The following is a 105,434-nucleotide window of genomic DNA, read 5'->3' as shown; positions in this document are numbered from 1 at the left end:
TAAAATTATTTGCTCAAAAGCTTCATATTCCTATTTATTTCTCATCTCCTGAATCTGCCTTTTAATAAAAAGTTATTAATACTTACTATGTTAAGAAGCCAAATTTTCTGTTCCATCATGAGCTGGCAGCAGAGTAGGGACTAAAGTAAATGTATCTGTCTTCATTCCATCAGTCTAGGTGGAATTCCTCTCAACATGGTGTTCCACCGAAGAGACTTATCTGTGCAGAAGTTGGTTGGTTCTGTAAGACCTACAAGAAGCAAAGCAAGAGAAAAAATGAGTGAGATTGCCCTGCCCCCCCCCCCCCCCCCCCCCGATAGAATTGATGGTGTCTGCACAAAAGCTGTGACTGACAGGTATGTTTTAAATCCGTAGAATTGAGTCTATTCTTCAAATACTGAAGCCTGTCTGACTTCAGAGACATGCCTACCAGCATGTAATTGCTAAGCTTTTGAACGGTATCAGCTGATGATCAAACCACTCTAATATAGATAGGGGAAATGCCAAAATACATGGGCACTTAATCTACAACTTAAGTTATCGCTCACCCAGTTTGCACTTCAGCAGGGGCAGCAGCCACAGCAAGATAGGGGTGTAGCAGCTCTCGTGGGGAAGTGTTATAATTATAGCTACATTGGGCCAGCTCGGGTGTCCCTACACTGTTGCAGGTCTAAATTTCATAAGCTAACTGGGTTAAGTGTGCTTCTACCTACAGTGATGACACATGAAATTTAGGCATCTGTTTTCAAGCGCAGTCTCTAGAAATTTTGTTTAACTTGCCCAGTCGTCCAAAATTGGGAAGGTGTTCTTTTTTTGTATGCCTTTCAGCAAATCCCATTAAATTTAGAGCTGGACTGCTTACCTGCTTCCAGAGTGAAACATACTGCTTCAATTTTTTATTAACTCATTTGAGTGAGTTTCTACCATAGCTACTAAAAAAATCTGGCAAAACAACTTTAGAATAACCCATAACCTGTCTTCATTTTCATCTGAGACTGCTGCTCCTAGACTTCATGATGGGGTGAACTGAAGGTATGGATCACAGCTCAAGAAGTGGCAGCAAACTCCAGCAGATTTTTATTAAAAAGCATACAGGAAATCACCACCTAGAATTGTTAAAAGTCTTAGTTAGGTCAACAAACAAACATGGCTCTTTGCTATTAGCTAGCTTATAGCCATGAAAAGTAGTTCAATACTGCACTTAGCCTGAATTTCCTCATTTCAGAGATTTGGTTTACAAAAGAGCACATATGATGGTTCTGTTTACACTTTCCTTGTGATACAAGATTAAAAGCTAAGATAGCGCTAAAAACTGAACTGAGGGCAAAAACAACCCCAAACTAACACTTGGTAATTGATTTACTATTGCTATTAAAGGCCTTGCTATAGTAAAAGTTGCCATGGCCCTACACCCTTAACTTATTTCTAAATGGGAATGGACAGAAATACAGCTAGAAAACTTACCTTAATTGATAATCAAATTTCAGTTCTGTTGAGCTGTGATACAATAGTTATAACTGGAATAAGCTACAACTGACTAGTTCAATTATTTTTATATACATCTAAGTTGCATAAATCACTTTAGCATATATTATATACCAAAACAGCAAATAAGTGCTGGTAAGTACACTGCACTTTTTTATTCTTTTTTTGAGATCTAAAGATTTTCAAATTCTTTACACATAGTAGTAAGAATTCATACCTGTCCTGGTTTCAGCTGGCATAGAGTTAATTTTCTTCTTAGTAGCTGGTATAGTGCTGTGTTTTGGATTTAGTATGAGAATAATGTTGATAACGCACTGATGTTTTAGTTGTTGCTAAGTAGTGCTTACACCAATCAAGGACTTTTCAGCTTCCCACGCTCTGCCAGGTGCACAAGAAGCTGGGAGGGAGCACAGCCAGGACAGCTGACCCAGAGGGGCCACAGGGCTACGCCATACCATATGACATCATGCTCAGTATATAAGCTGGGGCGAGTTGGCCGGGGGGGGGAGGGATTGCTGCTCGGGAATGGGCTGGGCATCAGTCAGTGGGTGGTGAGCAATTGTGTCGTGTATCATTTGCTTTGTATATTATTATTGTATTATATTATTATTATTATTACTACTACTACTACCATCTATTTCATTTTACTTCAATTATTAAACTGTTCTTATCTCAACCCAGGAGTTTTCTGACTTTCACCCTTCCAATTCTCTCCCCCGCCCCACTGGGGGGTGGAGTGAGTGAGCAGCTGTGTGGTGCATAGTTGCTGGCTGGGGTTAAACCACAACAATACCTCATTGTCCATGTGAAAAACCTGAAAGATGGTTTAACTGGTGATAATGTTGGGATGTAGCCTGTGTCCAACTGATGGATTAAAGTTGTGCTTAGGACATGGAATGATGGAGAACATCAGCTATTTGGCAGCTCGGGGGTGGGGTGGGGTGGGGGTGGGGAAGAAAAAAAGCTACTTTTTCCCTATATTTACTTTCTGGGGAAAATGAAAGTAAGAGCGAATAAGTACTCAAACAGAAGAATAAATAAATGGGTTATTACCCTTTTTTAAAAAACAATTAAAGACTGCAGAGCTTAAGGGCGTTATGGGGTGGTGGTTTTAGGAGACACAGAAAATAGTAGCAAGGAGAATATATACATATATATGCACACAGAGCTGTAACCACTCTAGAAGACAGCAGAGCGAGGGTCACGTCACAATTTAGAAGGGAAGGTATGTACAAGCCAGAGAATGGTGACTGACTTTAAAAGAATGCTCAAAATAATGTGGAAACTGAATGAGGGAAGGTTGTATCGGACACAATTGTTTAGCGTAGCTCTGTATTTCTTGGCAAGCTAAAGAATGGTATTTTTTAAAACCTTTAAAAAAAAAAAAAAGAATAAAAACTGTGCCTTTGTTTGCTTCAAGTGAGACAGAATTCTTTCGAGGTTGGATGTCGGGAAAGGATGTGTGGTAGTGGTTGAGGGTGGAGAAGAAAGAGGAAGAAATCATTGTCCTGGGGCTTTAAAACAACTTCACTCTGAAATCTCTTTTCAGCTAAGGTATATAAGCAATCACCAGCTAAAGAAATGTACTTAAGAAAAAAAGACTGCCTAATTAAGCCAAGCAATATTTGAACACACAGGGATCTTAATACTGGGGCCTAGTACTACTGTGTGCATGGTACCCGTATTTAAAGTGTGCTAATGGCCAATCAACAAATGCACAATCTCCCAACTCCCATTCCTGACTTTTGAGCAGCAGCCTGTAATTCCAGGTTATTTTGATGATCTCTAGTTCCGAATGTCAGTTAGTGGAAAATGTTACAGACTCTACTACTACTAATTTATGTCTATTACTCCAGCTAAGCATGCGGCTTACTCTTTTCTACCAATACTTACTGCTTCTCAGTGATACAGATTCTCTGTATCTGCATATACAGAGTTCAAACTGTTGCATTTAACAATTATTTTATACTTTTACATAAGTAATTATAGAGAAAAAGTAGTAAAGCCAATCCCCCAAATCCAACCGTTACCACCTACAACATTTTATCCTTATGCCCAGCAGTAGAAAAGTAACACAAATGATATCCACAGTAGCATTTGCAATTCGAGTATATGCGCCTAAAAGCATGTAAACACAGAATTCTGCTCCTGAAAAAAAAATAAAACATAGCCTCCTAGCCTCCGTAGATAAGATTAAACAGCAATTCTTACATTTTATATGTAATTTTGAAAGAGGAAGAGCTCCTACAGCACAAGTAGCCTTGTAATATTTAGACATGCCAACAAATACACTAGAAAATAAAACAACAAAAAAAACCCAATCAATTTCATATCATCTATTGCCACAAAAAAACCATTCCAATCTCTGCAAGATATGAAGATCACATCCTTTGAAAATATTCCAAATGCTCTGCTAGTATACCTTGCACGGTCTTGTCATGGCAGTCACCATCGAAATTCTAATCCAATGTTTTAACTTTTTATAGTTATCTGATTCTAAAAAAAAATGTGTAAAGAAAATACAAAATTCACTTTGAACTAGTGGATCAAATACAGGCCAAAGTGAATAATTCCCATTGTTGACACTAAGCCTGCAACTGATCTGCTGCACGTTGAATGAAAGGAACAGCATTAAAATTAAAAACCTGGTGAAGAGGCGTAAGCTTCTTTGTAGCTACTGTTGGACTACGGTGTGGGGTTTCTATTCATTGAGAGTCATTATTAACCTTCTGAGAAAGGACAAGCTGAAACTAAATGCAAAACTCCGCATCCCATCACGTTTTGTTTGGCGCAACGATTTGTGTTCACACCCATACTTGAAACTAGAATAGGCAAGTGGAGGAGGGGGGAAAGCAGGTGGATGTGCACATGCATTCCACAGTCTACAGGCATCTCACTGCTGAAGGCTGCTATGAAGATTACGTAGAGCTACCACGCTAGCTATTATACCCGGCCAGAAGCAATGAGTATAGAGTTTAGGAAGGCTTTAGGAATAGCAGGATAATTCTTACTTACATTGAAATAGCCATAACACACAAAATGCATTTAATGTATAAGCAAACACAGGTTTGGACACAAAAACCTTAAAAAAAAAAATTAACCTTTTCCAAATCTCACAGAAAAGCCTGAGTAAGGTCTTTTTTACATATGCTACTCCTATAAATAATAATCAATGAAAAAAGCAAAAGTTATTTTCCCTGTCACTTCATCTTTACACACTGTGAACATTCTCTTTTTCAGGAGCCTGTCTCTAAACTGTAACAAGAGCTTGACTGGAAGTCTGGAAGTTCAGAGCTGACAGCCCCCTGTTTATAATTCAAATTATTATCTATCATCCCACAGTTGTATCTTTGTAATAACTTTCAAAACATACTGCCTAAATGAAGAATTTAGATTCATCCACGTGGAGTTCATGCTTCATTAGAGACAAATGACATATAGGATTGTTTTTTAAATTAAACCCAGTTTTATTACTACCCAAAATAAAAACGTGCACACTAAATTGTGAAGATATTTGCAACTACAATTCCTAATGATTATTTCAAAGTTTTCTTCCCCTCAACAAAACTCACCACTTTCTAAATGAAAACTGTTAGAAAGGGAAAATATCTTCTGATTAGTGCTAACTCACATAAAGCTTAATACGTTTTTTATGTGAAGTTAAAAGAATATAAATACAGAAAAATCAAAGCCTCTAAAGCATGTTTCCTGAAAAAGTGTTTACACATTATTGTTAACTCCTGATTTAAGATGATCAAGCTCTTCTAGAAATTCAGGCTGCACAATCAGTGACAAAGCAAAAAAATGCCACAAAGGAAAAAGAGGTGACCATGAGTGCTGGGGTCCCTGGTGCTCTCTGGTTAACGCAAGTTTTCATGGCAAGTGCAGTCACCTGGGATGCCAGCAATCTAAACTGAGTTTTTACTTTGCAGGAGCTAGAGTTGACCAAGAATGCAAGCCTCCTGCTTCTTAGTGTGAGGTAACGATGTTCCCTTCTCTCTGACCTAGAAGAGCGTACTCTTATGTAGAGAAATGATTTGAAGTTGCCAGTGGGCCTATGGCCAGAGTTCGGGGCAGGGTTTAGGTATGAATCCTGAAGTTCTACAGCAAATATATACATAAGGACTGCACAAATTATGAAAGTAGAAAATAAGCTTGAATACAAGTATTTATTTCCTTAGTTCCTTACCTCGATATTTGCAAATGAAACCTGACAAACGTGCCTGCAGCAGAGAAAGTGCTTCTGAAGGTCCTTCATGCATTGGATTGGGATCACTGTTAAACTAGCAGTGTCTTTGACACAGTGCAGTAAAGTCCATGATCATCAGGTCTATTCCTTCTGAAGAAGGGTAGTCACAGACTGTTGCTCCATGTTGTGGCAGTCCATTGTACATGCAATAGCTTTGCATATAAATATATAAGAAAACAAAGTATTGAATTAGTAGGGAACAACAATCTTTTGACGTTACAAAAAGTATATTGCACTGAACAGAAATACCTATCGAAGAGTTTTATTATTTTAAACACAACGATAAACGTGATGATAAAAATATTGCTGGGTATACTGGATTTAAAGTAAAGAAAAAAAAGTAGAATGAACTATTTTGTGCCTATTTTTATAAATGCGCTACAGAAAGGTTTAAAATCAGAGTATTTTTACCTTTCATACCACATACTTGTAGACTTAGACAAGTTACAATGACTTTGTCTCCTAAGTTTCACTGGATGCAAGAGCTTAAACATCAGTGAAGAGCTAGGAACACAAATACTTAGTCACATTTTACTTAGCTAACCTTGAATATGAGCCAAATACGTGCATTTAACAGAGAGCTCAAAAGCGCATTTGGCTAGCTTTCCCGGAAGGATCTGTGGCCATATATTCCACAGAATAGTGTCCATAGCCCAATTCATTTCTGCTACTCAGAAGGGACTCCCATCTTCTGATTCCTAATGGACTCCAGGAGCTGTCTTCAAGCACTGGCCCCTTCCGTCACATTTTGGGCAGATGATGACAGTAGGAGTTTCCTTGTTCAAGGATCTATCTCAATATTCTGTGGGCAGATAGTCACCACAGGTGCTTCAGAATCTGTGACAAGAACAAAATTCACAGCAAGAGATCTCAGACTTAGATGACTTGAAAAATCATAATGAAGTTGTATTACTATTCTGTGGTTTGTAACACGGTACAGTGATACTGCCTTGTTTTTCATATTCACAATTCTCTCACATACTTGTGATACACTTTATGCAGACGATGCAATGGACTCACTCCAAGACTTTAGAAAGTTAGAATATCAATTCCTTCAAAATCTTCATAGCAAATATCTGTGATAAAACTAATTCAAGTTCAGATAATTTCAAGGTTTGGACTCCGACCCAAACAGTCGTTGCCAGTCCAGGTCTGTATTTACTATGTGGTATAGAAAATGTTTCCCTTTCTTTTTGAGAGTGGAAAATGACAGTAGCTATTTTTCATTTTCATTTAAAGCTAATCACCTCTTTTTTTCTTATTTTTCCCCACAGGGACTTGTTTATAACAGTCAGGAGTGCTGTAAATAGTCTGCTCTAGCCGTAATTAAAAAGCTGATTAGAATGATCTGTAATTGAAGTGTATGAAATTCTTAATGAAGAAAGTTGAATCAGGAAGCTTTCACAGAAATAAGAAAAATATTGAAAGCAAAAATGGAAACATGTTAGCACTAGAATTCTGGAAATGTGTTTTTGTTGGAGACAATAACAGCACTACATACAGTCATGTTATTTCATTATATAATGGAAAAAGATTTTTTAAAAGTAATGTGGTTTTTTTAGAAATAAGAACACTTAGAGTGGTAAAATAAACTTTTTATGTAAGTTCTAGCAAAATATTTTGAATTTTACACCTTACTTTCTTTCCCACCACCTCAGACCTCAGTACGTCACTAGCATTGGTATGATTTTTTTTTTTTTCTTCCAAAGAAAATCCTCCCCTCATTTCTTAGTATTCACCAAAGCCCAGCACTCAGCGGGTGTCCATATCCCTGCAAGGTACTGTCCCTTCCACCAGCTATCTCCAAAGGTCTTGGGAACTGGAGGTAATACTGCTCCAGCCTAGCATCTTTTTCCCAACCCCGCCAGCTGCGCCAGGACCACAGGAGGAGCGCAGCAGGCCAGTCACTAGCACTCACTGACTTTCCGTTTCAGTTGAGGTACGCTTGGCACAGGAATGAAGGAAGCGAAGCCTCCGAGAGCCTTTAACTCACACTCATTTCCTCAGTAAAGTTGTTCTGGCGCTGGGGAATAACTGGCATTGCGCCTTCCTGCAAGGAAGAATGCACTGAGCTGGTTTTCTGGCTGTACTCTCCTTGCTGTGCTGTGGAATCTCTGGCCTTCTCCTCAATCACTCCCTGTTTATGCCTTTTTAATGCTGTTGAAACAACTGAAGGGAGAAGGAATCCCCGTCAGTTTCTACATGCAGAGGCAGCTGCACGTTGAAAGCCAGAGAAATCTAAGAATTCATCATAGTCCTAATCCAGCAGAAGCATAAAATAAATAAAGCATAAAATTACTAAACATACATAGACGGTATGAACACTCTGCGAGCCAGTGACAATACTGCAAATACACAAAGACCATATTAGCATGGAAAGCCCATGGAGCAGTGCTACCAAAAAAAAAAAACAAACCAAAAAACTTGTACAGATAGGGACTGTCAGTGATTTAGGAACTCCAAAAAGAGTCTCTCTTCTACCCTTGCAAAAGAATTGTACTTTAGAATAAAGAAAAATTGCATATCCCTCTATTTACAGATATTCTCCACTTGCTTTCCAGGCACGCTCATACTGATGAGAGGAAAAGTTAAAAGGGAGCCTGAGGCTTCTGCCATTAGCACCAGTGGGCACAGCTCATATGCTTAAGAGAAAGGATAGGGCAGCATTTTTACACATTCTTCTCTTTTTCCTTTTCCTTCCTTGAACTCCCCTGGCCCCTTCTTTTATTCACAACATAATATCATCTGGCTTTAACTACAGTGATTCTACATGATGAACTCCTCAGCCATCCAGCCCAGTACCCTACAATGGATGCCAAGATAAAGAAATCATTCCTGTTTCTGCTAAAGCAATATTTGCTGTTGAGGGTATTTATTGTAGAGTTTAAATACTATCACCTGTTTCTACACTAGATAAGAAAGTTCCCATAGACTTTTTTAAGTCAGTAAAGCAGTTTAAATAAGATGTCTAGACCAACCTAACTGTCTAGAAGTGAGTATGAACTTTTTAAAGGTTGAAAATTCTTTTTTAATAATATCTGCCTTGATTGCAGCTGAAAACAATAGATGACTATAATGAGAACAACGAGTCTAGCAATGGTTCACTCCGAACTGTAACTAAATTGTACAGAACTAGCACGGGTTTGGATTAAATACACGTGGATATGCATCATTAGATTAAAAAAATCAAATTTGCCCTGCTTGCTTCCACCTAGCCCTTGAAGTACTATTGCCATCACATTCACAAATCATCAGCATCTATGTGGTCTACCCATGGAACACCTTTTTGGCATGTTCCATTCACCAACTTCTTAATCTATGAGACCATAGATTTCAAGTAATGCGCTCAATTGCATTTGACCAGCTCACCTTGCAGCCTCTGTGTTTGTCATAACTTTCCTAAAGGTTCTGCACTATCTTTGTTTGAAGTCCTATACATTTCTTTCAGATCATTTATTTGAAGTAGCTGTGAAAGCTTATTATCACCCACGTGGAGGAAAAACATCAGATTTTAAAACTGACAATAGAGGTGCGCTCTCTAACGAAGGGCATGATAGGTGTCTGTGCATACTGATGGACAGGATGTGTGTTTAGCGAGATACACTTAAAGAATCATAGTTTTCGTCAAGTCACAAAGAATTGACATTTACCGGAGAATGTGAACTACCATAAAGGGAGAGAATATGCCCTGAAGTACATTAAAATACACAATGAAAAATCAAATTAACAGTGCTTTCAGAAAACTCTAATACCCAAATTATTACTTTTTCCAGGCCTATTGTATTATGTTTCCAGGCCCACAATGAACTGAAAGATGTGATGTATTAAAAATCACTAGATGTACATCTGGCTTCAGGGTGCAACTGGAAAGAACAGAGGGGTACCTGGCAAAAATGTGCTCCACTGTTGCTAAAATTAGAGGGGTTTGATCACTGCTCCTTATTGCAATCATCTTCAGGATACTGTAGTGAATCTCCTTTTCTGGACCCAATGTGACTTTGAACAGTCCAGATAATGCACTGCTGCTTGATAATTACAGGTCCAAGATTACACTTCATTGCGTAAGAGTGATGTTTAAATTTGAAAGACGATCCTGGCAGATATTACTGTATCATCATCTTCATACTCTATTTTTTAAACAATGAAGCTCAAGGGACATACTAAAGATACATGAAATATGATCTAATATGTTCTTTTGAATGCAGAAAAAGGGCAAACAGACTTTTTCTAATCTGTGGTATTGCCTTTCAGTATAAATAGCTGTTTAAAAATTGAGAACATGAGATCCCCTCAGTAACAAATGGTGTGAGCAGCATGTTCTCATTTCAGTGATGACAGAAAGCACAATTCAGCAAAAAAGATCTTGCTTCTCCCCACTTTCTTTGAACTTGTAATTTTATTTTTGCAAGCTTTCTTCATCATCTGCAAATACTTAGCACAGCCATGTGATAGAGAATTACAATATTATATCCCCTCCAACTATGTGTCATTAAAATTATTCCACTTTGCTTTCAGATTCAAAGTCATGTCATCTGCAGATTAGTTTAACTGCCGCTGAAGTCTGCAATCACAAGAAGATGTGAGCCTCAGACCTACTGAAGCCTGCAATAGGTGTACAACAGAGGTGCACCTGTCCTGCCAGAGCTCCTGAAAGCCATAGACAGGACCTGAACTCTCAGAGCTAAATAGGTATGACAAGATCCATTTTTACCTGTCAGTTCAGTCAAGGTCTGTAACCACCCAGACATCTTGACAGTAAACTAGTTCAGGTATCCTTTTTAGTTGACACCGCCTGCTGCTGGATTATTCTCATATTCTTTCCTGTAAGCCATATAGGAACATCTGCAAGGGAAGAGCTCCTGGAGACTTCCACCTCTCATGTGAACTTGAACAGGGCCAAACATATTCTGGTCCTCTTTTGTTTAAATATTTAGTTTATTTAGTTTTCTTGCCTCCTTTGAGTCTATCTTGGCTCTGTTCTAAGAGCCAAGATGTTCTTTTCAACATCTAATGTCGTTTTTTAAAAAGTTTTTTTTAAAAAGCCGCTGCAGTGCTTCATACACGGGCAGTTTACCACAATAGCTATCGCAGACTAGTTATTCCAGAACTCCCCTTGTGAACACAGTTTCTCCATAATAAAAGGGGGTTGTGCGTTTTTATTCTCAATTTGCTTTATTCATGTTGGAATAAAACATTTTAACCATAAATAATTTTTCTGCAATATCTACTCTGGCAAATTTCCAAGCACAGTCATCCCATCAGTAGCTAATGGGGAAGAAAAACATAAGGCTTTCCAAGACTCCAGGGCATATTTTGGATCTATAAATCAGCATCCCCTATATTAGGTCCTTGAAGAATCTTTGTTTAATAATTTTGTGCTAAAAATTATTGTTCTTGTACAGTTGCCACATGACTCCATATCTGGTACAGCCTACCATTCAGCAAATAGTCATGATAGTAAAAATGTACGGTACTAGCTTACTAGTTTTCTGAAAGACACAATGAAAAAAATGTCGCAGAAAGCTTATATTTAAGCCTTCAAGAGCCGTGTCACTAAAAATCTGCGTGTGGGTGTACGTGTATTTTACAAATGCACAAAAGCACAGAAATTGCAACCAGTGTTTGCAAGAGCATTAAAGAAGGCAATATACTCAAGCCAATTCCCCAGTAACTTTGGCTTTATTCCCATGTAACTCTTCCGAATTCAATATACTTCAGCGTATCTGGCATCAGAATCTTCACCCAAGAGGCAGCCTACTTGGAGACAAAGAAACAAACCCATTCTTTTCTCAATTTAGGTCATACTCATTCAATGTGATTTTCTCTAACAGCAACTGAATGCGTTAATTAACGAGCTTTCAATCAGCAAAAAGCAATCAAATCCGTTGACATTTTCAAGACTGCCTTACCTGTGCAAGCTTCTGGTATATGATGCTTTGCCGCCTACCAGGCTACATCCAAATGAGAGAAATCTGTCATATAAGTAGTCTGACAGAGATATGCCAGACTTGCACTCTTTGGTGAAAATCAGTGCTCTTCATATGGAACAGGATGCAGAATTGCTGCTGTTTGTTCATTTTGCTGCTGGGGTCTCCATCAGAAGTGGTTTAGTAGTACATGAAAGATCAGGTTCTAAATTGAATGGCAATAAAAAATATGGTATGGATTAAACTCCATTTCCATCGCTCCAGAAGAAATACAGTAACCAAATTCCCCTCTAAGAAATTAATCCTTTTAATCTTTTTTTTTTTTTTAAAGTTATTCTACTGCATCACAATTTCCAAATATTAAGGAAATAGTGAAGGAAAGAATTGTTTGCTTTTAGAACAAGTTGAAGTCGTTCACTAAAAAATTATTTTGCTGGGAGAGAAGGTCATTATATTGAAGAGGCTATGATAAAATACGGAACACAGAATGAAAATACGTAGTACTCATCAAAAAATTTGGCACACACAAAGAAAATTCTGAAATGATAAAATCTCCCATATTCCCTTCTCTCTGGTCTTTTGTCATTATAGCCAACATACCTTGGGTTTATTCTTCTCTGACATTTTCCTTTTGTCAACATGTAATATCATTTCAAACTTGGTAGATTAAAGCTGTTCTCATCACAGATGCTTTAATTGCTGGTGCAGATCCCTGTTTTTAAATCCCTGATTGCAGTGTAGGTCTATCTTATAAATAACACAGTCCTATCTACCATTCAAATCTGCTTTAAATGCAAACTACTACTTTCCTACCAGCTGTTTTCTTCAGGTTCTAGAGCCATCTTTCAAAGGCTCTGGACAGATTTGTTTTTCTTAACTCCCTTCAAACACTCTATTTAAGCTTTATGATGAGTCTGTAACAGCAGTGTTGAATGAACTCTAAAGAATTATGCCGTTATGTTCCTACCCCCAGCTCCAGCCCCAGCTACCCTCACAAAGGTGACTGTTCTCCCACAACACTGGCCTCTCAGCAGCGCAACCATATTATCAGTGTTTCTGTACTATTCCATTTACACACTGGATATAACAAAGCAGATCTACTGTGTCGGTTAACCCCTTCTAGTGAGTATCCTGTCCCATTTCAGCTTAAAAACAGCCAATGCCTACTTCATAGTTTAACTCTTAAACCATTTCAGGTTTATATTCAATTTGCAAATCATGCTTTTGTATCTAAAACACTCATCTGTCTGCTCTTGGAAAGGAGAAGAATTTGCCAGGATAATTTTTGAAACAGAATTTTTTTCCTTTCAGACTGTTTCAAACAACATGGCCCTTCCATGATTCCAGAGGTTTTTTTTTCCCCAGCCCAACCTAATTAGATTACAAATATTTTTCTTTATCTGATCACAACAGCACTAAGATTTGTTAGCATCTGTGATGCACAAGCTGCAAAACTCCAGTTTTCCTTATAGCAGGACTGTGCCAGTATTCTTCTTGGAAAGGTCTCCAAACAGCTGAAGTTTACACTTGTTGTCCCAGTAACATAACTACTCAGACTAGTCACTAAGACCTCGGTCCAGCTCTCATCCCATTGCAAAGCGGCAGTGTCAGATTGCTGATTCATGCAGCTAGGTTAGGCAAAAATGTCTTCATAAAGGCACCCTTCCAAAGGAATCGATACGCTCTGTCAGATGAGGCAGGCAGGATGCTTACTTTGACCTACTGATAAATCTTTGCGCATTCACCTCTTTCCCAATATTATTATATCCAGTATCCTAAATTACAATATCGTTTAGCTATAAGCTGACATTCATGTTTCTTTCCAATGTTGTTCTGAGCCTCTCTGATGATCTCCCGTTTCCTCTTTTAGGTTCCTAACTAAATCCCTATACTATAACATTTACCTTGTCTTCAGCAATGCACCTGAAGTGCTGAGAAGTAGTAAAATTGCAGCCTGCTGCAACGGAGAGTCCAAAAGGGCACAAGTTCGTACTCTGCTTGTTTCTTTAAATTAGTACAGGAAAGTACCAATTGTTGGAAAAATATCTGCCATAGCTATCTTTCAAACTATATTTTTTTAAAGAAGTTAAAATATTCCCTTTCTTACTTAGTTATTTAATTATTTTGAGTCTGTTCATACAACATGGCTCTTCAGATGTTTTTGTTCTCTCCTACAACACACTGCCTATTATTCTTTCCCTGTATTTCTCCCCAGAATGATAAATATCCAACTATGGACACAGAAGTGCTAGGTTCTGCTTACAGCTTTCTTCATGTTAGCTGCAGAATGGGTACTTAACAAATCTTGCTGGCACATTGCTGACCACGCATGAAAAGCATATTGGAGGGGCTACGAATTCTTAGTCACAAAACCTCCAGATGGTCCCTATACTTCAAATTAATATTAAAAAAAAAATAAGGAGTTCTTTCCAACTTTGTCAATATATGATAAGCTTATCTGTTGCACTGTTCACAGAGGTCAGGTAGTTGTATGTTGTAGCCATACATAATACTGAAAGTGGAGCGAAGATGACTTATCTACCAAAATGAAAATACAGATGAATTTGACACTGTTTTTTTCAACCCATAGTATGGATAATTATTTTTTGTGAATTTATGTGTCTGAGGAAAATAAAGTAAAAATGGTCAAAAAACCCCACAAACCCATAGACATCAGAAGTTTTCTCCAAAGCTAGATTTCCTCTTAAGAAAGAGACTTCTGCTGCCTGTCATGTATTTTTGTGAATTTACTCTTATATGGCTGTTTTCCCTCTCACTGACAGCAAGAGAGTGTGAACTTTGAACAGTGACTGTGAATTGCTCAGTACGTTCTCTGATTTTTATCATTATTTCAGTTCCTTAAAATGTGTTAACAACAATCTTTAGAGGACACATTGCAATTTCAGCAATCCAAATTTGATATTTGACAAAAAGCAACAGCAGCCCTGGGGGCAATACAGTCCCCAAGCTAGAGATTTTCCGATTGCTTGTCTGAAGACAATCAGGAGCAAAGGGTACAAGGCCCAAGGAGCTGGAGGAATTTCCTACAAACAGATGACTGAGCTACTTTGCCTGGAAATAGTATCACTGTCTACAATGGAATAATATATTGTAGGTGCTCTTAGAATTTTTCATTCTTCCCCCTGCCTCCCTCATGACAGATAACCTTCTAGGGTGAACCATGCTGCATGTAACAGAACGACTTATTGAAGACAAGAAGCTGCAAATAAATGTTTTTCTTACATTGAGTTCATATGCATTTTGTTGGAAGAGTTAGAAAAAGGAGTGCTTGATAATTGAATTATTGTGCTTCCTTACTGAAGTCACTTCCTGATAAGCAGCCAAACTCATTTTCTAAAATAAATAAGGGAGAGAGCTTGAATAACCCAGTCATCTTGGCTGGTCACAATTGGTGCAGTATTATTCTGGCTAAGACAACCTATGTTATTACTTTACTCCTAAATAACACATACAAGCCAAATAGAAACATTGTGAATTTATTGTAGCACTCAGATTTCTACATTCAAAGAGGTAAAACCATTTACAGCAAACCACTGTCAAAGATATTAACACTATCTTCAACCTTAACCTTTGTTTTTATTTTACTTCCCAAAGTGAAGTCCTGCTCAGGTTTGGCAGGTAATAAACTGTATTTTCATAAAATATGTTTACAATATATGTACATATAAGAAACCCCAAGAAACCACAACTTCCATCTGAAACTCACAATGAAATAAGCATAAGACTATTGCCACAGAATTTAAAAAGCAGGTTAAATGACGATACCTACAGAATACAAGGCTAAGTAGCACTGAATATGTTTGTAGGACTTTTTAATATATCTGAAATCAAAGAGAACATGCACACTTCAGACATCTAAAAAGCTTTTTGGAAGTTCTACTAAAGCCATTCCTGATGTTTTATTGGAAGTAGTTCCCATCCTCAATAAACTTCTTTCATGTTCTGCCATCATGTCATCGAACCTTTGTAGCCATGCTTTGTCTTCGATAAGAAACCAAGCCAGAGGAAGTAGCTTTCTTTTTTTCCACTTTTATAGTAACTACTTTTTCAATGTTATGACCTTAATTCAGAACATATGGTTGCGTTTTAAAAATGCTCATTGAATTTAGAGCAATAAGCTTGAAAACCTTCTCAAAAGTTCTGCTGACTGGAAAGCATTTCTGCATATTAGAGTGATTAGCTACACAAATAGGACTGATAATCAATCTGATGCTTAAAAGCTATCAGTTTTTTATAGGAACACTCTTAAATTAATTTTAAAACTTCTGTGTTCCTGGAAATGATACACTCTCAAGTGGAAGTAATAACATTTACAAATGTTCTTTACCAAATCTGCCACCCTCTTGGCCCTCTCCTGCTGAAGAAAGGCATAATGGCCTTCCAGGCACACCCCAGTCACTTTGGCGCTAAGTCTGAGCCTGGTTACACAGCTTAAACTGCTTTAAACTTACTTTTGTTGAACAAGTGACCAGAAGTGCTTAAATGAATTAATGAAGCACTTAAAGAGAATATCCACATGAGCAGGATGCTCCAGAGGGGCTGCAACAACAGCAATAGCTTTCCAAGCAAATGTGTGCTTGAGATAGTACATCATCGTATTATTGCTCAGCGTATTTCATTGTTGCATTCTAAAATGTTGGAAATCCTCACTATGTAAATGCAGGGCTTTATTAGTGAGAATACAAACAGTACAGGATCCTGTCCATGGCATCAAGCACAGTGATCAGACTGCAGTGAAGACAACTAGAGGTCATTGGTCACTGAAGCCCTCAACTGATTATGACTCAAGGCAATGGTAAAATAACAGTTTTTATAAAAATTCTTCCCTAGTAAACAAGTGTTTCCCTGAACTATTAAAGTGATACTCCATGAAGGAGCTGGTTCACTAGCATCAAAAGCTTTAAGAGAGAACTATTTTTAAACCTAAAATATTCATGCTGTTTGGTATAGTGGACCTGATATCAAACTGTGCATGGAAACAAACACAGACACTGAGTTTGGTACTGGAAACTGAACTATGAAAGAGGCAGCGGTATCCAGAGTCAAATTTGTTAAGCCTTATCCTAAAATAGCACTTACTTTTGATAATTACTTTAAACCGGCAAAAGGCTGTGTTTCCAGCTTCATCATGGGCTGTATTCTGACCCCAACAAGTTCTGTACTGGAAGCAGGAAGCATTGGATATAGAAGCATCACCACCGTTGGCACTAATTTCAGGTTGTTCCCAGCTGACTTGTACTGGATGTGTCTCAGTGGTTATGGTGATAGCCTGCGGACAATTTGTAATGGTTGGAGGAGTAGGGTCAGTGGAGTTTGAGAGAGATATGATGAGCATGTTAGGATGCTACAAAATAATAAAGCATATTTCAGAAAGCATAAGGTAATGAACAAAACCACTGATAGATTTCATGTACGAATCTTTGTAGAAAATATTTCCTACCTAACCAGAGTCTAAAGCGGTAACCGTTTCACTGTGTATGAAACAGTGTGGCATTGCCAGTTATGAAACAGGATGTAAAAAACCTAATACCAACAACCTGCATTAATGGCATCCAAGATGTATAGGGAATTCTAGAACATCAAAAATGAAGATATTCTGTAACCAAGTTCACTCTTTAAAGTAGAGGAGCACTTAACATTATGGCACAGCAAATTGATCATTCTTAAATACATTACCCTTCTCACCTAAATTTTAGACCACACTAAGACAACCTCACAAACCCTATGAATTTAATTGATTTAGACTTCAAAGTAGAAGATTTAAAGAGATAAAAAGTGCAGACTCTCTATTTCAAATTTTAAATGACTTTTCAGTTCAGTTGAAAGCACAGGGTGTAAATTTCTGTTTATAGAACATAATTTAATCTATGACATCATTAATAGTCTAGCACACCAGTCTGTCATTCTGTTTACTGTGGCTAAGAAAAAGGAACCAACCCAACAACTATACAAACATCCAGTGGCAATTTTCAAAATTACACCTACCTGCCGTATCTGAATTACTCTGGGACTATTTCTAGAGATTTATTACACACACATGCCTGAATGAAACAATAATTGCAAGGTAATACCGTGCAATAAGTAATAATTACTGAGCATTTCTTCTATTTTCTCCTCCCTCCTTTCCTTTACCCTCTTGCTTCCCAGGGCAAAAGTTCACAAACACAGGACTGTCCCATCTGTTTGCAAGATGATGGTTACCACTTAGGCTCTCAGAAACTTCAGTTTACAAATATTTGGCTGCAGTAAGAGATGATGTGCTTTTTATTGTTAGGGTTTTTTTCCACTCAGAATGAACTCTCACACAAAACAGTTATTAACTCCACCTTAATAGTGATAACCAGTGCTTAAATGAGTAGATTATTATTTATTATCACCATTTAGTTGTATTCTGTAATATTCAGAACTCCATAAAGGATCAGGACTACATGCTGGAGGAATCTGGAGAGACACTGCCTTTACACTGGAATGTTTACAGTTTTATCAGAAAACAAACAAGCAACAAAAAACACACAACAAAACCCCAAACAAAAAAACCCCAAACATCTCCCCCCCTCCCAAAAAAAACCCCACCCAAGCCAAACTGAAAAAAAAAAAAAATGAGGAAAATCAGAAAATTCTAGCTGATAACTCTTTTTTATTACTGTATTCAAGTTAATAGCAATTAGTTGACAACTTGCCTTAGGGGAAAAGCCTGTAGGTAGGCTAGCCAAATGTACTGAAAAACTGTTATTTCAGAGGTTAGAAAGAAAGACTGACAAGAAGGATATTGTCTGACTGATGGGCATAGTAAATGATCTTACTGGCAATCTTCAGCACAAATTGAAGTAGGGTGGCTAGGGCAGCCAGAGTAATCTGTCCGTAGGTTTGTGTAGCCAGTGCCTCGCAAAGCCTACGAAACCAACAGAGCAGTACAAAGTAACAGCACTGTATGATGGTGAGTTACTTTAACTAGAGAGTCATAAAAGACTGATCTCAGTTGGAACGGTAAACAGTCAATATCGAACTTCAAGGTGGAACATGTTAACATTAAGATATTTAAGAACATATATTGTTCATTTCTTCCACATTAAGTGGAAACATCATTCAGTGCAGAAATCATCAGTGTTTATAAACACCAGGATATGAATCACACCAAAACAGCTTCTTTGGTATACAATGTCAGTGCAAAAATAGATTGCTTTGAAGTGTTCGGGAAAGTGGCTTTAAAAGCTTTGGACCAAATTTACTGATCAGCTGATCTTACCAACTGACATGTTGTGAAAGGCCAGAGTTCGTGCCTTTACATCAACCCTGTTATATTCGCATGTTGATTCCAAAGGATTTGATTCTAAATAAATGTAGTGCTCAATATGTCATAAGAGATCCAAAATAAGCATGGAATATTTCCGTCAAAGAATGACAAAGAACTGTACACATAATTCTGAGCGTCCATTTCAAAACTGTGTCCCTTGTTGTAACCTTGTTCTGGATAGAACTACTGAACATTCACAGGCTCTTAGTGACTTTATGGGAAACTCACCAAGTTATCCAGTGTAAAAATAGAGATTTATGTGCTACATAAGCCTCTCAGCCCATTTTTTGACAAAAGGCAGTAGAGTTTGCTAAATGGACTTTTTAGCAACCGAATTCCAGATTTTTAAATGTCAGGTACTTTAGGTGAAGTTTTCCCAAGACATATGTCTAATTGAACAAAAGTCAAAGTGAGTTTTCACTTGCTCTCCTACTTAAACAGGAAAATATAATGTTATGTTACATCATTTATGTCTTTGAAAATTTAACCTGGAACATTTTGATATGGTAATGTAATTCTGCTCCATCAGCCAATACCTGTATTTCAGAAAACATCAAACCCAAGCTTTTTTTCCATGTATTCAGGACATCTGAGTTTGATGTTCCATCATCTGACAATTCCCAAGTCATTCTTCAGAATTCATTTAGAAATGCGCTTGATGTCAAATACTAAACCAACTGGAAGCCAGCTGTAGAGAAAAAGAGAAGCCAGGAAAGCTGTGAAAAAAACATGATTTCTAAACTATCACTTCACTATTTGCTTTAAAAGCAGAATTGTTATATTAATAACATGTACTTCTCAAACTTTGCAATTTAACTTTGGGACTCATTTCTCTTTCTCTTTTCTCATTTTGTCTTCAAAAGCATTTATATTTTGTTCAAACTTCGCCTGTTTGCTGAAGAAGATATTTGTAATGCCTTAAGATTTTTTTCCAGGAACCAGATGATACTTATGTTTTTGGAAATTCAAAATTGTCCAGCATATCACTCTCAGGAAAAAGAGATTCTTTTCACTGATTCTCTTGAGTATTCTCCTACTTTTATTAAGCAATAAATTCCCCAGATTAAGCAATTTTTTTTCTGATAAGAATCAACGAAGAATTTATAATCTTATTTGATAAGTGATCCAATGAATAAAAAATAAGTACAAGAAGAAGAACAGAGGTACAAAAAAGAATTACAGGACCTCATGCACTGTTACCAAGGCATGTCATATATTTATATATGTGTTAATTTACTGTTTAATTAGTTAGCACAGACGTAGGGAGAACAGGACTCAGATGAATAATCTGACTATCAGGGTAGCTGATGAAAATGGCTTCAAATGCTGGAAGGAAGAAAAGATGGGTTTTGTTTGGAACAACCCCCAGTGGTAAACAATAGATTGCAGTTACAGATGATCTCATGCTTTGAATGTGGGGACAGGATTTGTGCTCTGAAATACACACCAGAAAAAAAATGTAGAATGGGTTATTTCTTGTATTGCTTTGTTTCTGTTACACCTTGTCAGACATATTGATACACCAGAATGAGAAAATGGCTAACATCATCATCTCCAAAAATCGGAGAATTAATCATTGATTATGGTTTTAAATGATAAGCACAACAATTTCCTTTGAATAATTCATCAAAAAGATTGGGAATTCTATCAGGAAGAAAAGTTATACCAGTTCAACTTCTGACATTTTTCACCTTTTACTAAACAAGTCATTTACATTCCTTTTTATTTTTCCATATTATAAGATCATTTCCAAAGCTTAAAATAACTTGGCAGTTCTACAAACATTTTTCTGCTTTCTTAACATTTCCTTGTTTACTTATTACATGCATTAGGGTTTTGAACAGTGGTTTCCCGGCAAATTAGTAAAACCTTGCGATGTTCTTTAAAGGGGAGAAAAGAGATCTCCCTTAGTCACACACAGTGCAAGGCGAAGGGCTCAATTTTGGAACTCTTTATTGAGCACAGCCTTAAAATGATTAATCCCATTGACTCCAGCAACAAAACTAACAGTAAAAGATGAAATTCAATCAAATTAAGGCTTATCCGTCCTATTATTTATGTAGTTATCCAACATGCATATTTATGAAATATTGCCAATACATGCATGAAAAAGTGCCATTGTTTTTAAAAAAATACAAATGTACTCAGTTACTACTTCTTTTTTTAGAAGAATTCTTCTTCTCTTTAATTTACAATTAATTTATGTTTTTAAACCTTGTCTTTACAATCCTGATGTTTACAGCAACTGTTACAATGGATTCATAATAGAACTTTGGTAAAGCAACTCAGTTACATAAATGCTTCTCTCTAATGAAATCTCTGACTATCTCTGACCACAGATGACTCAACTTCTTTAACAACAAACCCCTGCTTCTTTCTGCTATAATCTATAATACCTTGATTAAATCTCAAGGTATTTTCCACTTGTAAGAAAGTGCAGAGCTCTCAGAATATTAACCCTTGAGTAGGTGTAAATTTTGCCTGTTGAAAGTGTTACTCTTTGCAAAATAATGAAAAGAGCTTCCATAAACGCATGAATACTTCTATTCCATAATGGAAGAGAGACCAGATCCTAGATCTCCAACAAATGTGTTGTAAGCTGCTCTATAGACTTCAGTCAATCTGCTCAGTGCAAGATGTTTTGGGAGTGACAAGAGTTTATGATGCCATCTCTCAGAACAGCCAAAACTCACTGATTGGGCTTTGATTTATAAAACTAAAACCAGGAGTGCTTGGAAGCCAGGGCATAATTTGTGGAAATCACCAAAAGCTTTACAGCTGGTTTGAGTCAGTGGAGCTCCATTGCAGTTATCTGATTTACATCAGATTAGGAACTTAACCATAAAAATTGTGGATAAAAACACCAACGTATTGCAATTCAATCTTTGTCAATATAAGATAGCATTTACCTGGCTGTTTTGATTTCTTCAGTTCTTTAACTTTTTCAGCAGCAGCTCAATGTCCCATTGCACGAGTTGTGTATATCCCAGGAGACTTCTTCACAAGAAAAGTTAAAATTTTAAGATTACTGCAAAACTCATAGGAATTCATATGCTGCTGCTGAAAACAAGAGAATTGTTTTAAAAAAAAAAAAGAAAGAAAGAATTAAAAAAAACAGATATGAACCCTGAAGCTTTGAACACCACTGCCATAAATACAGTACTTAAAGAAATGAATACAGAATCCATGAGGTTTCTTATTACCACTCCAAAAACTTTAAAGAACAATAGGAATAGTTGAGCTACTCTGATTTTTTTAATGACATTGGAAGTAATTTTAAGTATAAGAATTTAGGGGATCTCTCTCTGAGGTGCTGTGGAAAGGCCTGGCTTTTTAAGAGAGCTTAGGGCATACTTTCAGAATTTCATTATTCTTTGTGGCGGATACTGATTGTTGGTGCTTGTATTATATTCAGCACAGCACACTCACAAATTGCCTGAGGACTATGTGTGCAACCATAATGGAAATGTAAAATAATAATAGGTTTCAGGTTGGATATGCTACAAAGAGGGCACACAGGGTAATCAGTCAATCGTTAAAATATCAACTCCAGTAAAAACATGGTTTTGGCACCTGCTGGAGTGGACTGTGATTAAAACCTCATTGAATTGTGAAAAGGAAAATAAAACTACCTACCGTTTCACCCATACTAGCAATCATCTTTGGAGAGATTTCAAACACACTGAGGAACTTCGAAATTGTTCTGGAATTCAGCATATCTTTCCAGCCCCTTGGAAAGGGGGGTATCATCAACTGAAATCTCAAGACTGAGACAGACATTTAAAAAAGAAAATAAATGCCCCAAATCAGAGTTTTATAAAGTTATAAGCAGCAGAAAATGCAATCATAGAAGAAGATTTATCAGGAAACTTTAATATAATGGAGTGGTTCTTTCTATCCTTCCTATACTGCAAATTTATCTATGTTTTTGTCTTGCAATGAAACCACATATGTACTATTTGTAATAGATTAATTTTTATAAGGCTTGACTAGAACCAAAAAAAGCTATAGTAGAAAGTCTTTTTTTAATAAAGGAAACAAATAAAGCAGCTAGGCTGGAGTCATAGGTTGAGTGAAAAAAAAAAAAACATGCAAATGAGAGATAAAAATTTGCAGAGTAATTTTGTCTACTCAAAAGAGTAATATTCAAGGCATAACTGGGGGAAAAAAAGGTATAGCTGTGAAGGTCTTTACTCATTCTTACCGTGTTCAGGTTATATAAATAAACACAAGATTTTAATGAATAATCCTAACCAATGAAAATACCTATTATTGAACAATAGAGAAAGCCTCTTAGAGAAACAGCTGGAGGGATAGGGGAGAAATTGGACTTACACAGCAACTTCATCAAAATTCAGCAACTGCAAATAGGTTTCTAACATGGTCTAATTCCTATATAGTCTGAATGCATGAGAGAGGGCTCCTAACCAGTAGCTCTCTGGCTAATGCCATTAGGAAGATCACAGAAAGCAGTTTGCCAAATACCCTTTACATCTGTTCTTCAAAGAAATATCCCACATCCTCCCTCTCCAGTGCATGGGGACAAACTGGCCACCACATCAAGGACTCAACTTTAACAACCTGATTGTCTTCTCCCTCCTGTTAGCTGGTTGAGAACCTTGCTCCACATCTGGTTTTTCGTTGGTTTCACAACCGAGTATCCAACTAAATATTGAGGGAAACTTTTGCTGTTCCAGGATGACCTCTCCTCTCTCTATGCCAACCAACATCATGAGGCATGGCCAGAAGTATGCTTTAAGTAGATCGTTTCATTGCAGTAACATTAAATAACACACAAAAATCTCTCTCCTCTTCATTATCATCATGGTGTAAGTAAAACCTTTGCAGTCATATTTAAAATCCATTTATAATGTTCAAAGTTGTACCCACCTACATATGCACATACAATGTTCAGTCAGTGGTGCTTGGCTGAGAACAGTTGATGAACCAGATTCCTAAGAAAAAACAGAACATTCAAAAACAGATTTAGGTATAGATGGCAGTGATATGAGCTTCCTTACATATCCTAGTATGTTGAAAAATCAGTTTACTAACCATAGTTTTGGTACGTTTAGACCTGACTTGTTCAATGTTATTTGTTTTGATTTGGGATTTTTTTCTTAAAGAAACAAAGAACTATGCAATTAAGAATGCAGTTCCAATACAATATTAAACACTGAATTATTTGTATTAGACAAATATGGTCATACAAAGCCTGGCTAGAAGCCAGGTTTGCTGAAATTCAGTTATTTTACACCAAGCAAATGATAAACAACTCTGTTCCCCATCTTATTACAAAAACAGGCTATAAATGTTTGGGGTTTTTTGTTTTTAAAGCAAAGAAATTCCAGATTTCTTCTAATTTTAACCATTCTGAAAGAGGTCACTACATTGCCGACTTTGACACACAGAGGTAGAAATCCATTATCAGGTATTACTTGTTCACATCACTTATAATAAGGGCTACTTCTGCTAAAATATTTCAAAATGAGGAATTTAATGCTTTCTCTATAAGATTGACATAAAATGTCACAAAACTAAAACCAGGTAAGTTCAGCTTCCATATTGGTAGAAATTCTAATCTTAGGTTCATAATGCTTTGGAGCAAATTCCAGTAAGGGAGAAGACAGGTTTTGTGGTTTCATATTGAAGCCTGAGAACTTCTCTACATCTAAAAGTTTTTACATGATAATGGTGAAAGAACCTATTTCAACAGAAGCTGCATTGCAATGCTGGGTTGCTCAGGCATAATGTTTAAATGGGAATTAGAGGCAACTGAAAGCAAACTCAGGAATGAACCCAGGGAAAACTATCCAAATGAATGAGAAGAGAGGTAACCCTTTGCACAAAGCTAATTTTTGGATGGCAGGTGTCCTGACAACAAATACAGAAAGTTCCTGAACTCAGCAGTAGCAGAAAGAAGGATTTTTCATTTTTGATATAATGTCCTTGAAAGGATATATTAGCTTCATACATCTTATAGTCTGCCCAATGTTCTTTCCAATGAATTACTATTATCACACATTTTTATTGCTATGGCACTCCAGAACTTTGCTATGCTTAGTGCTGTGCAAGCACAAAGCAAAAGGAGACCTCCTGCCCCAAAAGCTCTAGTTACCATGCAGATGGAGCCTCTACTGGAAGTCAGTAGGCCTTAGGAAAATAAATTTATAATCCTTCAAAACCAGGGTCATTTTCCTCCTTTAAAGAACAGTGAGGATTTCCCCTCCCACCCCGCCACCGACGCTCTCAGAATTAAAGCAATGACTCACCACTGGAGATTAGCAGTTATTGCTGTTAAATGTATCTCTGAAAATTCATATCTCTGTCCTGATTTTAAGAATAGCTTCATGTGGAATAACCATATAAACTGCTTCTAAATTAAGAACTACTTCAATTATCTTATTGCTATCTACATGTAAGCTGCATTTAAACTAATGAGAATGGTATTCATTAAAGACAGCTTAAGGACATGTCTGGGAATATGTAGTGTGCAGACTCTAAATTTTATCATAGTTATTGTACTAAGTAAAGAAGGTCCCACTTAAATGCCCATCTCTACATATCTTACAGCTCACCTTTCTGTATACTTTCTATGGAATTAGGTAACAAATTTCTTCTCTTCTGGGAGTTCCAGTGTGTTCTAAACATTGTTTAGTTTACTTCTTAATTTTAAGTAATTTTTTTGTTTCTGCTTTGGACATTCCTTCTTTAAGGTCAGTTGAAAGAGACAGCGTGCCAGGCAGGTTTTTCCAAGTTTTTTATTTCTCAGGCTACAATCTACCCAATTCAGCCTCCAGCAGGGCTGGAATTCTAATTCTAATTCATAATTGGAGAACTTATTTTATAGATGTAAACTATAAGAACATTTCCTTAGGACATATGTTGCTATATCACCATGGCTGGTTTTAAAGGATGAGTTCTCTGCAGTACACACTAGACAATACTAACGCCAAAAAAATGGACTGTTGCATCTGTATTCTAAGCCATATTAGAGGTGACAGATTTATTTTCACTCCTTCAGATGTAGATCATGTGTTTCAGGGGTAAAGGTTAACAAGGGCTGCATAGGAAAGAACATCCTGCGCAGCATTTTCTGGTACCTATTCTCCCAAAAATAAATACTAGTGTCTTCTGGCATGATACCGTCACTTTGATTATAAAGAAGTATCATTCCAACAGTGACACATTGAGCCCATAAATAATTTATCATTAATCAGTTACAATATTAATTCTTTAAAAAAAAGACCCCCATTATGGTAAAACACATTCAGCAAAATATAGTGTATATTTCATCAAATCCAGGCTGTTAAACAGATAGCCCTCACTTATTGCTCATGGAGGAGAGAAGGGCAATCTGTTTTAATGCCCTGCCTGGGGAGTCAGGCAGTCTGGATTCTATTCCTAGCTCACATCTAAACCATTAGGCAAGTCACTGCATTACTCTGTTCTTCCTCCTGCATACTTAAATGAGATAATAACATTTCTCTTACTACTTGGTCCCTTCAAAATATAAATTCTTCATGGCAGAAGTGCTTTCTTACTATATATGTCTAGCTCCCTTGTGGCTTGGATTTTGTTTGGGTTTCCTAAATGATTGCTTGTTTTACTGATAACAATGGAAATATTCATCACAGTATCCATTTTTTAAGGCAAAAACCTACAATATATAAAGTTCCTAAATTCTTATTGAAGCGCCTAAATAAAGAAGAAGTAGAGACCCACGTAAGAGGTAAGCGAAGAAAAAGAAGACAATTCAAAATTAGAGGAAAATTACCTTCTTGTCATCAAAATGAATCACTGCCAGTTGCAACTTGGCAGTTAGAAGCATTAAAGAGGAGGGGAGTAAATCAGTGTAAATTATATTCTGGTTCTTCAGAACAATAAGGAAACAGTGATTAACTTTTAAATCTCTGTTTTTAAATTTTAAAATGTTTAAATAAACTTCAATTGTTTTCTTTTTCCATGTTCTGCACCTGCTTACCCTTTGTTTCTTAGTTTGTTTTAGTTCTTTAGTTGTTTTTTCCTGTTCTGCTTTTCCTAACAATAGTTCTCTCATTCAGGCACTCTCTTTTATCCCTTCGTGTTTATACATATTACAAACATAGAGTCAAATTCACTCAAGAACACATTCTCACAATTGTCTTCATTATTTGGTTTTCTTCAGAGCATGTCTACTTTTGCTTCATGTGATCCCTAGACAAGACCTTCCTGCCTACACTGAGAACATATAAAGGATTATGGACCCCTCAGACTTAATCCAGCTTGCTGTTAACATATTTCCATTACGGATCCTGTCAGCAACCTTAAGAAACATCAGAATGAGTGCATTAAAAATATTAGTGTCTTCCGGGGCTAACACTCCCAATGGGAAATCTCATTAAAATTAATGGAAGTTGCAGCTAACATCTTTCATTAAATCCTTGCTCAGGGGATTAATAGAGGTGTAAACAACACCTTTTCTTACAATTGCATACTATTCATAACAAAAGCAAAAGCAGTGGAGTGTTACCTAATGTCTTCGCTGGGCCAGATATTCCCATTAAGGACTTGCCCTGCAGGGGTTCAGCGCAAAGCCACTTCTACCTTGGAAGTACGGTGGCTTTCAGGCAGGAAACATGGCTCATGTTGGTCCCTCTGTGTTGACATAATATTGACTCAGTTTTCTTAGACTGAAGGCATGCAGGCAAGAGTTTTTCTTTTGTGCTGACACAGAGCCAAAGAAAATAGGGTCAATCCTCATCCACAACAGGGATTCTCAAGCTGCAGTTAGGCTGACCTTTGCATACATCTTATGGCTTGCTCTGCTCTCCTACTGATCCAGCTGTTTTCTCACCCACACCTCCTTGGCTGTACAAGGTTCCTGCATCCCAGGGCACAAGTTTCCTGTCTTTAGAAACCACAGCTTGGAGTGGGGAAGAATTGATTTATGCCCTCCCCTGCAAATTTAAGTACTGCCAACGCCACTTCATTGCCACGCATAGAAATCGATGTGAGATCAGCATGTAAAATGACAAGATACAGCCCAATGCAGGAACAAGTGAACTGTGCTACTGCTGCTAGAAACGGATTTTAAACATATGCACAACAAATTTTCTCTGTCAAATATTGATCTAGAAGAACTTTTTTTTTTGTCTACAAAAGCAGTGTTTCCTAACAGGATACTGTGTTTATCCTTTACTACCCCTGCCTTTCCATAGGATTCGTAATTATAGCTTACTGTATAGTCCCCCTCCCACTGTGAAAACTCAATGACAAGGAAAAAATGACAAAAGCTGAAAACAGCCCTATCAAAACCAAACATGATTGTTGCATAAAGGTTGTTGCAGTCTGTTTTCTGTAGCAATAAAATCATTAGTCCCTCTTTCAAAACTTGGAAAAGAAATATACAAACACAAAAATATAAAGAGTAAAACAAACACTGCAGAATAAAGATATATTTCTGGAAAAAAGTATTAATTCTACCTAAAGCAAGGAAGAATTTGAAACTAGCACATTTTCTAATGAAAGGATGTACCTCAGGATAGCTTGGGTGAACGCTAGTAAAGATTCCAAATTTAATGTCATTTTTTGCCACAGCTGATCTGGTCTAGCACATCTTCAGAGTGAGCAAATGGAGGCATAAAAAGGTGGAACTGTTCCCCCAATAGATTAAATTCTGTGCCTACAGTTGGAAAGATTTCTCTCTCCAACTTTCGGACTGCCATTTCATCTCTTCCACAATTAGGTAAAAGTAAATAAAGAGGAAAAACTGCTATATTTAGAAAAATGCATACAATATTTAAAAAATGAAAGAAATAAGAGGAAAGCTATTCATGAAACTTGGTCTGTTCTACTTAGGAAGTTTCAGGCAATATGTAAAGATTGGTTTAGTGTGCAGCATCACTCAGACACTTCAGACACCTGGCATCATTAACATTTCATTGCAATTCCAATTTAAAAGCGTAAGTTCAGAGCCATCATAGCAAAGTGAAGCTTTTTTTCTTTTTGGCAATATTATTTCAATTTAAACCTAGATTATAAATTTTAATTAATTTTTTCAGCTTTCCTAATGAAGGGAAAGGTGCTAATTTTCAAAATATATGATGTTTTAATGAAAAATTACACTATATTAATATGAAAATGTTATGTTATTTTTAAGGCTGTAGGACACGTTAAACATTTAATTCACTGACAGTAAAACAACGTAAGACAAAATTCTGAATGAAACAGATTTCCCTTTGTTTTAGTCACAAGTCAGTCTAAATCTGCTTCCTCTGAAAGTTGTATTTATTTTGAGTACGTTCATTAATATCAGGAAATTTTGCTCAAATAGTATTTTCACAATAGCAAAAAAAGTGTCAAATATTGCTAAATTTTTGCATACTTTCCTGCCATAAATATGCCATGTTTTTTCATAATCTTTAATACCTGCAATACCTTCAATGTTGAAATGACACAAAGACTCAAATGAGGTTCTAATAAACATATGAAAAATTTACCTTGCTAATATGTAACTTATAACAAGGGAAAAAAGAGATTTTCTGAAACAAGAGTTCAAAGTAATTCTCTATAGATCAATGGACTTTCATAGGGGAAATATTTCTTCCCTTGTTTTTAGCACAAGCTGTACACCTACTTTGGGCAATCTCAGAAATTATTCTTTGACAATAATTTATGCTAAAAGTACTAGCGGTATGAAAAACTACGCTTCTTTTTATGTATGAATTGAAGAAATGATAAAAAGCATTTTAAGAAGGGGAAAGTCATATGGGGGGGTGGAGAAAGAGAGAGAGCATGGAGCAGCGTGTAGAAGAACCTTGCTTGAGAAATTACTTGAAAAATAAGTTTTGCTTAGAGGATCTCAGTATATTTAAAAAACTCATGCATATCCTGAATCAAATGCAGTTAAGCTTAACAAGAATTTAAGTCCAGATGTAAAAGCCAATGCTAGAATCAGAGGAATACAAAATCCCAGAAAGTGACTATGACAAATCCTATTGGTGTGCATTCCAGTAAACACAGGGTATCATTAATACCACTGAAAGAGCACTGTACAACTGAAATTGCAGGAAAGGAACTGGCACAGGAGGAAAATAAATCAAAGGCTAAACAAAACCTTTACATAAAAGAAAGAAAGAAATGAATCTAGGAGCTGTCAAGGAACCTGGAGGGTGTAATGTACTGAATGAGGCAATGCCACAAGGAAACAAATGTGGAAAGAGATAAGAAAAGTGATGAGAATGCAATAGGAAAAGCGTCAAAGAATGACATAACTGATGAAGTAAAACAAGAAAACTCGGGCAATAGGATAAGACATATGTCACTTGTGAGATCATCAGTGAATGCTACAGATCCTTTATATATCGATGAGGAACCTGCCAAAACAAAAGCCAAAAACTTTATAATTAAAAGCAAAGAACATTTCTATTGCTTTGCAGCTGAGTGTTAGACAGTCACATACATTTTATCTATTTGACAAAATATCTGAAAAGCGGTATTCCTCAATTACATGACAATTGTAACATCTTAATGGAAGTCTCCGCATTCTGAATAAACAAATAAGTTAATTAGAATCAGAAATAAGGGGGAGGGAAATTTTAGGATCTGATTTGGGATGAAGAGGTGATATGAATGTATTATAAAGCTGGGAGCAAACCAAATAATGATAAAGAATGTTATCGTTTCTTTGCCATTTAAAAAATCATATTTATCAGCACATGAAATGATTGTGGTAGGAGGAGATAGAGGAAGCAGAGGAATCTGTTCAAGGCATTATTTAAAAGTGAAGTCCTCCATTGTCCTGAATTGTATCTATCCCTGGAATAAAATACCCATCATATGACAACTTTGCCTTTTTAGGACTGTATGGTTACTTGGAAGGAAAGCTAAACCTAAAATATAACTAAAATTTTCTAGAGTCATACAAAGGATTAAGGCTAAGCTCACAGAGGCCTAAGGAACCCTGTGGAAGAACTGCATGAAACGAAGTCATTCAAATTTCAAACTGACACACCAAACGCGCACTTTTGCTGCTGAAACTAGAGCGGTTTGTGCATTGACGCAAGTGACAGATTTCTGTATTTGTCCAGCTCCAGAACACCCGCGGTTCAGAGCGGCTTCCTGCTCACTTCCAACGCAGTACTCACCTAAACCCAATTAGGAATCAGATATTAAATGTTTGTCCTCTACCTTTTGACGTCTGATTCAGTTATCAGAGTCAGAACATTGTCTACATACACTAACAAGATCTGAGTCCTGCAAAATATGATTATTGTAACTTCAATTTTCAATGAAGAAAATACAGAGGCAATCAAATATAGAATCTGTATAACAATCAACTCTTTCCTCCAACTATGGGAGTTCTAATATGCATCTCTTCCTCTCAGCTTCAGCTTTTACACCTGCTAGCATGTCTCTACCTCTCTTTTTGAGTAAAAAGAATACCTTTCACATGGTGGAATAAGATGATAGCTGATTGATTGTTACAGCCCACTTAAATAAACCTTTCATTCTGACCCTTCTTCAAGATGTGTGTATTTTATGGTAAATTATCCTTATGTCTAGAGCCTACTTTGAGTACTTAATTCTTAGACAAAACTAGACCCTTACTCAGTCTAGCCCTTACACATGTAGCTAACATTAAAAGGGAAAAATTGTAACTACTTTATACCTTCTCAGAAATATCAATGTAAATTTTTGCTTTGAGCTGTACAGACTGACACAGAGATGGGAAGACTTGCATTTGTTTTTTTTATTTCCAGTGGGATTAATCTTGGTGTGCACATGCATACACATAATCCTGCAAGATATAGCTTCAGATTAAACCTGAAGCTTTCCTACCTCACACAACAAATATACTGATAATATTTTGGTAGCTGAAATGCTGCTGCTTGGCTTTGTTTAAAAGTTAGAATTAATACCAGACAATTGCCGTTGTCTCTAAAGCAAGGAGGGTCCCTTCAGGTGCAAATGAAAGTTATGAATAGTAGATGATAAAGACAGCTGAATTGAAAATCAGTAAAAAAGGCAGAGTAATGAAAAATGTATTTAAAATGTGAAAGTCAAGTACAACAGCAAATTATTTTGCGTAACGGAAAACATTTTTTTCATAATTATTATTTTATACATTAAGCATAAAAAGACTAGGCTGAATTGAATTCAGTAAAGTATTATACTATTTTTTTTTTTTTAGTGCATGGAACTGCCTTGAAATTGTCTTGACAATGATACATACATTCAAGTTGTCTGGTTTACTGGTGAAAACAACGCAACTTTCATCCCATGACTGCCAACCCTGCAAACACCACAAGATATGAATTTTGAGCTGTGTGCTGTCTTACTTGTTTTGGCAGTAGTAAAGGTGCTGAAGATAAAAGTCTTTCTCGTATAATTACACCTGTGTATTCCTAGTGTGTTGTGATTGTCCTGAGACTTGAAAACACTGTAGATTTCAATAAAAACAGCAAAACCACAAAAGCAACTATCAGCTAAAATTTGGCACTAGAGTGAGATACACTGGATCAAATATCACATTTGCTCCACCTTAGATTACCTTGGATATACATGACATACACTGGTCACCTATGGATGAAACCAGGGAAGAGCCACGACACAGATGACAGGCAAAGGTTTAATTTCTCATGCCTGTGTAACATCATTATTTTGCACAGGTTACAGAGGAGAAGGCATAATGGGTAAAGTTGAACGGCTAAGGTGCCAAATAAGTCTTTAAAAAGTATAATTACTCTCATACTGTGATGTTCAAGGGATGTCGGAGGAGGTCCTAGTGTTAGATCACCGGAGGATGTCATCTCATATATTTCTACTGATTTACACCAGCAGAGGATCTATCACATGGACATGAAAGCACTGATCTAAAAATAAGCCTCATAAAAATGTCTTTATTCAAAAGACATTCTCTGTGTCTTTTGAATAGAATATGTCTTTACCAATGACTAAAAGAAAAAACAAGTATTTTACTACATTTATCATCATTTATGCTAGAGAATAAATACTTATACAGCATCTAAGGGAACATGTGATACTGGTGAAGAGAACAAAGCTAAAACTGAAAAATCTTAGTAAAGATTTTTAATAAAGTAAATTTAAAAAAAAAAAGGGCTTGAAAGCTTCACATCCAGAGACTCATTTAAATGCCAGGGTAATTTGCTCCAAGTTAAATGTACTATCAATCAACATGGTAGGAAAGTTACTGGATAACAGTACATATAAAAATGAAAATAATATTCTCATATTCACTCCCACACACTTCATTACCTTTCTGAACTGAAATAACATAAAAAACATTTTACATTTGCAAGCTGAATCAGATACAGAGTTAACTGTATTACAATGGGTATAATAAATAAAATCCTTATATTATCTAATTTCCTAGTAAGCTTCAGTGTGCAATAATGAAATAAAATGCCAAGATGACCAAAGAAATCTGTAACAAATCCAATTCCATCAGCAATTTTAGAACCTTTTCCTGTTCCTTGTCTCAGCAATAACTATTATTCCTATAACAGTAGCTCTAATCATTGTACTGGGTAAGTGACAAAGCATATATTTCTATATGCCTTTTCTATCCTCAAAGTCTCACGGGGTTCAAAATGGGTTTTATTAAGTCATAGTCAAGTGCATCATTGTGCAAACTTGCCAGTGCTTCACTTTTTGCTGTGTGAAACAGTACTCTGGCAGAAAAGCTGTGTGTCAGAGGCTTGTAACACATATATCTTCTTATCTATCTATTCGCAGAAACATTAATCAAGAGGTTAAATGACTTTTTTTTTTCTTTTTCAAAAAGAATAAGTACCTCTTACTGCCTGAATAAGTTTTGTCTTTTTTATTTCATTACAATTTGTCAGGAAATTTATTTCCTTACAATCTGCACAAAGCCAGTGGAATTGTCCTTAAGGACATCGGCAGAGTGTCTGACCACTATATATTAGGGACAGTACCCTTTTTTTACACTGCATAGATGCAATAAAAAAAATGGAACCAAATAATCAGGGGATAACAATGATTCTGACTAGATCCAAAGCAGCTTTGAATAAGGAAAGATGAAAAAAAAAAAAAGTACCACCTACAAGAAACTTGAAGGACATTTTTTCTGTAATGCATACCATAATATCAATCATTTGCCTTTAGTTCAGGTAAACAGTTATTTTTGATCTCCAATGGTACTCAAATGGACTCTCCCTGCATTTCCTAGGAAAGATAACCGTGTTGGTAAAGAGAGACCAAATCTCAAATACTTGGTCAGTTTTCCTCATTAAGAACGCATTCCGATTAGTATCAGACCATTTACAATTCTTTTTTGTCTATACGTCTGAACTTCTAAATGTGGCTGCCATAAATTAAGAGGTTACCTAGTAATGGTATTATATTAACCACTTTGGTGATTCTAAGATTTAGGACAGGGCTGGGGTATCAGTAGCTCTGTGGTTTAGGCCATATAATATTAGCTTTTTCAACAGAAATGTAATCTAGACATCTAGTTAAAAAGAAATATGGCTGAGTCTCCTGAATGAGATCTGGTTGCAAACAAAATCTGCAATTTCATCTTCATAAAAAAAACCCCTATACTACAATATTTACTTGGTGTGTCCCACAGGGAAAACAGAGCAATACAATACATTCCTTTCTTATCCTTAAGTTTACATCTGAAAAAATAAAAATGTTCTTGTATTCATTGTCCCATTGTATCTCTACTAGATCAGATAAAGCGGGTGTGTTCTTGCTGTCTTTGAAGTTGTATCACCCACTTCAGTGATAGTGGGATTTGAGCTACGTATTTAAACAGCATCTAAACAAAAAGCTTGAAAAGCATTGTATGTAGTTTATATAGTAATATCCACCCTTCACTTACAAGTACAAGATATCTTGTTCTGTTATGAAAGTACGTGAATTATTTGAATGATCACTGAAAAGCTCACAATCATAAGATCTTTACCATTAGACTACATTGTTTCTTATCAGCAGTTTTTTCCTGTCCCATGGAAACACGGTTTAAACTTAAACAACTAGCCATTGAATAGCAGTAGTATTCTTTAGGGTTTTTAAGATCCATTAGAATTCCTTTTCTTCCTAAACATGGTAAAATTTTGCTGAGACACAGCACCCTGGAAAAACAAATCTGAATTATTTGTTAAAGAAAAGGCAAGGTTCCAGTGGCTCAGTGAGTGATCTATCCCTGGTATCAACTGATTCTCAAGGGTTCTTCAAAAAATATAACACAATTCTGGTCAAAAATAATGTGTGGGAACTCACTCATTTCATAAATATAAGGAAATGAACTATTTTGCTGTACACTTCCTACAGTTCCCCCTTTCTTTCTCCATCCCATTTGTGTCTCCACCTCCTGCACCACTGCCTAAAATAACTTTCCTATCTCTGCCCATGCATTCTGTTGAAAGTCCAATGATGGAAAAATTGTAGGGCTCAAACTCCAGGTGTTGATGCTGCCAGGATGTGGAAAAAAAATTATTGCACATCCAGGTGAAGAACAGCCAGGGAACCGTTCCTTGATTACTGCAAATTCGGATGTTCTGTCAAATCTACTTCTGAACAGTATGAAGAGTCTTGGTGTACACAAAGTGATCTTGCAAAATCCTCACCAGATTCTGATTTATTTAATAAAAATTTAAGGGAAAGTTCTAATATTTAGAATGGCCATGTTGTCTAAATTACACTCCTGGATTTCTTGTATTTAAGATGAGTTCGCACATACTAATGGGAAGTTTAAAAAATGGAAATGATAAAACGATCAGTTTAACTGCAAATATACTCTCTCCTGTTATGAAAAGTATCAGGGATAATTATGTTTTTTCCCCTTTAATAATCTTTATCATTCTAGCCTGAAATAGGTTTGGACTCCCAAAGCATTTCAAATGCCGAACTCTGTGTGCATGTAAGTACATTAAAACTATAACTCTATATTGCTGTTGAAGGAGGGAGGAAGGGAGAGAAAAGCTCCTCTGAAAGTTACAACATAAATCAGCAAAAAAAATTTTTAAAAAATAGTCAATTATAACCTACTTCAAAAAGCTAAGCTAGCCAACAAAACCATCCACAGAAACAGGAGAAAAACCTTTATGCAGTCTGAGATAATATGAAATGTTCCTATATCCATTTTTATTTACCTGTGTTTATTGTCACCAGAAGAATGGCTATGCTCATTATAAGGAAACTAAAACCAGCTCTCTGGGTTTGGTCCTCATCTGACTTGGACTTGTATAAGCAGAAAAACTGTAATATGTCTCTCCTATCTTTGGATCGTAAAGTCTCTAAATCGCATCTTCCTCGTGCCTCAGACTAGGATTCTAATTTAATAAAAAATAAGATTTCTCTTGGTTAATGATTACATGGAGGTCTCGGGAGAGGGAGTCTTGGGGGGGAAATCTTTTTTTGCTCCCTTTTCCTTTGAAATATTGGAAAACAATGGTATACTTTGAGTGAAATAGACATGATTTGCTATCAAGGGGACTATCTATACTTTTGTCTTTATTAGTAAAGCAATTTACAGTAATAAATGAGCAACTGTAGACTGTAACTTAAAATAATGGAAGAAAACTCGGAGACACGCTTTAGCAATCCTGATATCTTGGCAACAGTTTTTGTAACCTAATTTTATCCTGTGTGAATAAGTACCCTTGCTTTGAAGTATTAACAAGCAAAACCATTCTCAAATATGAATATAAAATGTAATCTTCAAAGAACATGGGTTAGAAGGCAGTCTTCAGGAGACATTTTCATTGTTCACTTGTGCATTTTAGAAAATGCTACCCCAGCGTAAACATAGGGTTACACCCACTGCAGTTCTAAACCTAAAGGCACCTTGAAGTTCTGGCTTTATGTCTCTGAACTGTGTTTGTGAATAGGACATCTGTGATGGCCTATTTGTGCTACTGTATAACTACAGTGAATATACAGAGTTTGGTCTCTGTACTAGCTTTGTACGATCCACTTTGTACATTATTTTGATTTCTTTTCACCCTTAACAGTTTTACATGGAATAGAAGCATAATGACCCACTCCACCCGAGCTGGGTATTTCCTGGTAATTAATTAATGGCAGTTAAGGGATTTTAGATTTGCTGTTGGCACTCAACTCAATGAATTGTCAACCATCAGGAAATACCCTCCCTACTTGTCATATCTGCCAAATTACTAATTAAGCATCTAATGCTGAAAAGCAAACAAGATTTTTATGTTGTTATTAGTTTCATCCATTTCAGTGAAATTAATCAATTAAATCTTGTACTGCCTAAAATCTGAACAATAGGCAATTTGTCTTGTATACCAGTGACCACTTTTATTGGCGGAATTAGACTGTGAAATAATAAAACAAAATAAAGACTAAATGTAAATGAAGTAATAGAAGAGACAGGCAGCTCTGCCTGCAAACTCTGTCCTTATTAAATCAATATAACTATTGGATATGGGTATACATAATATATCATAAATGTTGCCTATATTCAGCTTCTCATGATAATTTTATAACTAAGTACAGATGCCGGAAAGCCAAAAATTTACCTGAAAACATTAATGTATTTGATCTGAATTCGCTAAATAGGAAGAAAGATGTAAAGAAAAGGGGAAAGAAGCAAGAAAGGGAGGAGGACAGGAGAGAAGGAGTGGGGGGAAAGTGTTGCAATAGCTCTCATTTTGAGGGACTAAATTCACAAAACCAGTTAAAATAAATGAAATCAGACCATTGCCATTCACCTCCCACCTTATAATCCATAGCTCAAATGGCACAGCCAGGATATTTGGGAATTAGGGTCAACGCCTCTCTGTGCATGAGTCAGAACAAATATTTCAATCAAATGGTCCTCTTGATTCCGTGGTCTCCTACAGGAGATTCTTATACTCTACAGTACCCATAAAAAAACACTCCCTCCTGCAGAAATTATTCTATTTCAGACAAAATACAAAAGCATTAATTACACCAAAGAATGAAAGCATGAGTTCTAAGTGAATCTCAGGTGCCCCAGCCTCAACCGCTTATTTACAACATTGCAGGCAGAAGGAAATGCCCCTGCCTGGTTGGTTTTGAGCAACCTCTTTGTTTTTATTACAGATGGCTGAAACTGGCATTAAAAAAAAATATATACACAAAACATTGAGATTTGACCAGCAACAAACTTGCCTCTTTTGTTGCATATTAAATAAATTAATAAATAAAATAAATAAAAACAATAAATTGTTTTCATATTGACTGTTAAGAAAAGAAGTCAGTCTGTGTATGAGCTGAATAAATGAATCCTATTCATACAGCCCACTCACTGAAAGGAAATTACTCTCAGGTCGCGCTGTTGTCAATGTCCAGCCCACAATTCTTAGGCCGTATATTTATGTCTTCTGCAGAGATCATAGTTTTAATTCTTAAAAGGGACTACACCGGAGATGTGCTCAGGCATGCTCAGGGACTGGGTAAGAAAATACTCTAAACTTCTTTTGACTTTCATATTACCTTTCAGTCTGTTTCACAAATGTGGGACTCTCGGAAACATTTAGCATGAAACACGTTACTGCCCATTATTACCTTACATCATCAGGAGCAGCCAGAACAAGAACAATGGGAGCTGTTTCCAGGAACGATTAGGAAGCCTTTGTTTGGATTATCCCTTGGTACAGTGGTTACCATTGGGTAGCATCAAAAGCAATAGGTAATTACTCATTTTTTAGCCTCTTTCACATTGTCATTACAAAGAGTGAAGCTTTCATCTCCTTAAAACAGATACCGTCTCTTGCTTCGTCATGAACGATTTATGCCAAATTATATGTTTTAAGAGAAATTAAAGAAAGAAGTACATTTTTCAACATCCTTTTTGTAAAAATGAAAAATAGTAAGATTTATCAAACATGACTTACTTCCCTTAGTTACCTAGCACTTCAAAAAGTAAGATCTCCTGCTAGAAAAATTACACGTTTTTATTAGATTCCTGTAATTAATTATAAAAAAATACTTTCTAAGTACAAATCATGTGTTCTTTACGTGCTTAATTAGTAGGAGCCTGCATCAGTGACTACGGCAGTCAGTGGAAGACCTTGAACTGATGGCAGTTAATGAACTAAATTTGTTGTTGTTGTCGTTAGTCAGGTTTAATAGGTTTTTGAAGTTGCAAAAGAAGCAATGAAGGGTTGACAGAACATACGATTCCATTTCTTTTAAATAATTTTCTTTTCATGTTTTCAGAGAGATTTTCAAAAGCTATTGACAAAGGACTTGCTATGTTTCAGCTGAAATAGAAGACAAACTTCCCCTTCACTTCAGTAGCAGCATATTTTTATTAACTGTAAGTTCTCTTCAAAATTCTTCCCGTAACTTTATATTTGTGCTTTAGCTATAAGACAAAAGATTGTTTTGCTGCTGCTGTAACCAAACCTCTGAGTCAGTGGAATTGAATCTTTTGAGGCCAGCAGGTACTTAACACATGTACTGTAATAAGAGCCAATATTATTTTAAGAAACAAAGTTGATATGTATGATATACTAATATTTAGTGATTTGGCAGTGTAAAGGCTGACAGGCATAAACGTTAGGTCTGACTGCAGTTGTTTATCCTATTAGAGTCAATCCTCTGAGAAACTTAAAAACCATGTTTCATTCCAAAGCAATTGACCACAGAAAAATGCTTCTCTCAGGACTAGTTGTTAGTGTCAAAAGCCTGCATTCATCTCTTTTTAAGAAAAAGAAGAAACATGTCCTTCTAGAAAATAAGTATTACCTTTGCAACCACCACATAAAAGTAAAGCTAAAATTAACAGAAGAAATATTTTAAATTATGCTGGAGCTCTACATGCTTCTAAATGAAAGTTCTGCCTTTCAAATATACTTAAATTCATTTGGGGGGAAAAAATCCTACCTTTTTTATGAATACTGAGCAGCAAGGTTTTATTCAAAGGAATTTTATGATTAGGTACTCTAGTATTTGTGTTATAATTCAAAGTACAGTTGCCATTAGAAAGCAGAGCCACACAGAATAAAACAAATGTTTGCATCCCTGTATCTTGTGACCACTGTCTTTCTACTTCGATCCCAAGACCATTCTGATTTATAGCAGCAGTCAAGGGCTCCAAAGAACTGAAATTGCAGAAAGAGGTGCTGAAACGTCCTGGCCACTTTCCTTGTGCAGATGAGGTAGCCAAGCAGGAGGAGATATGGAAAAGAAGAGCCATTGGTGAAGCACAAAGAAGTCTAATTTACCTCTGAGGCATGGATACCAAATAAAGAGCACATTTAGTTCCGAGAATCCCCCCATTTACATCAAGGTTGCATCTGGCTCTGCATCTAGTACAGGATTTTATAATAAAATACATCAACATCAGAATTGACAGATTTCAATACCTACAAGTCCTGGTTTCAGCTGGGATAGGGTTGGTTTTCTTTTTGGTAGCTGGTGTGGTGCTGTGTTTTGGATTTAGTATGAGAATAATGTTGATAACACACTGATGTTTTGGTTGGTGCTGAGTAGCGTTTACACCAGTCAAGGACTTTTCAGCTTCCCATGCTCTGCCGGGTGCGCAGGAGGCTGGGAGGGGGTACAGCCAGGACAGCTGACCCACGCTGGCCAAAGGGATGTTCCATACCATATGACATCAGGCTCAGTCTGTAAGCTGGGGGAAGAATAAGGAAGGGGGAGACATTTGGCGTGATGGCATTTGTCTTCCCAAGTAACCGTTACACCTGATGGAGCCCTGCTTTCCTGGGGATGGCTGAACACCTGCCTGCCGATGGGAAGTAATGAGTGAATTCCTTGCTTTACTTTGCTTTGCTTGTATGTGCAGCTTTTGTTTTACCTGTTAAACTGTCTTTATCTCAGCCCACAAGTTTTCTCACTTTTAGTCTTCTGATTCTCTCCCCCATCCCACCAGGGGGGAGTGAGCGAGCGGCTGTGTGGTGCTTAGTTGCTAGCTGGGGTTAAACCATGACACTGTGGTAAGGCAACTTATATCCAAATGTAGGCATATGGCTGAATCTAGATTTTCCATATTCTCATTCTCTTCTGTCTCTTCCACCTTTAAGGAGAGCTGCAAGAACCCAATGCATCCAAGCATCAGAACCCTAAAGATCATACCTCATACTAGGTCCCAACATTAAAAACTGTAACCTAACGACAACGCTTTTGCAAGGCTTGTACTGTCTACGCACAGAATGCTCATACCTCAGCTCTCAATCCCTTTCAGGGAGCATTAAGTGCTTGTGGACATGACTGCGTACAGACAGTCATGCATCCGCTCCACCCAGCTCACCAGCTCTGAGAAAGCCCAATCCGGAAGCCATGCAGCAGCATTAACTGGATGCTGAGAGGCAAGGTATGTTAACTCAGGCTTGGTGCCACACAAATTAGGTTACACAACTCCTGGCCAGAAGTGCCTCATATCCGGCCCACTTAGAATACAGGGAGAATGGATCTGTAACAATATGTTCTTGTACTCTTACACAGGTAGACATACTTACTATTTTCTCAAAACATAGCGTACAATTTCCACATCTTCCTTTTTTGGCTCTGAACCTGATAGGAAGATGCTTTTAGATGGGAAGGAAGTAGTTTTAATGAGTAATAATCCATTTCCTCATCAATAAAGGATTGCAATACTTTTTAAACTATTGAAGTATCAACTGAAAGTTTGCATAAGGAACTTGTGAGTAAAACATTAAACAAATCCAACAATCAAAATAAAATATCTATTCAAGGGTATCTAAATGTGGGAAAGCACATCAAAAGGTATATTTTTAATTCCGTTTTTTGCCTATAGCATAAGTTCAACACATGATCTAATTCCTTTGTGGCTACAATAAACAGGTGTGAGTTCAAAGCCACTACAGCTGCATGATTTTTAGAGAGAAAGAAACACAAAAAGTCAGTATAGAAACAAGCAGCAAAGCAGTGGGACTGAAAACCTGTGAAACAATGACAGATATTTACACAATATTAGTTGATTATCCAGTTTTTTTATAAAACAGCCACACGGATACCAAATATAAAACATTTGTAAACAGGAGTCATTCAATACCAGAATTCATGAAGTTGCTAGCAGGCTGAAAAACAGTCTACAGCACCGAGCCAAATACTGTATGATAAAAAAGTAAAAGCTACACATACACACAAACTTCTTTGCTGAAAAATGTCCTCGTGTTTCCAGCCTTTTCAGAAGGTAACTTAAAAACACAGTGCCTGATCTTTTGGATTGGCCTGTAGAACTCCAAGGTCACAGAAACAAGCTGCAATTAAAAAAGGGTGTAATGAAGAAAGGTCATGAAAAATGAATAGGAACATGACCCAGCACTATACAGCAGCGAGGTACAAAAACAAGTGGGATGGGAAGGCGCCAGCCAGCACGCTTTCCTATCTAATCAGCTGTGTCTCTGATAAAGGAGGAAGTAAGTTAAGGGAGGGAGTCTTCAGCACTTAAAACAATCCCCAAGACTCCATTTCTGCACTAGTAATGTAGTGTCTTTAGGATTCAGGCCAAGAGAATAACTAAAAGGAAGCTTAGCAGTCACTAATTGTCAGCTTCATATTTGTTCATGGATAATAATGACCTATTTGAACTAGGACAGCAGATATTGCTGTTCACAAGTTGCTTAGCACTGTCAACACAACGGTGCATGTTTTGGTCTACGAAGTCTCACAAAACAAACCCTGATCCACATCTCTACCGCAGTAAGGCTGTGCGGGTGCATTGCAAGTACCCAGTTCTGTGCTGACTTTCACACTTCATTTCTCCTTAAACATCTCAATGACATTTCAAGCAGACTGTTCTTTTTTGTAACAATAACATGACCGCTGGAGATGCTCTCTGGAAGAAATGCAACTGAACCTGAGTTTTGAAGAAGCAATATTTCTTTAGATTTCTAAGATGCAACACAATGTCAAGAGATTTCAGATTTAAGTAACTTAAGAGTTCCGATTCATGAACATAGCCTATAGCAGCTAAGGTGGTTAACCAAGACCTGCCATCCACCCTCCACAAGGGTGCGTGGGCAACAGAGGTCTATGAGAATCAGCTATTCATTTGCTGTAGTTTATGGACTACCACTTAAGACAAACTGATCAGTAACATATTTGCATGGTTGACTACCACGTAATTTTATTTTTGTAACAAGAAAAAATGAATTCTGACAGAAAAAAAACCAGGAAGTCTTGAATTGAAGAGACTAGGGAAGGGAGAAATCATTACTTGTATCATAAACTATTTCATCGCTCCTTGCTGTTCATAATTTGCATTTAGTTTATCTTTTAATTTTTCCCTTGTCAGGTATGAGATATTGGGGTTTGCTACACTTTTCTCCATTATTTTAGAGAGCTTTTACCCTTCTGTGCTCCAGACAATCCATGAAGTTACTTGCATACTGTAACCCAGGATATTTACTTTTGCCTTCATTGGGCTTTCAACAGTAAGCATAAATGATGTTCAAAGGATGCAAAGGTCTTCAAGATATTTACTGTATTCTATTATCCATACCATTCATATTTATTAAATAAAATGGCACAGAAACTTGAGCTGGAAAACTAAGAGAGAAGGAGAGCAGTGAAAAAGTCCGTTACATCTGTGTCCTCAACCTTCTCTTCCTGTCATTTTAAAGAGATATCCTGAGATATATTTGCTAAGGTCCTGTGGAAATTACATTGCTGGTTCTGAAGAGCATCACTATCCAATTGATATCCATCCCTCACAGTGATGTACTCCTGCAAAAGTTGTCTGAATTCAACACCTAAGGTAATTTTACCTGAATTGTTGCAGTTTGCTCTGTATCCCATCTGAAGAGGCAGAATCATCAAATGAAGTAGGTGGTAGGAAGCTTCTCTAGCTGCATGGACCTCCATGGATCTCTGCCTCAAGAAACTAAAGGTGACCACCAAAGGAAGAATGGAGCCTGCAAAGAAATGCACAACTTCTGCCCAAATGGCCCCCTTACTATAAGGATTCTTCGGGCAGGCTCCAAATTTTTTTTGAGAATTCATTCATAAATATGTTTCACTGCTTTGCTGCATTGATTCTGAACAGCACTCCAGAGCAGAACCGCAACATATTTGAAATGATTGCTTTGGCTTTGATTCAATAATTACTTTAATGAGAAAAGTGAACTGTTTATATTAAGATATCTTGCTTACACAAGACAAGCTGCTTCACCACAGCTATAATTCATTAGTCATTATTAAAGCTGGTATACAGAAAATTGCAGGCTCCAGCTTCCCAGGATTAGATAGTTTTAAAAAGCTTTAAAGCAAAGTAGTTCATTCATTTGCGTGCAGGCCAAACAACATGTTCATGATCATTGATTTAAAAAAGAATAATTGATTTGTATTTACCTCTTCACCAATGAAGGTAATGATAAGGTTGAGTGCTTATGGGTAAAGATCAGAGGGAAGGCTAATAAGGCAGATATCCTGGTGGGAGTCTGCTATAGACCACCCAACCAGGATGAGGAAACAGATGAAGTATTCTACAAGCAGTTGGCTGAAGTCTCACGATCTCTACCCCTTGTTCTCATGGGGGACTTCAACTTACCAGATACCTGCTGGAAATACAACACAGCAGAGAGAAAGCAGTCTCGGAGGTTCCTGGAGTGTGTGGAAGATAACTTCCTGACACAGCTGGTAAGCGAGCCATCCAGGGGAGGTGCCCCACTGGACCTGCTGTTTATGAACAGAGAAGGCCTGGTGGGTGATGTGGTGGTCAGAGGCTGTCTTGGGCTCAGTGGCCATGAAATGATAGAGTTTTCAGTTCTTGGAGAAGTAAGGAAGGGGGTCAGCAAAACCACTAGCCTGAACTTCGGAAGGACAGACTTTAGATTGCTTAGGAGTCTGGTTAACAGAGTCCCTTGGGAGGCAGTCCTGAAGGGCAAAGGAGTCCAGGAAGGCTGGATGTTATTCAAGGAAGAAGTCTTAAAGGCACAGGAGCAGGCCGTCCCCACATGCTGTAAGATGAGCAGGCGGGGGAGAAGACCGGCCTGGCTGAACAGAGAACTCTGGCTGGAACTCAGGGAAAAAAGGAGAGCCTACCACCTTTGGAAGAAGGGGCAGGTGACTCAGGAGGACTACAAGGATGTTGTGAGGTTATGCAGGGAGAAGATTAACAAGGCAAAGGCCCAGCTAGAACTTAAACTGGCCACCGCCATTAAAGACAACAAAAAATGTTTTTACAAATATATCAGCAACAAAAGGAGGGCCAGGGAGAATCTCCCTCCTTTGTTGGATGCAGAGGGAAAGTTTGCCATGAAGGCTGAGGAGAAGGCAGAGGTACTTAATGCCTTCTTTGCCTCAGTCTTTAATAGTCAGACTGGTCATCCTCGGGGTTTTCAGGCCCCTGAGCCAGGAGATGGAGATAGGATGCAGAATGAAGCCCCAGTTGTCGAAGAGGTGGCAGTCACTGACCTGCTCCTCCACCTGAATGCTCACAAGTCCATGGGGCCAGACGGGATGCACCCAAGGATAGTGAGGGAGCTGGAAGAGGAGCTTGCCAAGCCACTCTCCATCATTTATCAGCAGTCCTGGTCAACTGGGAAGGTCCCAGATGACTGGAAGTTAGCAAATGTGACGCCCCTCTACAAGAAGGGTCGGAAGGAGGATCCGGGGAACTACAGGCCTGTCAGCCTGACCTCGGTGCCGGGAAAGGTCATGGAGCAGATCATATTGAGTGCCATTATGCAGCAAGTGCGGGGCAACCGAGGGATCAGGCCCAGCCAGCATGGGTTTATGAAAGGGAGGTCCTGTTTCACTAACCTGGTCTCCTTCTATGACAAGGTGACCCACTTAGTGGATGAGGGGAAGGCTGTGGATGTTGTCTTCCTGGACTTTAGTAAAGCCTTTGACACTGTCTCTCACAGCATTCTCCTGGAGAAGCTGGCTGCTCACGGCTTGGATAAGTGCAGTCTGAGCTGGGTTAAAAACTGGCTGGACGGCCGAGCCCAGAGGGTGGTGGTGAATGGAGTCAAATCCGGCTGGTGGCCGGTCACAAGTGGTGTTCCCCAGGGCTCAGTGTTGGGGCCGGTCCTGATCAATATCTTCATTGATGATCTGGATGAGGGGATTGAGTGCACCCTCAGTAAGTTTGCAGACAACACCAGCTTGGCCAGGAGTGTTGATCTGCTGGAGGGGCAGGAAAGCCCTACAGAGGGACCTGGACAGGCTGGATCAATTGGCCAAGGCAAACTGTATGAGATTCAACAAGGCTAAGTGCCAGGTCCTGCACTTCAGTCACAACAACCCCATGCAATGCTACAGGCTTGGGGAGGAGTGGCTGGAGAGCTGCCTGGCTGAAAAGGACCTGGGGGTGTTGGCTGACAGCCACCTGAACACAAGCCAGCACTGTGCTCAGGTGGCCAAGAGGGCCAATGGCATCCTGGCTTGTATCAGGAATAGTGTGGCCAGCAGGACCAGGGAGGTGATAGTGCCCCTGTACTCAGCACTGGTGAGGCTGCACCTCGAGTACTGTGTTCAGTTTTGGGCCCCTCACTACAAGAAGGACATTGAGGTGCTGGAGCATGTCCAAAGAAGGGCAATGAAATTGGTGAAGGGTCTAGAGAACAAGGCTTATGAGGAGCGGCTGAGGGAGCTGGGGTTGTTTAGTCTGGAGAAGAGGAGGCTCAGGGGAGACCCTATTGCTCTCTACAACTACCTGAAAGGAGGTTGTAGTGAGGTGGGGGTCGGTCTCTTCTCCCAAGTAACAAGCAATAGGACGAGAGGAAACAGCCTCAAGCTGCGCCAGGGGAAGTTTAGGTTGGATATTAGGAAAAACTTCTTCACCGAAAGGGTAGTCAGGCACTGGAACAGGCTGCCCAGGGAAGTGGTTGAGTCTCCATCCCTGGAAGTATTTAAAAGAAGGGTAGACGTGGTGCTCGAGGATATGATTTAGTGGTAGACTTGGCAGTGCTAGGTTAATGGTTGGACTCGATGATCTTAAGGGTCTTTTCCAACCTTAACGATTCTATGATTCTACGATCTAAAAGCAAAAGTAATTGAACAAAGTATTTAAATATTCCAAATTAAATGGGAATGGTGGTTCAACTGAATATTCCACTAAATCCCAGATTATGTTCACATCCCAGTAAGTGTCTCCTGTCGTACTCTGGACAAAAACATTCTGAGATGAGTTCTGCAGTTTGCTCTGTTTCATGTGACCAATCATCATCATCATCTTATAGTCAAGGGTAAAACATCTGTTTTGAAAAACAACCAACCTAATAGTTTTCCACACTTCAAAATGACTTCAAAGATGCTAAAACAACAACAACAACAACAAACCAAAACCCAAACAAAAAAAACCTTCAAAAGTTTACAGTATGATAAATAAAAAAGTTGGAAACAGAGCTACATAAATAATTTTATTAACAGATTTCAATACCTTCTCAGGTTTCCTAAGTCTCAGTACGAATTTTGAGACTACTTGTTTTAAAGGTTGACCTGAAGTAAGTATTAAGGCAATATTCATATATTATTAGGCTGCATTTGTGGCTGATTAGGCTAGCATTTCTTTCTCTTTCAGCAAACTAGCCTCTGCTTTCACAGAATGATTATGATCTGGGAATTATCTTGGGAAATGCTTGCTCATATGTTTCTATTTGCTTCTACAGTCACTTCTCTTTCTTTTTCTTCGCCCCCACCCCCTGCTCTGGCCAAGTAAATGACTGCCTTTATGTTCCCTGGACTGTTTCACAACTAGAACACCTCAAAATACTTCAATAGCACCACTTTTTTTCCTTCTTCATATTATAGGGAAAGGAGAAGCCCTCATATCCCTTAGGAACAAAAGAAAAGTCTCATAAAATTGGAAGAGGAAATTTCAGACTGTAAGGACACGTCTATATACATGAGGTTTTGAAGCGGACGTGAAAATCTCTACTCTTCTTATTCTGATCTCATTATTTGAAACTAGGATGGAAACCGCTCAAGAAATAATAGCTTCTTTCTATGAAATGAGATTCCTGGAAAGTGAAAATCAGGCAGTGAAGAAAGGCAGCTATAATTTCCAAACTTGAAACACATGGCATAAATCTGCCCACATGCTGGAAAGCCAGCCTCTCCACTCTGCTTGGCAAGAAGAGGGACAGAAAGCAGAATGAAAACTTGTCATAAACCAAGAAAAAAAGTTGCTTTCTGCCTCTTACTGGATTGGAGAACGGGGTTAACTGTCATCAGAAAATGTGTGGATCATAAGTGACGCACATCCTCCAGGCCTGAGAAGTTAAGGGAATGACTTGACCAAAGAGGGAAGCAAAACAATTAAGTTTGCTTTTATAGCTGCTGGCTTACAGCACATGTGAAAATGAACCCAGACCAAAAGAACAAAGCAACCTGGATTACTAACCGAATGACTGATGCTGGAGAAGCATTTTCACTGTTTCCTATTTACTGGAGCACCTCCTTCACCAGTTCCTGCTTCCCCAGAAACTGCAGGGAGACACTTTATTCTAAGAATGTTTTCACAGTTTCATTTTAACTTTGTTATTTTTAACCAGACTCATTCATACCTACCAATCAACTATTCCTTAAATTATGGATTGCCCCAAAACAAAATACATTTTTAAAAAATGTGAACTAGATTGTTAAGTAGTAGAAACTGGTGCGATGCTACAGATTGCTTCTGAATTCTTTCCTTGATGAACTTTTTCTAGTTTAAAACTTATTGGCACTGTATGAATAGATGTATTTATTCCAAATGGCAGAAATAATGGCAACTCTTGGGATTATAATCCTCAAAAATTGTGCTCATTAACTTAAGTGGAGTTTTAATGCTTGCAATCAATGCATAACTATGCCAACGTTCCCAAGTATATGCATTTATATGCAATTTTTGGAAAAGAAACAAAAACTACTATCACTTGACTAACTGCTTCCTTTAATAACCCTTTGCCTATACAATTAATCATCAGTCATGAAACATTACCACAAATTCCAAATAATACAGTGCATACATGGCTCCAAGCATATAAGTCGCTTTTCCAACAGTAATTTGTTGCTTGTTATCATGTTTTTGGGTTTTGCTGAACTAAGATAAAGAAAAAATAACAGGCACTTGAGCTGCCAACCAGGATGCCATGAAATCCTTGATTAAACAAGCAAAGATGCAACCGGTCAGTTTTCTCTTCATATCTTTCCAAACAAACTTAGTAAAAGAACTTATTAAATAACAACAGTTTTGTGAGTCTTTTCTACATTATTTTTTCCACATTTGCCTTACCCATGAATCCAAAAGGAAACTTTTTTCTCAGCAAGAGTGCATCTGCTCCAGGGGCTTATTTCTCAATCAAAATAACAGCCCACTATATGTAATATCACGATGTAAATTATTTACTATGGAATTACTAATTAATTACTACGTAGATGATCCTGTTTTGAGAAATATGATTTAATGATGGGAATAAGTAGTTCTCTAGAACTAATCACTTCTTCATAAACAGAAACCACTTGCATTAAACCAAACATAAAAAAAAGAAGGATTAAAACAGGATGCCTAATTTTGATTTCACAACTAACAACATACCTGCTTAGTATTAGTTATTCTACATCTGACTCACATCCTTCAGAGATGACAATTCAGCACAAAGAAGCCATCCCAACTTTAAATGATGTGTAAATGGATTTTCAAAGTTTCTAAAAAGTTGCAACAGCTTTTTACACATTTGGATCACTAAATATTGAAAATGTACATGGGCAATGACTAGCGCACAAAGAATCGGCATATTTCAGAAATTAAGAGGTTTACCTACACATAGCAAATTACATTGAAACATTAGGTGGGCAGAGCTTTTAAATCCAACACCCACACCATCAGATTTTTTCAAAATTTGGATAGTAACAACAGTATCAACAAGGAGGCTTTTACTTTTTTCTCCTTTTTTCATCTTTGTAATTACCACAAATTAAGTCAGAGATGGATTCTGAACAGCAACAGCCAAATTCCAAAAAGACTTGTTTAAAGAAAAATCAAAATACATATCAAAAGCTCTCCTAAATATGCACAGACACAAGCATAAAGTCTCAGGCTGCATGAGCAAACTTCTCTTTTCAAATATCCAGGATTTTATGTTATTGATCAAGCTGGAAACAGAGTCAATTACTGGGACCCTTCTCAGGGCATTACACACAGTGTGATGATCTCTGAGTATAGCAATACAGTGTTAAGCGTGAAATCCTGACAGGATGTTCTTGAACCATTATAATAGAAAGGTGATCCAGGCCTCCCAGTACTGAGGGTCTGGACTGTCCCTTCTGCCTGCCCACCAGTCCTTTAAATGCACCCTTTTATGTTCATCATACACAATTATGTATTGCAGAGTGGCATCATATACAACCATGTAATGGGCCTTGTTGGCTATTACCATTAAGGGGTTTTCCTCACAGTAAGAAAAGTCCAGATTGCTTATATATGAGACTTCTGGATTTTTTGCACTGCCAGGATGGCACAAACAACTGGAAAATCCTAGCTTGGCCTTGCACCCTTATCAATATGTTTGTAACCACAAAATACAACAGGTATTTTTCATTGTATCATAAATCACCCACAAAACCAATAGCCAGCATGTCCACCATCTGCAGCTAGGAGGCACTTGCATTTTATCACCTCCCATTTCAGTGTGACTGATTTATTTTACAGGTGCCTTTTTGCAATTCACTTACATTGAAAAAAAAAAACCAAACAACAAACCTTCTCAGTCACTGGCTTGTATATTTGCAAATGTGGGGCTTTGCAAACCTGATCTCATAGTGGCATAATTAGTATAATATTGGTTTCATGACTCATTCAGTGATTACATGCTAACTGGCCACTCCTTGTCACTCTCCATTTGCCAACACAGATTTATCTAAACCAGAATGTGCTGAACGAAAAGCACATGCTGTTAAAAATCCACTTAAACTAAATCATGAAGTTACTCTTTTTTTTTTTTTAATGTCCCTGTGTAATTTTTGCATGTGTAACACAAACGCTGAAGTTGCGCATCCTTTAAATTGTAAAATCAAAATAGTATTTGGTTTAGTTCTAATTCTTCTCCTTTATATTTACAGCCAGACGTAAGAACAAAGCATAAAAAAGACTTTTAGTGCCTTCAGATCTGCATTGACTTTGGAGCAAGAATATGTTCTTAAGCCCATCCCTGAAGTTTGTTACCACAAAACTGACCACAAAGGGTGAATTGCTCCCTAGAACTGACATAAAACTACACACTTGCAGTTGTATTACTGAAGGAGAAGGGGAGGTTGAGAGGGGAGAGAGACAGAGATTGCTGTGGCTTTTATCAAATCACACCACCCTTGCTCTGCCAGATTTCTGTCTACCAAATGTCCGGTCCCCACAGGGAGGTGAAATGGGTTTTCTTCACTGCTACCAATTTTTCCACAATGTTGTACCGCACAAGTTAGAATGCACATTAGCAATTTAGTACTCTGCCCAGCATCTCTCCCTTCAACAACACTGAGATTGCTCCATCTTTTCTTGAACAACAGAACCACACAAAGAAGTCCCAGGCCAAGTCCCTCCCCTGGGGCGTTTCAGAACCTTCCTTCTGTGTGAGGCCACACAAGTCAGTCCCCCAGCATTTGCACATTATGGAGATCTTGAAGGTTTCCAAAAGAACTGATTCATGGAAGGAGCGCACAGCAGACATTTCAGAGGTTTTCTAAAAATTATGATCATCTTTATCTCCTTTTAAGATATTAATGAATAGGTGATGCTTTCCCAATTACAGCAAACTGGCTTATCCAAAGGCTTTGGAACTTATCTAAAAGACTTGTTCTTTGTCTCTATTTCTATTTCAGACCCTGAAAATTCTGCCAGTATGTGCAATTTATAAAATTAATTGCTGTAATTTTAAATGAATAATACAACGCTCAAGATCAACGTTCTACCATAAGAAGCCAAAAGTATTAAATCTTAAGAAAGCCAGTACAAGCCTATTCTAATGATGTTCACAGTACAACTATGCAATCTCAAGATACTTGGAAAGTTCAGATAACGATATAAAGTTCAAATAAACAGCAAAGTTGCAGGCTTTTTGGAAATCAAATTCAACTTCCTGTACTAAACCAAGCCCAAGCTGGAAAGAGAAGAAAAATTTTAAAAATGCTAGAAATATTGTTCAAACAATACTTAAATACAATAAAAAACTTTTTTACCATTGGTGCAAATGGAGCAAATGGCTGCTTGTAAAACCATTTAGCCTAAGCTAATCTACTGGTTGCATATAGTTGCCATACACACAGTTTGATCTCCACAATAGTGTAAATCTGCAAAACTAACACAACTTTGCTACAAATACATGCGGAAAGGTACAGAATTTACATTCTTTGCAAAAAGATACATAGACACTAGACTGAATTACAATATTTTACATAGGTTTAGTTGCTCCTACTCAACCACTTTGAGGGTGGTTGAACACTGGAACAGGTTGCCCAGAGAGGCTGCGGAGTCTCCATCCTTGGCGACAGTCAAAATGGAGATGTCCCTGGACAACCTGCTCTAGTTGATGCTGCTTTGAGTAGGGGCATTTAACTAGACAATCTCAAAAGGTTCCTTGCAAGCTCCACCACTCTGTAATTCTAAGAAGCGCTCTCTGAAACCCACTCTGGCGCAATAGAGACTTTTGTGTTTTGCTGAGTTCTAAAGCTGATGTCAAAGAAAGAACCTCTTTTTTTCATTTCACTTTGGTTCTTCTAGAACTAGAACTTCTAGGGATGACTAAAACCACCCTAGTGAGACCAACCTTTATATTTGAGATGCATACTATCTTCACTTACGACCTTAAAATGATCCTGACTTGCATTACAGTATGTTTGAAAATAAATGAAAAAAACCCACACCACTGCATGTTGGAAAAAAAAACCCAAACCAAAACAAACAAAAAACCTCCAAAACAAGGGAAATGCTTCCTCTTACATTTCTATTTTTGGCACTAAGCTTGACATGACCTTGAATTTCCCATGATATAATCAGACATAAATATGCACATTTACTGATGAGATTCTACTGATTACTGGGGAGGAGGAATTATGTACCTTTTTACTCTGATTATACCCTTATAGTTTTCAAGAAGCATTTTTTTTAAATCCTTAAAACCGATGCATTCCACACTTAAAAATACACCACACTTAAAAGTACTCCTCATTTATATATATTCAATCTGGATTATACCTAGGACATTAAGGTTCATTTTTGCATTACAAAGGAACTATTAAGCTACAGAAGACACATGACTTGATAGTGCAACTAAATGGATAGACTGACTGTCACTCTGACAAGTATTTCACAGCATATGGAACCTCTGATTTTTTTTCTTTGGTAGATGTCAAGCAGACAATGAAATCACCATTCTTCTCTATAATGAGGTTTTCCCATGCTGAAGGAGCAAACATATAATTATGGCTTAAGAGTATTTATTATTAAAGAAAATTAGAACAAAAGAAATATTTCCACATGATACAGTACGTAAAGCAAAATGATTGCCTGTAGATACTGGCAAAATTCTGGTGCTTTTCAAAGAACATGTTTCATTTCACCACTTCAGCCTAATGCTGGGCTGAAGAATAAGACAAACATTTCTTACTCTTCACCCCAGCTATGGGCATTTCTCAGCTTTTTACGTAAACAACATATACAAGGTAAGGACTTAAAGGTTCAAAAATGTAAACAAACCCCTGATTCTTCTCCATTGTAAATATCACCCACATGTGATTTAGCTTTAAGAGTCATTAACTTTTGATCTGATCTAAAAACATTTTTTTAAAAGTCAAAGGAAAGCTCTCTTGCCCAGCCCTGTTCACCAATAAGCAAAGGTCATTGTACTAAAGAACAGCTAATCATCCAAAAGTCAAAAGCAATTCCAAGTAGTTACAGTAGCAAGAATCACTTCAGGATTCTCTCAAAATATTTTTTTAAACTCGAGTGTCTGGACTGCAAGCAGCTCATGGATCAGCAATTCAAAACTCAGTTAGTAGCCAATAGTCTCCTTTTATTAACATGACCCTAACCTTTCTGACATGCTTCTAGGAAACGTCCTACAGCTTTCTGCCTCTGGTTTTGTGTGTTCAGCTTCAAATATCTGAAGGCATTCAAGTGTGGTTCTTACTAAGAGAGGCCAATTTTGCAAAGAGGTTAATTTTTTAAGCAACTTAAACGACTCAAAACAGAAAACTAATACATACAACTAGGCACAAATTATCACTACTCTATACGACAAAGCACTTTTTGAAGTTACTTCTTCAGACATTCTTGCTGCCCAGTAAGCCATTTTGCACTATCAAATGAGCACAACCTGAGGTACAGTACCCACTGGTCTTATGGTCTGTTACAAAGGAAATGAGACAGGAAATAAAAATACTCCATTAATGGAGGCTGTCTGTCTGCAGGAAGCTTATTCATGTACATTAAGAACAAAACACTTCTGATCCTATCAAAAATAGGATGCTGGGAGAATAGAATGCAATATTTTGGACATTTCTCCAGGGAAATTCACTTTCATTTGGACAACTTATATGGAAGTAGAAAGCGGAAAGGTTGAGATTATTTATAAAACTGCCTGGTCCTGTTTCCGAGACTCAAGTTGTCACACAGGTTAGAAGAATCATGCCACGATATCAAGAAATCACGCATGGCTCACCTAACTAAGGCTGCTTAAAAATCATATATGCTCCCTAATGGGCAACAGAGTGATAGAAGGTAATTCCGTAACCGTATCCTGGGCTGCATCAAAAGAAGCATGGCCAGCAGGTTGAGGGAGGTGGTTCTGCCCCTCTACTCTGCTCTGGTGAGACCGCACCTGGAGTGCTGCGTCCAGCTCTGGGGTCCTTAGTACAGCAAAGACATGGATCTGTTGGAGAGGGTCCAGAGGAGGGCCACAACAATGATCAGAGGGATGGAGCACCTCTGCTATGAGGAAAGGCTGAAAGAGCTGGGGTCATTCAGCCCGGAGGAGAGAAGGCTTCAGGGAGACCTTGTTGCAGCCTTTCAGTACTTAAAGGAGGCTTATAAGAAAGATGGGGACAGACTTTTTAGCAGGGCCAATAGCGATAGGACAAGGCATAACGGTTTTAAACTAAAAGAGGGTATATTCAGACTAGATCTAAGGAAGAAATTTGTTACGATGAGGGTGGTGAACCACTGGAACAAGTTGCCCAGAGAGGTGGTAGATGCCCTATTCCTGGAAACATTCAAGGTCAGGCTGGACAGGGCTCTGAGCTACCTGATCTAGTTGAAGATGTCCCTGCTCATTGCAAGGGGGGGGTTGGACTAGATGACCTTTAAAGGTCCCTTCCAACCCAAACTATTCTACGATTCCTTCCTTGATTGCTCACTTTCCCTAATACACTAGGAAAAGGGAAAGAGACAGGATAAGTGCATTTGAAAACTGAATTATCTAGAAATCAGCAAAAAGTGTTGCTATTTTAAGCAACACAGAAGGGTAACGAAAATGAAACCTCAAGCTGCCAGCGTTTTCCATTTTCTTTGCAGTTAAGGGATGGAAAGAAACCAACTCTTCATGAATTTTTATTTCACAGTTCTTGTCAGGTTTCAACAATTGGTACCAAACATAGAAGAACCCACCCCACCTGGCTATATATTTCCCTATAACCCCTTCCCTCCAAATATCCTCATTTGCCTCATTATACTAATTTTGTATAATAAGGATACCAAGATACTCAGAGTTACAGGCTCTGCTGGGGGAGGCTGATCTGTAAAAAGATGTTATTGTTAGAGGTATTGCAGGAATGGTTTGCCTTTTCCCCACTGTCTTTAACTTCTGCCTCCTGCCACTCTATTGCTGTTGGCAATAGCTAACGTTTCCCTAAGCAAAGGCGTGGGCACTCCCTGGCTGACCTTCTCGGGCAAAGGTCTCAGCTTAAACGGTTGCAACAGGCTGGAAATTCTGTAGTAACTTTATTTAAATATATCTCCAGGTTTCATAGTTAATGAGTCATTCTGACAGAAAGGTAACAGAAAATTCAGAAACCATTGAAAGAGAGGAGAAAGAAAGGTACCTCTTCCTAGCTTCTATATTTCAACTCCCTAGACATTTCTCATTCTAATTAGAAGAGACATTTCTAATAATTTCTAATCCTGCACTAGCCCTATGCTACACCAGCTGGTCCATGGTTGTAGCAACTTAAGCTTAGCCCAGAAACATCCTCTTTATGTAAGAATCAGTGCAAATCCTTCACCCTTTAGTGGTGCAAACCTCTCACACAAAGCCCAACCTAGAAACCCACACAAGATCCAGAAGCAAGATGGTTACAACAAGTATTAATCCTGTAACTCCAGGCATCAAAAATAAATTCAACACACATCTGAACAGTATATTTTTATTTCCTCATGAGTGCTGTTATAACCTCCCATTTTGCCTTCAGTCTCATACTGAAGATAGGAAAGTTTGGAATGAGAGACTTCTAATATCAGGAAAAAGAAAAAAAAAAACAAACCATGAAGTGCCTATTTCTTATTCCAATGACACCTCTAGAAGTGGAATCAGGAACAGTAAGTGAAATATAGTTGAAACTCAAGTCAGGCAAGCATTGTTTTAAAAAAAATCAGAACTATTCCAATTTTTTTGAAAGTATAATGTGCTTTAAAATACTGGAACTCAATATGAGAAATTGTCTAAAAAGGTAACTTTTTCAAATTCTAAAATACTCTGAAACAACAAAACACAGTCAGAACCATTCTTCATTTTGCCTAGATTTACTTGACATGGTGTAAGTCTTCCTTTTAATGCTTACTTAATTGACACACACTGTTGAAGTGAACATTACCTAAAGAGATAATTTAAAATACCCCTGAGAATCCTGGAGAAAGAAGAATTGCCCAAGAGTAAAAATTACACCAGTGGCCCGAAAGACTAATTTATACTGTGAAGGAATGTTAAAATGACAGTGATTAGTGACTAGCCAGAATCTGTCATTTCCCCCTTTCAATTGTGTTTATACAGGTCATACAGTTTCCACTGAGACATTTATCAAACTCACAAGGTAACTGTCAAACTTGCAGTCACAGAACACCTCAAGAAAAAAAAATTAATGGACTAACATCAAGACCTCACATTAAAACATCATATTCAGACAACTTAAACGCTTGAGTTCTGTTCCATAAATTACATGCATCAACCTTTTTAGTTACATTCCTCCTCTTTTTAGCATTACCTACTGAATAAAATGACACCAATTATGAAAATTAATAAATAACTCCCACTACTAGCACACTTTTGCTTTCCAAAATATTACTGAAAGACACATCCATTATTGCAGTTTCCAAGGTCATTTCTACAGGCTCTCCTAATAACTGTGCCTTTTTTGTACAATGGTAACTCACAGATTATGCTGTAAATTTAGGGCAGTATTTTAGATTCAAGGCTGAGTATGTTAAAATAGGCTGTATGTCAAACAGGTGTTGTGGGCTTCATGCATATATGACTGTGTTAAACAGTCTATAATCTGTATATACAGAAGGTCACTCTGAGAGGATAACATTGACTTAAGTATCTTGAACTTTGAAAACCAGCAAAGGTAAAGAAGTTGGACAATAAAATGTAATTATGCTTTATTAACAATCTACATTCTTTTTAATTCTCTATCTTTATCACATTTCCTTTATGTATAACACTGGCCACACTGCAAAGATCACATGTCTAATTTCACATGTTCCCCTACAGCAAAAAAAAAAAAAAAAAATTCAACCATACAGCATAAAATCACAGATGCACAGAATGGTTGAGGTTGGAAGGGACCTCTGGAGATCAATTAGTCCAATCCTCCTGTAAAAGCAGCGTCAACTAGAGTAGGTTGTCCAAAGCCTTGCCCAGTTGGGTTTTGTCTGTCTCCAAGGATGCATACTCTACAGCTTCAAGCTTTTACTGTACTCAGCTAAACTGACCTGCACTTGCCATAAATCTTGATTTAAGCTTCTTATAGTCAGCATTTTGCTCAGAGAAGTTTGAAGTTATGACAACGGCACAGCTTCACAACCACAGTCTGAGGAGAAAGTACTGAAGACGAAAAGGAACTTTCTCTTACTATGGCCACTCAAACCTTCAGTTAAAGCAGGAATTACGTGAGTTTACTGGTCCAGATTTCTTTGCTGTGAGGACTCAGTCTGAGACAAGACCATTCGCACAGGTTATCAAATAATAAGTTAACATCTTCAAGTTGCTTTAAGGTTATCAAGCAATCAAGTGCTCTGGACAAACTCAAATGATTTAAGAACAGTTATAAATAATTCTTTGTTATTTGGGTAGTGCGTGGGGAGTTAGTAGGTTTTTTGTTTTCTGCAAATGAAACATTACATATGGGATTAGGATCTGCTCATAGCAACAGTTCCCACAAATACAGAAAGTAGTTGTGTCATCCCAAGTGTTCTGTCCCTACACATTGGGTGGAAAATTTGGAAAAGAAATCTCTAGAACCTGAATAATCAGGGCATTGGGTGGAGCACCCACTTTGCATCACTGAATATTCACCTCTGGAACTGAGTTCAAACCCAAGTTAAACTGATGTAACAGAAAATTATCTAAACAGAGCTTTAATAATGAAACTTCTAGTCAGAAATCAGCTTCAGAAAGCGAATGCCTAGGGCAATCTTTTTTTTTTTCTTTTCTTTTTCCTTTTAATTAGCTGTTGAACCCTATAGTCAGGGTATTCTAGAGCTGTAGTCTGAAAGAGAAATCCTTAACACTGTTTTGTTGTTTTTTTTTTCAAGACTGTAACTGCTAAATTAGATGCTAAGTTGGTTGAAACTTTAGGTGTTTGTTTAGATCTCTGAAGGATTTATCAACTGCAAGTTCAATTTCACAGAGAAAAGAACCAAGCCAAGAGGACTAAGAATAAATATTCAAGCCAAATTCCCATAACACTAAGTTTCAGGGCACAGAAAAATACATCTGTATCTCATCATCTTCTGCTTCTAACAATTTTCTCTACCTATAAAAACCAGTTTTGTCTGAGTGAGACAGAGGACTTTACAAAAGTCAGAAAGGTGGGGAAGTGCCACTGAATGCTACTTTACTACATTTTTTTCCTCTTGCTGGATCAGCAGCAAACAGTATCAGCAGTACAATGTCTTGAGAAAGGTGTTCTTCAGGCTATGTTTGATTTTGCCAGAAAAAAGAAATTCTAGAAATCCTGCTAAATTCCCAACTGGATCTACAGCACCACGACTTCTCGACAGGTAGTTGTACTCTTGGATGTTAACCTGTGATTAAATATGCCTTTGACATTCATTCAACAACTCCATAGTTGTAAAACATTTGTTTGTTCGTTTTACTTCTGCTAATAAATTTGAATGCAGACATTGTATTGTCAACAACGGTGCAGCCACAGGTGACCTAGCTGACTACCAAGATACCTAGAAGCCTCATCACAACACACAATTTCTGCCACTACAGAAACATACATTAAGACAGATCACAGACAAATATGCAACATTTAGTCTCTTACTACAGCCTTGAATAAAGCTTTAGGTCAGCCCATTGACAGCCATCAGACAATACAAAATGAACCAGTGACTTCTTCAGTGTAACAAGCAACAGAAATATGTATTTCCAAACCCACAGTCAGAATGGGTATAAAACAAGATGTCTTAACAATCACAGTTAATACATCATAGAGCAGTTTCATCAAACCTACGCTGTCCTGTCGGTGAAATTTGGGGTTACTCTTCTCAAATTTAAAGCTAAAAATCTCTGCTAAAACCAAGTAGTACTACCAAAAAGGACTCTCAGCATCACAGTTCATGTTCGGCCTATAGGATGCGGAAATGAAGTACTTCAGTGTTAACAACTTCCATGTATACAGGGGAATGCTCTATGATAAACGCAGACAAAACAATCTAGTTTCCCACTACTGTCTATTGTAAAGATTCCCATTAAAATAATTAATCAGAAGCAGTTTAAGAAACATTGCCTCTTTCATCCACTCCATGAAGACCTCTGTTTTCATTTGATGCAGAAAAGAAAGACTGTAAGTGAATATTTTTTCACAGACCTTTCTGATAAAATGAAGCATAAGGCAAAGTGGTGCTGCAGGTCTAGTGAGAAATGAACAAATGTGACTCAGCTGAGTTAACAGAAGCATGCTTTCCCTTTGATTAATCTTAAGGCTGGCTGTAGGAAAAAGCGCTTACCTTACCGATGGATTTTGTATAAGAGGGAACAATGCAAACTTGGGAAGAAAATGCTTCCAACTTCAGAATAAATATTTCAGAAGAAGCATTTTACAAATATATGTATCTTCTTCAGAACAGAAAATTTCTGCCCTTTCTTATCCTATAATCAGCCTCACAGAGCCTGAAAAGGCAGAGATTTCATCAATAAGCCTCAGGCTTATTCTGCCAGCAAAGCTCCACTTTTGACATTCTATATTCTGACATTTTATTACTAGCTGTGCTCTGACACAATAAAATGGCATGGCACAATCTCATGATTTCAATTCAGTGAAGGATTTGGATAGGACGATTTTTCCTAGATGCAGCATTTCTTATTTATATTAGTGTGAGAGACATTAGAATTCACAGCACTGACAGGAAAAATGTTTTTAAGCTGCCAATTTTCAAAGTAATGTGAAGCAGTGGCAATGAAGAAAATAATGAATTTTAAGGCTGATCTCAATTACCTCTCTTCTGGAAAAGCCTTCTATATTCTTTCACTACAGATTCCATTTCTGCCAAGGAGGACAATGAGGAATTAAAGAGAATTCTCAGAAGCTGCAGAAACAGGTAGGGTTTTTACAAATTTTTTTACTATCCACATTTGTTTTCCAAAATTGTTACTGATAAAATAAGTTACCTTTGCAGTGGAGTTATGCTGCTAATGACAAAGCTTTCATGCTCAACAAAAGGGGGAAGGGAAGTAAAGGTTTTCTTGTTATGTGCTTGTACAATGCCTAACACAAAAGGGTTCAGGCCCATCATAACACAGCTCTATCTCTTGCGTTCTATTGTAAAAATATTGTACGTATACAAAGATATCATATACTTGAAGTGCTATTTTGGTTTGATGAGTAATCTTTGAAAAGGATTACAAACACTCTGGAGTCCACTGGATAGAATCATTCCACTCACTGTCATGTTTTTCTACTACCCTCCCAAGCATCTGCTATTAACTGCCTTCAGAGAAAGGTACTGCATTAGACAGACCTTTGGTCTGACAATTCTAGCACTTTGTATATTCATACTGAGAATATCTTAAGATCTGTATTAAGTTGGATTAAATGTTAGCACATAAAACATGCAAAACTTATACCCTACATATTCAGGTTATGGAGGGTCCATAGGTTGCCATTTTATTTTTCTTAGTTTTATTTTACGTACACATTTTGAAAATAGCGCCTGTCAGAACACTGTAAGATTTACAGTGTTGCCAGAAAGTGTTATTTTGCCTTTTGAAGAGGGCCTTCTTAAGAAATACTGTATAATTATTTAAACTGCTTAGTACACATAACCACAGAGAACAGTCAGTTTGACAGCTCCTGAAATTACCATCAGGAACAGAGTTCAACTATTTGAAGCTCTGTGAATTATATTCTAATGGCCTGAATCTATTTGCCTTTTCTTCGTCAATTCTTACTCTCCATGAATCTACAAATATATCATGAAAACACTTCAATTTATGAAGTCACAGATTAAAACACGTTCTCCCTATAGAAAACAGTTTGTCTTATTATGCTACAATAATATCCCTGAATGCACTGTGGAAACAGACAGCAAAAAGCTTGAGATCAATGGGAATTGTTGTTATTTCAACAAAAACAGGATAAAGCCCTAAGGAAAATTTGCTTGTACTGATCAGTATAAATCCAAAGAGTAATTACGACGAACCCAGTTATTATAAAGGCCTTTTTTTATGCCCATAAACTTTATTCTGAACTAAGCATGTTCCAAGACCTTCCGTCTTGCTGACTCAAACTTTCCAGATGTTACTGCCTCCTCAATTGCATTGATTCAACTCTTTGGGCAGCTGTAGACTTAAGTTTAGACTGAACAGGCAAATGGTCTGGTTTAAAAACCAAATAAATAAAACACCAAAGCAAATTTTTTTAGAAAAGAGTTTTTAGAAAGAGGCTTTTTAAGCTTATTTAAGGCTCACTTCACTGATTAGTTTCAGAGCATTTTCATACTAACACTCAAGTTTGCAGAACTGAGGGTACGATGACCTCCATCTCAGAAGGCGGGAATAAAATGATCAGGAACAAGTGCCGAGAATGTTGTAAGATTATCTTTTAAACTGAGTTTGCCTCAACAAAATAGCAATGTGTACCATAGCTAAACTCTGTAATGCCACATTTTTTACATTTTTTAAATATGTGCTGGGAAATGCAAACATACAACAGAGAACAGAATTTGTCACATTTAAAAATGTACCAGTGAAGATTTCCAATGTCAATTACATCTATTAATAATTGACAAAACCTCATTTTAAAACAGTATTCTTACTTTCATTTAAATAATTTCAATACTATTATTATTCATATTTCACTAAAGTAGCCGTGAACTCTCCATATGATTTAGGATTATTTCAAAAGAGATACAGCAAGATAAATAGCTGAACATAGAGGAACTTTTGTCCAGAAAATATGATCAACTGTGATTAGTTGTTTCTAATATATGCAATTTCTATACCCCCCTCCCAACAAAGCTAAACATTATATGAACAAATAACAAACTTTATTTGTACAATGATAATCCCTGCCAAGAATGCTTACTACCCAGGATTTAGACACAGTGGGTGAATTAAAAAAAGTTACCTAACAAAGAAATGGGAGATTTGAACTCAAAATATGACATCTGTATAACTTTGTAATTAAGAGCTATTTCGCAGCAGAACAGTCTGCATTTCAAAATAGACAGAAGCAGTGGTAAGAGTTAAAAAAAAAAAAAAATAAAATCAGAGTCTTTTATCACAAAATGAACACAACATTAAGCTGCTACAAGCTCATTACTGAAGCATCAATAATCATGCTCTAATGATTTAGAGTATTTAAAATTTCCTTTGAAACCCAAATATCACACAAACTGGGTGGAGAGGAAGAAAAAAAAAATTTTGTTTGACTCCCAGAAAAACTAAAAACCTCAGAGCATAGCTCTCACCATACTTTCATAAACAACAGATTTTAGTGCAGCCATTGATTTACAAAAGAATTTCCCAAGTAAGGCAAAACATCTAGCTAGTGATTTATGACAATGGTAGGAAGTTCACTCAGAGCTGGGGCTGCTCCCAGAATTTTTGCAAGTATAGCACAAAAAAGTCTCTTTGATACAATTTGCTTATATGGGTGAGCATATGATAAACATAGCATGCTCTGGCTCAGTGCAAAGAAAACAAAGAGTAGGTTTAATCAAACAGAAGTTACTTAAAAACTTATACAGCTTCATGAAATACTTAAAATATGCAAAATGATTTACAAGAGTAGCTAACATTTCTATAAGAAACTAAATGACTCTTAAATGTCATCAGTTTCTGCCAAGGATTCATCTCACATAATCATTTTCTTTTTGTTTTTCATTTTTCATACTTTCCATGGTAAATGTAATTAGCTTAGCTCACCTATGACTAAAAATTCCATATCATCATACCCAGCTTCTCGCTTCGTTTTTGCAAATCATGAAAGAAACCAAACCTGTGGATAAAGTTGGAAGCTTTGAAAGACAACATTCAACTCATATGTGAATCTTGCTAATTGCTGTTACTGTTGACCCTGAGATCACTACATCTAACGTTTCTCAGGATCAGAGCCCTAGTGACTGCACAGGGACTGAAATGTATTTATTATTATAAAAAACAACCATTCAAGTATGAAACAGAAATTAAATAGAAAGGATACTATAAATAATGCCTATTCAGTTTCCCAATAGGTTGAAGACTGTACTAGAAGAGAGGTAGTTTTGGCACATACTGCACATACAGCGCTACAGATAAGGTCTAGGAAAAATTCTCTGGGGGTAGAAGCTGTCCTTTTATTATGTGATTACACTGACTATCAAAGTGAATGTGCATTCACAAACACAGCCATTATTACAATAAAACAAACAAGAAGTAATGGCAATAAAGTTTAAACAGACTATTTTTGAAAGATTCTTTAGGAGAACTAATTGCAAAGGACCCTGCAGCAAATGCATAGAATTTGTAAGATATTTAGAAATGTCCCCTTGTAAATCTGGCATTAAACAGAACGCTTGTTTAGTTTTTGGTTGATATTAAGGATTTCTCCCCTGAGATTCAAAGTGATATCATCACTTAGCCAAAAGATGTATCAGAACTATTCTAATGAAATTAACTTTCTCCAAGACAGAAGTTTACAACTGAAAGAGTCAGTCCACAACTCTCTTTCAGTAAAGAAGAAACAGTAATAACATTTAACTAATTTGATTTTGATATCAAGTTTTGTAAGAGTTTTATAATGTAATAATACAGAGGAAATCTCATCTTGGAACTAATATAAGATCTATTACTTGACAGGTTATACAGGATTTAAAAATAGCATCACAGAAATATGACATTGTTCTTTCTAATGAATGGTCCCAACACGAATTAAGTAATTAAGTGCAGATTGCACAAGCAACAAAAAACCCAATAAATTCTGTTAATGAAATTGTTGTATTCAAGAAATCCTCTGGCATGTTAATTGTTCTAAATCCAAAGTAATGTTTCAAAAGCAATTACAGTAGTCAGTTCTTTATTTTCCTGTCTCACATTAATTCAAAGCAACGTGCTGAAAGTAAATCAGTTGCATTGTAATTTCTTAATGCTATTGTCAGTGGCTAGAAGGCAACATATGCTTCCCATCATAAATAGTTAAATCACTAACTCTTTACCAGCGGCGAAGAGTAAAACTTTGAAGGCTTTTACTGCACAAAGGATATTTTTAACTAAACACAGATTTACTAGTGGGAACTGGATGCACAGATACCAGAAGATACACAGAAAAATGGTTACCAGCAAGCTGTTATTTGATTTATCAAGCATTGTTCAGTGGGTTCTGTAAAAGGTACATCTAGGAGCTGACTTAGCACAGGGGGCACAGAAGACTGCAGTTCTCCTCCACAAGCACTGTGCAGTGCCAAGCACTCACGCCTGGCCAGAAGACTGGAGTGCAGTACCACAATTGTACAACCCCATGCCTGTTCCTACACCAAAAATTCAGAACAAGCTCTTAGGCAACGAACTATAGCAGAATTCACATCCCTGTGAAACGCTGAATACAAGAGATATCCAAACTCTGTATTTACCTTTCTAACTCTACAGAGTCCTGGAAGACCATCACGTGAGGTAAAGTAAAAGCTAAGATGCGTGGCCCAACACTTGGTTTCTGTGACCTACTATTTGCCAACTGAGACAAAAAGATGCCATATGGTTTCAAAACCGCTGCTTTGGCAGACTAGAATACAAATGAAAAGGGGAAAGGCAAATGACCAGTCAGATCTTTTCCGCTTCTTTTTATATCATTCTGTAATTATTCCTTTCTTTCTAAGCCAAATGATTTGGTTTTGATTTCAATTAAGAGTTTCTCTTTTTTTAGTTGAGCACTTAGGCCAGGAAAGGATTGTTTGGAAGGGCTAGAGTCAGAGCCTAACAGGGCCTCTTTAGCACAAAATACCCTCAACAAGGAACTGGTCCCATGATATGTGTGTGGACCTACACAGAGAAGCAATTCAGACTGGGGCCCCATATGCTTCTTTGAACCATATTCATAGTTCTATGGGCAGAGGAGAAATAGTACTGCTACTAGGAGGAGAAACTGCTATGAGTGTTTCATACTTCGTTAATAAAATCCTATTTACAAAGATTGTTTCCCTGAAAATAAGCAACAGGAGATAGAGGATTTATTACTCAATGTTCACACCATCTTTTCAGCCTATGAATTACCTGAAAAGCTGCCAGCTTTTCCACAAAATCAGTGTACTGTCTCAGTGTACTGTCTCTGTGCTATTTTCTTTCAATATGCTGCTGTTTTTTCCAGTAACAAACACGTACCTCTCCAGCAAAATATTCTGAGCCATTTGCTGCAGCTTTGGCTTTAACTTTGGCAGACTTCCAGGGCTATCTATTCAGAAAGTTTCAAAGCAACCCAGAATCAGCAGGCAACTTGAAAAGTTCTCAGCCCCTCCTTGGGCTCACACATCGGTCTCAAATGGTTAAACAAATGTAAACACAATAGCAATTTTTTCCAGTGTGCTTCTGGAGCATGCTTTCCATTCTAGTTTTGTTTGTTAGGCATTGGCTGCTCTGCAATGTGAGCCATTGCACAGTCAGGGTGAACAACACGGAGATTCACTTCGAAACTGCACTCCTGATCTAAAGCAAAGACCTAGTGAAGATACACTGTCTTTGTATCTTCTTACAGAGATTTAAATACTTTTACCAAGTTTTCCTGTTAAAATTGAGACTATATCTGGATTTTTACTTGACTATTCAGCAAAAGTGAAAATCACAAAAGATATGGGCTGCCATCCAGTCCACAGACCAGCCAGAGAGCCAGTTTAAACCCTTTTCTGGAGCTAGCCCTTCAGAGAAATCTCCAGGACTGCCACATGCCTAAGTCAGGGACATCCTTACTGCAGAAAGGGAGCAGAGCATGGCAGCAACTAGTGAAAGAAAGATGTGATTTAAAAACAGGGATACAGGCAGAGATAGGTAAAATCCCACCTTTCCACAATAAACTTTTGCCTTGCTTTATTTGAAGTACAACATTTTCTTCTCTTTCCTGAGCACAGTTTTATATTTCTAGGCACTTGTGAAACTCCCATCAACTGATCAAAACACCAAGATTCTATTTTTACAATATACAACAGATGAAATAATGACCTATTTTTATGACATGGACCAAAACAAGAAGCTGAATAGCAGCAAAGAACACATTTTTTGATACTTCAAAGACCTGGTGATATTTACTCTAAGTTTTGTGGGTGTTTTGTCTGACTAATTGTTAGCAATGAAACTGCAAATACGCACTTTATGTTAAACCAAAGATTCCAAAGCTCATTCTCTAGTCTTAGTCTGTAAGTGTGGATAAATTGGTAACAAACCTTAATCCTTAAAAACACAACTTAAATAGACCTTTAAGCCATTTACAACACTTAACTATATTAAGATTTCACACTTTAAATTCTTGTTAATTCTACTGAATTTCTAAATTACTGGCATTATATTTAGCATGGCCAGGATAAAAACCCTTTATCAGTGGAAAGTAAAACAATCTGCCACCTAAAGTAATATGCATTAATTTTAAAGTTAAGATCTCCCAAACACAAATAAACAGTCAGATCCTATCATCACCTCCAACTGTACTGTGTTTTCATGCCCTGGGAAAGCTTCCTCTATTTCAGTCAGCATATAGCAACATTTGTTTTTCTGCAGTGCAATCTCTTTGTATTGTTTCTCTTCTGCACAATGAATAGAAATTATTATTCTGTTTCCTGAATAATTAAAGACAAGGAGTTTCTATGTAATCTTAAGGAATGGATCAACCAATCTATTTCAAAATTAAGCATACTCATGTCTCTTTCTAACAACCATCTGAGTTTTAGCTAATTTCATAGTTAATGTAATAAATTAAAACTTGGTAAGTGAAAGGTTGTGTCCTGTCTGAAAAGACTTCTTGGATTACTTTGAGTGTGTTCATAGTTTTCTCAGAGGTTTTGCATCATGCATCTCACATGCTGAGACTTTTTTTTCCTTACTAGTTAAATTTGATCCAAAAATCTCAATTCACAAAAGACTGTGGCCCAGCGTTACAAGACCGAGCAATACAGACAAGGCTTCTTGAATAGAGTAGGTCATATTAAACAGGACTTCTGATTTTGTACTTGCCTTCATGCACAAGTAACTAATAGATGCTGGATTGCCCAACCACCCTTTCTGCAGGAACAAACACAGATTCATATTCATTTTTGCAGGTGCAGTACTCTAAGTTTCAGCCAAATGAAAATTCAGCTTTCATTATCTTCAATACAAAACAAGGTTCTTCTAATATAGTTGTGCTTATCATAAACTTTTAAGTTTCATCAAAATAACTGACTATCATCTATAAAGTTTATGTTTCTTGATGCTCTTCATAAAAACAAATGTTATGTTACCAGTGTCTTTTTAAGTATTGTACAATGAAAATTTCTAGTGGCTTGGAAAACTCCTTATCTCATCAAAACTTCAGCTTCTATTCTAAAAATTAACCCAACAAACTAAGTTGTTTGGTTTTCTGTTCTAAATGTATTGATATTCCATTAAAAAGAAAATCTAATTGCTGTGTATTTTTAGTCTCTAAAAAAAAAGATCGGCACTGTCATGCAAATATTTTAGATGTAAAAGCTAACCATAATAATCCAGTTTTAATCTTGATGCTTAAGTCCCACCCATTTTAAAAACTTCTTTTTAGGCTTTTAAAAACTTAATACTTTGTGAAGAACTTGCCTTTTCTTTTTAAATGAGAGAAACTCATGTTTTTTCAGAATAATAATTCACAATAGCCGAGTTCCTGGAACTCAAGAGACACTTTAAAAACTGCTGTCCAAGCTTTCACCACTTTATTCCAAGCTTTATTTTACTATGAACCACAGCAAATGAAAGAGAAATACTTGGAGAACTTGTGCACAGGGGGGCACACATGCACAATGACTTTCATGTGAACTTGCTACGGAAGCTTCTAATGAAACAGTTAAAAACAATGACAAAGATGACGATGACGATATGTATTTTTTCTTTTCTTTTTTTTTTTTTAATGAAAACTGAGATAGGGTCTTGATTCTTTGGCCCCACTACAAGTGACACTCCCCTTCTCAGTTTTGCCTGTGTTAGGCTGTGAGTCTGAGGTCATACCATTATACTGAATCCACAGATTTCCCTTTAAAACATGTTGCAAGCAATGAGAACAGGCTGATCATTAGCAAGTTACTCCCTTCACGCAGCAGAGCTAATACATGAAGGTGAGTAGCTTGTGATCTTCAACAGTTTTTTTAAAAACGCCAGAAATTTCTGTGAATCACAGTCACATGAAGATTGTTTTAAGATAAGTACCATTTCTGGCACACGCAGCCTCCAGCCAACAATAGTTCTAGTTTTGGCTTTTCTTACTTATGAGCCTCTCAGAGCAACGCTGTGTTAAGTAGGCCAACCAAAAGAGTGACACTGAACTGCAAAAGCAGCGTTTCGTGTCCGTGTCTGTGATGGAAAACAAGACTTGTCTGGACTCCATGGCCAATACAAAATATTGGCAAAATAGCTTGAAGTTTTCCTAGCTGTAAGGTAGCATGCTTAAAAAACGTAACAGCTAAACAAAGAAGCTCCGCGGCTTCTCCCATAATTTAACTTTTTTTTTAGTATGGGTAATTTGCTTTTTCTCTAACTGAGGGAAAAAAGCCTTTTTCTCTTTTCTGTTTCCCCCAAATGAATTAAACTAAATAACTAAATAAAATTGGCCATCTTAAACCATCTTGCTCACCCCACACCCCCATCAAAGCAAGATCTGAATGTGAATTAATCCTGTGCTGGATTAGCAGAAAGACAACCACCGATGTTCTCAGGATACACGATACAATAAACAATATGTCTGGATACCTGTCTTAATATCAGAGACATTTGGAAGCATTCTGGAACAGAAGTGAACGTAGCACTGAGACAGCTCACGAGGCTTCACCAAGGCAGCTAGATTAATTCACAGCAGTTGTGGATTTTGTTCTCTTAAAGAATCCACAGTGCCTCCATGGAGTATTTGTCAAACCATGCAACATTTCCTAGCCTTTCTTATCCTTTAACAGTAATTTATCAGGGAATTGCCTGAGCTGCTGCAGCTATAGATTTGAACCGAGTAAAGACAAAACAACAACAAAAGACTAAACCCACAAATAAACAATTTAATCTTGATATTAGCGTTTTTATACTTTGTCTCTCTAAAACCATAGCCTATGACCAGTATTTTTTTAAATGACAGCTTTCCTAGATAACGAATTCCATAGTAAAAATTATCCTCTTGATGTACTACAATACAAGTATAATTGGAAAGCTAACTCTGTAAATACATTCATCATGCTTAAGAGGGGAAAAAAGCTCCGCAGAAGTAGGAAATACTTGACTAGAGAGTAGAAGCGGCAATTTGTGAAACATGGTCAATTTTAAAAATAATTTTGTCCTTTCCATACATTGTGCAGTCACCAGTGGAAAATTCCTACTATTTGTGAGGTTATAAGGCTATAAATCAGACAAAATAGGAAACGTCTCCTCAAGCCCTCAACAAATAGGGTACAGCTGCAATAATAGTATTGTGGAATGAAAGGTTTGGTATATTCATTTCACAAACACCTTAAATCATTAACAGTCATCATTCTAATTGTGTTTTATTGTGCAATAATAAAGTACCGTTCTAGTTGGCAGCTCCCAAGTTTAAGTTGAGAATTATTCAGTGTATTTTAGCATTGTTTACATTTAATTTTAGACTAGCTAAGATTGGTCGTGTGACCCTAGTCCCAGGTCAAATAACAGACCTTTTACCATATTATGTGATTTAAAGTAAAGTACCATCTGAGCTAAAATAAGGAAGCAGAAAAGGAAAGAGGAAGCAAGTTCAGGCACTCTCCAACACGACTGATTGTAATAAATCAGCTGAACAGAAAAGTGAAAAAAAAATCTTCATAAGATACAGGCAGGATGTTTGTCCAGTTTTACAAAACGATGCTCAGTTACTGAATTTGCAGTTTTACCCTTGTGCAATTTAATTCTTACTTTTAACGCGTTTCTACTTAGCAAAACCAGTGGATGATTACATCTTTTCCACCAGTGCTTGAAATTAAAGATCAAAGACCAAGTGACATGCTTTTGTCATTTGAAACTTATCCCAGGAATCATCAGTGCTCAGTTGCCACACAAGGAGAACAAAGTCCCATCCCAAGATTTCCTAGTGACTTAACTGGGGAAAGAATGAATCGTTAGATCCACAGACATTTCACCTGGACTGAGGAATAAACAAATGAGAAACACTTAAGAAAAAGAAGAAAGAGGAGAGAGAAAAGAAAGAAGAGAGAGACGCCAGCTACAGTATAACTCTCATGGCCAAGACTTTACAATCTTACTGCATCCTTTATCTCAAAAAAGAGAAGTGCTGTGGGTATGCTACTTCGGAGAGATTTTCCTTTTTCTTTTTTTAACTTTAAAATTTATTTGTAATTTGTAATTGAAAACTTCTGTATTCCAGAGAAGCTTCTTTCCACTTACGATGACCAAAGCCATAAACCTAAAATCTAAACTTAGATTTCAAGTCCTCTAATCCCACTTCTCTTTTCTCAAAATTAGAAAAAGAACTTGGATGCAGGCCCATCTTGAACATCAGGCTGTCGCAATATTCCTCTGTTTTCATAAGACTCCTGAAACATACTATAGGAGTATTAAAAAATAACACAACTTTTCAACCCGACACACAATTCAAGACTGTACAAGTTAGTCAGTTCTATCCTGAAACAACCTAATAAGAACAAAGCTACCAAGCACATTGTGCCATGAAGCATGTAAATTAATTAGCAGCATGTTTTTTTAACACTCTAATGACCGTTCACCTCTACATCTAAACTCTAGCAATATTATTTGTATTCATTTTATTGCTGATGACACATCTCATATGAGACAATACGGACAAAAAAATAGCAAAAGATGGTACCTCGGAAATTACTGAATTAAAAAAAAAATAAGTGTGTGAATAAAATATACTGACAGGCACGCATTGCTTCGAAGTATAATTTACATTTTTACTACAGGTCTCTGGAGTATTCAGAATGTTCTGAAATGCATGAATCTTATCTAAGTTACTGTCTAGGAAACAGTTGCCAGATGGCTGGTATATATACCTATATGCATTAATCTTTCACAAGTCACAGCCACCTATGATTTTATAAATGCTATTTTATAAATCTCTACAAAGTAGGTGCATTATTTTATGCTCAGAAGACTGCCACCTCCAGGCTAGACATCCAAAGGAAATGTACATGGAGATGTTGGAGATGTCAATTAGGGAAGGCTAATGCTTATGGGTGGTGCTTAATGGCTCAATGTCCAAGCAGCAGGCGGTCACAAGTGGCATTCCTTGGGAGTCATTATTGGGGTCCAATAGTATTCAATATCTTTATAAATGATTGGGATGATGGAATTGAATGCACATTCACCAAGTTTGGGGTTGACAGCAAGAGGTAGAAGGTAGAAGAAGAGGTAGATGCGGCAGAGGCAAGACCCACCTTAGGAAGAGTGAGTTTAGCAGGCTAGAAGACTGGACTAACAAAAAACGCATGAGGTTTAACAAAGGTAAATGTAAAGCCTTGCAGGTGGGATGGAATAAACTCAAGCAGCAACACAGGCTGGGATCTCACTAGATAGAGTGTGGCTTTGGAAGTACTGGTGGACAGTAAGCTGAACATGAGTTGGCAGTTGTCCTGTTGCAACAATGAAGGCAAACCATGTCCTGGGCTGCATCAGTAAAAGTATAGTCAGCAGATCAAGGGATGTCATGATTTCACTCTGCCACACCTGGAACACTGTGTCCCATTTGAGTTCCTCCATTTCAAGAGAGACTGACAAACTCAAGAGGCCCACAGAGGGCCACCAAGATGATAAGACTGTTGGAGAACTTGAGGCATGAAGAAAGGCTGAAGGAACTGGGTTTGCTTAGTCAAAAGAAGAGAGTGTTTGGGGGATTTAATCAGCCTTGCAATACTTAATAGGTAGTTACGGAGAAGATAGAGATACTCTGTTCACAAGGATAAACAGTGACAGGACAAGAGGAAATGGACACAAGTAACTTCAGGAGGAAATCCATGTGGGTATAAGAAAAAAATTCCTCATCGTGAGAAGAATCCAACATTGCAATAGATTGCACAGAAAAGTGGGGGAATCCCTTCAATTCAAGCTGCACCCTATAGAAGCCTTTATCTTGTTCCAATTCTCGCTCTTACCAAAATTCTAAATGGTTTTAGAAAAAAAACCACCAAACTTGGAATAGGTAATTTCTAAATATTATTTTGCATTTTACTGTGGCTACCTAGGCTTTTGGTGAGAACAGGACTGTTCATTAATTCTGTATTTATGTGTTTAAAATGTAACCTTCTTCCTTCATGTGAACAACTGCTATACAGTTCGATTCCATTAATTCCCTGGAGATCTAAATTGCAATTGAAACACAGCATGCAAGAGTTTCACTAATAAGCTTCCCCAAATGGTTCCTATAAGAAACAGTCATGTGAAATTCACTCAACAAAACGCTCAAACTCTAAACTGAACATTTTCTTTTTCCCCAACATACACTCCTAGGCTTTTTAGATGTTTACAAGCTATCTGTGTTTTTTTGTTAATTAAAAGTTATTTATATGCTGGCAAAACTGAGGTATTTAAGCAGTCAGGCTCACAAATTGAACTGCATGTCATAAAGTCCATCTCTTTTTATCAGCAGCCATTAAAATAGCATTTATTTAAATCATATAGTAGTGGCTTAACAAGCTGAAATAAATTAATGTCAAATCAGATCCAAACTCTGCTGGAAGCATTCCAAATACACTGTTTGGACATACATATAAAGAGTCCCTTTTGTACTGTGTGCTGGAGGAGTCCATTACTCAGATGACTTCTGCAACACTGGCCTGACCTACAGCTTATTTAAATCAGTTGAAATCTTTTTATTGACATCTTGGGCTTTGGATTAGCCCTGTATGTATTTCTGTTTACTTTGTCAAACATTCCAGTTTATCCCTACCTTAACAAGCATCTGGTAGTTACTCAAGGAAATTATACTCAATGTAAAGAAATACTCTGTTTGCAACATTTTCCAGGATAGCCGATATAAAAGAACCATCAAATCCGAGCAAGACTTTGTCTTCTTACGTAAAACAGCCCTCTAGTATGACCTTTTACTGTATTATAAACAACTTAAAAGTTCAAGAAACATGAGTAGTTATTCACCTAGGGAAGACTTTAGTGTTCTAATTAGTATTATATTAGTTAACTCTTTAATACTGTTTTTTGTATTTCCCTTCGACAATTATCACACTGTATTCTTGACTTTGTCTCTAATATCCATAACAACTTCACTACTGGAGGCTGAGATTCTTCAAATTTCATTTAACCAGGCTCTGAACTTGCAATGATACCAAGCAACATTTTTCCAATTCTTTAATTAGGTTTTCCAGAAACTATTTTTGGACTGTCAGATTCATGCCACTTCCAGATTTAGTTTCTATCCAATTCAAATATGAAAAAGACAAGAGCAGAAATGCAGACTGAAAACAAAGGTGAGAAAAGATCATTTCCAGTGACTGACTAAACATCAAACTCTGCCACTGATTTAAATTGATACAATCTATCCATCTGCAATAGTTAATCAAATATTATTGATAAGTAGCATGAAAGATCAAAGTTAAAGCTCTGCATTTAGCAAGATAGGGAGGAGGATTATACAGAGATTCATCAGGTCACTGAGTCTTGTCTCATGTAAACAATCATCAATATATTCCTATTCACAAAGTTTTCATGGTCCATCTTAAAAGCAAGTTGGGAGTTTTTCTCTCCACTATTTAGATGATAGTTAGCAACCTTCTAATTTAGAGCCTAAATTTATTCATGGCTAATTCATACATTCATCTGACTTGGTACGAACATGTAATTTAGCTTAGATAATACTACTCTCAATAGCTACGTGAAGGGAGAAAGAGATGTAGAGTAACAGGGAAAGAGAAACCTCACCATGCATTTTTTTCTAGGTTTAAGCTTTGTTGACCTCCCTTTGTAAGGTAAAAAATAGCAGACATCATAAAACTGAACCCTTAAATCAATTCGTCAAACCCATTTAAAAATTAGTAATGCTATCACATGGTTTGAAGGTACTAAATATATGACCTAAAAACCTGAGTAGCAACCTAAAGGATGGGAAACACCAAAATCTGTAGGAGCAAAATGCAACTAGTGCGGGAAAGGCTTCCTCTAATAAATATGAAGGACTAATTTCTCTGATGACAGAAGTAGTTCCAGTCCCCAGAAACATTTTTACCAACAGAATATACAGCCCAGAAATTTTACATCAGTAAAATTCAAAGACTCTTATTTGCAGAAACGAGACCTTCGAGCCTTAGTTTACTGAGCGAACCTTTGGGAGCTCAGTAACACACAGTGAACTAATACTCCAGGCTATCAGACAATTTTGGATCAATGAGCGAGAGGGCTAAGGTAACTTCTGCATTAAATATATTCTAAGTGTTCCCTTTAAGCAGCATGTAGAGGTATAACCAAAATTCATTTGAATTATTAAAACTAACTGAAATAATATTCTGCAAGCACTATACATTAAACAGTCATGAACCTTTGGCTTGATGTAATCCCAGAAAGCCTGCTCTAAGGTTTCCACAATTCAGTGCTCTTCATCTTAAAAGCTTCTGTAAGCATAAGGAAAACATATAGACCCATATAGATGAATCCTCTTTATAATTTGATAGCATTCTGGAGAAATTTCTCTAAAGCTGTTTTTTATTTTTATAGTAAATATCTCTCTATATTTTTTTCCCTGCCCTGAAGGTATGACATCATTGTGTATTAAATTCTACAGTGTGTCCACAAGCAAACAAAAATCTAATAGGAGGTTTAAAATTTTAGTATTAAGCTCTGTGAGATTTTCCCCGAAACAGACCTTTTTTTTTCCTCATCTGCTGTGGACGTCACACAATGGTTTCCTGCAAGATTAGCTTAAAGCTTTACTGGTGAAACTGCTGAATGCTTTGAGCAATGGGAGTCAAAATCTCCATTGGAGCCTATCAGTCCTTTAAGGAACCCTGCTGGACATCAAGCCTGCCCTTGAACACAGTGCGAAACTGAAAAAATTCCCCTCCCTCACCACTCCCTCCTACCAAAACCAGAGGAGAAACAAGAAAACCTACCTGATATATTAGACACCTTTCCCAGGAATATAATGGCTCAACTAAAAGAGGGGCGCAGTATTGCTTTCACTGTCTTTGCAAATGAGAATGCTGGACTGTCACATCACTTCTGAGTCTGAACTATTCTGATTTACTGTTACACTGGATTAATGTAACTGTCAAGCAGAAACTGTATGTGACTTTTCACGTTAACAGTTCCAACAGATTTAATGGCATTTTTAAAAGGTCTTTTATTCTGTCTCACATCTGTCAGATTAAACCATATTTCATTCATAAAAATTAATCTTTCCTCATTCCTAAAATTCAGATTTTTCCTGTGCTTTGCTTCCATGTCCAAACACTCCTTTTCAGTCTTAACACTGAGATTTCAAGTTATACTCTATCTTCCCAGCTAGGAGCAGCAGAATAGGATTCAATGTGTAAGCAATCAGTTATGTCCTCTAAGAGCAACTGATGCTAAACAAGATACTATTTCTACTTCTTGCCAAAGAATCACTGCATATTAATTCCACAATGTCCCTGCCAACTACATATGTGCATTGCTAGCACACTGGGAAAAAAGGCTTCAATCCTATAGGCCATGCATGTTCTGAATACAGATTAGGACATCGGAACAGTATTGAATAATGATTTGAACACTTTTTTATTCAGAGGTGTTTAGCCACAATTCAGCAGCTGAAAAATTCACCACCAAACATTCTGCCACAGAAGAATTGCAGGAATATAACAAAATATGTAATAGGTCATGAAACATAAACCAGTCATGATTTTAACTATTCACTAACCACGGTTAAAAAGCTCCTCAACATTTGTATTCCTCAAGAAAAAAGTCCTTTTGCTTTCACTCAAGGAGCTCTCAAATTATAAAGCTCTTTGTGCCTGTACGCAATTGCAGAGGCCTCCCGTTTGGGCACAATCAGTTCTGCCAGCTAAAATGAAGGCCTAAATGCCCCTTTTGAAACCACTTGGTTCTTTTTGATAAAGCCACAAGTGGAGAGGAATACTTTTTTTGTCTGTTTTCACTTGTAGCTAAATAAAATTTAAAGGAACATGCTGATGTTTTGTATCGTCTGGGACACCAAATTATTATCTTGAGGAAAAAATGATTCTATATTATGTTCTTCTATCACTACAGTGGTAAGTAGGTTACCTTACAGAGTAAAAGTCAAGGCTTTTTTAAGAGACTGACTACTGGTCAATTTAACTTACATTGCCTGTACAGACACCTGGCTGACAGGGCAAAGACCTTTTCTGCTTCTGAGTAAAGCTAAAGATATTTCAAAAAAGTTTTGCTACAGTATTAGCTCAGGGCTTATTTTCCTTGCATGAGCAAATACTCAACTAGGCAAGATATGGAAATCTTCTTATTTGTAATACAAATAAGTACTCATCTGCAAAACATTAGATATCAGATATTCACCAGATAATAGATTCCTTGGACCAAATTTTTCAGGTCTTTTGAAAACAGATCTTTACTACAGAAAACAAACATAGCACCATAACAAAGGTTATGATTGCTCCCAACAGTAGGGAACCATCAGAAAGTATCAACTCCTTGTCATTGCCTTAAGTGAACAGAGATTTGTATTTCTCTTTGCTGACTATCAACAATTGTCTGACCTACAATAGATTTTTATTACCTTTTCCATTGAAGTAAATTGGGAATATCATGCACATTTCACACTTATTTAAACCATGTGAAATTAAAATATGTTCATCTGTTACGTTTCATCTGATTTTTATAGTTTATAACACACCATAAAAAACACACTTTAATTTTACAATTACTTGTGCACTTTAATTTTTGTCCTCTCAGTTTAAGGGACTGGTATTATGCTCTAGAAACCCAGACAACTGTCCACATGATACAAATAAGCTTCATTTCCTTTACATTGAGAAATACTGTCTTTCGTTACATTTAAATGCAATTTCAGACACCACAATGAACAGTGAATAAATCTTTCAGAAAATGGCAACTGCTTTTTTATTTTAGAAACCAAGTTCTTTTGGGGGGACATCTGGCACTTATTTCTGTTTAAATTATCTTTCAAGGCAATAATAATACTAATAATAATGCATCTGTGTTTGCTAATAGGAATCTTATAATGCCTTCCTGCTATTGTAAGATGTTTCTGTTAATTTTTCTCTACAGGAGCTCTACTGAAATTTCAAAGGTCTCAGTGTAGTCTGTGGGCAAAAATCAGGCCTGAGATAAGCAGAGGCAGCTACATGAACTGACCAGGGCCCATTTTCATTTACTCTATCAAACAAATTTATCTTATTTCTCCAGAGAATCAAGAAAGGACATTGAGGCATAATTTTATGCAGTATAATGGAATGATTCCAGAATGTTGCTGACAATGATATGATCTGTCTATGTATTCACAAACATGAAAGTTTCAGGCCACAGACTATTTAGTACAATGTATGCAATTTTGTTGTTGTTCATACTAGGACATTACACCCTTCTCACTCTGGTGATCCCTTTCAACCTACTTCTTCCTTTATTTTCTGCTATTATCATTTCACAATAGTCTCCCCCTGAGGTTACACAGAGACCCACTTCTGCTCTGTCAAGTGAAAACCACACCCATTTGTCCTACACATAATCCCTTGTTCAAATCCTCCAGTATTTACCATCTCAACAGCTCTCTCAGCTCACGTGGCATCACCATGATGTGCAAGCTTCTCCTTCCGCCATATCTTACCTTGGTAAGGACCTCTTAATGTAGCTAATTGCCTCCACACATACTCCTTCAGAGTTACTCTGATATTTTCATTATCCAAATTCCTAATCGTATCACCAAGTAAACTCTAGATTCCTAATGAATGTATTAGATATCGCCCTTTTCCCCACGCAGTTAGGAAGCAGCTTTGGGATGAATTTAATCTGTAGTTAAACCTGTGGAGCTACGATTTAACTTAACATAAGGTACATGCAATACAATTGCCAAGCGTGGTGCCAATATAGGAGAGTATCTTTTATGTCAAATGGTAGAGATCAGTTATTTGATACCAAGAAAAGTATCAGTCATAATGTTAAAATACCACATTGCAAAAAGGAAACAACATGATACCTAACTATTTCAAGATTTAACACTGCTGACAATCTGTGGAAGAAACTGTATTCTTGCAAATCAGAGGACAAAGCCTTGGCTTTTATTTGAATGAAAACACAAAACAGCAAGTCTGGACATTCTTCACATGAAAAGTTTGTTCTATATTTTGATATCTGCAGATTGATTAATGTGAAAAAGGTGCTCCTTTTATTAACCTATATTTTTAAGGATTACTTGGTTTTGAAACAGTAGAAGAAACAGTATTTCAGTAGCAAGGTCATGATCTAACCAGCACTATCGAATCCAAAACAGAGGCTCTGTTTTGGTATTCCAAAGCAGAGTCAACAATCAAAAGACAGGAAGGCAATTAAAGATTTGGCTTAAGACCAGGCCTACAGCAGTTTTAGAAGACTCAGGGTATTGTTTTCTTAAGACTCTGTTAAATAAAAATAAAGCTACACGCACACAACTAAGAAGCCCCAAAACTGAGGCAAACCATTTAGCAATCCTGCTATAGTGTCTTGACATCATGGTCCTTCTGCTTTTATGGAACTGACATCCAATAGTTCTCTTAGAAAAAGCACCCAAGTGAAGAAGCCGCAGATTCATAGCTTTTCCCCACCTCCCTGGGAACCAGCTTAAACTCATCTGGAAGGGTTCACCAAGGTCTTCCTTTAGTGTTTATTCTGGAATCGGGGAGGTGGGTTGATCCACGTACCAATTGTTATGCATTGCAGCTGATCAAGTGGATATTCAGGAGAGTATCTTATCAGGACTTAAGGCAGCCCAAAACAGTGCTAATGCTTGCTGGGCTCCTCCCTGTCTGATATTTTGCAGGCAGAGTGATCTCACTCAGTATAACAGTCTTGCTTGTAGTAAGGCAGGAAAAGGTAGAGGTGGGAGCACAAAAGCAACATGGAAATAGCACTAGAAAATTCCCTTTCCTACATATTCTCAGAAATTGTCATTAGCATCTCTTTTCCTACTTCTGCTGTCTGCCACCTCCTTGAACAGAAAGAAGCCAAACAAAATTCTTCCACCCTTGGAATAGCTATCTGTGTTTTTTAGGAAGGTGAAAGAATTGCCTTTGCTCCCTACCGTGACTTCTTCACAGAAAGGACTAATCAAACATGTGATTTGAAACTTGTCATGAAAATTAGGCAACAGGAGGTGTAGCATTGATTGTAGAGGAGGGAAAAAAATGACAGGCAAAAAAAATTACTGGCAAAGGAAAAACAGGAATACAAAAAGAGATGAAAGACAATAAACAAGCAAAGGGAGGTGAAAGCCAAGACAAACGTAGGAGAGTAGTCAATAAAGAAAAGCGAGTAAGGGTAAACGAAAGACGCAAACAGAATACATAGGAAGAGAGAAATGAATGCAGGAGTACTAAATAAAGTACCACAGGTCTAGAGAAGAGAGAGGGGAATCCATTCCATGCTCATCGGTAAAGCCTAGTATATAAATACAAACTAAATAATATGTGCAATCTAAATATCTAAATTTGAACCCTAAACTAGTAAAAATAACTTCACATACTTCAAAACCAACTGCTCTAATTCAGAAAAATAGTTATTTTCCATACAAAGCTGAATTAAAGGTTCTTCAGTTACTGCATTTTCCCCATCTGGTTTTATCATGAACTTATTTTTTTTTCAAGCAAAAATAAATACTCTCTCATTGATGTGCTACAATATGATACATCTTCAAAACTGTCAAAATGAAATAGCAAAAATTACCTAGCATTGAAGAAGATAAGGCAGCATATACAAAAGTGGTGTCAGAGACAAAAAGTAAGCAAACAGCGAATGAGGATTTTTAGGTTTCTTTAATTATTACTAACTTTAGTTCTTGTAGTTTAGTTTAGTATTGTTACTTATTAAAGTAATAAGTTAATGTAATATTTTGGGGAGAGAAGACAATTTCAAATTTTCATTCTGTTAATATCGACGAAGGAACGAACCCAGTCAGGGAAAAAGAAGAACAAAATCAAAGTCAAGCTAAAATATGAACTTATTTTGTTTGAAAATTCTGCTTCACAATTAATTTCTTATCCCCACTGTCCTAATTCTACTGGGATTAAAACTATAAATAGTGAAACCTGCCTCAGACTTCATAGAAACTAACAGCAGCAGCTTTTCATTTATGCTTCATTCATGAAGGCATTTACACCTATGAGTGACTATTTTAATCAAGGGATCCCATTAGATTATCTGCATGCTGGATTTTACCTAACTACACACTTCATAGCTAACATAATAAAATGATCTCTTCCTTCAGATAGCTAGGTAGGGAGTAAACTTACTAATAAAAAGTAATGCCATGTTAACTTTTCCAAAAAATTGTTTTGTTTTGAATCTCCATCTGTTCTGCTGATGTGCCAGTATGGAATCCACTTCTCATAATGGCAATTTGTTTACGAGGATGTCTGCTTCCAAGTGTTCACAGTCTGACAGAGAAAAAGTGAGCTACAGTGCAGCCACCAAATATTGAGAATATAGAAATTAATGCCAAGAAAGATACTGCTCCCTACTGGCTCATCTAGATAAGAACTGAGGGCATTTTCCCTTCATATTTCTCAAAGTAACAAATTATTTTTCCACAGATAAACCACAGTTTTGAACTATAAAACAAATATCCAAAAATCAGTAGCCAGACTTTTATTAAAAAAGAAGTTGATTAGCAGAAGCACACAAACTGTTGTGCTTTCTAAAAGAAAATTAAGTGAGGAAAATGCCAAATATTTCCAAAGTAATTCTTCTTCTTTACCTCTAAGCTTTATAAAGGGAAAATTAAAAAAAAAAAACCCAAACCCTACCCAAATAAACAAACTTAGATATACTAATGATTACTGTCAAGAGTAAGAATACCTAAATTCTCAGCAATAGCTAGAATTATTTTACTTATTTTTAATCTGGCAGCTTCGCCTACATGTAACATTTCACTACCCTCCCTAATTTCAACCGAGATCTGAAAGTGGAAACCTGGAATACTGCCACTGCACATTAGTGCTGATTCGACTACATTTCAAAGACATTGGATAGAAAACCAAAACAATTTCACGGACATGACAGTTTGCAAAACCCAACAAGATCTGTACCTTGATTCCAGCACATCAAAACAATCTCATATAAGGGCTTGTCTAGCCAGGGAAATGCAAAACAAGCTGGCATGTCAATCCTAAACCTAATTGCTATTCTCTACTAACTTCCCACAAGGTCACTTACTGAGAGGTAAATGGGTCATTTCATGGTTTAGTTTAAACCATTTCCAAAGGCACTGGCATTCAACCACATGAATATGCTTATACTTAATCACTGCTAAGAAGCTAGTAAGAAATATCAGCCTTTCATTAAGAATTTTATGCTATTTCCTTACATAGACTCTACATTGATTTAAATTTTGGAAAAAATCAGAACTTCTGAACATTTACCCAAACCAGGCTTGAGACATTTTAGATGACTGGCTTGGAAAGGTCTCTCACCTCTGGAACTCTAAGTAAGGGCTGATTTTTCCCTGTTTGCACAGATAGAAGGGTGGATTTTTCTCCTTGTTTCTGACTGTACATCTTTTGTTTTTTGCAAAAACTCTGGTCTATGAACTCTGGGCTAACTTTTCACTGTGATCCAGAAACTGGGTTTATCTCTTAGCATTAAATTTACACTATCAAATAACTCTAAGCCCTAAAACACATTCAATTCTAAACTGTACTTTATGCTAAGAGTTTAGTTACCTGGAGATACATTCTCCATAGTAAAACAGAATTGTTCTTTTTTTGCTATTTTCAATATGCAGCTGAAAGAATTTGAGTCAGGCTTTATTCTGTGCAATATGATAGCAGATATTTCTCTTACAGTATGTTTTGGACATACACACAGGCTCCCAACTGCCTAACAGTTCAGCAGTGTTTTCAAGCTGCTAAACAGAACTGGGATAAGGAATGGCTGGGCATCAGATATCCATCTTGACAACGTGACAGCTGTAGTACCGTGCGGACATCAAAGTAAAAGTTACAGAATGGATTTGCAGGAGAATGGCAGTAAGATTCTGCTTTCTACACTTCTGTGAATGGAGAGATATATTCAAATTCTTGTTGCTCAGTTGGCTGTCCAGTTTAATATGCTGCTGTAAAATTCCATTATCAATGAAGATGTCACAGCTTATCATAACCCCCTCCCTCTGGCAACAAATCAGGTAACAAAGGCAATTAAGAGTTCCAGGATCCTGCCTTTTGCCAGCTATACGCATATCTTCTTCAGCTTAAGGTAGAACAATTGCAGGAAATGGTGGAATTATAGCATTTTTTTTCCTAGAAGGGGACTTTGAAACTTAGAAAAGAAACACCTATCAGTGTTCTACTTGCACAACCATGAATTGGAGGAAACTGGCCGCATCAAGTGGATTTAAACTGACTGACACGACAGAGAACTAGATTGTCACTTCCTAAAAGGGATGGGCAAATACACTCCCCGGATGCACCTTCCTCTAACATTTCCTGTGCCTTTCCCTATTAACCCACTCCCAGTATTCCACAGAAAAGTTTGGTATGTGAACACTAAAAAAGGCACCCAGAAATCCTGTTCCTCCAAACGCATTCAGTGTAACAGCTAACAGCACTTGCATTGAAATGCTCTAAATACCAGAAGGACAGAACTTGAAGGGAGATAGATAAGACATCCATCATGAAAATCAGCTGAACTCCTAACAAGCTCATGTCTGATGTTGCAAAAATACTACTGAAAACCCCAAGTGCGGGGCCAAACTCTTTGGAGTTAACACAGCCCCTCAACTTCACAAATCATATGTAACTGGAAGCACATTAAGAGCTAAAGACACAGGAGGAAATACTATATTTTATTGCAAGCCACTAGTTCCTATGGAAAATTAGTTCTTAACAAGATCTTAAGGCACAGTTGAAATCTTAGCAAGGCAACTTTCAGATAAGGAATAGAGATTGAAGTGCAAGGCATTTCCTGGGGATTAATGACTGGCTGGTGAGAGCTGATGGCACCGGGCTGAGCTTCAGACTCTAAATCCCAGCCGATCTCTGAGTCCCAGGAAATGTCTTGAACCTCAACCACTATTGCTATTGTAACATGACAATTAAATATGTACACACACACATGCACACAGGTCTATGGTGTTTTAACAGGAGACTTGCTGTTTCAGTTGGTATTCTCCAGGACATTGCTGCAGAATTACAGCTCTGTAAATTAGCCAGCTTGAATAATTTCTCAACATGCCATTCATCTTATAATAGATTACATATGGTATTGCCACTTGCCAGGCTACAGCACAGACATTTTGCATCTATTTCTACACATCTTCCTGTTTTAAATGTCTGCTCAGAGAAATAAAATCTCTGGGTCAAAACTAGATTTCCTCCTTTAATCACATTCAGCCAGACATACCAGTTCTGAATTTAGCCTGGAAGCTTAGCTGCATGTGTTTCACCTCTCAAATAGTTGTTTTAAATACATATACAAATATTTTCCTTTTTTTCTTTTAAAACTTATGCTGGTCCAGAATAGGATTTTACGCTCCTAATCTTAATATTTTGCTTTTCCACACTACAGACTGACATTACTGTGCACTACTATGCCCACAATAAGCAATCAGAGACTATTTTGGACACGTGTATCCTGAACATGACTTAAGCGCACCCTGATTTAATATCAGATGAACTAATCCAAATCCAGGAGCAATAAAGCTAAGTAGTTCTCTTCAACTGTCCCAGGCTCAGTGCTCTGCTGATATGACTTCGTGATAGAATTTAGTGTCACAGCAGTGCTTTGTACATGCTACGTAAGGGGGAACTTCAATGTTGCACAGCATTATACCAGATGCCTCTGCATTCAAGCTCGCAAGTGGCCCTGAGGGACGCGGGGGGACGAGGGACACACAGCCCTTCAGTGCTGTCACTTTTAACCTGATATGATCACCCTAAATGAAGCAGAATAAAGCAAGTCACTTCCTTAAATTTATACAGAAATGTTCTTCCTGAAACAGCAACAGATAATAAAGATGGAATAGTAGACTTCCACCTCATCAATAAACTTCAGGGAGTCAGCAGCAATACTTCTCCAAAGCTTTTATATAACCCGGTCATGCTCAGCACCAAAGTGACGGTTTGACTACTGCAGTTTTATATGCTACAGGCAATTAACAGGTGAGCTCAGTTTAGTTATTAATGTTGTGGGGTTTTTTTAAATCACAAAGGCATTAGCAAATTTGGTGTATTTATCAATAAAGTCACTTTGCATTTCAGCAGTACTTTCTCATTCCAGTCTCAGGATGCACTCTCATACTCAGAATAGCCCGGAGGAAGTCTGATTTTTATGCTCATTCTAAAGAATTTGAGGTTGAGATGCAGAGGTTAAGTCTCAGACAAGGCCACACATTAAGTTAGCCGAAGAACTGGGAACAGAGGTCAACAGTTCTGATTTCCAGTCCCCTTAGCCTAAACACACAGCTCCTTGAGAACAGCTAGTTCCACAGGAATTCTCTCAACAGCAACCAACCATGAACTCCCTTTAAAATAAGATTCACAATCTAGTGGTTGATTATTACTGTGTAAGCAAAGGGGAACTGAAAAATGACCACAACATGAAGACTTTTTTGCGAGTTTATGGTTATGTTTAATGACAAAAGTGTTCCTCCCGCATAGTTAATACTAAAATCATATCAGTCATCCAGCTTTTTTTTCTCCTCCTCAATTCTTCACGTCACAAAAAACACACACAAAAGGACTCTACTGGGAACTCCTAACACTCGTATTCCTGTAGAGAGAAGAGGCATCAGCTACTCCGATTCTTCTATATGGGTAGCACATTACTCTTCAAGTCCGTTAGCAATGCTAGGGCACCTGTGAAATGTGGCTACAGCTACACACCATTTCCCAAAATGCAGGCTGTTTCTTTCCTCCAGTGAATTGCCTTTTTCTTTTTTTTCTTCCCCTTTTAGCTAGAGCTTCATAGCCATACATAGTGTAACTCTTGCACCAGGTGTAGCCCTAAATACTGAAAAAAACATCTGCAGACAGGATTTGTCTCCTTTTTATGCCATGAGCAATGAAGTGAAATTTTGCCTTTTTGCTCTCATGAGGAGAGCTCTGGGACTAATTCAATTGCAGATTTTTCCTTTTTCTCCTGCCTAATGCAGATCCTGTTCTAATCTAATGACTAATGCTAGGGCCAGAAAAGGAATGAGTTTATCCCAGCAGGAACAAAACCTCAGGATGAAATAAAGGAGCTATTTTGTGCAGTGCTAAGTAATGAAGGATTCAAGAAGAAAAAAAATCATATTAGCATCAGTTACTTCATACACAGTAGTAATATTTTATTTCTATCCTATCATACTGTATTAGTTTCGTATGTGTAAAAAGAATCTGAATGGAAATTCCATATGAATTTTGGATGCCAAGCTTCTGATCTGCTAGTATCTCATAAATGATAAACTACAGAAATCTTAAAATATGCTGTGATTCAAAGAAATTTGAAGAAAATTATTTAATAGGAGAAAATGAAAGAAAAAAATGTGAAAACTGAAGGAGGTCAGAAACAAAATTTTATGGCATTACAGCATTTGTCTCTTCTTCACAGACAAGCAATCAAACCAAACTGTTTGGGGATACTTGGGCCCAGATTTGACTTATCTCAGTGGGAAATTCAAAACAGATCCAAACTAAAAAGGAACTAAGAATCAGAGTATTATTGTTGTAGATGGATTTGTCCAGCATGTTATCCCACTCCCTCAGGTTTAAGAGACAGAAGTGGGACTATTTTGCTGCCAGAAACAGCAACTGCCAAACCGACAAGAATAATGAACTGCACCTTACGGAGAAGGTGATGGTTGTCGCCTGTTGCATGCTTAGATATTGGTAATGCAAAACCAGATAGAGTGGCGCCTATGCAGTTTAAGTAGTGAAGGATGGTCAGAGCTATCTTGGAAAAGAGCTGGGTGATATTAGAACACATTTGCTTTCTGCTTCGTCATTAAGTCTTTGCACGGTCATTACTGCCTATAAATTCTTGGAGTAAGTTTTCAATACCATAGCACAATGCTCTGTAAACACTAGGAACAGAGCATACAAACACTCTAGTCAAAAGGAGCCACTAAACTGTTATTAAGAGGGCAGTTTACTCAGAAACTTCACCAGATACAGACATCTACCACCTGGGTGGTAATTACGGGGTTCTACATGTCAACTGTCAGCATGAAAACAACAATTGAAGGTAACTGTGGACACTAACATCCAAGAAGTTTCTGAGTCACCAAGATTTCTATTTAAGGATTCACTGAGTACTATAAGGCCTTCCCAACCATTCAGTAAAAATAAAGAACAAAGTAGGTTGCTCTCTTGTGTGCTTTTTACATCGTAACCACATCCTGTATAATGCTCCACAGTTTGTTTTCATCTAGCTCTTCCAAAGTACCAGGTATTACATTTTTCTCAGTCATAAATCTCACTTCAGAGTTCAGTTATTTGATTTCATCTTTACACTGAAGGAAAAAGTTAATCCATTTTATGGGATGTGCAAGCAGCTGTTTAATGAAGCCACCAACAACTACATTTTATGAAGGGATATAAATAGAGTGGATTCTATTTATAAGCATCCAGTTCTGAGCCAGAGTTCCTTTTAATTCCTCTGCCAGACTCAGAAAGGAGACACCAGAACTGAACTAACGAGAAACAAAAGTTCACCTTCAACAGTTGAGGAAAGTTGGGATGCAGGTCTGAATTTGAATGCCAGAGCTTTGGGGATTTTTTTTTTTTTTATATCTGATTCACATCTTGCAGCTTGAGATCACTTCTCGGAGTAAGGAAGACCTTCAGTTAACAACCCATAACAGAGCTACGGATTTTGAATACTAGTAGAGAACTCTGGATATTTACTCACTTTTATGCCAAAGGATGGCAACCACATGATGATTCTGTGAATGTACTTTATGTCCTTTTCTGAAATCCAACATTAAGACATGATTTCTCCATGAAATTGCATTGATTTCAGTGTAAACTGGGTCAGAACAGAACACTGTCTGATCAGTTCTACAACTGATTTCTTAACACTGCATATTTTGAATACTGTTAATTAAAAATAAAGCATTCATTTTCCTGATTAGACCATTCTTCAGCACAGTGAAGTAGCATCAAGAAACAAAAAAAACCCAAACCAAACCTGAAACGGTAAACCATACACCAACAACAGTTACAGACTAAGAAAATCATTATGTTTCTAAAGCAAGGCCTGTATTTACTGAAAATTAACCATCCTCCATGTCAGATATGCTATGAACACCAGGTTGTGTAACTGTTTTAAAAAAGAGGACAAATAACAAAGTATACAAATTATGGATGATAAAAAAAAAAACTAAAAGCAGTTAGGACTAGACAGAAGGGGAAAAAAATGACACCATGTGTATCAGTAAATTATGCAAGAAAGAGAAGCCATGTGACTTTCTTTTTAATTCTGTGAAAAAGAGATAAGTTCTAACCAGAAGCAGATAACCGGACTCTTATCACAAGCCTGAATGTCTGAAGAAACTAAGTCTTGATATTTTTTCTCCATTTAGTATTAACTGCAGTGTTCTGAACAGCTGATGTTTTCTGAATCCAGAAAGCAGACACGTCAGCAGGAGATGAACTATAGTACACCCAGTTATGTCAGTATTCTGCATGGCTTTTATCACTGGGCGTGAACAGTAACTTCCAGGCATGTGAAACTCAGAATTAGATGCATTTCTCAGACAATCAGGGTAACAAAAACTCCTCATACTTAAAAAGTAACTTGTACATGGGAAATTATTGCTTTTTTTTTTTTTTTTTTTTTTTTTTTTTTTTAAGGAAAATGCAGTGCATAAAATCAACCGTTATTGCAAGAGAATTCTTTTGGCACTTCCTTGCTAAAACCAGAAATCTTTTATCATGTTGCCCATTGTGTGTTCAGGGAAAGTTTACATGATGAAGTAACCTTGATTTTTTACCATTGTAATTTTTAAGACATGCTACGATCCAATTGAGAAGATATTTTCAAATTATGGTTTTCTGCAATTATTCATAATTTTACTAGAAATAAGTATTGTAAAATTAAATTTGAACAACAGATATAAATGGTTCAAGATTATTCTTATTTCAATTTTCACAAAATTAGTATCCAAGTGAGAAGATTTATATTTTTAAGATGGAATAGGCTCTGTAGCATGCACACAGCATAACTAGGCTGTCCTTGGGCAACCTTAGCTATTCTCAAGGATTTTAATTACAATCTCTGTGTCAATGATTCCCAGATTTCTTTCCTCCTCACTCACTTCCCTTTTGTTCACACTTGTAATTCAAACTGCTTCTACAGAATCTTCTCCAGACATCCTCTTGCCAAATGAAAATCAGCATGTCAAAACCAGCTCCTCTTCTCCCAGCTTCTCCCCTCCTTTTTTGCTGTAACTGTCAAGAATTCCACCATCCTCCCTGTCCCACAAGCCCTTGAGTACTGGTATCATTTTCAGCTCTTCTCCACTTGCAAAGGTTCCATGCACCCAAGCACATACTTAATGTTAATCAAGTATGTTAGTCCTATTGCCTTCCACATAGCCTCTCTGCAGGAAAGTTTCAAAATAGACATCAAATAAACATCAAGTGCCACAGACTGATTGAATGCAAAGAGGATTTACCAGCTGCAGGCAGCCTTACCTAAATCTGACAGATAAGAAATTGGAAACTCTTACTCCTGCAAAACATTGCTTATATTAATTATTAATCTCCTGTTTTTCTGCATACAGGTATAGAAAAATGAGAATGATATAGAATGCAATGTAATCATTAGCAAGTGAACAATACTTTAAGCACTTTCTAAAAAAGAAAATGCCATCTGTACTAAGCAAGGCTGCCTACTGTGAAAGTTTTACACAATATCAGGTTCTACTCCCATTTCACAGTTTAGGGATGGTTTTGCCTTTGTTATAGAAAACATAACTAAACGAGCTACCATTACTGGACTATTATTTAGTCACTTATTCATCTTAGTTCTCTTTACTATCCACACAATTTTAATTCATCTGTGGGCACAAGCTCTTTGATTACTATCTTTAGATCTAACCCTGTAATATAATTAAGATGAAGATTCCTTCTTTCAGCTATGATTTCAAGATCATTTTGTCTTTTGAATGAAAGAAAGAAACCACAACAGAAACTTCAATAGTTCTGCATTCCAGTTTAAAGCTCCTGGACCGCATTTCAGTGGCATCTTCTAGAAGCAAACATTTTCATAGACAAGAGTAACATGCACTCATAATGGAACATGGTAAGCTAAAACAATTACATCATGTGCAGGATCAAAGATAAGTGATTTAATCCTTTTTGTTTCCTTTAGTCCATCTTAATTCAACACAAATGTGAAAAATACTTCCCTCTGTTGGGTAACCAAATTGATCCAATGTGTTCTTTATGATTCAAGAAACTACCCAAACCAGGCATGTGTAATGTATATTCTGCATTATCATACTTAAGTATTAAATGTGAAAGAGAAACTTACCTATTCTAGTTTTCATAAATGTGTAACATTTTCAGTTACAAGAGAGAGTCTTCTACGCATATTTCAAACTAAAACAAATGTTGCCTCAAGCATCTTAAGCACGTTGCCTGAAATAAGATGAATAAGGCTTGACACTTAGGAGGATTTTCACTATGAAGTCAGAATTTGCTCTCATCTTCTAACCTGGCTGCTGTATTCTTTCATGCAGCTGGACTGCATGAGGTGGTACACTTCAGAACCATAGCATGAAGCAGAAAGGGCTTTTATGAAATTAACAATCAGAAAATAGCAAGAAATCCAAACCCAAACCCACTGATCAGGAAAGTGATAAAGACAAAGCAAAAGAATCCCTGTTAATATCTGGCTCTTACTGCAAGCATTGCTCTGATAGACAGTTACAGATTATTTCATTTCAGATAAGAACCATCAAGCTTATGCTGTGTTTGCCAGAATTCTTGGTTATTTTTATGTAGAGCTAAATGTTATTCACTGGCTGGCAAGAAGGTTCAGGTATGTTATAGATATTCAACATCTATCTAGTATAAATCGGCAAAATATTGCCTAATCTCGATATTTCTCTACCACCGAGCAATATAATTCCCTTAGCACTGACTATAAAAAAAAAAAATCTGTAAAAATATTTTCAACTTACAGGTTATGATCACTACTGACTGATGGATTTGACTTGTGAATTTTGATTAAGGAAATAGTTTCTGGAAGCATCCAATTCACATAAAGCCGAAATTCCATGGAATACAGCACTTTTTTTTGATGGGGAAAAAAAGTCTCAAGAGATTAAGTGTTGTTTCTGTTGTCTTTGAACTTATCATTTTCTAGTTAATGGATGTGTTCATTGTCCGCTACTCACATCTTTATAAGTACTATCTGAGTTTGTGATTTTGCATGCTGTCTTCCCGTCTGTGACTCAATGATTTCTGTCTATCAGTTTAGCTCATAAACAAGGCAAGCAAACAAGCACAGAGCCATATGGGAATGTAAGTACAACTAATTACTGACTTGTTTTAGTTTCAGCCAAACTTGGACTTCATCCTAGTACTTTCTTCACATAAGCCATTATGTCACATGCTCAGGCAAAGTAAGGGATAAAGAAAATTCAATCTAAGTTAAGTCGTCAATAAAATGCTTGCAGAATATCTATTTCCTAGAGCTTAAAAGGGCCTACTAATGACTTAGCTGTCCAGCTTCCCAGATTGCACCACTGGTATTAACACCCACGTTTCCTACCAGGGAATCCATTTGAATAAAGCTTGATTATTTGTGATGTGGAGAGGTGATGGGAGAACCAGTCCCAGCCCAAGCCCGTACACAGGCTCCATTTTTCTGGAAACAGGCAATGGTTTGGAGTAGAACACGCTCCATGTCAGCATAGCCCTAGAACACAGGGCAGAAACCAATCTTCCCTCAACAGAGAAAAGTCTTCCATCAGCTACAATTGCTCAGTCAGCAGATCCCCACATAGATTTTGCAGCAGAGAAGATATAACTGACCACATACTAACTCATCCTACCAAGGTGATATGCTTTAAAACACTAGTAGCAGTCCACCTGGTGGAAAGCCCTTATAATTAGTTTTAAAAACCTTTTGTATGCTGTTTTCTGGTGGTTCTTGAAGATTCAAAAGCTAGCTTTCTGTTTATTTAGGGTTTGGGGGGGTGTGGTGTTTGTTGGTGGTGTGTGTGGGGGGGTCTGTTGTTTTTGGTTCTTTTTTTAAAACAGATCTCTCTTTTTTTGCTTTGTCTGCAGGAGATTAGTACAGAAGTTAAACAAAAGCTTTTTAGAACCTTTGTGCATTTAAAGATCATTTAAAGAAAATTAAAAAAAAAAAATCCAAAGACACAGCTGTGAGGAATATGAAGACAGTGTACAAAAAACCTAAAACACCTGAGACAGCATCAGACAAGGTAAAAAGAGGAAGAGTACCATAAAGAAAATAAACAATTGGAAATTTTTATATTTCTCAAATGAAGAAAAAAGAAAAAGACATGACAAAAAAAACCATGATATGATGAAGAGTCACGTGGAGTAATTATTCCTTTACTGCTTTGTTCCACTGAGAAGAGAATTTTTAAGTGAAGCTCACTTATGCTTGGTTTGGGTTGTTGAATTTTGGTTGCTTCTGCAGGACATTCATATACTGATAAGCTTTTAGAGCCTTACTTTTATTAATTCCTCCAACTTAAATAATGGCCCTGTCATTCAAATGCATTTTCATTTATCGTATTTTCATGCTTCATATCCTAACAACAGTAGCATCCCCTGTTCAGAGGTCACATAGCACTTTCATAAACAATATATCGGCACATAATTTTCATAATACATGGATTAATTGAGGCAGAGCTGTACATTGAAGAGTACAATGGCTAGAACAAATAGGAAACAAGCGTTCTCCTAAATGCCAGACGTGTACTCTTTTATTCAAAATCTCTTCAGTATTAGCGCAAAGAAACAGCCCATCTTTCTCAACACGGCTCATCTGGACAAGCTTATGATTTCACTCAGCACAATAGCATCAACGTTAATGAAAAAAATTCAAATCCCTTCAAACTAAGCACATTACAAAATCAAGTTAAGGAAGAGAATAGCATTTGTGTAGAAACAAACAATTGAACACAATACTTGGCTTTTGTTCCCTTGCTAGATTTATTGAGAAGTTGGAAGCCAAAAGTATTTTCTTTTTTTTTTGTTTTTGTTTTAATTTAATGCCAATATCTAGAAAAAACATCTGGTTATTCTACACAATATTATAACTAAAATTGCCAGAGAACAGAACATCTTTTGCAGAGAGTACTGAATGTACCTCTCAACTTTCTCAGGTTTTATTTTCAAAATGATAAGGGCTGTTTGCTGCTTTCTTTAATGTCTTTCTGTAGAGAGGCAATTCTTTAAAAGGATTCAGTCTTGGGTCTAAGTCACCCACTCTTACCACCTACTTACTCAGTGATACCAAAGACTCAGTTTTGTTTGAGGGATGTAATTACTGTTAATTTATGTGGACTATAGCGAATCATTTAAATATCTAGTCTTTGAGAAACACTGAGATCTGAAAACTGTTTTTAAGTGCGCTTTATTAGTAGTGTATTTTAATATACATTAGTCATTGCATAAGGATGAACAAAAAATGGAAATAACCCACAATTCTTCATCCTGGCTTTTCCTAATGGTTACACTCATCATCAGGATTGGTCTACTTTTTAAACAGCAATTGAAGTCATCTGGAACATCATGCAAGATTTTTGTGTGTAACTCTCAGTTCTTAGATGATTTTATTATAAATTGTGGCAAATAACTGACAAATATCAATTATACTACACAATAAATCTTAAAATTCCATATGAATTGAAAAAATCACATGCATGATCATATTTTTCTTTTTGTGGTTATGTCAACATAGATACAGACTGCAGATGCTATAACACAAAATTTGCAGCACAATTTTCAGAATTAGCATCAGACAAAAAAAAAAAAGAGGGAAGAGACCTAGATCACGTGTTTACTTTGGCCATTTTTTCAAAACATTCTGGTTTTTATTATTTTAAGCAAATTTTAATCATATTTTGTTATTTTTCCTGACTTATTTTTTCATATATTTAAAAAAAAAAAAAAAAATAAGAAGAACATTGGCTTTAAGAGTTCTTTTGTAGGTTACTTTGAGTGCCTGAGTACAAGTAGTTTAATTCATGAGATCCATTCCCCAGCTGGTATGCATCATTATAATACTACTGATTACACTGGAGCTATGCCATTAACATCTAACAAGTCCTTGAACTAGGAAAATTCATAACAAGTGAGAAAGCTACCAGATTAACAAGCAGAGTACTTCAGTCAAATATTTAAGAAAATCTTTACAAATGGTCATGCTACGTTTATTTGCAATTTGGCAAAAAGTGTCCTGAGCACTCAGAAATATCTGAAAGCATGAGATAGAGAAAGAAGGCCAATTTGCCTTAACAAGTAAAACCACTATATTTTATACCAAGTTCTGCAATATTACAAGGATAGTAAAAGCTTTCTGTCCTTGTAAGCTGTTACTCCAATGCAGCATACACTGAAAACATGCAAATATTCAGATAAAGATGAAACAGCAGCAAGCCAGACAATTACAAAGTCAAAATAGCAGACAAGAAAATTCAAGTAGCTACTGTGTATAGCAAACAGTTTGGAAATGAGTGTCTGTTTACACATTATAACAATTTGGAATCCTTCTGAAGATTAATACCTCTTGACAAAACTCACAAATAAAATAAAATAATCCTGATACCTGTTTAGTTTGTGGCTGTGGCAAAGTACAAGTCCAACTTTCTTGCAATAATTCTTTCCATCCTGTAACCCAAGACTACAAGTGTTCAGCTGTAAATACAAAAGCAAGTAATTAAAGAGTTTAGGTCTGTTACTAGTAGGACTTGTAGCTATTTTACAATAACAGAAGGGATTTAAAATTTGCTGAATATTGTTTTGTCCTAATAGCTTCACATTTTTAAAATTTTGATTCTAAAGTGACAAGTTGATAAATCAGATAACTTTAAAATCAAATAACATAATTTTGAGTACTGCCTACATAGAAATGCTAGCAAGTAAGAGGGAGCAGATAATATATTCACTAAGCAAACATGGGTATGATCCTTGTTGGCTAGAATATTGCTTTGCCTAAAATATCAATAGGACAAGGGGGAAAGACACCCCTGTCCTCAGAGCAATCTCTATGGCTTGGCTACCATCCCTCAGAGTCAGGGAGAGTATAATAGCGGTCTCTGCAAACACTGACAAACAAGGTGGTTGTTCCACTCAATGGCCAAACTTCTTTTAGCTTTAACTGGCTAACATTTAATCTCTTACCTTATCTGTGTACTGTTCACAGGATATATGACACCCATATGATGTATGACATAAACTACAGTTTACTGTGATTCAACAAAAGTGTTGGAATGAAAAATAAATGGTACTTCCATCAAATGTTCTCTCCCTTTATTAATTATTTTATATCATCATAAAGTTTTTACTTGACTGACATTTGTTCCAAGTGTGACAGGAAATTATGTTCCCCATACCATGCTATAAATATTTCTGTTTAACAAATTAATTCTAATGGGAGGAAAAAAAAAAACTTCTAAAGATATTCTCTGGCAGTCATATACCACTTAAGTCAGAAATACTTCTAGGAATGCACATATTATGTACTTCAGCTTCAAGTATTATATCTTCAGGGTTTTTGCTTCTTTAATCATATCTGTGTGTTGCCTCTTCTGATAAATATCAGAAACAAAGCTTAGCTGTACTGATCAATTAGTAAGTTCACAATCCATTAAATTGTAGCTCTAGAAGTGGACACAATAACACATATCTTTGCATAGAACTTGCTTTATGTTGTTATGTTATTAAATAAATCAAGCAGCCACAGGCCTGGAGTCCTCTTCGAGGGACTTTTTCAAAGGTATCAAGCAGAGTATACAGACTACAGGACAATTCTCAGGATGGAGAAGGGTCAGGAGTGTGCACAATTGAGTGGGCAAGAGAAGGCAGTTTTATTCATCTTGATCAACGACCTGGAGAAGGGAAAGAGTAATAAATCTCCCAGTCTGTGGATGATATCATGTTCTTTCAGGTAGTCAAATGCCATGCCCTAGCAAGTAACTCAGGTCTCCAAACTCTGCGACCAGGGAAAAACATGGCAGAAGAACTTCCATGTAGATAAGTGTAAGAGAATGCACTACGCGGGTGGGGAGGCGAGGACAATCTAAACCATGCCAACACAACACTGAAATTGGGACTGGCAGTTACAGCTTAAGAAAAGGACACTGGAATCATCACTGGCTGTTCTCTGAAATCAGTGACTCAAACAGGCAGTGGCGGCCAAAAAAGCCAACAGATCAGACGTCATTCAGGAAGGGTATGAAAAACAAGACAAAGTGCTTCATTTTGTGACTGTATTAAATCTTGCTGTATCGACATCTTGAGGCTGAATGCAGGTCTGGTCACCTCAGGAAGGATGGACACCTCTGAAAAGGATGTAGTCAACTTAGAAAAGGCCCATGAAGGGCAACTGAAAATATCAAGTGGATGGAATAGCTGCCTTATAAGGACAGACTAAACAGGCTGGGACTCTTCAGAGGGAATGGGGAAGGCTGAAAGGGGACAACATAATCAAGGTTCAGAGAAAGCTTCAATAAATTCATGATCTGAAACCCAGAAACAGAGGCAGGGCAGAGGCGTACCCTCTAAGGTGCCCAAAACAACAGGTCTGGATGCTGAGGAAGAAGGAAGGGCATGCTGTTATAGGCAACAAAACAGTTGGGGAATTCCAATCAACTTAATTTATTAACAAAAATCGTTCCTTTTCTTTTGCTGCTCCTCGATTCTTACTCCACTGCTCTGGTGCGGGTTCCTCCACTGGCCACTGTCCCGCTGGGGGTCGTACCTTCTCCTATGCCTTCTCTGCAGTCCTGTTCAGGTAGCTCTTCATTCCTGCCCCTGCTCAGGCACCCCTCCAGCCCTGACGTCTCTCCTGTGTCTCCTCCTTTCCTTCGGCATCTCTTTCTTTCTCTACTGTTCCTCCTGGCCAGGTGTGCTTCTTGTTTTTCCTTTGCCCCTGCTCAGGTGTCCCTCTCCTGCTCTGGCATTCTCTTGCATCTCCTGCATTTCTTCTGCCTAGTGGTTACCGCCCTTTTTTAAACGTTTTTTTTTACAGAGGCACCACAAACTCCCCCAACTGGTTCAGTTCTGGTGCACAGTGGGTCCACTGCAGAGCCAGGTGTGTCTGGCACAGGACAGTCCTTGACCTACTCACATAGAGGTCTCCCTGCAGTCCCCCTGCTACCAAACCCCTGCCAATGATGTCCAATACACATGGATAGCAGGAACTGTCCAATCTCACATTCTTCCTGACTAGCCTCTCCTTTACACTGTTGGAGGCACTGATGGGCTAGACAGACCACTGGCTTTACACAGTATGGCATATTTTTGGTTATGATTATGCTGTCAGCCATGAAATACATTAAGGCTCCTTTGAATAAAAAACACGACCTGAAGGAAATATGACTTGGATACACATACTTGCTCAGAGCTTTGATGAAATCTTGATTTCATGTATGAAGTTTCTGCGAAATCCATTTATCTACGGATGTCTGTCTTACATGTATATGCTGAGCCAAGAAATAAATCTAAATGGCTGAGGTAATTAGCATTTGAAAAAAAAAAGAAATGGTCATCCAAGTGAAAATCTAGAGAAACAATAGAGTAGTAATATTCCTCATTATTAAGTACTAAGTCTTGGACATCTTAATTACTGTGCTCCTAAAAGGAAAGGTCGGTCCCCATCTTGGCAATATGATTTGAATTTCCACTAGCATGCAACCTCTATTTGTATTCAAATTAAATAAAAATAGATTTGTAAAATAGTTTAGCTAAAAACATCTTAGCTATTTGTTATACCTTTTAACTAACAAATAGTTTAGCAAAGCAATTTGTTTCATTCTTTACTTTAGAGATTTATCAAAGCATTTGTGATAGAAGCTCCCCTAGCTATAAATTTCCTTAAGATATTGTTTCAATAACTTTCTCATCTAAAAGAAAACTTGCAGCTGTTGTATTTTGAAAAATCTTGGCAGGGATGTATTTGTATGTTATGAATGATGTCACCATCTTGTGACAAGCTACAGAATGCTTTTGGCTGGGTCAGCTTTTGTCTAGGCCACAGTTATCTAAATTTATTTTAAACCCTTGATTAAAATATAGCTTTAAATTGTGCATGCATGCAGACATACAGGAATGAAAAGTAATTCCTTTTGTTTGTTTCATTTGAGTAGTGAATAAATGATACCAAACAATACCATATGTTCCTTCTCAATAGAAACATTTAATTAACACGTGGTATCAGACAGATTTACGTGGAAGCTGGGTATTCACCTTCACCTCTTGAGACATATTCTCCCAGCACACATTGTATCTCAAGTAATTGTTTTCTAGTAGGAGAATTTTGTTCTAACCAGGGCTGATCCCATGCATCAGTTTTCACAGTCAGCAAAGAAGGCAGTTGCCTGAGGCCTCAAAATGGGACAGCAAAAATCACCATAAAAGCAGAGGCTGTGTGAGAAGCTCAGGGGAAAAAGACCATGCAGCTGTCAGGCATGCCTCCAAAAGGGCTGGGCATAAAGAAGGAAAAGAAGTGGAAGGACACAGAAGGGGAGGCTGAAGACTGACCAGGCTGCCACCTCCGCAGAATTGAATTTTGCCATCCCCAGGCCTGAGGACTAAATACGTTAATTCAATTTGTTTAATGAGCTGGAAAGCTTCTAACAAGCCCTGCTTTTAAATGCCTGGTCAGGAATACAGAAATCTTTCCAAAGCATTAAATCTACTACTTGCAGAGAAGAGGAAATGTTCCCTTGGGATAACGAATAAGGGTGGTGAGGGACAGAAAAGGATACAGCCCAGTCAGGAACCTTAGCAAAGCAAAGTGTTTTTCATTGGAGCATACAGTCTTCTCAGAAATGTTAATTACCTTTCCCATCTCCAAGACATTCTCTGCCCTATTTGGGAACAATCCAGGTAGGAGGCTGGAAACCGAGTTTCCACTAACAAGGGCGATTATGAATTTTTTTCGCAAAGTTTTGATTTATTTTGTTGGAGAAGTAGATGAGGATTCTGCCTTCAGACTATTTTCTCCCTGAAAGATAGCCATAAAGGAAAAAAAATTGATCTGATGTTATTATTAAGTACAAAATATCCCACAGTATTTTTCTCAGGCTAAGTTTCCTTCCTACATTAAAAATTCAAACCTTTTCTACTTAGAAAGACATTTATGGTGGCTTTAAAACTCACTGAGGACACTGAGGGTATATGCTAATCATAGACTACTAATAGAAGCCTGGCTTCAACTACATTCCAATTATTCTATGAGCCTTGACAAATATAATTTTTGAAAGCACAGAGAATTGTAATAAAATGTTCTCAAACGCATTTCCCTTACTTTTTTTTCCCCTACAGTGAGTGACATAATATAGACAGCATGTTTGACTCTAAGGAATTTCAGCAAATTACAGTTCCCCAAACAGAATATTAGATTTCTGTCTAACAAATTATTTTCCTCTCTACGCATTATCTGTCATTTCTAAAATGAAAAATATTCTTGAAGAACACATTTTAAGATATATTTGACCTTCAAAATTCCAGTTTTCTTTGTACTGTGGACTCTTTCAACTTGGCATAATAATAGGAAAAAAGCAGACTCCACTATGTCATTCAAAATGAATTATCCATACAAAAGGAAAGCAACAACACAGAACACATTTAGTATTCCAACAAATACTGAACATCTTTGAAACTTTTCTCCAAGATAGTTAAAGCTATTGGTAAGGGTTCTAAGTGATGTAAATAAATAAAAAAAAAAAGTCTTTTTAAATTAATTGAAGACAAACTTTATTATAAATAATTCATTTGTGAACAGGCATGTTTTTGGACAATTCACCCCTTTTAGTGTCCAGCAATCACCTTGGTGATCACATTCTCACCTGGCCTGTTTCTCTGTGTTTTTGCACTTACACATCTGAAAACACTAAACCTTTCAGAAAGCAACATTTGAAATAAAACAATATAATTAGAAGTCTCCAAAATAAAAGTGAAACAGATGCTAAGCTGTATGCTTAATGCATTCTCTTTATCTATTTGGCAATGTTCCATAGATAGCATATCACTTTTCAGAAGTTAAAATATAAGATACAAATAAAAATTATTTGCTTAGTTACCTCAGAAAACAAATACTAATTTATAGACAATGCAAAGATTTGTTTTAAGAATTCAGGCTATGTTGCATAGTTTTGATTTGAGATATAGAAGTCACATGACATTATTTGAGAGTGCTAGGAGTGAAAATATTAATGTTCTTTTCATAGAACAGCATGAAATACAACTTTACGGGTGAGAATCTTTCTCACAGTCCAACACTCAGCAAATACTTTTAATTCATCTGCAGCAAATCTGTTTAGACTAGTCTTTTTATATATTGGATTTCAAAGAATGAAAAAAGGCTAAGAATTTTAATATCCTTCCAAGTTCTAAAATTGGTTGAAGGGAATTTAGCTAAAACATATTTTATTTTAATACAACAATCAATATGTTTCTGATAAGGTTAAGATAGGTCTCGTGCTTTAATAGGTTTTTCTTCTCACTGTTGAAATAAACTTGTTTAACAATCCCATCCCCTTTGACTGTAACTGATGAGAACATTTTACAAATTCATACTTTGTCATTACAGATATGCTTACAAAGTACACTGTGGTGGTGTATATTCTAATAATCATCATCAAACTGTGTTCTCATCAAATAATATTTTAATCATCTCTCCGGTTTCAGATTAGAAACCTTTTAATCTGTATTTTTCTAACCAAGTGAAATGGTGCAATTCCAACACAGATGGCAATTAAAACATCAGCAGAAGCTTCATATTAGTATGTCTCCCAGCCTTTTTGCACCAGAAAACCAGGTAAAAAGTATGAAACCCAATGCACATTCAAATCCACCATGTCCAGACAACAGATTATGAGGTTCCTGCATAACACAATATGCTACTAATTTTCAGATGGATGTGAATCTACAAATGCACACAAAGATGGGCAGACTTCGGTTACTGAGCAATTCAAAGTTGTATGCTTAACTTCATATATATTCCCAGAAAAATATAATGTGAACTGCTAACTTCACACAGGTTAGCAGTGGTGATGTATGCAAATGTAACTAAAATAAAGCTGAGATACCTTGTTCCTGCCCCCTGCAAAGAAACCATTCCACAAAGCAAGTCCTGTGCTGTAAACCAACAGGTGCATTTCTTGCAACCATACTCCATATCCCCTAATGGTTTGTGTTTTTCCAATGAACAAGTCTCCCAATTGGAGAAAAAAAAAACCAAACAAAAACAAAGCCAACAAAACCCCCCAAAAAACCAGCTTTCTCCTTTCTTTTACTTTTGCTTGAAAAAATGTTATTTCTGCTCTTCATGCACTTGATGACAAGCAGGAAAAAAAACAAATCTAAGTCAGGTGGTTCTTAAGAAATAAGTCCAAATTCTGAGTTGCTAGGATCTCAGGACTATGGAAAAAAAAAAAAAAAAAAAAAAAGCTTAACTAAGAGTTTTACAGCCGATCGATAAGACAGAACACCAGTTCTGTACATCAGTTCTTTATACATGTCAAATCTGTTGTTTTATCACTAACCCTAATCTCGGAGTTAGTATTTCCCCTTCTGCAAATGTACAAAGCACATTCAAAGCTGCCTGTTCTTCGTTTTCAACATTACTAAGCTGCTTATCCTACAACATTTGAAATGCTATAATGGATAACAGAGTTGATCTCAAGTGTTACAAAAAGCCTAAATGATCTTTTTTACAAACCAGTTTTCACTTTCCTTGACATTACTTTCATGGGTAATATACTATACTCAGGAACTGAAACACAGTAGGGGTCATAGCAGGACTCTGCCCAGTATTTTTCAGCTAATAGAAACTGGGCCACTTGGTAAAATGCTCTCCTGGTTGCTGATATAGCACAAAGTCCGAGAGGAATGACAATAGGGAATTAAGAATACTGCATGGATATAGCTTCTATTAAATATTAGCTGTAAAGATGAGTAGCTGATCTCTACTGAACAGACAAGATGAAAATGCTCTACCTTTTTATTAAATACTTACTGATATGATAACAGCCCTGATACAACCCACTGAAATGATAACAGACTCTTTTTTTTCCTGGCCAGAAACAAGAGTAACAGTTCTGGTCATGGACACAGAACGAGGCTGCTAACTACTCAGCCTTGTCCGTGGTCTAAAATCCCTGAATTACAATAGCAATATTAGCTACAGTGGCAAAAGAAACAGAGAAGAAACAATTGAATTAGGACTCTATAGTAAGACATTTTAGCTGTGAAAGCTATTACCATTAAACTTTTGCACAGAGAAACGTATTTCTTTATTAATTAGAGAAACAATTGCAATTGATGCCAATGTTGTCAACGCCGTTCCACTCTAAGACTTCAGCTACAGAGATTTGACAGAGAAAATCAAAAATACTGCCATACCCACTAGCTTTATTTGTTACACTGTAATTTCTTCAAGTTTGACTCCACTCTCTATTTTCCTGTAACCTACAGACTGAAATCACTCCTCACCCTAATAATTTCCAACTTTTGGCTGATTAAGCTTTCGTCAACCAGTATAAAAAAAGAAAATGCTATGTTAGTCTATAAGCACCAGCAAGTCTTTGAAGGAAAGGAAAGGTATATTACATGAAGGAAGAAAAGGTTCTTTCTGATATAACAGTTCAGAAACTTTAATTTTCTTATCTCTTTCCATACCAGAAGCAAGGGCTATAACGAAATACTAGATTTGATAATATAGCCTACTAGTACCAAACTGCAGTTCTATCATAGTAAAAGACTTGCTCATAAGAGCATCATTATGAATTGCATCAGACTTGAATACAGTATTGCATTTAAAAGACAGGAAAGATCTGCTCTCAGCCACAATAAAAATCATAGAATTTTCATCTATCTGCTTCCCATCACACACTGCTGTGGCTTTCTTTGAAAACAGAGAATAAAAGTTGAAAACAAAAAGGCATGTTATTTTGAGGGAAGATGTTTGAAAATGTTGGCTTTAGGTCTATGAAAGATGAGAGCTGAAATCTGAGTGACCCTAGTCACTGCACCAATGATCATCTCTCCTGAAATAAAAAAAAAAAAAATAAAAAAGTAAAAATCCCAAATAACCTAAACAAAGAGACAAAATATCCATCAAAGCACAAATTCTGCTATGTCCCCCTTGCACTAGCCCTAGAAATTCTTCTGCGAGTGTGACAGCTCCTATCTTGACAGAAGCAAAATACGAATCTGAATTTTAGAATACATCTAAAAGCACAGATCATTGTTGTTTGAAATGAAAGGACTACTTAGCAAGGCAAGATGTACGCCATCCTCTGTGGACTAGCAAAGAAATAGAAACTGCGGAAATGACTATACACAGATATTGTAGTTTCACTGATTTTGGTGGAGCTTTCCTGTGAATAAAGCTAGATAGATCTGTCTGTACAACAGCAGTTAAGACCTAGCAGAGACTCAGGTAAGTCATTATTCATTGGTACAGGTAAAGCTACTGTAAGCCAGAGATTTTGGAGCTGGACCCTCTGATGGCGTATTTACAATTCCTTTTTTTCTATCTATTAACTATATTAGAAGCCTGCACAGATCAGCTGCTTAATTTACACACTTAAATTATATGCCTGTAAGTAAGTGGTGTGAATATCTCCATCTGTGCCTTGTTACTTACACAAACTAACATTATTTACTTCAGAGCACTTTACAAAACATGCTGACTCTGCTTCAAATCCACTCCAACAACAATAATTACTTATTATGGAAAAATGACAACTTGATTCTCTCTTTCATATGAAAGTTGCCCCAACTTACAAAGTTCACCTATGAATTTAACCTGATTTTCTGACTCTGTCCCTTGATGTAGAGATCTCTGGATACTTTGGTTTGCCTGTTTTAACCGAAGACAGAAAGAATGGATCATTTGCTATTTATCTTAGAAATTAATCAGTGTTTAACAACTGCAACGCTGAGCTCAGTAGGTTCTCTCAATTCACTATATTGCAACATTAGTTTACCACAAGATTAATTTTCAAGGATTTCAAGCTACTTCACAAAGTTCATTAAAGTTATAATTGTACTGGCTTTTGTTAATGTCTGCCTAACTCACTGCAGAAGCGTAAGATGTTGCATGTAATAACCTTCAGTATACCTCTGGCATTACTGCTTTAAATTTAACGCAATAGGCAATAAAACACAGATTTGAATTGCTTGCCTGTCATTCAAACACCCAAGCTAATACAGAAAAAGAAAAGAAGCTAAACATTATATTACAATTTTGCACCCACAATGATTCCATGTGTTTGTCATGCTGTTATCATAGCACATAAGAAATGAGAACACTTTCCAAATCAAATTATTTACTACTGTATAATCTCTTAGAAGTATCATGTATTAATATTTACTCCCAGAAACATGACGTCTGAAGGGCCAAAGCTACTGCAAGTATCACACACACAAACCTAACTAGCTATTTCATAAATTGCAAGGGCCCTGTGTATTTATTTTCTTTCCATTTATTTCTATCTATTTCCATCTCAGACGGAAGTCTGTTTGCATTTTTATCATACCACGATAACTGTGGCTTACTTGTAGGCACTTTATCTTTCCCAGTAGATGCCATAATCTACCTTAAAGAAGAACATATGAGAATGAAACAGCACAGGAAGAACAGCACCGATTCTCAGGAGGAATACCCTACTTTAGGCAGGCTTGAAGCAGAAATTAGGATAGATTTCTACCACCTAACTACTCCTTAATCAATGGGTCAGTTGCAGGAGAAATTTAGCACCACAGAGCATCTCAGCATGGCTAGATAATTAGAACTCCTGTGGCTACTACAAGAACTGTAAGTAAGCAAAGTGCAACCCTGTTCAGCACCTCCAATTCTTCCTCAAAATGTCACATGAAGATGACTCATTCGCTCCAGCAAGGGAGCTGGGAGGTATGCAAAGGGTTTAACCTTACTATTCAGCCAGCATTATGGGTCATCCATGGATGATTCCCACAGCAAGCTATCCTTAAAAAATCAAATCTTTTATAGAAAATAGACCCTCAGCAAACTGATATGAAATAAAAAATCTAAAATATTTTGAATGTGAAAATACCATGAAGAAAAATGCAGCAAATATTTAATTTTTTTTTCCTTTTGCATCCTCTTTACTCCTTTGTCTTTTCACTTCACTTGATGCTAAGTGCCACTATGAGACTTTACAACATGTACTATTTTCCACAGAGTTAGCAGCATCACTAGCTTTCAATGCATTCCACCTTTTTTTCCTTTTGGGTATATTAATTTGTTAGATGCCTTAGGGTCAGATGCCTTCTAAGAAAAACGAACCAATTAATATAACATCTTTCACCTGT

General features: G+C 37.0%; 2 long non-coding RNA genes across 3 annotated transcripts; both read left to right on the top strand.

Annotated features, from left to right (window-relative positions):
* Positions 1 to 38,325: 38,325 nt before the first annotated feature.
* On the top strand, positions 38,326 to 52,088 carry LOC148052292 (uncharacterized). 2 transcript variants are annotated; one of them, XR_015699050.1, is made up of 5 exons: positions 38,326 to 38,394; positions 38,520 to 38,630; positions 39,161 to 39,260; positions 47,687 to 49,044; positions 51,728 to 52,088. It is a non-coding gene; the product is annotated as an uncharacterized LOC148052292 (long non-coding RNA). The 2 variants fall into 2 exon arrangements; XR_015699051.1 differs by lacking the exons at positions 38,520 to 38,630; positions 51,728 to 52,088 and having other exon boundaries at positions 38,362 to 38,394; positions 47,687 to 51,721.
* A 2,560-nt stretch (positions 52,089 to 54,648) lies between these two features.
* On the top strand, positions 54,649 to 95,302 carry LOC148052291 (uncharacterized). The gene is made up of 5 exons (XR_015699052.1): positions 54,649 to 59,117; positions 60,599 to 60,662; positions 90,020 to 90,186; positions 91,364 to 91,412; positions 92,181 to 95,302. It is a non-coding gene; the product is annotated as an uncharacterized LOC148052291 (long non-coding RNA).
* Positions 95,303 to 105,434: the final 10,132 nt, after the last annotated feature.

The sequence above is a fragment of the Nipponia nippon genome, unplaced genomic scaffold (assembly GCF_047370975.1).
Source record: "Nipponia nippon isolate SJK-2023a ecotype South Korea unplaced genomic scaffold, ASM4737097v1 scaffold_5, whole genome shotgun sequence".
NCBI classification, from domain to species: domain Eukaryota; kingdom Metazoa; phylum Chordata; class Aves; order Pelecaniformes; family Threskiornithidae; genus Nipponia; species Nipponia nippon.
Note: the sequence above shows the minus strand (reverse complement) of the source record. Positions and strands in the feature narration are given on the sequence as shown.